Source organism: Clarias gariepinus, chromosome 6 (genome assembly GCF_024256425.1).
Source record: "Clarias gariepinus isolate MV-2021 ecotype Netherlands chromosome 6, CGAR_prim_01v2, whole genome shotgun sequence".
In the NCBI taxonomy this organism is placed as follows: domain Eukaryota; kingdom Metazoa; phylum Chordata; class Actinopteri; order Siluriformes; family Clariidae; genus Clarias; species Clarias gariepinus.
The window spans coordinates 30,106,122-30,228,017 of record NC_071105.1 but is presented as its reverse complement, the minus strand read 5'-3'; the positions used below and the strand labels follow the sequence as shown (position 1 = coordinate 30,228,017).

The 121,896-nt window shown below is 37.7% G+C and overlaps 3 protein-coding genes across 14 annotated transcripts; 1 reads left to right on the top strand and 2 right to left on the bottom strand.

The window, feature by feature from the left end:
• Positions 1 to 2,486: 2,486 nt before the first annotated feature.
• caskb (calcium/calmodulin-dependent serine protein kinase b) lies at positions 2,487 to 71,281 on the bottom strand. 12 transcript variants are annotated; one of them, XM_053497926.1, is made up of 29 exons: positions 70,507 to 71,281; positions 53,318 to 53,430; positions 44,599 to 44,704; positions 44,441 to 44,518; positions 44,283 to 44,355; positions 38,726 to 38,828; positions 38,396 to 38,571; positions 37,406 to 37,528; positions 36,809 to 36,892; positions 36,023 to 36,122; positions 34,788 to 34,805; positions 34,162 to 34,283; positions 30,817 to 30,975; positions 25,333 to 25,521; positions 24,734 to 24,812; positions 24,514 to 24,599; positions 24,273 to 24,341; positions 23,969 to 24,037; positions 20,326 to 20,361; positions 19,991 to 20,029; positions 19,560 to 19,616; positions 19,190 to 19,386; positions 16,032 to 16,147; positions 10,457 to 10,537; positions 10,269 to 10,349; positions 9,661 to 9,863; positions 9,484 to 9,567; positions 9,220 to 9,246; positions 2,487 to 3,963 (listed from the first exon to the last, which is right to left on the bottom strand). In XM_053497926.1, exons 1-29 carry the CDS (start codon positions 70,563 to 70,565, stop codon positions 3,787 to 3,789), a joined length of 2,904 nt encoding a protein of 967 aa, XP_053353901.1. In that variant the 5' UTR covers positions 70,566 to 71,281; the 3' UTR covers positions 2,487 to 3,786. The 12 variants fall into 12 exon arrangements, with proteins under 12 accessions (XP_053353901.1, XP_053353902.1, XP_053353904.1 ...); XM_053497927.1 differs by having other exon boundaries at positions 10,457 to 10,522; XM_053497929.1 differs by lacking the exon at positions 9,220 to 9,246.
• LOC128526265 (probable G-protein coupled receptor 34) lies at positions 39,809 to 44,684 on the top strand. The gene is made up of 2 exons (XM_053497939.1): positions 39,809 to 40,036; positions 41,671 to 44,684. The coding sequence occupies exon 2, from the start codon at positions 41,695 to 41,697 to the stop codon at positions 42,856 to 42,858; it is 1,164 nt and encodes a 387-aa protein (XP_053353914.1). The 5' UTR covers positions 39,809 to 40,036; positions 41,671 to 41,694; the 3' UTR covers positions 42,859 to 44,684.
• An 11,469-nt stretch (positions 71,282 to 82,750) lies between the features above and the next one.
• fbxl3b (F-box and leucine-rich repeat protein 3b) lies at positions 82,751 to 95,016 on the bottom strand. The gene is made up of 5 exons (XM_053498448.1): positions 94,600 to 95,016; positions 91,880 to 92,273; positions 90,610 to 90,732; positions 88,577 to 88,748; positions 82,751 to 86,752 (listed from the first exon to the last, which is right to left on the bottom strand). Exons 2-5 carry the CDS (start codon positions 92,270 to 92,272, stop codon positions 86,109 to 86,111), a joined length of 1,332 nt encoding a protein of 443 aa, XP_053354423.1. The 5' UTR covers position 92,273; positions 94,600 to 95,016; the 3' UTR covers positions 82,751 to 86,108.
• Between the last annotated feature and the right edge of the window lie 26,880 nt (positions 95,017 to 121,896).

Genomic DNA, 121,896 nt, shown 5'->3' with positions numbered 1-121,896 from the left:
GTGTATGTTTGGAAGCTTTAGTGACTGTATATTACAGACTTTTAATAACACTTTTACGGACAGTATACTGCCAGATTTCTGATATTCAAATATTGTAAATCTTATGCCCTCTCTAGTTGGTACTGTAGTTGTTGCTGATGTGGGAGTGCCCTAACACAATGAGCGGGAATTGGACACATGGGACATGTGGGAAACAATCGGAGGGAAAAAATAAGAAGGGAAAAAAAGGAAGTCCTCTACACTAGGAGAGATTGTAAGATAGATTAACATTAGAAAGATTAGACATAAAATTACCAGTGTTTAAGATTTTACGAAAGTAAAAAAGCTGATGTAAACTCACTACACATGGGAGCTGTCTCCTCTAAGGGGCACAATTGTTTTCATTATTCTTTTTTTATTTAACATATCAATAATACCTGACCGAAAATGAATCACCCCTCAACATTTAAACAACTTGCAACATGGCATCTTTGTAAAAAGACAGCACAAACTTTAGATGAGCAAAAATATTTGAATAGAGCCTTTAAGTAAATGAAAGTAAACAACATTTACTATTGGGTTGCATATCCCCTGCTTTCAGTTTTTTGCATTTCATGATTATACAGCGGTTTTTTTCAGCTGTTTGTTTTGGGTGGTTTCCCTTAATGGAGCACTTTGTTCTGTTGGCAGTGGGTTTTGGCTCAGCATCTTGCTACATGAAGTTATTCTAATAAAGACACTCCCACATAGATTGCATGTATTTCTCTGTATAGTGTTTCTGTAGACTTTCTGTGACAGAAGCAGTCATCAACACAGATCAGCCATAACATTAATGCCACCACCAGGTGAGCTGAAAACCAGTGAGAACCAACTATACACTAAAACACTGGTTAAAGGATTGTGGGCACCCAAGGCTCATCAATGCCTGCCCGGTTTAAAGATTTAAAAGGGCTTAAGGAGCAATGGAAAAATGTCATGTGGTCTGATGAGCTGAGATTGACCTTATTGTAGAGCATCAGGGTAAGAAGGGAAGCACATGAAGCGATGCGTCCATCATGCGTAGTGCTCTCTAAACAAAGCTTAAAGTGTTATGATCTAGGGTTGCTTCTGTCAGTCAAGTCTAGACTCGGCAACGTTATGTGGCAATAAATTGTAGTCAGCTGATAACCCTAGTGTACTGAATGACCATGGTATCCTATCATTGTACAGTATTTTCCACTGATGGCACACCCGTATCTCATCAAGATGAGGGTGTGGAAATGCTCTTACTTTCACTATTAGCCATTATTAACCAAGCATTTAGTTGACGGCTTTCCATCATCATTCCAGGTTTTATATGCTTTGGAATGTTTTTAACCCCATTCTAGTCATTCATCACATTAGGATGGAATTATCCAATCAAATGCTCTCAGGTATTGGCTGATTGAAATACAATTAGTCCTGGCAGTGTACATGCATATGGGTATTACACTTAAGTATACATAGTATTTTCAATTGATACTGGAAATTTCCTGCCAAATACATGCTACACTATCCTGAACAAAGATCTAAAACCTTAGACAAATATAGTCAAGTTAACATGTACAGATTGTCAAAACTTACCAAAGCATTTTACCAAGGTAGTGCCTCAGATGGTCATTATCCAGTTTGACACTGCAGTAATATAATGTATCCATCTTTTCCCCCTCCAAGTTGCTGAACTTGAATGAATGCTAAACTGAAATGATCTGATCAGTAACTACGCTTATTTAAATAACCTATAGCAAGCAGCCACTGACCAAGTACAAGAAGAAGAAATTTGAGATTTGTAACAAATACATTGAAGATCTAAATAAAATATAAGAAGTAAAAAGTGTGTTTATTTTCTTTAAATATAATTACTTAAAAGAACAAGTATTCAATTTCAGTAATATAGAATAAAGTACAGGTTTTTCCTTCCCCTGATATTCAGGACTATAACGCATCATGGCAGTGTTGTAAGTGGAAGGTATCAGAGTTCAAGTAATTTATACGATCCATCTATCCATTTATAGAAACCATAAAAATATGACAATTTTAAGTGCTTAATTTGATTACCCAAAAACATGGCATGCAAAAAAAAAAAAAAAAAACCTTTGTTAGAAAAATTTATAATTTCCACATGCAATCATACACTATGCATTTTTTCTTAAATAAATCTCCTTAATTATGTACCTGATGCACAGGTTTATTTTTTAAAACAGTTTTTTTCTCCCACATTTTATTTAACGCAGAAGAATTTTTTTATTTTACCATCATGTAAGAATAGAAGTCAGCAAACTTTTATGGAAATATGTCGCCATCTGCTGGGACAACCTAATTCCTTAACTTATGTAGAGATATGCATGTTAAGTACCCAATATTTCAACATGATACCAAATGTCTGGTTATTAATGGCAGGCTATAGGATACTAATCTTAAACTGACAAACCTCCACATGCAAGTGAAAACAGCTGCCAGTTCTGTAAGAAGAAACAGAAGATAACCACTTTTGCATGAATTCAAAGGCAGTTTACTTTTCCCCATCACATGAAAGGAAAACTATTTACAAAAGCCATACTGAGGACAAGGGAAATATGAACACTGAGTTCATTTATGTCTATGCACACACAAAAAAAATCTTCATTTCAGAAGAATGTATGTACCATGAAAACAGACGGACACAATAAAATCCCCTTGGTCTCCATCTTCCTGGGATGAAAATAAAAGAATAATACTCTTAAGACAACACATTTCTGAAATGGCAGCTCCAGGAAATTCTCTTAACCCCCCACCCACCCACACAACAAATAAATTTCAAAGACAAATTTTACAAACACATCACTTGACAGGCCATGAAAAACATTGTCCACTCAGAGGGTTAAACCAGCATTCCAGAGTCACAGGGATGTGCATAGGTGTCTCTCCAACATCTTTTTCACAATATTCTTTTTTTTTTATGTTGTTATTTCAGAGATGAGAGAAGTATGATTCTGGTAACACCAAACACACTGCACTCTAAAACCAATCTGAAATATTCACTGGGAAATAAACAAGAAGAAATTGAGAGAGATCCTAGGATAAAAGAGAGAGAGAGAGAGAGAGAGAGAGAGAGAGAGAGAGAGAGAGAGAGAGAGAGCACCCATCCCGTCTATTGTCCATTGTGCAAATTAAGAGTGCCAAACAAAAGAATTTACAAGAAAGGATAAGGACCTACTGGAGGATAAAGTCACCAACCTTTCAACATGTTCAGTCCAGTACCTTTGAAAAATAATGAATCTAGAAATTTGGCGCACTCGAGCCAACTGTGCTTATCAACTGTCCATGGACATGTCGCTGTGAACATGTCCAGGAGATGTAACGTTGAACCAGGATGGACTTACTGGGTGAGACAAGGGACACGGTTTCTCTTCTATCTGTGCCCACGTATTAAATCTGTGTTTGGGCATCTCGTCTCGAACCCTCATGTCACCCAACACCCGACAACCAATCACTGACCACTTGACTGTGCTCATCATTGCTCTGAGATGCCGTCTCTTTCATTCGATAAAACAAAGTACAAAATGTTCAACCCCTAGCTATAAGTACAGGACCATATTTATTCTTTTTTTATATTATTATTTATATATTTATATGTTTAGATATGTACAGCACTATGCTTTTGCAGTCCCACAGGAGGATCTTGATGATATCAACACATGGACAAGTGGTTTGTGAGTCTTAGAGAATAATGCCTTTTTTTCTTTTTTTTTAATTAAGGAAGAGGATTAGCCTGGGCCACTAGTGTAAAACTCTGGCACGTAGGGGATGTTAGTAGACCCAGGACACAGGCACCCACTGAGCAGTGGTAGACACTACATCAATGGCTTCCTCCAGTAGCTGAATGGTTTCATCGATCTCGTTGTTGATGATGGTCATGTCGAAGTAGTGAGCATAGGACTTCTGTAGAGCCTCAGACTCTTTTTGCAGCCTTTGCAGGGACTCGTCCTGATGTAGAAGAGAAGGAGGAGAAAATTCAGTGAGCAAAGTGCATACTGAGTAAACTACAGGAGGTTTTCAAGGGTTTTGAATTTCGATGGAGTTTGAGCCTGTAAACTGATAAGTCATAGTATAGACATAAAATAATCATTAATCTTAAGGAACCAAACTGTCCGCAGCCTTATGATGATGATGATGATGTCAATAAGAATAAGTAAAATAAAAGCCTCATAAATAATTAGCTAAATTTAGCATGCCTTTTTTAATATTGCTGAAGGTAATGTTAAAAAACACTACCTACATGCCCCCAATGCTGCTGTTACAAGCAACTCACACAGAATTTGTAAATTCTAATAATCCTTATTTATAATTTGATGAATTTTGAGTGAAATATTTAGCACATCAGCCTTGCACCTCCTAAGCCCAGGTTAAATTCCTGCCCAAGGTCTGTGTGCATGGAGTTTGCATGTTCTCCCCGTGCCTGGTGGGTTTCCTCCACGTACACCGGTTTCCTTGCACAGTCCAAGGACATGCAGATTAGACTAACTGCCGTTCCCAAATTGTGCACAGTGTGTGGAAAAAGTATGTGTGTGTGCCCCCAGATGGATTGGCACCCCATCCAGGGTGTACCCTGCCTTGTGCCCCAAGTCTTCTGGGATAGGTTGCAGGCCCCCTGCGACCCTGTGTACAGGATAAAGCTGTATAGACGATGGGTGAGTGAGAGAGTGATATTAAGCACACCAATTTAATTTATTTTGTTTTTGTGGTGCTTTTATCAATAGACACTGTTGTTAAGCAGCTTTATGGAAATCAAAGTACCAAATGTAAATGCAACTATTACAAAATAATGTATACATTTATAGCTTCATCAATTTGTCCCAGAGAAGGCAGTGGTAAGGAAAAACGTCCTGAGATGACATAAACTGTAAAAACTTACATGGCACATGCCAAGGGGAGATCTTGCGGATAATCTACTGTACCACTGATGTTGAAAGTTAATATATATTGATTGACTGTCTTCAGCTTTTCAGCAATCTCCTTAATAGTTTTGCAAGCAACGTATGTGTGCTGGGGAAAATGTAAAGCATAATGTTGTAATAAAGCATAAAGTTGTTTGCCTTAAAGAGACATATTCATAGTTCCTTATCAATCTGCAACGTTTTGTGATAAGACTAATCTTTATGATATTTGAACTTGATAACTCTACTTTATCTTTACTATACTGGCCAGCATATGTCCTGAAAACTGGGAATGATTTTGAATATCTCTGGCATACACACTTAATTGATTACATCACAGTTGATACAGTATACACACACTACGGATAATATAATTAAAGAAAACCTTCGATTTAATTTACAAATATTTTATCTATTTTTATTGTTGTGTGTTAAACATTACAATGTTACAAATGTAACAGTTAAGTACATAAAGATTACAAGATGTTTAAAAGGTTACAATAATATGTAAAGGAAAAAGTGCAAAAATGCAATGGTTGTTGCGACATTGTTGGAATTAACAATTAAGCATGTAGGCCTAATGGTTGAAAGGGTAAAGTCCATGTTAAGATGTTGCTAGCATCCATAGAGGAAAGCAATCAGATATGTTGTTTCGAGCAAAAAGCCATCTGGCTGCCGGCTAAATCCTAGCTGGTGAGGATGAGTGCATCAATACCAAACTTCTTTGGAATCTGATGCTTTAATAATCAATCTTTGTATTCGTAAAAAAAAAAAAATCAATAACAAGCACTGTCTTTAAATATTGACGTTCCAAACTTTTATGAAAAATTACTGTTTAGGAAAGGGACTATTTTCCCTTTTACCTTGTTGTTGTGCCCTCTATAGCTTACAGAAAGGCAAGCAGATAAACAGATTACCAGCCTGCTTGTCTGTCCAACAGTGGCAGGTAAAAAAACATAGTTTGAAGCCATTTTACTCTTATAAACAACAATAATTTTTTTAGACTAGTAGGTCAATGTTTTGGCTAATGACACCAGGCATCCATGTGATTGAAGATTTCAAATGATGTTCAAAATATTTGATTTATTTCTAATATTTTGTAATATTGCATATTTAGCAACAATGTGTATTCACAACATATTTATAAATAATAAATAAATAAAGATGTCTGCTTAGTAAAGTACACAAGATAAACAAGGGCACAACTTCTTTAAATGGTCCATGGCTAGGCAAAGTAAAAACCACAAAACTACCCAAGCCTACATCAGGGTGCAAAGAACAGGGAAATTATACAGTGCCATCAATTAAGAAAGTACAAAAATAAACGCTATAATATTTGAAAACCATCTTCTTTAAAACTGTTCAAAAGAAGTACTGGAAATGAGATAAAAACGATGAAAGCTATATGCTCGTACAATGGTGTTAGAATTACTGCTTTTTCTGTATACAGAATTGTGAATGTTTGCAAAAAGTGTGGAAATTCATGATTTGCTTTTTGACAGCTCCAGAGGTTGGAAAAATATGTGATTTAAACAATGAGTTACTTAAAAAAAAAAAATCTATCGACTCCTCAAAATTAGACAGGTATACTATTTAACCCAATATAGCAGTCCAGTCTAATATTAATATGGAATAGAATACAAAGTAATCCTATTTTACAAACTTTCCTGATCCTCCTACTTTCTAATTTAGATGGCCTCCCACACTAAAGGTAAACTGGTGAGGATGTACCTTCCCCTTGCCCGAACCAATAGTTGTTCAATTACTGTACAGCTGTAGAAGGTGTAACATGCAGTTTGCAGTCTATAGAATGGAGGGTTTTGTATTGAATAAATTAAGCAGAGACTCAAAAACCAAGTAGTCAAACATAAACCTTCTAATCATTATAAAACCACACGACACCTAAATGCTAACTCTTTAAAAATGGCAGCCATTGATGTCCCCAAGTGTGTAAAAGGAGGAGACAAAGTTAAACATCTGCTCCAAAGACAAAACCTTTGGGATAGTAAATTTAAAAGCAGCATAGACTTCTCACATTTTATACATCAAATTTTTTTAATATATTTTGACCAATTTCCAAAAAAGGGGAAGCGTTTTTTTTCTTTTAGTTTTCTTGATGTATTTATTTTATACGAACTACATTATAGTGTTTATTTTTGTGCTTCACTGATTGATATACTGTAAAATAAAATACTTTTTCCTGTCCTTTGCATAGTGATAAAGGCTCTGAAATGTGTCATTGAGTCAGATTTGCCCCTGGACTAATAAAGGTGTTTGAACTTTCTGAGCAAGATGGTGTATTTAAGGTATTTATGCATCTTATCCTTCCCAAACTGTTTCTTGTTCATCCTGATTAAGGACCCATGCAGCGTTCCCTAGTTTATGGTATACTGTATTTTACATTTATCAACATATCTGTTTGTAATCATGCGAAACCATTCAGCTACTACTTGAACTTGACTAAACCTGTTTTTAATTGCTGTTATTTAAAATGAAAACAATAGAAAAGTCAGCTCTTTTAAAGTTTTTTTTTTTATATACTAGTGCCAAAGTTTTTAAAATTTGAAATTGGTATACTAGCTTTTGGTATTACTTGGTATTTGATATAAATATATACTGTACATAGTAAACACGCCCACTGAGGCCTCATTCATTAATCTGCAAGGTGTCACCATTAGATGGCACTGTGTTCTACACATTAATGCACATAGTCCATTATTATTATAAAAATTAAAATGAATGAAAGAGTACCAAGAGAGTACAGACTGTGACTGACAAAATAAGAAAAATATCTGCCTATGCTGTAATTCTTCCTCCCAGTCTGTGACTATCTGTATTTCTATCCTGAAAGAATCACCTGCATTTTGTTTAACTGACTTACACATTTTTGGTCCAGAGGAAAGACAGTGAATAAGGTTAACAAAGATCATACATTTTTTTTTCTTATTATGCATATTTGAGTTTTTTAATTTTGCATTGTCCATGTTTCAATGTCTTTTATTACTTCTAATAGTCCTAATATATATATAGTTTTAATTTTATTCTTATTTAAATCCACAGTGCAGATATTTAATAAGAAAATGGTGTTGCTGCCAGCCCCAGATATTTTATCATTAATCTTGAAACATACATATACAGTATTGAATCAAGTCCCTTCTGTTTTTTTTTTTTTTTTTTTTTGGATTGTTAACAGAAGCAAAACTTTTTTTGTCACATTTTGGGAACCAAAGTGGTTGATCATGCTCCAATAGTACTCTCTGAAAATAGTAGATGTCAGATACAAATATATTTAGGATGTCAAATACTGATATAATATATATGACACTGACTGCATAATTATAATTATGGCCCTGACCTTATATCTAGAGGAACTGAGGGAAAAGACCAACTACAGCAGTGACCACTAAATGACATTAATAATAATGAAGCCTCAAACTAATTTATGATGGGAGGCTAATAAACAACTTGCTATAGGCTACTAACAGTATCCCTGTAACACGCAGTGATACCTTTGTCATACCTTTGTTTAACTATGCTTGAGACAACAAAGGGGTTTTGTGTCACCAGTGAGGTCTTATACCATTCATCAGGGTCGGGCATTTTCAGCAAAACTTCCAGCCCATTACATCTCAAAAACTACAAAAAGAACCTCCAGCTAGTCTCCCCAAAACATTCGGGCACAGGAAAAAGGAGACGCAATTATCTTAATTTTCTTGGAAAGGTGCAAAAACATTCCTAATGTATGGACATTACTGTATGTACTAGATAATTCCCCTTTACCAGATGCCTATAGCTAACTAGTATTGCTTTGAGTAAGCGTACAGTACGTCATTCAATCCAGGGTGCAATTTTGCCCTCTTGGACTCTCAGGCACTTTTGACTCTTTTGACTTTTCAGGACATAAGCTGACTGGATGATAGGGTGAACGTTTTTTTGCTGTAATTTCCAGGAGCCATAGATTACAAAAGATTGCATTCTTTATTTTGTCCAACGGCTGTGCAAACTTGTGTGCTCAACTGTGAACACTGCATATAGAAGCAAAGCTATATGGTCAACTTTGATTACTGCATATATGTTTTATGAGTATTGATGGATTATATCAGGAAGTTCAATCCTCAAAGGGCCAGTGTAGGTACAGGCTTTTATTCCAAGCAAGCAGGAGCCATTCTTGGTTCCACATGTTTAATCATTTCAACTAAATCAACACTGACTCCTATTTGGCTGGAATAAGATCCTGCAGCCTGGACTTACAAAACAAAGTTCTAAACACTCGCCTAGACACACAGCCTACATGTCACGTACTTACAGGCAGTTTTCTGCACCACCTTGGAAGCTGAGTGCAATGACAGGAAATCGCACAGAAACAACATGCAGCATGCAATGAGCCAGAAACAAGTAAAAACGTATTATCATAAAAATAATCGACTGAACTAAAAGCATGCAAAAAAAGCATTGATAAATTGAAATAAAAAGAAGTGGGAGCAAACTTAAACTTGAAGAATGTGTTGGGATTTTTAAATGTGAGAGGGAAACATTTTGGTTATGAGAATTGGAGGAAAATAGTGCTTACCTCATTCATACCAGGGGTGACAGTAGGCGCAGCGATGAAAACGACATAGGGAGCAAATTCAGCTGTCCGCAGTACTTTCAGTGCCTGTTAAAAACCACAGAATTATCAGTTACACTGTACCAGCCTGAGCAACAGAATACCAAAACGGGTATTCAGGAAAGGATAAAGAACTGGTACCTGTGGCTCTACATCAAGGATGGAGATCATGCCCTGCTCGTGGATCTTTCGAATGGTCTCCAAACGTGTACCATACATGGCATCCTCATGGCTCCCATACTCCAGGTACTCATTGTTTGAGATGTCCTGCATCATCTGGTCATGTGATACAAAGTAGTAATTCTTGCCATTTTCCTCATCCTTTTTGGGAGGTCTGGTTGTGTCTGGACAAGATTAGGGCAAGTTTTATTAGAGTACACAAAACTGTAAGACCTGATATACAGTATATGGCACAAATATACAAGCACTTGTGATGGCATGCACCAGTGTTCACACTGCTATCTGCCAAGATAAGTGCCAAATAAGAATGAGTAAAAATTATATAAAAGCAAATGTGGGTGCACTAATGAGGGTTGTTGTACTAGATCTTTTGTGGGAATATTACACTTCCTTCATAAAGGAAGAAGGAAGTGAAGAGTATACAGTATTTAAAAGCTTATACTTAGCTGTTTTTCTTAGCTCACCTAAAATCTTCAGTCTATCATACTTTACTTCATTAGAATTCCATTACAATGCTTGCTCCTGGTGGGTACAACAACCAGCGAATATCTTTAAAGAATGTAACTTACGTGGAATGGGGTAAGCAAATCTGTTTGGGTGCTTTGCGATTAGTGTGTTCTTGATGTGTCGCCTGCCAACGCCATGGGCTCCTGCGCAGAGAAACATTATAGCGGGTAACATATACTGTAAGAGGACAGCAGACATAACCACTCAAACAAAACAAACAAATAAACAAAACCGTCACAAAGCCACATACCTAATAAGACCAGTGTTTTTCTCTTGAAAGCAGGTAACTTCACAACTTCTTCATATGTGACAAGATCTAGTTGGTCAAACACTGCAGGAGAACGGAGAAGTAAACAGATGTAGGACTGTCTGGTACAATGAGAACGTTGACAGAATATGGAGTGATGTCACTGAGGTGAAAATCCCCTTCTGTGTGTTTGACTCACATGGGAAAAAAAAATACACTACTGAAATTTTGAAACTAGGACATTGATAAAATGTCCAATTTTCAATATTCAGGTGTCTTGCAAAAATGTAAAAGTTATTAAAAATATCACAAAAAGGGAAAACATGAAATGTGATATGGTGGTCTGTGAATAAGCGTTTTTGCAGACGATAAAGAAAATCTGTTTAAAGACAATGCATTATTACTCTTATTAAATATTCATACCATTTTCAAAAAGTATTGGACGTTTTAGAGATGAGAACATTTAAATTCCACCATGTTCCAGTTGAATTATAGAATTTTTTGGCTGTTATAAATAAACCTGTATACTGCATGAAAGATGCAGAAAATAATGTGCATATTTTCTGTATATTATAGATGCTGAAGGAGGAAAAAGCATGTATGGTGGTTACAGCTTTCAGCATCTTTTCGATTGCTATGACAACATATAACTGGTTAATAGAACATCAAAACACTTCATACAGGGTTATAAAAGGTAAGAGCTAAGAAACACACTGTTGCCTTTTAGGTGACATGCACACGATTCTAACCAGGGGTGGACAAATTACTAGCCCAGGTACGAAGGAAAAACAGATTTAACTTTTTTTTCCCTTTCAATTTATTGCACAAGAGTACGTTTAACAGAAAGAAGGTTTTCATTTGATACATAGGATTAAACTTAATGCACTCCACAAGGTTGCAATGTGCCTCAATGGCATTGAATAAAGTTCCTAGGCAACCAAAACACTGCCCTGGGCAGCAGACTACAGCCTTTTTGGGCTACTTCATAAAGTTCTAATATGTCCTCCCCTGCTTTTTCTTTACATTATTCGACAATTGGGTTATAATTACATATAAAAATTAAAACATAAATGGAGGCATTAGTATGACATTGTACTTACATGCAAGAAGGCCATTAAGGAGAGAAAGCATGAAAAATGGACAGGGTAAGAGGAGTGGGGCATCAAAATTGGTTAAATAGACAATATTACTGAGCTGCCATAGCAACACTGCCTGCGGCACTGCCTTGCAGGCTCAAAGAAATAGATACAGAAGGACACTACTAGAAAAGACAGTACAAAGCCATGCACAGTCAGTCAAATCAAACTATTTGCAACTAAAAAAAAGGACAGTCCTATTGCTTTAACTATACACAAGACATTTGGGTTTGAGGTTAAAAGACGGATGACGGATCAGAATTTCATCTTTAATCTCCTCATGTTTACATTTAGATATACATCACATACAACATGCACCTTTGGCAAAATACCAGAACAAACAGAAGTCAGTAAAGTAAATAACATGCATCTTTAGTTAGCATCTTTAGCCTAGCCTTTGATTGCATTTCTTTATTTGAGGGAAGAGGTGGTTATGGGGGGGAGGTGATTGTCTTGGCCAGTCTAAAAGGTCCACTCTTGTGGAAAGTGTCCTTGTCTTGTTGCTTGATGTAGTTGCTCTCTCTCTAATTGGATGCATTTCTCTTTGAGACTGTTTCTGTTGACTTCAGAACTTGGCTCCTCTCTATACTTCTTTGTGAATCCCAGAATTCTGATGCTTACAGGCGATGAGTCTCATGATATGGACTCTATATTAAAGCTTTTTACATCTTTGATCATTTTAATTGATCATTTGTAATACCTTCACATCTGCCCTGTGGAGATTTTTGGTGAGGGTTCTAATATTGAAGATGACTTGAAAAATGGGTGGATCAAAACAAAAAGGTGCAGCTATTTATCCAAATGTAACTATCAGAAAATTAAATTCTGATTTCTTGTCACACACTCACACACACACACACACACACACACACACACACACACACACACACACACACACACACACACACACACACACACGAGACAATGACTTTGACTTAGTGGAAAACAGGGGCAGTTATTTGTTTCTTTGTTGCTTTAGGAAGACATTATTAAATGTGGCTTTCTTGGTTGGATCCTTAGAGAAACTCCACCATATGGCCAAAAGTATGTAGACACCTGTCCATCACCCATTCCAAAATCATATTAACTCTGTATAAATTCCCTGCTTTGCTGTTAGAACAGCCTCCACTACTTTGGGGAGGCTTTGCAATCGAGGTTGAAACATGAGAATGTGCTGAATAGGCTAAAGAGCATTAATTCATTAATTCATTGTAAAATTGGGTTGAGGCCACAGTTCGTGCCACTTGAGTTGTTTCACATTAAACTTATGGCCTGCTTTGGGGGACAGGGAACAACCGTGATAAAACAGTTCTGGGCCATTTAGTTGCAGTGAAGGGAAATCCTGATTCTAACTCTTAAAAGAAACATTTGAGCAAAAGAGACTTTAAGGCAATGGTTTGGGGAAGGCCCACATATGGGTGTGATGGTCAGGTGTCCACAAACATTTGGAGATAAACAGGGTGTCCCAAAAGTATCCATACAAAGGGGAATGTAATTTTTTTAAGCAAAATCTACATTTACATATCACCTAGATGATATATCCAGCATGACGACGTGTTAACACATCTGATGTTCTCCTTGCACCTGCACTTATTATTTACAAGACCTTCAAAGGATCTTTGGTGCTTTTTCTTTTATTTGTACATCATGGCTTTCATCTACCACCATGTCTTCTTAAAGACTACCTGAAAATAGTTACGTGTGCATAGACTTTTTGGGATGCTCTGTAGTGAAGATCTGGATTAGGATCATATTCTAAGTCTGACAGGATAAACCCAAAATAACAGCATAACCCCAACATGTGAAAGTAAGGTAAAAAGTTGCAACACTAGCAAATGTCATAAAGAGGTTAAAGGCTATTTAATTGCAATAGAAATACTGTATTCTTATTGGACTTTTGTAGACAAACAAATAAGCCAGTCACTTATGTAAGTTTTTATTTCCAGATATAACTTACAACATGGAACCTTTGAGGGTAGACCACCCGGGTTTAAGTTATTAAAAGTAATGGCTTTAAGTAAATAATTAATATATTGTTGCACATTCCTTGCTTGCAATAACCACGTGAAGGATGGATTCTTCTTTTCCAGGCGTGTAACCGTAGCTTATTTCAGTTATTTCAGTTTTGGTTCTGGGATTCTCCCCTTTATTCTCCTTTTTAGGAGGCGAAATGAATGCTTAGTTGTTAGGGCTGGTGAATGACTTGACTAGGTTAATACCTTGCACCTACCATCATGAGTTACACCATCAATAAAGATCAGCAAACTTACTCCAGAAAAAGCCATGTAGGTCCAAGACATGACATAGCATTCTTAACCAGATAATTTATGCTTAATTTTTAATTTAATTAACGTTAATCCTAATTCCAGGTCTTTTGTGGCTCAAATATTACTGCTGACAAGTTGTTTGCATTTTGTAGTTTGGCCTCTTATATTTCTGTCCTTAAAACCTTCTTTGAATGGAGAATTGTGATATCTGTAACTTGCCCTGTGAAGGTTATTGGTAAGATCACTAAATGTTCTTTTAAGGCTTTCTTTTTCAGCTATCACAATGTTGAGATTAACTGCTACTGTTTTTTCTTGGCTGGAATTTTGGATGTTCAGTTGTTAGTACACCAGGAGTTTCTTTCTTTTTAGCATACTTTTTTTAAAACAATTATTTGAGCATATCCCTTGCTTGCAAGAACCATGTGAAGGATGGATTCTTCTTTTCCAGGCGTGTAACTGTAGCTTATTTCAGTTATTTCAGTTTTGGTTCTGGGATTCTCCCCTTTTGGTAATGCTTCTGCTTAGACTCAGCATGACTCAAACAAAGAGGAGACATCCAGAGCTATTGCTTAAACAATCAGTCAAACGGGGTGCATCTGGGAAACATGAAACACCTGTCCTTCACAAATTTTAACATTTGTGATTACTTAACAAATGGTCTGGTTCAAATAAAAGGTGCTATGTTCCAAGTTGACTGAATGTCAGGAATCAGAAAATTCTTTTGTCTCAAATTCATCTTTTGATCTTAAGCAAAAATGTCTTCAGTGTGTAGCAAACAACAAGAGAACTGGCCTTGCCATTTTAATACTTTTGGAACTACGGTATATACAGTACTTACTGCCTCCTATTTCAATATAGTGGGCTATCATACGTAAATAATCATACAAAAAAATATCATGCATAAAGATGACATACTTCCAAGAAAACACATTATAGTTCCAGCCTGTATCCAAAAAAATATGGGACACGGGGGTGAATGCACATACAGGTATAAGTCACATGAGTTTGTATTCAGACCCCTAAAGATTTATTTGAAAATTGCTTACATTTGCTTTTTTTTATTATCAGTAGAGTACACTAAAGTGAGAACGAGTTTTATAAAGTTTTGTAAAGTTATTTCACATCAAAAACTGAAATCTTACATTTATGTAAATTCATGGCCTTTATACAGTACTTTTATAAAGCACCCTTGACAGGCATCAAAGCACTGAGTCCTTTAGAGTAAATCTCAATGAGCTTGGAACTTCTGCATTTGGGAGGTTTCCCCTATTCTTTCTGGCAGATCCTCTCAAGCTCATTCAGAGTGGATGGGGAACCAGAGTGGATTCAGAGACCCAAAGTCTGAAGTCATGTGCATTGAAACTGGTGTTCCTTATGCATCTCTATATTCAGCTGCTTTCATCATTCCCTTAATTCTGACTCTCCCTGTCTCTGCTGAGAGGCCCCCAACGCATGATGCTTCACCATAGGGACTGTTTTACCAATTACTAAGCAGTACTCAGGACTGTATTTGGCAAATGTAGCACTGGGAATTTAGCCCAATGTCTTTTATATCGTCAGAGCAGATAAAATATTTACTCATACGTGTTCATGTGTTCTTGACCACATCTCTTTTATTCAAGAGTGACTTTCGTTCAGTGACACTTCAGGGACTGATTGGGTATATCAAAGGTAATTTTACTCATGGCTCTGATTTTTGTACCTCTGCTTTTTTCATTTGCATATCCCAGCTTGTTAGGAAATTGGCGTCAGATCACAGTATCAGCCATGATACAGCGGCTATACTCAAGGGCCTTGCTCAAGGCCCCCACAGTGGCAGCCTGTGGCAATACTAAACAGCAGTATTAACCTAACATTATATTTCATAATAATATATGAATGAGTACTCTAGTGAGCAGTGTGGAATGTAGCTAATGACCATTTGTCTTGGCAGAGAGACATTTGCTTTCTCATTAGAATAGCTGTGCAACAATAGCAGATGACACCAAACATGGATACTACTGTACCTCATTTAATGGCATATTGGTACGAAACCTACCTTATACAAAAATCATGATTTGGCTAAATACTTCTATTGATTACATCAGCACATCTACATGAATAGATAAATGTTCCAGCTATCAAAAGAACCCTTTAGTATGAATTCATGAGCCCGGTTGTGTTGCTTTGACCTACCTGCATTATGCTTAGCTAGGTATTTGTCTTTATACTGTTTCTTCTTCTTGCCAAACCAGGTACAACTGGCCTGCTGCTCCTGCTTTGTTTTCTCCATGGCTAAGCAGGCCACACGCCTAAGAGACACATAATGCACCTGAAGTTACCTTATACACCTTACATACAACCAACAAAACACACAATTGTCAAGCAGCAGTCAATAAAAACAGGGAGACATAATACCTAATGATAATGATTAAACCCAGTAATATTATTTCCTTTTTAATTAAGTAAATGTTGTCCCCTAGCTCTAACTGTTGCATATGGACTATTTTTTTCTTTTTCTTTCTTTATTTTTTTTGTGCGGAAATTGTGTTTTCGATTTTTTCCAAAACTGTTGAGTCCTTTTCTTGGCTTGTCAAACCTCTTTGTACACACAATTCCTTTCCCCCCTACACAATAAAAAAAGTCAAATATGAGTGTGCATAGGTTAAGCTCCAAATTTGCGCATAAGAAGGATCAGTACTGAGATTGTTATTCCTCACATGTGTGTATTGGACGCTCGTCAACCCTACACATACTAAATAGCTGCACAGCCATTTGCAAAGAAATAGCCAATGTTTTTTCTCTCTCTTGCGTTGCGTTGTGAGTAATTGTCTCCCCTGCTCAGTCTTAGTGCTTGTCTCTCACTGGTATTATCAACATCCGTGCACGCGTGCAAAAAGCCTGTGTGTTCTTAAAACATGTGTTTGTGTGCGCGTGTAAAGCCAAAAAAGTCTCATTAGAGAGGTTAAAGATCCATTTTCTTTCTCTCTCTCTCTCTCTATATTAGCCTGTCGTTATGTGTGCGCGTGTGTAATTTGACACCGTGCCCCTTCACACACACACTCACGCCTTTACACACCATGCCCCCCCCCCACTCCTCCTCTCGGCGTCACACACACACGCACCCACACACTCTTTGCTCTACACAGAAACACTGCTCTATGGCGATTCGTTTCAAAGGCAAAGTGCAGGTTCTTTTGTTTGTGTTACTTTACAGCAGTGATTCTGTTAGTATGCGCTCACACGAGTGTCATTAGCGATGTTCCTGGCGAATTTTTCCGATAAAACTTTTCGTTAAAAAAAACTGAAATAAGAGAGAAGAAAGGTTTACTCTGTAAGATGAGAAGGGGAAGACGGGAGAGGCTTATTGTTCCTCTCCTCTTACTTTAGCTTCACACACACACACACACACACACACACACACACACACACACACACACACACACACACACACAGCGTGCTTAAATGGAACACTTATCTGTTGGGATTTATTTTTACTTTTTTGAAGGTAAAGTGCAGGTAAATTTTTTTTTTTTAATTAATATTTTGTATTAATTATTTGTATGTGTTTATTTTTTTTTGGGCTGGGGAACGAATAATTTGAGTTTCCATTATTTCTTAGGAGAAAATTTGTTTTGGAATACGAGTCTGCTTCCGGAACAAATTGCGCTTGTAACCCAAGGTTTACCTTTGACTGGTGGCCTAAACTTTTAAAATATCAGAAAAAAATTCCAAGAAATTTTTCAAATGTGTCCTTTATTTAATGTTACTTTATATTTACATCTTGAGTCTACGCCGATGTCAGTAATTAGGCCATCATCACCTAGTGATAAGACTGACGATAAGTGAGAAAGAAACAAATTTCAGTTTAACCAGGGGGACACCCTCATACACACATCCTGACATTAAAAAAAAAACTAGAACTTAGAGTTTCTCTGCCTAGAAATGCTTTACATGTGAATGTAAAGCTGTTAGATGAGTTTTCTATGAATCCACTGAAGTATATAATCATAGCAATTTGGCAAAAAAAAAAAAAAAAAAAACACCACACACAACAGTAGTGAAACACTATGGACAATAAGGGTTTTTGAGGCATCACTGATCCCCGGATGTCTGTGGGGTTACTGGGACCTTCCATTTAAAGTGTTGTATTGATTTTGTAGCATTGTTTATTTGTGTAATAATTAGAGTAGTAAAATTACCTATTCTAAACAGCAGTGCACAAATATAATTAAGATTTGAGAAAGTATCATAAATGTAGAACTTTTATTTATTTCAAAACAAACATATTCCATTCTGGTTGTGTATTTAATGTACGTGTAGATTATAAAGAAACTGAAACCAACCAAACGGCCTATGCGCGACTAAAAGTAAAAAAAAAATTCCATTACTTAAATAGCATCAAGGGGTTTTTATACACAAAATGCTTATCTAAGATGTAACTTTCCCCACTATACTCACTTGTTATAATGTGCAGCACAAGGAACAAAGCTGCATCAGTGAATAACAAATCAAAACTCTGCACTGCTGGTTTTTAAGTAAACACAGACATCAGTCACTTTGGATTTGGTGAGACAAGCATGGCTACTCATTAGTAAGCAGCGAGGGCAGCCATTTCTTTATAAATACCAGAATTTCTGCATTTTTAAAAGACAGTATATTCCTTATCATCCATAATGTGTGCAGCCATGCTCAGTAGTCACTCGCCGTCAGGTAAGGTAAACCCAGACCTGGGAACCGCTTATTATTTCTCTCTTCATAATTATTTTTGTGGTAATGGTTTTAGTCTCCTTACTCTCTGCTTTTTTAGCGCTTTTGCTTTAGGTGAGGATTTAGCTGCTTCCTTTGCAGATAACTTTTCATACTTAAATTATTAACAGCGTTGTTCTTAAGTTTGCTATGTAAAAGATTTTGGTAGACGTTCCCTCACCTTGCTTCAGAAAATACATTGCATATTGCTAATTTTATATCTTTTAAAAAGACTTGGAAATATTCCCAGACTGGCATGTTGATGAGGCTGTCGGCTCATGTACTTGCATCATTACAAACATTATCGGTTTATGAGATTGGCCACTTGAGAGCCAACCAATCTGTAAAATTACGAGATTATCAGCTGATTTTGATCGGCCGCCCATTGATTGGAGCACCCCTAATGGACAAGCAAACAGAGCTTGTCTGTATAAATTAGACTTTACATGACACTACACTTAAGCAACAAAATAGGCTTATTATTCGAATTGAATTTGTCAATGTGCTTTGTGAAAGGTAATATGCTGTTTGCAAAGGAGCTGTGTAGCTGTACTGTATATACACCTGATCACACATCAAATACATCACAAGTATATAATGCTTACCACTCCTGCAGCTCAGGAGAGGGAATGAGTCCAGCTGTACCATTCTTCATGTTCTCCAGCTTGCCTTGCCACCAGTTGTGGTCATCCTTACTGATGATCTGGATTATATCACCTACCCGGAAGCGAATTCCCGCTTCTTTACATGGGATGAGGTCATCTTTAGCGGGATCATATTCGAACTGTGCACGTACAAATATCTGGTGACAAAAGTTGACATTTTAACGGTCAGGTTGCTAACTGATATCTAAAAAAAAAAGTAGAGATAAGGGAGCAAAGAAGCAGAGAGGAGAATAGAACAATAGGTAGAGATAAAACAAAATAAAGCACAAAAAGCACACCATTAAACAGAACAGAAAAAGCTGAGAGAAACCTTGTGCCTTGTTGAATCTGACTGATGGATGTTTGCAACAGATACGGAGAGTAGCCACTAAAAAAAAAAAAGATTATGACGCCACGGTGTCTCACACACACACACACACACATGCCCCTGCACACACCCCCTCTATAACCAGGCCAATGCCCCAGCCCAAAGGCACATGCCTACATCATACAGACTGTGAGAACAACCACATGACTAAGGCAGCAGGGGGAGGGAAGCAAAATGGGCAAAGGACCATTTTTTGTTTTGGGTACAACAGTAAGCTACACCTACAGAAGTGAAGCCTAATGAAACCGCTCTGTTGCAACTGGGTGCAACAAAATTAAAGGAATGGTTAAGGCCAACGGGAAGAGATGGAGTTCACTATATTAACATTAACGGGGAAAGACTACGATAATCAGATCTCCCCTAAAGATACATACCTTCATGGACATTTTATCCTTGATTGCAGGTCTGGAGATCTAAGGGTTCAAAGGATCATGCACGCACACATGCGCACACACACACGCACATGTCACACAGTATAACAAACCTAACATCAACTGGACTTAAGGAAGGTATGTATGCTAGTTAAAAGAAGAGACCACGCCATCATGTTTAGGCCTGGATTCGGGCTTACAAGTTAACCTCACTACCAGAAGCTGACATTTTAACTGGGCTTGATGAACACACAGATTTCATAAACCCTCACACACTCAAGTACTCAGGTGAAGTGTAGCTAAAAGAGAAACCAATGAAGTCATTAAAGAAAACTCACCTGTCGTCCTTTAGGTTGGATGGTTGCTGGCAAGTCCTAAAATCAACATTTGGATCCATTAGTTCGTAAGTTTATTTTTATTAGTGTTAGTATATTTCTGAAATGGCTGGTTTGCCTCAAGTGCAACCTTAAATAAGCTACAGAACATATTGTGGGATCAAAAGATATTTAGACCCCTTTACACTTTATTGTGTTATATACTTGAACTTGACTGAAATGTCTCACTTCAATAAATTGGACATGATTTAGAATATAGAGAGCTGTGGGTATAAGGTCCCACAATTAACAGCAAATGTCAGGCAAAAAAAAAAAAGCCATAAATTCCATGTTACATAATATAGAACGCCATAATGGCATGGTATTTCCCCTTCAAATGCATGGGCCCACTGTCTTGTCACTGTCTTGTCACTGTCTGGGTTTTTTTTTTTTTCCAAGTCTTGCCTGAGTTTGTCTGTCTACACATTACCTGATCATTTTCGTTCATCATCGTTTTGTGACTTTTTAGGATTAGTTTGTTTTAAGTAAAGAATAAGATTAAGTCACCTTCACATCACAAGACAACAGGCTGTACTGCAGGAACTCAAGGCCAAGTCGTTACAGCAGTTAGCTCCCCTGCCCACCTTGCTGAAATAACCACTAGCAACCCCAAAGCCACATTCTCCATCGCATCCTCCGGTTATTGCTCACCCTGATGAGTAATCAGGTGATTCTGCTGTATAAACAGTACAGTATATGGCTTTATGCTACAATATTCTCTGTAATTTTCAAGTTAAGACAGAGACATAAAGCAAATTAAAGTTGCTTAAATTAATGACCAGCTGACTGATAAAGTGCTATCCTAATAAACTTTAGTGAAAAAAGGAGAACACAACCTCCTACAACTGCTTACTTGATATCTTTCAATGTGTTTGACCACTCTCCAGAGGGAAAGGAGATTGGAAAGCTACCCCTGTCCCTTTGACAGATAATCAAAGTGTCCTTGAGTTTGTCGTCTGCATGTAACAAATTCTTCAATCTAGCTGCAGGCATCGACTGGAATTAACCAGCTTTTGGTCAGGGTTCAAACCAGGACATTTTCACAGAACAGGTGTACCATTATACTGAAGTATTCCTACTTTCACCCATCAACCTGATGATTTGCCTGGGACACCTGTTCAAAAACTGAGGGGCGTGTAAAGTTGAGGCTTGATGTAGCTTCTGCTTTAGACCCCATGCAACACAAACCACAACCAACTGCCAAAAACTTGTCTTAGTCACCATCTTATTTATCTCACACTAGACTTAATCATAAACACACATCTGTATTTGTTTGTGAATTCAAATCTTTGGTCGGCATCTTCTTATTTGCAGTATAGTGGTTAGTGTCTCAACCTTTTAACATTTTTTTACATTTTTGCCCACTATTGCACAACCTCATTTCTCAGACAGCTCAAAAAAAGCTTAATGTCTAACTCAATGGTTATCCAAATCATACACACTAGCAAAAACTGATGGGAAGTTAGATCACCAGTAGAGAGACACAGAATCTACCACTGTTAAAGATTTCACAAAAGTCAACACCTGGTGTGACATCACTACACAGCAGTTTTTGCCTCCAGTAGGAACCTAATTACAGCCCAAATTTGTATGGACAATTGGCACTTACTGGCAAATACATTCAATGTGCATTTGCATGTTTTATAACACAAAAGTAATTGTCAAGTGAAAAAAAAATATGTTAAATAAATTTCTTAAATTAAGTTTTTTTTAAGTTTTTTTTTTAAGGCATTGCAGCATTTCTTTACATTTGCCTAACACCTTTGTACTGTAGATTTGGGGAAGGAGATACACTGAAACCTTAGATTGCAAGTAACGCGGTTTGCGAGTGTTCCGCAAGACAAACAAAGGTTTTTAATAAATTTTGACTTAGAAAACAAACAAGTCTTGGTTTAAGAGTGCCATGTATCACGCATGCGCTTCTTGTTTTTTGACGCCAAGCATCCTGTGATTACAACTGAGCCAATGGTTTTTTTTTTCTTTCTTGCGCCGCAGAATTCTGGGTAATTGGCTACAGCGCGCGCATACTGTTTAATATAACACGTGTGTGTGTGCATGTAAAGCAAAAGAAAGTCTCATTAGAGAGTTTTAAGATCCATTTTCTCTCTCTATGTATCAGGCTGTAGTTTGTTTCTGTGTGCATTATTGGACACTGTACCCCTTCACTCACACACACACACACACACACACACACACACACACACACACACACACACACACACACACACACACACACACACACACCCACCTCCTTTCGCCTTCACACACACCCACCCACCTCCTCTCGCCTTCACACACATACACACTCTGCTCTACACAGAAACATTGCTCTGTTGCGAGTCTTTTCAAAGTTAAAGTGCGAGTTAATTTGTTATTGTTTTTTTTAACTTTACAGCAGTGATTTCATTAGCGCACGCTTACGCAAGACTTATTAGCGATGTTACTTGCAAATTTTTCTAATAAAACAGTCTTTCAATTATTGTGTGTGTGTGAAACTCAAATAAGAGAGAAGGAAGGTTTACTGTGTAAGATGAAAAGAGGGAGGGGGATGGTCTGATTTCTTTTCCCCTTTTACTTTAGCTTTACACACATACACAGCACCTGCACGCATAAACAGAAACACTTATCTGTCAGGATTTATTTTTACTTTTTTTAAAGGTAGAGTGCAGTGTTTTTATGTATTTATTTTTTGGGGCGATGAAACGAATAATTGAGTTTCCATTACTTTTTATGGGAAAATACCCTTTGGTTTACAATACATGCCTGCTTACAGAATGAATTATGCTCCTAATCCAAGGTTCCACTGTAGAAAGAAAATCACATTTAATTTACTCTTTCTAGAGCTGGCTTTCTGGTAAAAAATAAACCATTTTTGCCTGAACCCCAAGTGCGATATCTTGTCAAACAATGCTACTGCATATTAACTATCTAATAATATCCCTACGGTTTAAACTTCCCTGTGTGGCACATCCAAAACCTACACTTGAACCCCACATAATATCAGAGAAGAGACCTTAAGCTTAACAGACACTTCCCATTTCATCTGACTGCACTTGAGAGAACCTGTCAGTGACAGTGGGAGAAAGTGCCCATATCCAGTTGTGGAATACTTGTAGAGCCATACCCTAGAACATGTTAAGCTCTAATTGCTGCCAAAAGTGCTTCTGTAAAGCTCTAAAGGTTTTCTACATTTCAGGTTTAGATTTTTACTAACTTGCTTTTTTTATAGTCATTACAGGTTGCTGCATAGGGGAAAAAGGCAAATTAACCAATTTTACATTAAACCTATAACACAATAAAGTGAGGGGAAAAAAAGTTAGAGAGGTTCAAATAGAGTGTTTTGAGTTTGTTGCCATTCGCGGAATCATGGCTCTGTAATCTGGGCTAAAATGCCCGTATTTATATAGCCAGTTTTTTCTTTGCTCCTGTGCTGGGAATATTGTTTTGTGCAACACCAACACTTTTTCTATTATTTATGGTTTTCTAGACACCAAGCTAGCAATAAAAACATATTAATAAAATAGCAAAGAAAAAACACCGGGAGTGGATCAAACCCAACAAAACCATAACAATAAAACAGAAACAAAATTCTAATTGAATCACTTGCCAAAATGGAACTGGTGACACTCGCATGACCATTAGCAGGAGAATGTCTGGTCAGGTCGGGTGAGTCCTTCTGTAGTACAATAAAGGCATTATCATTATGGCACATAAATCATACGGACATTTAGTAAACTGTTTAGAAGTAAAAAAAGAAAGGAAAATAGGGAACACCATGTTATGAACTATTATTATTTAAATTATGAGAAGAACAAGAGTTTAAGATAATTTTTTATGACTTCAAGGTGGTGTGAGAGTAATGCTTGAAAAACCCATCAAAATTATTATTATTAGTAGTAAGAAACACTTACATCACAAGACAGGGACTGGCTGCGATAACTTGGTACAATCTTGAATGTGATACTCCCACGCATCTCCCTCTGTGTTTCACACAACAATGTTTTATAAGGATCACTTCCTTAACACTTGTTTTTTTAACACTTAAGTTGTTAAGAGCAACAACTGGATCATCTTGAAAATAATTCTTAAACAAATGAAAATCTACATTAACAGTCTAACCATGACCATATGTAGACTATATTTTCCACATACCAACATTTTTTGAAGCTGTTCCACTGTCTGATTGGCTACACTGATGCCATTAATCTCTCGAATTTCATCACCCACATGCAGCGTTCCTGTGATTGATACATAAGTAATGAACATAAATCCAGCATTTCTTTTTAAGGTATATGCAAACTGAAAAACACATCATAAATAAAACTAGCCCTTAAAATAAAACCTTTGTTATGTGGAATAGTAATGACAGTACCTTGCCTATGGATCATTCCTCCATGCATAATACGAGCTACAATGCAGTGGTTCAGATCGTTCATCTTTAAAGTAATGCCCTGTAAAAAAGGAAATGAGAGTACAACTCTAATTTACATTTATTTTATATAATCAATGATTTTTATTAATGTTTAAATGAAAAACAACCTATTAATTAACGACACAGTTCACATTTTAATGCTAGAAAATCCAATAGACAACTTGGTTCCAGAGGAGTTTTTACTTTCTGGTTCTTTTGTGAAACACACAGAAAATAATTGTTCATGGTAGTTAAAATATAATGTAAAAGAAAACAGAAACTAACATGTCTCTCAAATGTTCCACCACATTAAATGTAACTGATAAGTTAAAGAAAAGGCAAGTTGGTTGGAGTTTTTGCTAAAACTTTCACACTGCACATACGTTGATGCACAAATAGACAAATAAATCTAAAAATTTTAATTGCACATTTAATAATTAATTTAAATTTATTGTTTTTATACCCCTCACCTCAGTGTCAGTTAAATGCCATTTAAAATATTCACCCTTTGTTACCATATCTGTAAATATGTATCTTGAAATGTGTGTGCGCGTATATACCATAGGTTCATCTGTATTCTTCTGAAATTGTACTAGTCGGACCCGGGTGACATTCTCAAGGTCCATGTCTCCATTAACACTCTCAGGTGAATCACCATTCAAATAAGGTGAGGTTGGAGGGGGGGTGACCCTCAGGGCCTCATCGCTGTATACTTCATGAGCCACAACATCATGTGTCTGCAGCAAGGCCTGTCACAGAGAAACACCACATCAACATCATCATCCTCCTAGATGATGTAAAAGTCCAATTACACATCATGCAGTGTAAACACTCAAAATGCATGTCAGCATTCCTGTCCAAAAAAGAAGCTGTTGCTCCCAAATGAACTTCCTTAAGCTTAACTAAAGCCTGCAGCTGACAAATAAATAAATAGATAAATAAATATCTTGTGGAGGAAAGTACTTATGGGGGCCATTTTTAGTGTAATAAAACATGAGGCATTACATTTACATTTACATTTACATTTAGGCATTTGGCAGACGCTCTTATCCAGAGCGACTTACAAAAAGTGCTTTAATGTTTACAACATTGGATACATACTTACACTGGGTTAACTAAGTTAATAACTAAGTACCATTAGTCCAACACAACTGAGTTTTTTTTTTTTTTTTTTTTTTTTTTTTTTTTTTTGGGGGGGGGAGGGGGGTTAGTCCAAGTACTGGAGAAACAGATGAGTCTTGAGTCGTCGTTTAAAGATAGTCAAAGTCTCTGATGTACGGACATCTAGAGGAAGTTCATTCCACCATCTAGGTGCCAGAACAGAAAAGAGCCTGGATGAATGCCGCCCTCGATCCCTGAGAGATGGTGGGATGAGGCGAGCAGTGCTGGAGGATCGGAGGCAACGTGGTGCAGTGCGTGGTGTAATTAGCGCAGAGAGGTAAGTGGGTGCTGGGCCATTTTTGGCTTTGTAGGCAAGCATCAGTGTTTTGAATTTGATGCGGGCAGCTACAGGAAGCCAGTGCAGGGAGCGGAGGAGTGGGGTGGTGTGGGAGAACTTGGGAAGGTTAAAAACGAGTCGTGCTGCTGCATTCTGGATCAGTTGCAGAGGACGAATCGTGGACAGAGGCAGGCCTGCCAGGAGTGAGTTGCAGTAGTCCAGTCTTGAAATAACAAGGGACTGAACAAGCACCTGAGTAGCCTGTGAAGAAAGAAATGGGCGAATTCTTCTGATATTGTAAAGAAGAAATCGACAAGAGCGAGTAAGGTTAGCGATGTGTGGGGAAAATGACAGATGATTGTCCACGGTTACCCCAAGATTGCGGGCGGTGGTTGAGGGAGTGATTTGGTTGTTGTCCATGGATATCACAAGGTCTTGACCTGGAGATGAGTCACAAGGGATAAACAACAGTTCGGTTTTACTGAGATTGAGCTTCAGCTGATGAGCAGCCATCCAAAATGAGATGTCTGCCAGACATGCTGAGATCCGGGTGGAAACCTGAGTGTCAGAGGGAGGAAAGGAGAGGACAAGTTGTGTGTCGTCTGCATAACAGTGGTATGAGAATCCATGCGATGATATGACCTTACCAAGAGACCGGGTATAGAGGGAGAACAGAAGAGGACCAAGTACTGAGCCCTGCGGGACACCAGTAGAGAGTCTACGTGGGGCAGATGTAGATCCCCTCCATGTTACCTCATATGACCTATCTTTAAGGTAAGAAGCAAACCATTGCCACGCTGTTCCACAAATTCCAAGGCTTGTAAGAATAGATAATAGAATCTTGTGGTTCACGGTGTCAAATGCGTTAAACCCCACAAATACTGCATCAACTATTAAGTACTATTAATATGTACAAGACTATATGCTTAATCATGAAATGTTGACAAAAGTGTGTTTTTTATCAGGACGGTGACGCAACAAAAACTGGTTGTGGAATGTATAAAGCTGAGTAGCTTTAAACCTTAAGAGCCTAAAGCATATACTGTAATAACTGTGCAAACCATGCTTAAAAGTTAAACCTGTGCCAGGAAACCAACAAATTAAACTGAACACTACTAATAATGGACAGAAAATTGGTCAGATATCCAGCCAGAATTCTCAGAATCTCAGTGTGTATAACTTTGGCCCTGTATTGACTTCAGAAGACTATTAATAAATTAAAAACTTTGCACCAAATTTTAAGGGTAAAGATCAATATCAGGATTGTTAGCACATTAAATGAATTTTCTTACAGACCATGGTTTAAATTTCTGACAGACAAGGGTTTAAATATAAGACTTTTTTCCAAGTATACTGTGCATAACACCCAGAATTGGAAGACTCACAAGCAACTCACAAACATTGATTAAACTCTAAAGTTTATGATGATAAAGCTTGGCATTGAGTCTGTGAGGAACTGGAATGAGGGCATTTCTCTAGTCTTATTTGCTGTACCCAATTGGAAATCCATTGGTTTTAGCTCAGGTGAGTTGAAGCGTTGGCAAGCAGGCCAATTTTTAATCAAAATGACACCAGCCAATCATGGGCAACTGTGCTCGCACAAGCTGACGGGGCGGACAGTTTTCTAGTGAATTAGAAAGCAGAACATGGGACTTGTCTGAAAATGGTCGGGGAACATAATAAGCGATGAGCCAGTTTGAGGCTAGTCCTGTGCATTCATTAGCAACTGATCTATCGTGGGTGTACTGTACATGGAGTGTTTGTTTACTTTGACATCCTCAATGTTTACCTGATTGGCAAATAGAAAAGTTAAAACACAACCGACATTGAGCTAATTCTACTGGTCCCTCTGTTTCTTAAAAGCCGGGTTTAATTCCCGCCTTGGGTCTGTGTGCATGGAGTTTGCATGTTCTCCCTGTGCATGGTGTGTTTCCACTGGGTGCTCCGGTTTCCTCCCACAGCCCAAAGACATGCAGATTAGGTTAAATGGTGTTGATCGACCATATTGTGTGATTGTGTGTTCATAAGTGTGTATGTGTATGTGCCCTGCAATGGATCTAGGGCATACACTGCTTAGTGCCCCAAGTCTCTTGGAATAGGGTCCGTGTTGACAGGATAAAGCATAGGATAATGAGTGAGTGACTGACTGACTGACTGACTGACTGACTAAGTAAAAAGGTAAACTCAGAGGATGACCTCATGAATCCGAACATTCTTTGATGCACATACAAAAGGTGGTTACTACTAAAAGCACATATTTAGGCTAATTAATATTACGCTGATGTAAAAAAAAAAAAACACATGCTAAAACAATGTTTAATATCTGTTGTATAATTTAATGTATCTTATTTTAGATCTTCCATGAGTAACTTTATGTCCAAAGTCCATTGTATAAAAATCAGTTTTCCCAAAATCTGTAAAAACATGGGGTATATTAATAATCCTGGACCCCCTGAAGTAGAGCAGCTGATTCATAATGAATGCAATGCTTTGCAAGAGACTTTGCATTTGTAATGAAATATAAGAATGCTTGGTAAACTTATTTAAGGCTCTATAAAATGGAGAAAGCTGCATACATATACAATTTATCACTGTGATCAATCATAGACAGAAACATAGACATCCACTCTTCAAGTTTTCTCTCAGCATTAAATTTAAAACATTTTTTAAGAATAAAAGATACTTTTCACTTTAAATTTCCTAACTAGATTAGCAATATGTACAAGCTTCTCTATGTGGTATAAAATCACAATGGCCAGAAGACGCCGAGTGAATTATACACTGCATTTTTTTTTTTAAGAGACAGATTTTGCATACCTTTGGGACACTTAGGCAATTGCAACAGGTATTTTTCGCAACAAGCCATAAAAATATCAAGTGCATCATCTCATCCATGACTCTGTGGTTCTGTTCTGATGCTCAAGCGCCCTTTGTAGGCGCTTTTAGTAGAGGGGCACGGTTGATAAGCACCCTGACCAGTATGTGGCTCAGTTAAATGTTTAGTCACATCTTCTAATTCCATGATCGTTCCTGATTTTAATTTCTTTCTACATTGTAAAACAATACTAAAAGGCATCCAAAATAATCTTCTTAGTGAGATGTGTCTGCTACTTATGCTCTGTAAAGCCTTCATAAAGGCACTAATCCAGGGTGCTGTTAACTGTATTATCAGTATTAATCAGTAATCAGTATTATTCACGTCACCTGTCAGTGGTCATAATGTTATGGCTGAATGGTGTATATTACTGTGGCGGTAATTATTAACCAACAAACAAAATAGGATTGTTAGGAAATTAAAAAGACCAATACATTAAAGTTAATTTGTGAGTAAAATGGGGGTACTCAGCCACCACAGCCCCTGTGCTAATCTGAGTATAGACATCTCAAGAATGAGTATTTAAAGTTAATGAATTTCTCTACTAGGAAAATATCTTGTATTAGGATTCTGCCTTATTACTGAAATATGTCTTGCACCCATTGAATTATTCCCAGGCGAAATCCCAGAAGACAATCCATGCTCTATTTTACAGATGATTAGGTTGCTATTTAATCAGTCATACTTTATTCCTGATAGAATACAATGGTGTGGGATTTCATTTATTTTTTTTATTTATTTTTTTTACAGAGTGATCAAAGCTGAAAAAGTGATACCTCATCATTGGACACAACCCTGTTACCTAAAGAAACTGTGTTGTATTGCCAAAACATTTGTAATGTATTGCAAAACTTTACCCCTTAAATCATTGTATTTGTGTAGCCTCATGAAAAGATAACCATAACATTTACTGTATGTGGTATAAGTGTAAAAACCGAAAGTGGGGTACAGGGTATAGATCAATCATTTAAATGTACTTTATGGGAATGGATGCTTTTCATAAATGATTACTGAACAGAAGTACTGTATGTTACACTTTTACAGATAAATATTGGTAGGTGGTGTAAATTTATCTGAAAATCAGTTCTATAGTGTAAAACATGATTCTTTCTAGTAAGACATGTCACCTGCCCACGGAACGTACTACTACTTCTAAAAATAAATTAGCCAGTGCACAACTATGCTTGCTAATAAAGGTTCTGTGAAGGTTTGGTCAAATTCCAACGAATGGCTTCAGAGAAGTTGTGGGAGAGTGTCAGATGACGGACAATGATGATGATGCTCATGTGAAACAAAGGATATTGGTCCCAATGTGTTGCATTTGCTTTGTAGTTAGACAACATTACATGTTAAACGCTATCATTTACTAAACACTTAATCCAAGACTATCTATGCTGTGTGATAGAGAACCTTTCACTTCAAGTAAAATAAGATATTCCTCTTTTGATAATATCTCAACACTGTCTCCTAGTTCCACCCGCTATCCCCCCTCACATATCCCTCCCACTCCTTCAAATTTTCTCATCCCCCTTTCATCTACAGTATGTAATACAATATAATGCCTTGGTAGCACCCCTGCCCTAATAAGTTGGCTTATTAATTCAACAGCAAATTGTTGCTGAATTACTGTGCTTCCTTATTTAAACTCTATAAATGGTCACATATAAATACTATTCTTATGCAATGAGCGACATACACAATGCATGTATAGTGCAGTACACTTTTACCCACCATAAAGTGAGGCTGCGTAAGAATCCGCCTCAACTCTTTAGCCTCCATGTTCTCTGGGTAACAGGAGATTGTCTCCAACACCTCTTTGGCTCTCTGAATAGCATCGCTGGGTGGATTTCTGATCTGTGGTGAAGACCTTGTGTTGATCTTGTCATAAAGCTGCAAAAGACAAATGATACATTTTTCATTTATTAACCTTTCTTTTTTACAATTTTTTCTGTTAATTTAGCTTACATGATAATTATATATATATATATATATATATATATATATATATATATATATATATATCCTGCGAGATCTAGTAAAAAATACTATACACAGTACAGTATATATAGATTGTGGTGCACTATGAGAGGAGAAAAAAAAAGGTCGATTTTCCGATTATCCAGGGAAATAAAATAAAGTTTGTACAGGTACCTTGGGGTACAAATCAATAACAAACTAGCACAGAGTGGTTTCAGAAAGGGACAGAGTAGGCTGGTCTTCTTGAAGAGACGGTGATCCTTTAGGAAATTCTCTCCAGTTATTCCTGAGATAAAGCATTTGTGAGATTGACTAGCAAATTGTAGTAAGTTCATCCACGTGGACATTTGTACTAATTTTAAAGAAATTCTGTCAAGCCAGTCACAAGATATTGCAGTTAAAATGATATGGATGTGAGGTTATAGAGACCTCAAGCTTTGACTTCTGACCCCAAATCAGTTGAACCTTCAGGCCAAGTGGACACTTGTGCCAATTTTGAATAAATTGCCTCAAGGTGTCCCTGAGTTACTGCATTCACAGGAATGAGTCATACAGACAAACAGACCCAAAAACATTATGCCTCTAGCTACAGCTGTCGCCTGGGAAAAAAAGTCATAAAAATACACATTTCAGAATGGCCAAGTCAAATCTCACCACACTCAATCCTGCAAAGAGCACAAAAAATGTTCTACAAAAAAAAACAATCCAGAGCCAGTTGTATCATTATGTGAATATAATGTGCTATTAACCGCAAATCATTTTGTGTTCACTCACAGCAAAGTCTAAGATCAATCACAAACCGATCTGGAACAAGATTATGACCACCGGCCTAATATTGAGTAGGTCCCACTTCTTCAACTAAAACAGCAATACACTGTGTGTTCTGATACCTTTCTATGGAAACCTTTTCAGCAATCTGAGCTATAGTAGCTTTAGCAGCAGGATATTAGCAGATCTGATGATTGTGGGGTATGGACTTGTTTCTCCAGAGCATCCCATGGGTTCTTGATTGGAAAGGAATCTGAGATTTGATGGTAATCACAGTTGTTCAGTTCACCTGGCAGTGATGATGATGTTATGGCTGATTGGTGGAATCATCTAGTCTGGTTGTATCAGGAAGAGGTTCCCATCCTTGACCAAGTGCTTTGATCCTTAACCATGACACTCACCAGCTAGTGAATCGTCCAGCATCACAGGACAGCATTTTTTCATCATCGTGCTCCAGGACTGACTCATAAAGCCGGTGAGGCCGATACAACACTCCTGCACCCCCACAGTATACAGGACATGGTCCATTATTCATCTATTTAAATACACACTAAAACTTTGTGTAGAGGTACAAATAGTCCACTAACAGAAACTAGTTTCGATCGGCTACCAAAAGTGGATATATGCGCACATTTCTTGCAAAATTTTTGTTCTTAAGGCAAAAATTTGCAAGGTAGGGCATTTGTAAACACGGGGCATTTGTCTTTTGAGGTACCACTGTAATTAGTTTCATTCCCATAAGGAAAAATATGGCAGAAACTGTACAGGCTAACACAATACCCATTTCCATGAATTAAAGCCCTGCTGTAAAGCTGATGGTTCTGAATTGCAACCCAATATTTTTGCAGTAACTGGTGATCATGTTCTTCATGTGGTTTGTGGTATGTTGCATAACGTGGGTGGTGCAGTCATGTTTCTGTCTGCAGAAATATTCATTGCATTTGAAATAAGTGGTAGTTGGGCAGTTACGTGGTGAAGGACAGTGTATATGTGGTCTTGACTGGGGTTGGTTCTGTCAGATAACTTGCTGTCTTAGGCGTTTCCTCACAGTCTTGTCTGCCTTGGCTAGAGGAGTGCAGGTGTCATTAATGGTACAAGGGCATCAAAGACTTAATGGCGCCACAGACCAATTTCCCCCTGGGATTAATAAAGTTCTAGTTAGTAGAACTGATGAAGCCTAATAGATGAAAGGTGAAACATCTTCAGAAACATGAAGCAAGTCGAGTTGCCACTGAACATCACCTTTGGAACTAAATGCAGATCCTCCACAAATCTTGACAACTCTTTGATGTCTTTCACTTTGGCCATTGGATGTTTTTTCATCTGGTTGAGACTCTTCTCGGTCTGGGTGGGTTTTCAGTGGTGATGTTGGTCTGGCCAAGCATGAGGAAGGACTTGCAGGGGGATGCAGTACTGTGGTACACCTGCTGTGATTGAAGTCTTCGCCTGTGTGCTGCATCTGTACCTTTTGGACGTTGCCTGATTTATCTTAACCCACTTGCTTTCTTGTAAATTTTCTTACAACAGCACTTGGCTTCCCATTCTACTCCACTTAAGGGTGATTGCTTGAGCCTATCATAATCAAAGTCAGTATATTGAAATAGTACAAATAATATATTTTATTTTGCTCTGGTAATAAATTATTTTGTAGTAAAAATCTCTATAGCCCTAATAAAAAAGGCAACTTATTATTATACACATATTTTAAAAAGAAATGTTCTATTAACAACTGTGCTGATGATTAACAGCACTTATGGGAAAATGCTAGTATGTGTGGTTTACTGAGGAGCTGCAACAAATCTATTTTCTAAATGACTCACAAGATCATTCCCTCCATGCTGTAGTTTCTGTATCGGCATCAGTGAATACGTTGACTGGTAGATCCTGCAGCATTTCCCTTTTAGACTAAAAAGGGTTTTCAGCTTTTACGTGACCAAAATGAAAATCCTATTATTTTCAATAATCGCAAATAAATGTTTTCAATACAGGGTTAGGTGACCAATGTTACACAAAACCCTTTTTTAAGGCTCTGCCAGAGTGATTTAAAGGTTGTAAATGGCAAGGTATTACTATTTTGCTCTATTCAATTTCTTCAAATATATATATATATATACACACACACAGATTGTAAATTACTTTAGATAAATGCATTAGCCAAATGAATAAATGTAAAGTTGTCATAGGGCAGTTTATTTCCTACAAAAAAGGGCAAAAAAGAAGCGATCAAAACTGAAAGGTTTTTAAACTTCTGGTGATCAGAAGCACTAGAGATTCTACAATTATAAGTGTGCAAGTGATAAAGATATGTAAAGTGTAATGTAAGGTCCTTACATCCAACAGGGTATGTAAATGTTGGTCCTGGAATACGCTGTGTAGGAAATCCAGATCTTTCTCACTGCAGTCCGTCAATGCATGGATCTCTTCTAGACTATCCAGAACCTGAGAAACTGCCCCTACAAATCCGCAAATGCACACACAGACACACACACACACACACACAGACATATGCACATACACATTAAGAAAGGAAAACTTAAACTTTTAAATTCAAAGCATGTTACACACACAGGCAAAAGTTTGGAATGGCACAGAGGTGTTCAATTTGTGTTTTTAATTTTTTTTTTATTATTATAAAGAAACCACATGCAGGCTCCTGTTAACTACAATAGATTCCTCTGACTTGAAACACTATACTACCATGAAAGTAAAATTAAAATGCACAAAACATTCAGGTTTTAAAACTCCAATCAAAGTGAAGCCTGTAAAAACATTCATGAATAATGACATTACAGAGTCACTGTTAATCATACATGCAGTAAAACGCTGATCTCAGGCAGAGATGCTTGGATGGAATAAAAGCAGGGATAAGATTTAGATGAAGTGCTGTATTATATAGTGGCAAAGCAAACATGTAAAACCAGGGGTGGTGATGACATCACAATACATGGGATACCTACTTTCTGCAGCAAGTAATCCTACAGGGAGTGCAGCAATAGAACAAATGCGTTTTGGAAATAAGAGAGGAGAGAGAAATCACACACTAGAAACACAAACCATTTAAAAAACAGAAATGAGAGAAAGTGACCAAAGAGAGAAAACCCAAGAAAGAGACAAAAAATAAATAAATACACTGCCAAAGGCACTAATATTGCATATGGAAATATATAAGGCTGACAAACCTACAAGCTTAAATCCTACATAGAATAAAAGAGATATGAATCTGCTTAATATTATTGACACAATGCAAAACATTCTTCATACATAAGAAAAATATAACTTTATATTAAAAAATCCTCTTCATGGCCGCCAACTCTTGGTATGTATCCTGGGTCTGTAATGATAGGTTTTAGACCCCCTCTAACCCCGCAATGTCGCGCCTGTACTGGATAAGTGGTATGAAGATGAATTAAAATTATACTGTTATACTTAATTTTAGGAAAAATTTTAAATCTTATTTTAAATAATCTACTGTAATATATATATAAAAAAAACAGCACAGCAGAATAATACATACATCAGTGAAGTGACTACTGAATGCAGGGGACTTATTTATCAGCAGATGTTATTAGATCACTATTTAATAGACTTTTTTATCACTAATTTTACAACAAATTTAATCAAATCCATCATTTAACCAACACATACGTATGCATCCAAGTTGGCTCAGCTTTAGCAGGCATTCTTTCCAGAATTAATGTAAATTCTTATTTTATATTCCAGAGTTTTTCCAAGGAATGCAAACAGATTTCTTAAGCAGTTACATATGTTTTAATTTAATTTTGTTTGCCAAGTATCAGATCAGGAATGGTAGCAAGCAGCGCCTAGCACACAACTACCCCTTGCCCCCCAACCACCACCACCCACCACCACCCACCACTATCCTCCCTGTAAATGTGCTTTCTTTCAGCACAACAGGATCTAAAAGTTGCCTTTTGAGACAGAGAAGTGAAAGCTATTTCACAACATGTGGTATGCTTGTTCCTCACCATATGGCTTTTGTCACTGATTACTATTTTAAAAAACGGCAAGCAAATCTTTTCTGAAAATAAATGGTTTTTGATTCCTAAAATAAAAAATAAAAATTTGATTGCATAATGCTCATACATTCAAATATTTGTGAATTTTGTATAAACTAACGAACCTTTTTTATTAGACTAATAAAGATGGTGTCGGAATACTTGTCGTACTGTACCTGAAGAGGTTGGGTCCTCTGTGAAGTCATGAAGCTCCTCTGGGGGGTCACCATAGAAAGAGTTGAATTTATGGCTGGATACAGCAGCCAGCACTGCTCCCTAAAAAAATGTAAAAAACAATTTTTGTGGGGCCTGACAATTTTATTATATTTTCACTTAAAGAGATCCCATTAAATGCATAAATATATACAGTTGCCAAAGTATGCTCTGGCATTAAATATATATGAAGTAAACTTTAAATCTAATTGACTGAATTTAAAAGTGTCCGGGGGTCTGACACTTACCCTAAAAAAAACAGGAAAACACTACCACATCAAACCACATCTATTCACCTTTGCACAGATTATAAATTGAAAACATGCTCACAATGCTTTAAGTGTGAACTCACTGCACTGGTTTTACATGTCTGTCAGTTATGAGATGAGACCACAAATGAGCTACAATCTCTCTGCAGAAGAACTTTATACTCACTGACCTAAAACTAGAACTCTTTTTAGCGTGCTAAATCTTTTTCTATTCCTTTAAGTATGCGGTTACTGGCTGTTTTGTTAACTGCACTGACTGCCTGGTCAATTCAAGTCAATCTATTAGCATTTAAGGAGAATTTTGTAATTTTCACTTATTTTTGTTTAGTAGTCTTTGTATTTGTTTCACATTTATACAACATTTATTCTTATTTTAGTAATACATAACTAGACGCCACATTAAGGAATAGAAAAATATGTAACGTCATCTAAATGTTAAAGAGGAATCCTGTGCAGGGTAATAATCACTAAATGCTGAACCTTCAGCTTTCTCCTGGCATTGAACTTCCTCAGCTGTTCCACAGTCTCAGGCAGGTGGATCTTGTAGGCGTAGCGATCCCTCTCCTATACAACAATAAGAAATACAAAAACAGAACCAAACTTAACATTAACACACAATTCTTAAATTATATTATTTTGAGTAGGATATAAAATAAGTTATGCATGCATGCATTTCAAAAACATTTTTAGTAAGAGATGGTTGCCCTTTGTGTGAGTGTCATTTCTACTGTGAACAATTCCGTTCCAAATTAAATACACAGTTTGTATGTAACTTTCTTAATTGTTTCACTGTTTTTTTTTTTTTTTTACTGATTTGTATTGTGAATATGTAAGTAGTTATCTACAAACGTGTTCTCCCAGTTAGATTCTTGGTTTTTGTCCCTCATTGCTTTTCTAGCCTTTAGAACACTGCATTGACTGTTATTTTTGTTTGGTTTACACTTCATTTTAAAGACAACCTGTACCAAGCCTGCTTATTATTTTTGCATTTATTTTAAACCTACATTTTCTTTACACTTTTTACAAATAGCTTTACATTGTCTCACTTCATACCCACAGTATAGAGCTATAATTTACCTTTAGCCAAGGGTGGTTGAGGGCTTCATAGACGGTAATCCTCTCAGCAGGGTCCAGCATCAACATGCGCCGCACCAAGTCTTTTGCACTCTCTGAGATATGACTCCACTGCCGAGGGTTCATCTGATTCAAACACAAAGAAACTCTTCTGTGAGACATGGGTTTATTAATTACATAAGATCAGTTTATTATAATATGATTAACTTCTATAAATATTATTCAGCTGTAAAATCTATAAATATAACTATATAATCTGGTGATTACTATTTGTCAATAAATTTCATTTTTACAGAAATATCCCTAACAAGGTTCATAACCTTTAAGGAACTGCAGTAGTATGACATAATAGGTTAAACATGACCTAGCCCTAACCTTGACATTACCAGACAGACATCACAGTCATACAGACGCCGCCGTAAGCTGAACACAGTCATGTCTGAAGTACGTATGAATAGAAACCGTGGAAAAAAACCATCAGGGGTAAACCCTGTTAATGTAAGATAAAAGGAATTGTTCCAGATTTGTACGTGACAACAAATAACAGATGATGTCAATGAATATTCTTTCTGTTGCCCTGCAGCACTTTGGATATAGTTAACTAACCTAAGCATCATGTTATTTGGGAAGGATAGGATATGCCAACTTTAAAGCATATCTTCACAATGTCAAAGAACTGCCTTCTAAACCCTGGACTGCATGAGACAGTATATCAATATAACAGAACAGTACAAAAAGAAATGGAACAGAACTTGGCTTCCTAATTATACTATGATTTCAGAAATTAAGAAAAGGTAAATTAGTATTACCTCTTTTTAATTTTTCTTTTGTTTCTTAATTTTCTCCTAATTTCCTAATTTTTATGCTTCTTTTTAACAAATTATGTTTTTTTTTTTTTTTTACACAGTATATTTGGTTAAGAATTGATAAACAATTTCATTAAATGAAACGCATAAAGATCACGTCTATGGAATTCTATAAATGGTGCACTACCTTGTATTTGCCTTTAATAATGCCCTCAAACAGGCGCTCCTTGGTTCCATAGAAGGGAAGGCAACCACTCAGCAGAATAAACAGGATGACGCCGCAGCCCCACACATCCACAGGTTTCCCATATGGCTCTCTCTTAACCACTTCAGGAGCCATGAAGTGAGGCGTCCCAACCCGTCCTACCCACATGGAAAAAAACAATTATATTTAACAATAATAATAATAATAAAGAAAATAACAGGAAAGTGGATAACTCTTGGTGAATCATGTATATTATAATTAACTTTCTACAAATAAGAGGGTAGCATACATTTGCCCCATACATGCACATACCTCCCGCCACCAAGCCAGACTCGCCCAGTTGAATGGCTACCCCAAAACCACCCAGCTTGACAGGAGCAGAGTTCTCTTTAGATGCCAGGAGCACACAGTGAGGCTTTAAGGAAAGTTATCAACAGAAAGAATAGCGACATGAGCAATGGTAATTGTTTAAAGGAAGCAAATAATACACTTTAAAATGCAATACTACAGTATAATGCCTACTACAGTCTTTGCCCTTAAATGTTTCAGAGACATTTAAGTCAAAGTTAGCAAGATTTGTTTTTTATTCTTCAGCATGAACTTGCTGTGAGCTTTGCACACAAAAAAAACAACCCCCCCCAAACAAAAAAACCCCAAGAGCAACAAAAAAAGCATATTCCAGTGACCAGCACATTGTCCTGTACCTACTGTATGATAAATAATATTGTTCATAAAAAAAAAGGAAATTGACAATGTATTTTCTTTTTTTTTTTTTTTTAGCTGTCTAACACAGAATACTGGAGCTAAAATTTGAGCTCAAAGTGGCTTTAATTTAAGGGTCTTTACAGTTAATGGTGCAGGTAATACAGTTTTATTTATATATTTTTATATATTAAAGAATGTTATTGAACAAACTGACAATATCAAAGTTAATTGCTTAAACTGAAATAATTCTCTTGATTGTGTAAAGCTGCTTTGGCGACAATGTCAATTATTAAAAGCGCTATACAAATAAAAGTGAATTGAACTGAATTGCTATTGTTGTTGCTGAGGTCTATAACCCACAGACAGAACCAGATGCGTCGCTAGATATTTACTGAAGCTGTCTGCAGTTCCTGCTTGTCAAACCTATCAACCATATACTTTTCATCTGCTTACTTGGAAGTGATTGACTGAAAGAGTAATATGTAACTGATCATGGAACAGTTGAGCAGCCGATTGTCTAATTACTTGGTTTATATTTATTCACATACATATTATTTACCTAAATAAACTTCTTTGCTTGCTTTTTATGACTATGAGCTGTGTTAAAACTTCATAAGTTAATGTCTTTTTTTTGTGGGTGATGCTTCCTCCGCAACCCCTCAAACTGAGAACTGATAGGGGGGGCAGGCAGGGCGGTTCCAGAAAGACAAAAGGAAGGAAGCATTACATACAGCGCCGATCACAAAGTCATGAAAAGAAGACAGACCAACAGGGCAAAAAAAAAAAAAAAAGAATTAGTAATCAGCAAAATTGTAGTCAGCAAAAGAACGAAGACTCCTTATGTGACTTTTTCGAAGTGAACAATTTTAAGGAATACAGCACTTCATGGACAAACAGTGATGCAAACTTTAAACTGTGGTGGGTATTTTTTTTATGAAACTTTTTTCAAAACAATGGAAGAGTGTATATTATTTCTATACTTTGTATTAAAAGTATTATTCCATTCATTTACCATAAAAAGGGGTAGGTTTTGAGGATCTGGGCATGTCAGATCCTACAATATAATTTGAACTTGACCAACACAAATATTTTGCTTCCTCTTAGCTACCATGATATGAACTTGGGTTATAAGCTTCGTGCATTGCCAAACTGTGTTTTAGATAAAGCTTTGGTTTCAGCCAACAAATGCCAAGCTACTACCTATTAAGCTTTTTTTGTTTATTATTTACCCGTCATGAACACACCTTAACTAGGTAGGTGTAGGTTACAGTTGTGATTCAGCCTGTAGCCATTTAAAGACTGGGGTTTTACAGTGTGGGTTTTCACAAACTGGAAATGTCTACAGGCTGCGACTGTTGTATCGAGCTACGGTTAAAGCCAAAAACTGCCATATGTTTCATTTGTAATAAGCTGTTTTCGCTCCCCTGCTTGCTTCAGCCTTATGCATTGTTCAACCGTACTGTACAGAATTCAAACTGGTTGAAAAGTTTAAACAGTTCATAGCTGGAGTCAATGACGGATTTAACATTTATAATACAACTGCTTATCTTTGTCACAAGTCTTAAGTCTTTTTGGTTGTCTTCATGTAACTAAGATTACCTTTTATATTAGTGCTGAAAATCTATTATATTAACCTAATTATTTCCAGTTATAGTGTGTGATTAATTTAGATTAATCACAATTTTACACATTATGCGGTTTTAAAGTATTTTAAACCAACATTTAACAAAGTTAAATTAAAATCTCTCGAATGGGACTGACACTGCATGCAAAAAAATAGTAATGCGGTAAAATTTCTAGATTAATTATATGCATTAAGACAATAATATTGACAGACGTTATATGTTTTATAGATATTCAAGTATTTAGTGCTGGAACATGTTTTTGCTCCGGTAATGAAAGCCGCAAAGTGTACAGACATGTAACTTGGTGCATAGACAACACCGCATCTATTCAGTCAAATTAGGAGTCTCATAGTGGCATTATGACTTTACCTTTTACCTCATATTACTTTCAAAATATACTCACAGAGCACTTTTCCATTTATTTATAGTAAGTATCTAATTTGCCAATCATGTGGCAGCAGTTCAATTCATACAATCATGAAAATAGAGGCCAGCAACTTCCTCGTTAGAATGAGTACCTCATTAGATGCCAATGAATTAATAATTGTGTCACAGGCTATAATTTAGGTAAAAAAAAAATACACCATTTTACAAATATTATTTACATTTTTAAAAGTACAATATCATTATTTAAAGGTGATCAAATTTTAAATGTTAAACATTAAAGTAATTATTAAAAACAATATTTTATCACGGTTTGTAATATTTTCATAAATTATTTACAGATTTACTATTTTCATCATTTTAAACACAAGTACAAAGCAGTATGTATTAAAAGTATGCAGTTGGGAAATTTGAAAGTACGGCTACCAATAGTTAAATGGTGCTGTTTAGGATAAAAAAAAACAAAAACAAACAGAAGTCAGATTTCTACAGTTTTCTGTATCAAGTCAACTGAAAAGTTCTTTTTTCATCTCTTTTCCACAGAACCCGTCCTACCAGAACATTCAAATGCGGACAAATGCATACAAAATGACAATTGTTAACCAAACAAACATGCTGTCAGACAACTTTTCTATCCATCACATAGCCTCAGAACGCAATTCATGCACACTGGAAGAAGAAGCCCAGCGTGTGCCACTCGCCATCCTCTATTCTCTCATCTTCCTGTTTGGCTTGGCAGGGAACCTGCTGGCCCTCTGGGTCTTTATTTTTGTCCACCCACGCCGCAACTCAGTCCGCATCTTTCTCATCAACGTGGCTCTGGCTGATCTAGTGCTGGTAGCCTGTCTGCCATTTCGCATCCTCTACCACATGCTGGGTAACTACTGGCCCTTAGGTTCCACTATGTGCAAGACTGTGGGCAACCTCTTTTATATGAATATGTATGTAAGCATCACCCTGTTGGGTCTAATCAGCCTGGACCGCTATGTCAAGATACAGGGTTGGCCAGGAACACAGGCATCTTGCTGCCACCGCTGGCTAAAGGGCAACAGCTGGAGTTTGGTGGCATGCAGTGTATTATGGATAAGCTCAATGCTAGCTGTGGTGCCTATGATAGCTCTGGCTGAGGGAAATGAGGTGCAGGGGAAGTGCTTCCAGTACAAGCCTCGAACAAAGGCACGCAGTAAGGCATACTTTAATTTACTCATGGTAGCCATTTTCTGGTTAGTGTTCTTGCTCATGGTGTTGTCATATGGAAGGATTGCCTTGCACCTTTTGCAGGCATCCCGCAACAAGCCAGACCTGCCCAACGCAGGGCATTACTCCCGTGCTGCTAAGAAGTCCTTTGTGGTGCTTTTCCTCTTCACCATCTGCTTTGTGCCCTACCATGCCTTCAGGGGAGTGTATGTGCGGTCTCAACTTACCGACACCCCCTGTGAGACTCGCCGTCATATAGACCATGCCAACGAGGTCATGTTGCTTTTCTCAGCCCTCAATACCTGCCTGGACCCCCTCATGTACTTTGTTTTATCTGCTTCAGTGCGCAAGGCAACAAAAAATGCTATTTCCCGGGTATTATGTGTGCGCAGCCACTCTTCCATCAACAGCTCTTCCATGGAGTTCCACCGGACTTCTGTGTCCCAGGCTTCCACTGGTGCACTAGCTAAACCTCGGGGGAGTGTGGGGCTCATCAATATTATAACGACCACCCAGCCTAAAGAGCATCCATAAAGCTTGCCCTCATGTGAAAAGAAATACATTATATTGCCGGGGGTGGGAGGGGGATTGGGCCTGACTATGAGCATTAACATAAAGTTCATTTTTTCCAACGATAACAGCCTTCACTTAAACTGCCCAGTCTCCCCACAAGATATTGCAACTCATCCAAAATGTTATCAGTGGGGTTGAGGTGAGGACTATGTACAGGCTTTGCAATATTCTCCCACTCAAAGGTTTCATGGATCTCATTGTGTGGACTGCTAGTGTAGGTTGCTGTTTGGGGAACGGCTACATGTGGTTGTGATGGAACTGTCTGAATACTTTTGGGATACAGTAATTTTTTGGGGCTTAACATGAAGGAGAATGGCAAGACTATTTAGACAATTATATTTCACAACAAGGCCCTGAACTGATTTAGTTACAGTATATATATATATATGGGGGATAAATTAACCCAAATATGTAAACAAAATGTATGTATGTTACATTTCTGATTTTCACAGAGAGCATGATAAATGACAAAAAAACAAAAAGGATGTGGTTATGGTCAGAATGTATAGCTAGGCTGTGTTGTTAGCAGTTGTTCAAGGAAGTAAATAACTGCCTAAAACATGCACGTATATGGTTAAGAACCCAATGCAAGTATACTGATGTCAATCAGTGACCCATTTCATATTTTATTTACTGGGTTTGTGGTTTGGGCCAATATCGGGCCCGATTTTGGGGGTCAGGGTGTGAGGACTTAAAAGAACCGTCAATGTTACATGCAGGTTGGGTTTGAGTTCTATGTAGTACCTTTAGATTGTATATTAAACAAATTAGAAATCTAAAAATTAGAATTTACTGAAACATCACCACCCAGAATCACCAAATCACAAACTTTACCATTCTCTCCACAGCTAATCCTGACATAGCCACCTTCTCCGTAGCAGCGAGTACTTGTGTTTGCTTCACTCTTTTAATGGACTTATTCTTGTACGTAACAGCATTGTTAAGGTTTTGTTTCTGACTTGCAAAACATATTAATATTCCATAACACAGCTAGAAGAAACTCAAAGGTTTATACTATTACTATCATTACATATCATTTGTATAGTAACAGCTCCTTCACAAAGAACTGCTGACACGCCAAATAATCCAAGCCTAATAATAAATGGATGGAACAAAAAAAGAATTGTTATTAGGGTGAAACTTCCTATATGCAAATGTTTATATAACAAGGAGTTTTAAGCGTCATTTAAAACCATTTTCAGTTTAATGACTGCATTTTTTTTTTTTTTTTGCTTGTTAGTATTTGTTTTTTGTCTTATCTTCTAGGGAAAACTTTTATAGCATACATATACAGCATACATTTTATAGCCGACAACTGCTAGCAACAAACAAACATACAAGAGCTGCAGTACTGACAACCAATTCATACAGGAGAACAGTTTTACCTTGACATCTCGATGAATAACATTGTTGTCATGGCAGTAGCGCAGAGCTTCCAATATCTGACGCATGTAGTGGCTGAGGGTGGTGAGAAAGATAAAGAGAGAAAGAGTTTTAAACTGTACAGAATTATCAGCGTACAAAGAGGGATACGAATACATACCTGGCAACGGCCTCACTATAGACGAAACCTGCATCTGCCCTCTTCACAATCTCAAAACAAAGATCTGCACCATCCATACTACAAGGTGGAAAAAAGGACATTTAAAGCCGTTTATATATCTTTGACAGTTACCAAAATCTAGACAGACGCACACTTACAACTCAAAAACCATGTAGAGCATTCCATCTGAGCTGTAGGTTTCCAGGAGTTCTACAATGTGAGGATGCTTCAGCATGTGACAGATACTAGCTTCTCGCTTTAGATCTGTACAGAAAAAAGAAAAGACACGATGCATATTATTATCAAGTTTAATCAATATCATTTTAATAAAGCCTACAGTTTGCAGACTTCACTTGTGTCTTCATTGTACCTGCTTATATATCGATATACAGTAAAATGACCTTTGCATGTGTGTAGCGTCGAGTAGGATTATTCAGTGTGCACACAGTAGCAGCCTGCATGGCATACCTCATCAGCTCCATTGTGCTAAACCCAGACACCCTGACGTCACTCTGCTCTTTCCTAAAAGGACACTAGAGGGGGCAAAGATGTGTTCTGGCCCTTGCATGAAACTGCTGTGTTGCACAGGAGAGCACAGTGTGGAACAAAAAAAACAGAACTGAGAGAAGACATCATATAAGGCTTTTTGTAATCGGTTTCCACTTTTCATTCACCTTATTCTTCTCATTTCATTCTCTCCTGTGTCACACGTTTTTTGTTTTTTTTTACCAAATTCTGTTTCATCAATTAATATTTGTCTGCACGTCTTAATTTAATGCCTGAATTTGGCATTCAAATACAAATGATGTAAAATCCTCTATGGTGCCCCCAAAAACTAAATTCATAGATTTAGATTTTTTATCATGCTGGACAACCGAATTTCCAAAATGTCATCATTAGCTAAAAAGGGAGCTGCAAATAACTATGGAGCTGCAAGGTTTAACTATTTTCATGAGTCCTTTGCTGAATGCATTTTTTTTGCATCTTCAATTTATCATAAAATATGTTCTAAATCAAAGTTATCATATATACCATATATTACCAAGAGATCAGCTTTTCATTTGTACATTGTCAATGTCCAGTGATTAAGAAAAAGGTGTAACTGTGTTTCAAGTGTCAACTGCATCAAGCAGAAATGCAAATGAGGTTCCTAAAATAAATGGAATTATCCTACCATTACTATAACTTAGTAGGATGGCGATAAACTATCAATGTCAGAAATTGGGTTATGGAGGAAAGTAGAAGGAAGGAAAAAGAAAAAAAAAAAAAACCACAGCTATGTTTAAAAGTGAAAGTAAAGACAGTTCCACATGCACAATGTGACAAGAATGCTTTCTTTCTCAAAATTGCATCGCAAAAACTCAAAAACTACACAAATAACTTTGCAGCAATTTGTCAAAAGCACTATCCAAAAAAAAAAAATTGAAATAGTCAAATGACTGGAAATAAACAGGTGTGTGGAAAAAGAATTTCAATTTGCTAGAAAGCATGAACATTGAATTTTGAAGCAAAGAAGAAAAAAAATCAGACTGACCAAAATTGGTTTGTCCTCACTGAAAGTCTTTAAGAAGTGTAGAAGAATTTTTCTAATCTAATCTAGTGTTTCTAATCTCCTGTTTTATAATACAAGACCTTGGCCAAAAATTTATGCAACTTTGGACATGAATTTTTTTGTGGTGAAAAAATGAATTTGTGGGAGGTAGGTAGATAGATAGACAGATACTGTAGACAGATTTGCGCTGTTTCATTGGTTTGATGTGACATGCACCAGCCAAGACAGATAAGTTATGTAAAGACTGGAATGCAGCTTCTAGAGATCTCAAACTAAAATTGCTTGTGTCTGACCTGCATCAATCATGGCAGACAGCAAAGCAAAGAGCATCCGGCACTGCAAGATGTGAAGCCATGAGTGCTGTCCAGTGCCATATACAGAACTCGGGTAGTAATTACATTACTGGCTCTGTGTGAACTCTAGATAGGTAAGATTATCTACTACAGGCTGTTTTAATTATTTTAACACCAATTGATACAAAGCTGTGTTTGGCTCACATGTCTTTGTCATTCAAATGTCTTTAGACCTGAATCACTCAACAGTCAGAGGGACAGTATATAAAAATATCAAATTTAACAGACTATAACACAGAGATAATGGTGTTTCTGTGGTTAAACATTGTTTTAGTTTGACGGAAACCAAAAAAAAAAAAAAGGTTTCTGCGTGCTATGACACCCAGACGTCAACATGAACTTGACAGAGCAAAAACAGCGAGCACGGGACCGACTCTTTTCTGTTGAATTCTTTTGGTTTTGTTGAGTTTCTGTGTTGAAAAGTGCACAATGAATAAACATGAGCCTAGAGCTCAGCTAAAATTCCTTCTGTCCCATGAGTCTTGTTCCACACTCTTAAACACCAGTTTTCAATCAAGAGGGACTTCTTTTCCTCGTTGTTATTTCCTAAACAATACAGTATGACAATTATTTACATAGTATTCATACTGTATGTAAAAATGACTGAAAGTATACATGAGGCTGTGAGTAGGTTGGATGCAAATAGTAAGCCAGTTTATATACTGTAAGGGATTTTGGAATTCCGCAGGGGGTCCTGGAACCAACCTCGCATGGTACCAGAGGGCCAGACAGGGGCTCCTGTACTTTGTTTCAATTTTTTTTTAATTTTTTTTCTTTTTTTCTTTTTTTTTCTTTTTTCTTTTTGATCAAACGATAAAATTACATGGTCTCAACAGCTAAACAGAGATATGTTCTGTGCCTTTTTAATGCACACATCTCATCTTGCAAAATGAATTGCAAAACAGACAACATTGGCACCATGCTAAATATTCAGCTATTCTTATTTCCCAATCTGGCTACATGACTCACAGCTTTTAAGGGTCACTTCCTCGACTGCTGTGAATGGTATTATCACCAGCTGTAGGTCAGTACATCAGTACTTTATAATCATGTGCATGTCTATCCATTACTGTGCCTGCATACCATGATGCGCTCTGTGGTGACAGTCATTTGTAAATACTGTATTACAAAGTCTAATCTAGTAAGTTTGCTGGAGGGACTTTTACCAGGAACGTGCATGTTAAGAAAATCTTAACATGAAGAGCATGATGTACAGGTTAATACTACTGTAGTCAGCCTGCAATGCCACTGCTTTGACAGCTATAGCATGTTTGTAATATTAACATATTTGGTAATAGATGCTTATGCAAGTAATACCAGTTAATGTACGCGTGTGTGTGTGTGTGTGGAGCAGTTAGTACAGCTTCATTTTAGGCAAGGTGAACTGAGTTTTAATCTCGAACCACATTTTTTATTTTCTTTCTGAGATGAATCTCTAGGTTTATAATTTTAAACCTATAATCTATGCTTTATTATAATTCACATTTTACATAAATCACATTTATTTGATGTCAATTACAATATTTCCTCGGGAGAATATTATATTTACACTGGATAACCTCTCACTTCTTTAAATGACCTCATAAGGACTGTTGTATTTATTACATTTATGACAAATAATCAACCCTTGGTATAGGCAAAGACATATGTGGTGTATTACAACATACTTAGCATTCATTCTATTTCATGTAATGCAGCTATAAATAACTTAAATAAAGTAGCCAGACATGATCATTTGAACATGATTATTTTACAGTCATACAATAACAATCAATAGATGACCTCTAATTAGATCCGTGCTGGTTCCGCTCCCTCCTCCTCCATCCTTTCCCTTTCAGAAAAATTCACCTGTCCATTTAGCTTGTAGAATAAATATTTAACAAATCAAATATTAAATATAGGCTATACTGTAACTAGAAGGAAAAAGTATCAAATCATAAATGATTGTTTTAGCCATTTACCAGCAATGTTTATGACTATTTTCTTTAACACTGTACTTAATTTTTTTTTTTTTTAAAGCAAAGCCATGTGGGGAACACCTGCCAAAAGCTTTAACACAACAAACTTTTCTCACTGTTTCAGAATAACGCAGTGTGAATATTTTAAATATGAAAAGTTATCTGCAAAAGCAGCACTACATCAACCCTCATTCAAACACCAACAGCAGAAGCTCTCAAAAATACTCCACAAAATGACCACATAAATAATAAAGAAGAGAGAAATAAAGTGTGGTTCCCAGCGCTGGGCCGAGGCAGCCTGGGTTTACCTCGCACAGGAATATACTGTCTCTTTAAAAAATGCAAAAATCCTGATATCTATAAAGAAACGACTGCCCTCGCTGCTTACTAATAAATAGCATGAATGCTTCGTCAAATACAAAGTGACTGATGTCTGTGTTTATTTAAAAACTTTTAGTGCAGAGTTTCAATTTGTTGTTCATTGACGCAGCCTTGTTCCAGCTGCTGCACATTATAATGAGTGACTATAACAGGATGGTCACATTTTAGATGAGAATTTCAGCATTTGTGACAGCCCCGAGATGCTATTTAAAGAGCGGAAATGTTTTGCTCTTTAGTCGAGTGTAGGCAATTCTATTTGCTTCAGTTGCTTTTTAATCTACATGCTATAATAAGAGATCGCAATATGTTGTATATGTTACCTTTCGAATAAATAAAAGCTTTAGATTTATTACATTTACATAACATGTTAATCTAATGAAATTAGATCGTTTCTCAAATCTTAACTATACATCTTATTTGTTAGTAACTTTTATTGCTAAAACAAATTTTAAAAGATTTAATAAATGAATAAATAAATAATACTATACATAAATAAAACACGAAGATCCCAATAACCCCCATATACCTGTGATTGAACTTTTTGGTCCTAATACATAATATACACACATACATACACACACATACATACACATATACACACACACATATATATATATATATATATATATATATATATATATATATATATATATATATAAAAAATATTATATTTATACAGTATATATGTATAATATTATATATATACAGTACATATATATACACACATACATATATATATTACACACACAAATACATACATACATACATGCATACATACACACACACAATATATATATTATTTTTTCAAAATGTAAATAAAATGTGAATGTGTAAAATGTAATTCAATTGTGCAGGTGATTCGTCAGGGGTAACAGAGACGTGACAAAACATGTTTGTGGTTGGAGGTGTCTGTATGTGTCCGGTTGGCCTTATCTGCTGTGAATAACGCCTTGTATTTCTTATCATGGTTCATAAGCTGCATTCAAGCTGCCTGCAGTAAGCTTACAGTACTGAGTTTGTTTTTATACTGGAAAGCGCCCTGGGCACCTTTTGGTTGTTGTAGGGCGCTATATAAATAAATTTTGATTGATTGATTGATTGATTGATCATTGATGACTTGGAAAAGTCCTTTTCCAAGAAAAAAACAAGAGAAACTGGAAACCATGACTGAGAGAAACAGAGCCACGATAAGCACAACATCAATCACTCTCGCAAGAATCTACAGTACATAAAGTGATGTATAATATAACCCAGAGATGATATCTCAAACTGACAAATGCTCAACCTGAGTGAAGTTTGTTCGCGTGCATGCGTGTGTGCGTGCATGTGAAACAGAGAAAGAGAAATAGAGACAGAGTTAGAATGATTAAAGGTGTGTGTGTGTGTGTGTGTGCGTGCACTGTGCGCTTGCAAGCTCTGCCATACTTATGTTGTTTAATTTTAAACCAGTTTCGATCTGAGATCAACACCATCCATACTGCATCTACCGCCACACACACTCGTTCCCCCCTTGCTCTTCCTTGCTGGTTAACAAAATTGAAAGCAAAAAGAAACACATTCAAGTTCCCACATGGTTACATTTTGATTTTTTCCCCAAAAAAAATATTTTCAACCCTTTTTTTTTTTTTTTTTTTTTTATGAATATTGGAGGAATTTTGTCAACCTGCCAACCATTGATTACTGGACGTTAAACCTCCCTTGATGTACTATAATAATAACATTTCGAAATAATGGCAAATATCACAAGTATACCGTGGCTTTTACTACATGTGAAACATTAAATAAAGGTGAGGTACTGTATGTATGAATGACCGAAAGACGGTGTTTTTATGGATTGATAAACCCTGAAATGTTACACACCATATGCCTGAATGTTATGAATGTCATATGTTACTATGGTCGGCCTGAAGTGGCTTTAATAGAAGGAGTGCATTCAGACGTGAAGCCCCTCCCGTAAATTGCAGTAAGATTTATGGAAAAAGTGCATGTCTGATAAAGGCTAAACAAGAACCAACTGAAGAAAACTTTCACACTTCTTTAAGCTTTTTGCAAACGAAGCATGTAGACCTACAAAAGGCATTGTCCTCCTGTTACAGTAGCACTTAATGGGTAATCAGTGTGTGTGTGTGTGTGTGTGTGTGTGTGCCCATCTGTGTTTATGAGAGAAATATATGTAATTTCTATTGTTGTTAGTTTGCTAAATTCAGCAGCGGTTTAATTTGCATTTAGTTTGTTTTGATCACACTTGGTTTCTTTTTGCATCCAAGACAAACTTCTAATTTCCTTATTAAAAACACTATACTTCAGCCTTTGTGGGCACATCTAGTCTTACATACGCATAATTTGTAAAGCACCAAATTTAAGAAATTAAGTGAAACTAGCAAATTTTTAAGCCAGTATCCTAGCCAACATATGTACTATAAGAGACATGTTTCAGGGGAAAAAAATAGGTCAAATATATAACAGCATGTAATTTAAATCCCATGACATTGCTTTAAAAGGCTTAACTTTGTAAAATGTAAAAAAAAAAAAAAAATTCATAAACATTTTATGCCTATTTTCTAAGTTAATTACAACATTAAAAATGAAAAACATTTTATTTATCTCTTGTAACTGACCCTGTATCCCACTCGCGGTTACTTCACAGCCCACCAGCTGGGTGTGGCCCATTCAGTTAAACCAGGGTTCTTCAACTCCAGTCCTGTAGGGCCAGTTTCCAGCACGGTTTGGTGATTCCTCTGCTTAAACACAGCTGATTTAACTAATCTGCTAATTACCAGGTTCAGTGGGTGTGTTTAGGTGTTGTTGAATTAAAAACTGGACACTGGCCATGCAGGAGCTGAAGAACCCTGGTTTAAACAATTACACATGACTCTGTGAATAAGAATGTGCATGGCTTCTGAATGGCTTTCAGTTGGGAGCAGCAATCCTGAGTGGCTGTAACAGTATATATATATATATTTTTATATCGGTATAAAACCCAAAGCATTGTAGCCATTTTTGCATTACAGTGTTTTAATAAATACAGTATACAGGGGTCAGGATTGTGCAATATAGAGTGACATATCCTAGGCAACATGATGAGGCAACTAGTGTTTAAAGGATAAAAATAAATTACCGTCAGCTTCTAAATACTATTTTCTTTTCCTTCCTGTTAGTAAAACCTATAAGAATTTAATGCTTAAAAATATAGTTTGGACACCTTGCTATGCAAAATTAAATGCAGCATCAGTATGTCTACTACGTAACACAGAGTCATCTCCTACACTCCATACTGTACACACTCCCAACCACAATTAATTTTACACTTACTCAGAAAAATTTCTTGGCTGAGAGCAATTATGTCAGGTTTGTCACAAATGCCTTCCGAATATCAAAGTCTGAGCTTCATCCTTTATACCGTCTCTGTGCTGGCCTGTGCCCATCGAGCACACACACACACAGATGGCAGTGTGCTGTGGCCAAAACCCAGAGCAGTGCCAAATCAGCAGGATAATGCTCAGGATACCACAGCACACATACTTATACACATGCATGAGCTGCATGACTGATCTGAATTTTATAGACAATCTAAAATTATGTGTGTGTCTTATCTATTTTTTCAATCAAAGTGCAACTAGAACGCATCAACAAAAGAAGGAGATGGTATCTAAAGCAAGCACAGCAGATGACAAAACCATATATTTTATGCACACCCAAAGAGAATGCATTTATTCAAACACTTATCAAACAGAAGTGTATCTGTGGCACTGTTGACTTCTTCCAATATGTCGCTTAAAATGTGTCATGACTTGGTATTTTACACACGTTTTATTTTAGTAAATTAAAAAATGATTTGTAAGATAATTTATATCTCAATTATACTCAAAATGAATAGGTTTTTACCATGTTACATTCCTCAGCCATATTTCTTTCCAGATATCACAAATGATGTTTCATTGGGCACTGAATGAACACTATATACATTGAAGCAATGAAAATATCAATCATAATTTAAACCCAAGGTTCAGTACACAAGCACATAGGCATCATCAATAAAGGATATTTCATTATTAAAAACAGAATACACAAGTAAGGGTCAAACCAGCAAATGATCAAGTAATGCAAAAGAGAAAACAGCAGATAAAAATACAAAGAATAAATCATATAGACAAATATATGGCACAAGAGTTCAAAACCAAGAGGGTATAACTGGACACACTCATTTGGAACTGGACAGGTAACAGGTGTGTACAATGGGATGTCATGCAACAGAAAACAGGGGGAAAAGATGGGAAGAGGACCAGCTGCAGTTATAAATGTAGAATCATAGAACTAATATAGGAAAAAATTAATCTGCCATTTTCTAGAAAAAGACTTCAGAGAACATTGACAGTTCTTATTAGAACCACACAATACATAACGCTATGCAATAACCTGTTGAATTCTGCTTTTTCTTTTTATCAAACACTGATTACAACAGCACTTTTGATGTTTATCTATTAAAAAAAAAAAAAAAAAAAAAAACACACACACACATGCACATTATGCTTATAAAATGTAAGCTTTATTGTACATCATTATGTCACCACCACAGTATTTAGCCAGATTTAGACTGCCAAGGATGTGGGAAAAAAAAAAAAAAACACATTACCTTCTGTGCTGAGTCCAGGGCTGGATGTGAAACTGGCCACATCCACAATCTTAACAGCAAACTGCTGTCCTGTGTCCCGATTAATGCATCTGCGCACCACACTAAACGGTCCCCTGGGAAACACAGACAGGAAGAATTAGGAACTGATGTGCCTACTGATTAACTGCAATGGCATGTCATGAAAATCTTTTTAAAAAATAAAATAAAAATAATTAAATTTAAAAGATCTGCATGGTGGCAAATACAGCATATTCATTGCTCAAGTTAAATGACATTTTATTGTCAACCAGTCCACATACACGTCTTCAGTGTGCCTGTACAACACATTTGGATAAGAGCATGTCAATACATACATGTCAAACTGCAAGTAAACAAAGATTAGCATTGAATGAACAAAGTAATTTGGAAATGTCTTTCCTCTTGTATGAAAAGCTGTTAAGCACATGAAGCAAAAAGGTAAGAGTCTAAACTTTTACAGCCAAATACTGTAAGTGCAATAAATTCAGGGCTTCCGGTGTGTGAAAGCCAGAAAACAGAAAAACCCTGACCATGACCAACATCCCTGACCAAGGGATGTGTGAATAGTGTGTGAAGTAAGCGGTGCCACCCTCAGGCCTTAACCACAAGGTGCCATAGCATACAATACTAACACCATATATACCCCACTCCTCTGGTCACACCGGCCACTAAATCACAGAACAGGCCTATGAAATGCCAAAGAAAAAAAGTATATTAGAATTAATACATTTGAGTATATTATTTAGAGGTCCTATTTCTGGCCGTGATTCTTGTAGCTCGCTGATTTTGTTCCACATTATTATATTGGAAGCGTTAAACGTTATTACACAACAGCCAACAAAACATACAATAAAAGTATACAACTGGACGCAGGAGGATTAGACTGCTTATTGCTTTATAATTCTTAGATTTTATTATAATTTTTTTTTAATTCTGAGGATATTTAAATACATTATTTCACTATACTTCTACACAGATTCCTTGGCTGGCGTCCGGTAGCCAATCAAAACTTGTTCCGTGTCACTGGAAAGCCAAGCGAAGCAAGTTAAAATTTTTGTGGGCTTGCATTTTGCACAAGATTTGCTAAAAACATAGCAATATGGGTACCAAGATCGTTAGCAAGGACGGCAGCAAGAAAGGCCTCCAAGTGCCGCAGTGGTAAAGTGCACGCCCTATCATCCGGAGATCGCTGGTTCGATTCCCTGATGATGCTGTAACCTCTCGCAGCCGGAGGTCTACAGAGAGCTGATTGGCCGAGGGACGAGAGGTACTTTGTGCTCCCACATTAATCACGGCTCTACAGCCAATCAGGGGCATATGTGAGCTCACGCACGCGGAAGAAGCGGATAGCGCTTTCCTCCGAGTGTGTTACGCCGCCCCCTAGCAAGCAGTTGGAAAAGATGCGGTTGGCTGGCGTCACGTGGTTCGGAGGAAACACATGATAGTCCTTCGGACCTCCCGACTGAGTGGTAGTAGCCTTAATGTACGAGCCCCCTCGTGATGGGGAGGAATTGGACACGACTAAATTAGGGGGAAAAAGCGGACAAACATTTAAAAGAGTAATTAAAAAAAAAAAGATGGCAGTAAGAAAAGGGAGCCAATTTTAGGATTTAATTAATTAAATTTAATTTAATTATTTAATATTTTTGAGCAGCTAGAACAGATTATCTGCATTTACATTTTTCCCTATAAGAACATGCGTTTTGCCTTAAGAACTCGCCTCTAAAACGGACTAAATTGGTTTGCCGAGGCACCACTGTACTTATACTGTATGTTGGTTGTTCATCTTTTAAGAACAACAATGTGAACCAGGGAGAGAGGGGACAGAGCTGACAGAGGTCACACATAACACACATGTACACCCAACACACACTGGAGAGTGACCTTGGAAAGTGTTGATGAGCTTGAGTGAGACCCGGAAAGATTAGGACAGTGTCTGTTTTGTCTCACTGATTATTAACAGTGTGCAAATAAAAGAAAAAAGAAAAAAACACATTATGATAATAAGGCCAATCCAAATTTTATTAAAGGTCATGTTTCTTCCAAGTCCATCATGCAACTGAACTGGTGATTGGTGAACTCACTGGGTGTTTCTTCACAGCCTTCACAAATCATTCAGGCACTAATCAGGCAGATTTTTTAAAACACTTGGCATCGGTCTGAGAATTTTAAGCTGATTAACCTACAGGAAGCCTGGTGGTGATGTGGAACCTGGAAAAGTTCAGACTGTGGCTGTTGTTTTTCTCCCTTCTTAATCATTTGTTTGTGCCTTGGAGCTAAAATAAAACCGTACAATGCTAGTTGCGCTAGCATGTCTATTGGTTTTCTAATATTATGATACATACATAGTGCTAATCGCTACCTAAAATGTGCTAATTGCTAGCTAATGTTAGCTGCTAGTGAAGTTAAATGCACTTGTTAGCTCACATATTTCAGTTTTAACTAAACTATTTATGTGCTTTATGACCATATGTTGATGAAAAGGGGAACAATAGGTAACAGTTTTTTTATTTCAGTTTAAATTTAATTGAAGCTACTGTTTTCCTTAGCTAAAGTGTTCCAAGTCTGGCTGTTAGTACATTAGTGGTTTCCTTCTTTCAAGACATTTCGAAATGCTGTAGGCTGCACAGCTTGCAGGTTCTCCCTGTGTTTGGAGGGTTTTCTCCAGGCCCCTTTCCCAGTCCAAAGACGTGTGCGTGCGTGCATGTGTGTGATAAACTGAAACCATGTCCAGGGTGTAACCCGCCTACTGCCCCAATTACTCCTGTGACCCTGTACAGGATAAGCGTTATAGAGAGTAAATAGAAATGTTGCATGGGCTATGCCCTTTGGTAAGGAGATCATTCTTATCAATTTTCTTCTTTTAACAGCTTTAAACTAATACTTCCACAATGAAAGCTATCTGTTTTTCATGTTGTTGTTTTTTGTTTTTTTTTTAAAACAAATACAGTTTTCACAGCCATACTGTCTGCCTGTTACAAGAGCATACAAGTGCACAAGAGTACAGCAGTAACAAGAACAAGATACAACATTCCATTATTCCAGTGTACACTCGTGAACATTTCGCAAGCACTCTTGGCATTGAATGCAGCACCGCTAGACTATCCCGTGCACACCTGTGCTGTCTATAGTGAATCTCCTCGGACATTCATTCATTTATCATTTAATTTGGCAGTGTTTAATTTATTAATGACATTAGACATTTCATTTTTTTTAAACTGTCCAGTGCCATGCTAAATAACGTGTGTGGTGTAGCTAGGTGTTTTTCTTCACTCGACAGTCCAAACGCTGCCTCCTTCACATGTGATGTCACAGAACCGCGCAGTGAAAGTTCTCATGTACAGTCTTATCAAATAATGCCAACTAAGCAGATTTGTTTTTTTTTACTGTTTGGAGGCGGACTGAGACTCACCCATTTAAACACTCACACTTTCAGTTCATATGAGTCCAAATTTGCACCTATATAAATACTGTAGGATGTTAATTCAACACTGAGAATTTTGCTGCGTAGGTTAATCAACATTTCAAATGTAATATTTAATCTTTCCAAGTTGTATTAATCCCGAGCTGTAACTAAACAGAAAGGGGCTAGGTCAACAGCTTAAGTTTCCTTATGAGCATACATATATAAACACACACACAAACAACACACACATCTTCTCAATTTGCCCAAAAGTTGCCCGCTTACTGCTATAAAACGTAATAAATAGCTATTTTTAATCTGCATCCAGATTGGCAAAACATGTAGACTAGGGATTGCAGACTAGCTAGCGCGGCAATTTAACCTTATAGCTACCTATTTTACCGTATACAGGATGGCCACACGTTAAATAACTACTCAATCAGTTAAGCGTGGTTTGCTTTTATTTAACACGAGATTTACAGGGGTACTGGCAGATCCGCTTTTTTCGAATGTCTCAAGAAAAAAGAAATGGTCTTCTTCTATTCCGTTTGGATTACACTAATTTGTCACCCTTACATTTGGTTAGCTTGAAGCCACAGCAACGTTTCAACATTTTAGAGACAAAGTACTCTGCCTGCACAGTGCCATTTATAGCAATGACTGGCAGGGGCATTTACAACATGCGAGTGCTGTCCTGAGGTCCACGAGACATGTGAGACCCACAGAAACTCTGAGAACGTAAGCAACAGGATGGGTAGAAGTACTGTATCCAGGCTTCGACTTGGACCATGAACAGATGCATCTCCAAATTGATAAAACTGCAGCAATTGTGTCCTGATGGCAAACCAAAAGGGGGGGAGGCAGTTCCTAAGGCTGGTTGGCAATTAGTATAGGTATATCTTTTTGAGAGAATTGCAGGATTAAACGCATAATACATTCTATAATTTGGAGAAAACAACAACAATAACAACAATAAAAAAACAACACATTTGTAAATTAATTTATCAAAACTATTATTGAAGGTAAAGAATGTTTTTAGTACTCAGTTTGTCAACTGTGTTATGGGTAAACTACATGTCGTTTCAAATGATTTAGACTGGAATCTGCACTTCAAATAAATGATAGATACATAGTTTCAGTTATGTTTAACAATTTTCAACATTTTTATATGTGAAAAAGAAGATTTTTTTTTACATCTAATTTTTTTTTCAAGATTTTACATGCAGGCTAGAGAGATACAAGTAGCTCATTGGTTAACACGTACTACTGATCCAAAGATCACAGGTTCAAACCCCAGCACCACTAAGCTTCCGCTTTTGCACAAGGCCCTCAACCTTCAACTGCTCAGATGTATAATGAGATAAATGTAAGTTGCTCTGTGTAAGGGTGTCTTCCAATTACATAAATGTAATGTATGTAAATGAATTTTCAGCACACTCAGGAACAGGACAGGAATTATCATACGGGTCATTTGATCGTTGTAAGAGATGTCATGCAAATCTCTAACCTGTGTAGATGTACAAAATAAGTTAAAACCAGAAACAGGCATTTTTCGCCTGTTTTCTTTCTTTTTTTTTTCCCCCTAGTTTTCACAATTCACTCTAAGCTAAGCTTCTGCCATGTTTTTCTGTTTCCCTTATAGCGTTGCAAAGTAACTACACTTCATCCCACTCTGGTCACCTTTCATTTAAAATAACTGATAAATGATGATAAGTACATGTCTATTTGCACTCCAGTGTAAACAAAATTTATATTAACCATATATGAATGTCAGCTCAGTAAAGATAACAAGCTGTAATTTCTCTGCTGGATGTGCAACAAGCTACAGAGAGTCTTCGCCTTGTTCTCTCTCATTCCTTCATGGACATCAGTGTCATCAAGAATATACATTCCATATCCACTGATGATAATTATATTTATCTTATAATAGTTTCTTCATAAACAACATTTTTACCTATTAATGAAAAAAGGCATCCTATAATATCACACAAACATCATTCATATCCTATGTTTTATTTAGCTTGCAATTTGTCATAATGTTCCTAATCTGAGTTTTTTTTTTTTTTTTTTTTTTTTTTTTTTTTTTTTGGTTCGAAACTCATCTAAACACAAAAGATGATTTATAGTTTAAATGATCTTATTAAAATACTGTCTGCAAAAGTTCTGTCAAATACATTTATAAAAAAACTCTGTGTTACACCTCAAAAATTACTAAAAGAAAATGTTAATTTTTTTGTCTGACAGTTGTTTTTTATTTATTATTTTGAAACCTGAACACCCTTAACTAAAAAAAGCAGACATGGCAAAAACTGTCACTTTGGGAACATTAATGACAAATCTTAAGCAATAGGAACTATAGCATGTGCATACAGTTTGATATTGTACCTGGAACGCATGTTATAATATGATGTTTTTTAAGGTTGCTAAGATAAAAAAAGGAGAAAAAGACAGAAAGGTATAAAAGTCAGATGCTCACAAATTTTTGTTCTTTAGGCCAGATACACAATCTACGTTTAGGGAGTCACCACCACCACTACACTAAAGATGACAGAAATGAGCAATAAGAAAAGAGAGATAGTGAGGAAGAAAAAGCCAGAGAGATAGCAATGGACAGGGGTCAAACTGAACGACTATAAAATAAATAAATAAATAAATAAATAAATAATGGAGAGTCCAAGAGATGTCCATTTCGGTAGCAAATGCTCAACTCCAGCGGTTCTTCGCAATACAAAGGATGAAGCACATTTATTTCTTTTGCCCTCAATTGTAAACGAAACTGAAAAATAATCTTGTGATTGTGAGGATCTCCCACTAGCGGAGCACAGCAGCAGCGGCGGTCAAAACATTTTATGTTTTAAATTATTTTTGTCCCTAAGGTTCCAGTTTTTTTTTTTTTTTATTTAACATTAATTTGCCATTTTTAAATCATATCCAGCTGACTTTTGTTCTGATCATTGGTGTCACTATTTACCTTCCTGTTTTTCTTTCTTCTTCATTTTTTCTCTTAATTTTTATCAATGTTCCTAGAAATGACAGCAGGGCTACTTTAAAATTGTAAATATGTTCATACAGTGTATGGGTCAAGCATTATATTGTAATATAGTTAAGTTTTCCCTCTGTACATTGGGCTTTTGTTTTCGATAAATAAATCATACTGGTCAGTTTTGACCAGAAACACAAAAGTTTGTTATTATATAAAATTTAACTCGTTTTAAAAAAGTGACTTTGGTAGACATTTTAGTGAAGTACTCTGTGATAAATAGTACAATAGGTTTTATCTTAGTGTTTGTTATAGTCAAAATAATATCTATTTAATAGACAGAAGATTTTATAATCTGTAACATTGAACATTATTCAATGTTACTGATGCAATGCTACAGATGCCATTAAATGGAGAGAAATTATTTATCTTTATTTAAAATTAAATTACGCAAAAAAATGTAAAGGGTGGTGGCCTCGTAGTGGTTGCTTAACTTTTCCCTTTTGTTCAAAGCAAAAACAGATTCATGAATTGGCATGCAGTGGCCAAACTGGAAAAGCTGATGAAAGCTCGGCACGTTGCACTGAATAATAGTTCAGATGTCTCCATTCATTTTGATGAAAGGAAATGAAATAAATAGAAGCAAACTAGGAAAAAAAAAATTCATGATAATAAGCAAGGCACAGGATCTCAAAGGACACAACTAAGAGCTAAAAGGTATTGAGTTGGCTGAAGATGGCAGATTATGAAGCCATTATGACAGTGAAACTGAAATATTAACAGAAGTAAATTATATGTGTATATATATATATATATATATATATATATATATTTTTTTTTTTTTTTTTTTTTTTTTTTTTGCAGGATATAGCAGCATATTTGGCATAATCATGCATGTGGGTCCTGATTTTTTCTTCAGGAATCCCCTGAAGAAACTCCTTGAACTCTAAAGGTTTTTCCTTTTCAATTTATTTTACACTTCTGAAGCACAAGTTTTAAATTGTCAATTTATTCCAAGTTTAAGTGATTAAAGGGCCATTTTAAACCAGAAAAAAACCTCGATAGCAATGTAATCGAGGTCAGAGCTGACACAGTCAGAAACTTGGGCTTGGATCTGTCAAAGAGGCAAGCAACAATAACTGATATCAATTCGGGAAAAGAAATAAAGACATGGAATTGATTTCTCCCTTATGCGATCAGACAGATGCAAACCCCAACAGAGTTTATTCGTTCTGGGCAAGCGGGCAGCATTAATGTCGACCACTGAGTAGTGTGATACAGTATGCTTCTGGCTAAGAAGAACACAATTTTAGCAATGTATTTTTTTGTAACTTAATTTAGGGCATTGGTGGCTCAGTGGTAGTTTTCGGGAAGGCACAGGTTAGATTCCCAGCCAATGACCAAACCCCAGCCACTGCAGTGCCGGTCCCAAGCCCTGATAAAATAGGAGGGTTGTGTCAGGAAAGGCATCGGGTGTAAAACCTGTGCCAAGATGTTGTGTGGATCAGTCGGTCCGCTGTGGCGACCCCTCAACACGATCAGCTACTCCAACCTACTTAACACATTTTTTGTTACTTAATTTTAATGAACAAACTTACAACATACAGGTTTTTAAAAAACAAACATAACAGTAGTGCTGAGTAACGTTTAAAACGTATAATTCCAGTTTCGATACCAATACTCTGACTTCAACATCGGTTCCTGAAATCATTTATTTCCTTTTTCCTTATTTCCAAAAAATGACGTCGCTGTTCATTCTCACATATCACACCCTTCTTTCTTTTTTAGAATATTACAGATAACATAAATCAAATGAACAAAGACATTTTCTTCCCTGCATGTTAACGATGCTTAAATTCACTTTTTTTTTATTGCATGGAACAGTACTCAGTTCACTGTTTACCAGGAGAATCAGCCTGAGTAATGAACAGAACTGTTGTAGTATGTTCATGCACAACACTGGCTGTTAATATTAATAAATAAAAATGTATAAAAGCCAGAATTGAATTGGGAAGCTTCATATTACCAGACGGCTGCTGTAGCTCCTGAAACTCTAATTAAATAAGTTACAGTTAAGCAATTGATTTCTCTAGCTCTCTCTGTCCGGAAGCTAAAGCTAAACAATATCTAAAGTTACATTAGGGTCCCAGTTTAAGTCACCGGCAGCAAACTTAATAAATTAATGTTTTTGTAAAAACCAAGTACAAGCTGCTTAGGTTAGCAAAAGTTCGTTTCTAAACGTTACCTGCTAAAACCCCAGTCACAGCACCAATGTTATAGAAACCAGAGGGAGGAAATCCGCTCGTAGAGATTTTTAAAAGATAATTTTCAGTGTTATGCAAACTTGAATGATGAGAAAAAGATGGACGAAGGTGGTTTTTTTCCTTGTTCTTGCAGTCAAACGCAGCAACTTTCCGCTCTCACATTTATTTCACCGCTTTTATGTGTTTTATAATTTTTTTCGGTCTGTAAAATTATATTATTCACATATTATTGAAGCAATTTGGTCAATGCCAACAATGAAAAACAACCCTGCTTTACAGAAGTACTGATTTGAAAAAAGCTGACGCTAACCCTTGTCAGCTGTCCCTCTAGAGGCAAACTAGGCATCTTAAAAAAATAACTGCAGCAGAGGAATAATGCTCATTCTGTACCTACAGAAGAATAACAGTCCATGTAGCATTTGTACGTTTCATTTGTTGAGCTCGGAGTTTGTGCTCACATCAGAAATAAAAAAATAAATGGATAACAACCCATCACATTACATTCATGGTGTTTTCATAAAAAGTCTAGGGTTGTAATTCCTAAATGCTCAATAAAATATTTTAAATATCTTGCATTAAAGCTGAAAGTCAATTCTACACTCATTGCTTTATTTTAAATCCATTGTGGTTTTTTACAAATACAAAATGTGTGTCAATGTCCAGCAGTGTAATCCTACTTCATTTTTGCCAGGAAACTCAATTTTCTAATTGCACAATTTATTTTATTTTAATCTTAATCACGATTTTAGTTTCCTGTAATTAAACAAACACAATTAACTAACATTAAAAATGCGAGCTCCACCTATAGAACACAAAGCAGAAGCATGATGCTAGAATAATACCAAAAGGTTTTCCAAGAGCTGCACATGCAAATCAAACAGCCATGCACACATTCATTTTTATGGGGACTTTTCCCTTTTTCCTTTTAGCAGGACAGAAGCTATCAATTGCTAGGTAACTCTTATGTGTGTGGCAAAGTATTCAGGCAATCAAATAATCATCAGGTAATCTTTCTGTTATTTCTCAAATCTAATTATCCATTAAAATATATAGTAACCTAATAGTACTTCCGCTGTCAACTGTTGTGACTGACAGCATGACAGTCATGTGTCTGCAAAAGGTCAATACACAACTCCAGCCTACTCTAGTCAGTGCTCTTAATGACGCAGTGTCGATCTTTACAAACTGTCCCTGCATCCAAATAACATGAGAGCTTTCTTCGAATAACTCCAGAAAGATATAAACAAGAACCACAACGACGTTTGCATTTGAGGTGGTAAAATGTTGCAGTTGCTCTAGAATCCTACAAATGGCATGCTCTGAACTAATTCACACAGGCAGACAGAACAGCATCCTGTGTATTAGGTGGAAATTTATTTGCTAAGCTTGTTTAGAGTTGTAACAATTTTAATTGCACTTGCCTCGGTTTGGTCGCTCATATGTTGAAAAAGCTACGTATGCCGAGGCAAATTTCTTTGAAAATTAGAAAATTCTTTGAAAATAAGAAATAAGGCGGGCCGTTCGAAAGCTAAGGTACCACTGTATTATTAAATCATGATACACTATAGAACTGCGGTACAAATCGAATTGGCACCTACTGTAAGTATGTGAATATATCAGGTGTTCCCAGATGTTTTCCATCCCTATTAACTTCCACAATGTAAACTAAGACATTATGAGAATTGAATGTTGAGCCAAAACAATGTTTTATCTATATAAATAAAAGAAAGGTTTTGTCTGTACACTGGTCAGAACTCGCACTTTCGATGATATCTTTACGTTTCTGCGACCAGCCACAGAAAAAAAAAATGTCTGCATGTCTGTATGTCTGTCCAGAACAGAATTTAATGAAACCTTGCCAGTTGTTATGTACTTGCCTGAAGTTAAACCTGCACTATAAATGAAATTAAAATGTTGAGTGATGTAATAAGCAGTCATTTGCCAGATTACATCACAGCATCTATGGCTTTTTTTGGACTGTAGGTGGTCTGGGCTGATGAATCCCAACTTCAATTTCATCATGTGCACAGCCAAGTGCATGTGTGTGACTTACCTGGTAAGAGATGCCAACAAGATACATTATGGGAAGATAAAGGCATGCCTGCTGTGTGATGCTTTTGGCAATGTTCTGATGGGAATCTTGGGTCTTAGCATTCGAATGGATGTTACTTTGACACAATGACCTACCTTAATGTTGTGGTAGATCAAGTTCATCCCATCATGGCAATGGAATTCCCTAATGGCAGTGACCAATTTCAGTTAATTTTAAACTTAATTTTTTTTATTTAAGATAAGATACCCTGCTACTAGCACTGTAAATCACAGGTATATTGTCCATACTGTCGACTTCAGTAGAATAAGCTGAAATGTGCAACTTGTGTTTAAATTGTATGCGTCATACTAGGTGATAATCTTTCTTTCCATGCCGACCAAAGAACAAGAAGCGATACACTCGCAAAACGTGAGTATTCGCAGGAAATGCAAGCAGTATCTATTTTCTGCAAAAGCTGAGTTATATTTTTGGGAATTCATCAATTTACATAATTTAATATTTGTCAGTTTTCCTAGATAATTTTAAGTGTGATTCGATTCTAAAATTAAAACCCAGTGATTCAATTAAATTAATTGACCAACAAAAGATTGATTAAATGACATATTTAAAGAGATCACACAGCTCTAACTGCTACACTAGTTTGTGTGAAATACGAGTCAATCAGTGCCCTTCCGCAGCCAAAGATCAAAGAGATGAAAATCTGAAGTAAACACTGGTGGGCGAGAGGTGTTCTTACAGATCTATAGTGCAGAAAGGGAAGCATGGTTTTCCTCTTGGAAGCTCGTAGGATCACCTAATGCAGGGCTCCGGACAAAACTCCACCTTTAAGAGTGTTTGCTCCTAAAGCCAAAATATGTAGGAACTATATCAAATTTTTAGGACCCAAAACTGAACCCTGTTAATAACGTATCCAGGCAAAATCATGTACATGTAGCCACACTGATTTAAACTGGCACTGTGGGTACAAGAAGCTGAGTTAGCTGTGCATTGCTAGCATTATCTGATAACGATGACTGAGTCTGGCTGGCATGACTGTACCTGCTCGATCAGTATCGATGGCATCTGATGTAAACAAGACAGGTTTTGGACGAGCAGTGAATAACTAAAAAATAAGATTTTTCGTTTAGCTGTTGACTTTTCTTGTCAGTTTTCAATGTTCCTTGAATAACCAGCCAACTAAACTGTCACCCCCGCTATTTAGCGCAGTAATGGGCCAGGTTTAAGTGCTGCCAAGATCTTGTGTTGTTTAGCAATTCACTTCACCAACTGCTCCTTGTCATGCAAGTACATTTACAGTGGAAAGAGCACGGGAGGAAAGGAGCACGCATGATAGTACAGCAGGGCTGCGTTCAATAACAAGCACAACATTTGCAAGTTTTGATGAACTGTTTACTGTTTGCAAGCACTCTTCAATGCAACGCTGCTTTACTACAAATGTTATGTGTCCTCTTGTACTTTCACAAAAAGACAGACACAAGAAAGGACAGTCACCATTATCGACTGTCTGGGGGGGAAAAGAGCCACATTGGCAACCATGTTAGTCACCATCTGGAGCCCTGTAATGTTACCCCCATGTGGGATGAACATATGCACAACAAATATATTTATCGCAGCTGGAGGGGATCAATCAGATCAAATGTTTGCATGGCTAATATTTACCTATTGCATGTATTATCAAAGGTTTACACCACAATCAATCCGCTCTCAATCCGCTTAAAACTTCATTACGACCAGACCGGAGGGGGAGGGAAATAAAGGGAGTCTTCACCAGGAGTGAAATAATGCGGGGTCACATTTTGGGAGACTCATGTTAACTTGTTAAAGAACTAATAAGATATGGGACCTTTAAAGAAATGGAATTTGTAATTAAACCAGAAACCTATAATGGCCTATAAATAGCGTAAACTCTACTTTAAAATATAAGCCACTTGATACTGCACACATAACAAAACCACTGGGCTGAACACCTCAAATAAAAACTGTCAAGCAAAGCTGCTTTGAGTGCAGGGCCAACAGAGTGACTGAACTCACACTGGCTCAGTTAAGCTGACACAGTAGCTTGGAGTTCATGCTGTCCAATAATGTAATTGTTTTTGCAATTTTAGCCATATTTGCAAAAACAATTACATTATTGGACAGCATGAACTGTCCAATAATATATCTAGTGCTCCTTTCCAAATTAAACCTGGTAGCAGCGTAATAAAAGAAACAAAATGAAGGAACTATTGTAAAGATGACTGGAGTAAAAAATACGACAATCTTTTCCCACAGCATTCACTACAGTGAAAAATGTTCACATGGCGGATAATTAGAGCAGCATCATCACTCTTCAACTCTAGCTTAGAATAACAAAAAATTAGGTGCCACCTTGTGGTGTTATTTAGTATTACCACATATCTATAAGTACCATCTTATTAGGCTTTTGATCGTTAAAACATGCGCCCAAGAACATTTTCAGTATGAAAAACACAAGCAAACAAAACATCAGTAATAGCCAAATTTTCTTTTTAAATATCAGTATCAGCCCAGGATTTTGCAATTGCATCCCTAGATGATTGTATGGAAAATACAAGTTAAGCAAAAAATTTAGAATTTTGATATCTGAACTTGGAGTAGAAGCAGAATGTGCGCTATATGAACCAGCTACTATAAATTTCCAGAAAATTCTGTCTGTCTATATCTACTACTGTCACACAATTATACTGGTACAGAAAAATTACTTTGGTACTTTTAAATCCATGGAGTTCTAAAAATGGTATGATACCAGCAATTAGAAAAAAATCTATCCTTTTATTACGCGAAAGGCTATTTGATCTCGTCAACAGGAATCTGTCACAGATTTACACACAATACCGACAGGGTGACTTTGCACTAGTGGCATGAGTTTAATTCAATTAAATGAAATTTTATTTGCATGGCGGTTATAACAACTGTCATTGTCGCAAAGCAGCTTTACACAGTCAAAAGAAAATTATACAAGTTTGTAAAAAATGTCATTGTATATAAATCAAAATTGTTAGATCATCATTGTCCCTGATGAGAAAGCAGAGTCCAAGGAAAAACTCCCTGAGATGGCAATAGGAAGAAACCTTGAGAGGAACCAGACTCAACAGGGAACCCATCCTCATGCCTTTAATGGCATTAAATACTCTTAAAACTCACACATTACACTCATTAATATGCAAGCAAACCAGTCTCTAACCTCATATGCATGTGCTCAAGTCTCATAGTTTTGAGACTAATGTGCACAATCAGGTTTTAATATGTGCAAGAGACTAATTTAGTTCATTCCCCTTTTATGTCCATAAAAGAAATACAGTGGCATACTAAAATATATATATATATATATATATATATATATATATATATATATATATATATATATATATATAGAGAGAGAGAGAGAGAGAGAGAGAGAGAGAGATAGATAGATAGATAGATAGATAGATAACATGGGTGACTAGTGCTAAGTGCTAAAAGTGTTGTCCATGACATCATATGCAAATACCACTGAGACTGTCACCTAAATGCGAGACTTTTCAATCATGCATTACACATCCCCTCTACCCACAACAGAAATTAACTAGTGCACATATGCGTCTCCAATGTGATTTTATACAGAGAGTTTTAACATTTAATATATTTTAATCCTACTTCATACAGTTATTTTTTATATTTATAAAGCATTAGCCTACAGTATTATATACCCTAGTCCTAAATTATGATACATCTAATCAGTCTCATCAAAATGTTTTGGTACCTCATGGACTAATTAGGCCCTCTGCAATGATAAATTCATTTCTATAATTTCCTTTTTTTTTTTTTGGCTTCTGGCTCAAAGCGAACGCATTCATCAAATCATCCAAAGTACTGAAACAGTATGGCAGTATAAAAACATTTCCATTGTGATAATACTGGAATCCACAATACTGAACGGACTGTGAGGATATGTAAAGGGCTTCACAATGACATTAATTGTTGATGGAAATATTTGGCCTATAGATTAGGGAATAAGACCACCGCACTTCACTCTGACCAAAAACAAGACCGCAGCTTTGTTAGATCACTGAAATGAATCCCAAAGAATAGCATGCAAAAAGTGAAGGGGTCTAAATTATTTCCAACCCCATTGAATTTCTGACTCTCCCTCTCTCTCTCTCTCTGTCTGTTAGTAGCTGTTGCTTGATAGGGGGAGAGCAGTCAAGATGGATGGGAATTTGCCAGGGCTAAATTAGAGAAAGATTTGTCTCTTCTTCTTTTTTTTTACTCCTTACAGTGATGATACAGCAAGCTCTGTAACAAGATTTCCCAGTTTGATTACAGGGAAAGTCACCTCAAAATTACATATATTGGAGACGGATGCAAAATTTAAAAGATTTCAAGAGTTATGGGCGGATGAATGCAGAGAGACGGAGGAATGAGGGGGAACTCGATAGCTAATAGTAAATTCAGAGCAGGGTTAAATGGCTGGCTACTCAATGCACATAAGCAAATTACTTTCCAAAAGTTGATTATTCAAGCAACAAAAATGAATCAACAATTTTTTTTTAATTAATGTTGCAAATTGGCATCAAACCATACATGTTTGAGACAGAATATAAAACGTTGTGTTGCACCGTTGAGAAGAGGGCAACAAGAGGAAAGCTTAAAGTAAGTGTTGGACTTTCAAAATAAGACAGAGTCTGATAACTGAAATAAGCAACAGTATGTGGGGTAACCTTCATTTTAGCTACCAATATTACTAAGTTGTCTACCCTTCTCTTAGTGACCTTACTAGCCATCATAAGCATTAGTTACATGGGTGAATCAAGATATGAACAGAATCGCAAGACAAATTAAATTGGCATTGAGATAATATTGTGTCAGCTGGTCCCTAGTGATTCCCAATACAAAAGAGGGGTATGGAAACTTGTGAACAGAGGACTCTTTTTTTTTCCCCCCAGATGGTTTCTTCTCCAGATTCTTTTTTTTTAACACTGATACACCTTCATCAGGTAGCAATAATAATCTTATTGAGATTATAAAATAAAACTTTTTTTACTACACATGGATTATGAATGAATTAAAAAAAAATAACTCATTGAAATTGTTTTAGAAATGTAAATGTTATAGTACTTTTTCTTCTATACATTTCATACTTTTCATTTCAAATACCATACCAGTGTTTACTTGTATTTGCTTATAGGCCAGTCTTGTGGTGTCTAGCTATCAACTGACTGATTTTGGCATTAATTCAGCATCATATTTTTGCATTGCATTCTATCGGCAAAGCAATAAATTTCAATATTGGTCGATCATAACTGTGGGAAGCCAAAATCAAGATTAAAATTTTATTAAATGTGCAGCCCAAGTGTATTAACCACTTTGGTGTTTGGTTAAAAAAAGCCTGTTTAACCTAGCAACCTGGTGCTAATTGGGATATCCTTCCCTCACCCAATAATATGCAGGAAATCAAATATATTGATAAACACCGCTTTCTGTCCTGATTTGTGCAAGTTTATTTAAGTGGTACCCAGTGGTCAAGACACTGAATGTCTGATTAGTACAATAACCCTCAAATTCTCAGTTGTATAAACGAGATAAATGTAAGTTGCTTTGGATAAGGGTGTCTGCCAAATGCCAGAAATGTTTTAACCTTTACATTATAATTGATCCTGTTTTTACATTAAAAGGAATGACATTCATGATAACATTTGTTATTGTAAGTTGTTTTTATGCAATAAAATAAGCTAAATTACAATAAAAGGACATGGGCAAATATAAACACAATGATCAACGCAATTAATTTAGCTAATGTTATATCTCACATTGTGCCTCGCTTTCATATTATCCATCTGGATAGTTTTGCAGTAAATCATTCCTTTTCCTGCATGCATACTGTATCCTCAAATTGGTGAATTTGTCATACAAATCGCAGCTGTTTCTTAACTACTGGGTATCCATTGTCATTTGTGACATCCACTTTCTGGGTTTGCATGTATTTTCTGCATGCCTTGTATTTGCAGACTGCGGGCCCTTTCAGCCACAGCTGGCCCGAATTGATCACAGCAGAAATTACCGATTGATTACAGCGGGGATTACTGACTACTGAATTATGGATATGCACAAAGCATGCTGGATATCGTAGTTTCGCTGTGTAAAATCAGGAAACTGGTCAGAAATCATGAATTCTGATAAACCACTCATTGACTGAGAAATTATCAGGTTTATGTAAAGAAAAAATATTGAGCTCTAGTGTTAGGTTCTTGACTGCAGACAAGAATAGATTATTATAAAATGAGCTGAAACACTGTGGTTGCACTTACAAAAAAAAATATCAATATTAATAAATATTGTCATGTCAACAAGATGAGGATGTTAATGACGGGTTAAAATCATTTGATGCTGTAAGAATACTTTGTATAAGCAATAAGGATAACCTGAATGAAAGTTGAAATGAGCTGCAGCTCGTCAGTGTATTTCTATACTCACTTCCCGATCACCTCACACAGCTCATACACATCTTCAAACAGCACGTCGTCGTCAGCCATGGTCTGGTCCAGGGAGACTCAGGGATTCTAGCTTGCTAACGTTATCTCCGGGAAAATCCCACCAACCTGGGATGTAGCAAGGAATTCAATCGACAGCTGTAGTTTCGTTTGCTTCTGCGGTGAGATGCAAACTCGGTATGCGCCGCTGGAAATCACGGCGCCGCTTTTCAGCGCTTATCCGCAGGAATTGCTGTTCAAATGATTATTCCCAAGAATACCGATGACAGAAACCGGCTAACTAGCTTAGCCAGCTCGCTCGCTCTGCGATGTACGTTATAGGGCTGACACTCCTCCGCCCCACCTTCTCCTTCCTCGTCTAGCAGCCCGGCTCTCTAATCCGCTGATCCGTGCAGACCAGTGTGCGCGATTAAAACGCTGATCCGAAGATGATGTCGTCGGTGAGAAAGGAACCATCCAGCTTCCTGAAAACGCTTGACAATCTAAGCCTAGCTAGCAGGATTAATTACCGTCAGAGAATACAGGATACGGAGCCTTAGGTATATCGTTTCTTGATTTATACCGTTAGCCGCATAATTCTCTGTTACAGCTTACATTACTCCACTAAGACACACATGATTGCCATCTGAATTTGCAGTACACGCCCTGGCTTCACAGGATGCAGCGTATTCCACTAAAAAATTCCGAAATATACCGGTTTTCTCCTGGCCTTCGTTCCCTGAGTGCCACTCTGCAGCTCCGAAGCTGCTACTCCTGTCCAAAATCCCAAGGCTCCGCCCTCTGAAATGTGCGAAACTAGAAAATAAGGAGCCAACATGGCTGCCTTTACGCGTTGAAATTCCCGGATGAACTCGATACGTGAAGTTCAACACTTTGAGCCAAAATGTCCGGATAGGGGCGCGACTCTTCGCTAAACGCCCAGCAGTTTCTCAAGCACCCCTGCTCCGCCAACTGAAACTGCACAAAAACAGCCAATCCTTAGGAGCGTTATCTCAGGCGCTCCGTGTGCTAGTTGATCATCACTTTACGAGTGTAGTGCAGGAGGGGGTTTTTCTTCTGGCATTATTAATGGGGTCTAAAGTGCTAAAATGTATGATAAAACATTAAAAATGGCAAAACCAAACAAATCACATAATTTATATTTTCTTCTTTATAAAACTTCCTTTGTAAAATGATACATTGGATAAAAATACTTTTAAAAATACTTTTTTAAATTTGTAACATAAGACAGAACTGTTAGAACTGTCGAAAGAATTGTGTGATATAATCTTTCAACGGGTTTATTCATCCTATCATGTGTAAGCTTTTTGTGATGTTTTTAACAGTTCTGTGCAATGTACATACAACATTAAAAAGAAAATGCAATATTCAAATACAAAAAAAAATACAAAATACATATTGATATATTTCAATAAATACAAAGCCATTAGGAGGAATCATTGGCTTGAGAGACTGACAGGAACTGAACTGAACTGATCTAAGATTTGCGCTTCCAAGATCTTTTTGTAAATGTGTGTGTGTGTCTGTAAAAAAAAGAGAGTGTGTGAGAAGACAAGGTAAACCCTCTATATGTGTTTTTGTTGCTTGTGGTTGTTGTTGTTGTTGTTGTTGCTGTTGTTGCTGTTGTTTTTGACCCAGGTTTCTATCCTACAGGATCCTAATGCTTTGTGGGACAGCATGACCTTGCACACTTGACAAGCCCATTTGACAATTAAATAAAACCAGTCATGCACAACATAACTGTACAAGTCCTGGACTACGGCATCCTTTATGCAACAAAACTGGATGATGACTATACACATGGTGAAATCAGATGGTTTGCATTATTTTTATAAAACAGCACTGCAGACCCTCAAACATTGCGGACAAGCAAGGGAGCACATGATGTGGTGCGGGTGGCAAGCACTGATCACTATTACTCATCAACGCCTTTGAGAACAGAAAAAGTTTAAGGGATCTGTAATCACAAAGAGGCAAGTAGTCACATAGCCTGTGATGATGTCATTAATCCTTTTGTTTTGCTTTTGTGGAGACACTAACGACAACGACTCTGACCCTTAGGAACTGGCCTTGGCCTCAGCTTCACTCACTCCAAGGATATGTACTACCTCTGTTGATGTTTCGACAGCCCCGGCCCTCATGTCACCACACCACAGACCTAGACACAACCCTCCCCTGCACAATGCCACTCACATTCCTCCCCACTTTTCCACACTTTCACCACAGGGTCTCTGTGTCTGTTTGCTTGTCATTGCATCTGGATGCTAAAGTAGGATTATGGAGGTAAAGAATGAGGGCAGCAGACAGAAACCTAGACCCATTTCTTTAATATGGACCCTCTGCTTATATACCTGCTAAATGTGAGCCTGAATCAATAGCTACTAACTCCAGGCCATGACGAATTAACTCCTAGCTCACCAGCAGCTAAGAAAAACCACCCCACCCCCCAAACCGCAGGATGACACCCAGCCTCTCCTTTCTAAACATACTAAAGAAGATGATGTGGAGGATTTCATTCTAACGTTTGAGAGGACAACTGTGCAAGAGGGCTGGGAAAGCGAGCACTGGGTCTATGCTCTAGCACTCCTTCTCCAGAAAGGCCCACTCGGCTTATTTTGCCATGCTGAGGAAAGCAGCTTAAAGTATGACATGCTTTAGAGAAAATCTTAAGACCACATGGCTTTTCACCCACCCAAGCTGCTGCCACTTTCCATTGAGTTTAACTAAATTTTATTTGTATAGTGCTTTTTTATAATGGGCACTGTCACAACATAGCTATGCAGAAATAATACTTCTGAATATAAATTAAAAAGTTACAAATATATAAATATTTGTAATTATCTATTAATCCCTAATGAGCATGCAGAAAGCAGTGGTGTCAAGCAAAATCTCCCTGAAATGACATAAGGAAAAAACCATGACAGGAACCACACTCTAAAGGAAAACCATTCTCATTAAGTGATGCTAGATAGATAAGTCACACTACAGGGACCTACAGCCACTTCTATGTCCCACTACTGTCTTTATGTCCTGAGAGCAGTTTTAGACAGGAGCAGAAGTTAAAAAGATGTGAAAATGCGTTATCGTGATCAGATGTGCCAATTCACTGAGGATTCATAACTTCCAGTGGCCCTTCACGGTTCACACAGATGCTTCTAAAATAGACCTAAGTGCCATTGTCTTACAGGATGAGGATAGGGAAGAATACCTAGTTCAATATGTAAACTGTAAGCTCACACCCACAGAACAATATGCTGCCATAGAATGAGAAGCAATACCCATTAAATGGGCCAGAGAGAAGCTCACGTTACATCTAGAACATTTTACACTTGTCACTGATCATGCTCCTCCACAATCATCAATTTAATTAAATTTCATTTGTATAGCGCTTTTACAGTAGACACTGTCACAAAGCAGCTTTACACAAATAAAAGAAAATTATGGAAACGTGTATGAATCACCTACAGGGTCCGGGTTTGATGGCCGCCCAGGCTCGATTTCTGTCTCTGTGTGCATGGAGTTTGCATGTTCTCTTCATGCTTGGTGGGTTTCCTCCGGGTACTCCGGTTTCCTCCCCCAGTGCAAAAAAATGCAGGTTAGGCTAATTGGCATTCCCAAATTGCCCGTAGTGAATGGGTGTGCGAGTGTGTGTCTGTGTGTGCCCTTAATGGATTGGTCCTGCCTCGTGCCCTAAGCCTCCCGGAATAGGCCCCAGGTCCCCGTGACCCTGAATACAGGATAAAGCGATATAGAAGATGATTGATTGAGTGTATGAATCAAAATTATTTCATTGCCCTGATGAGCAAACCGAAGGCAATGGTGGCAAGCAAAAACTCCATAAGATGGCAGTAGGAGAAAACCTTGAGAGGAACCAGTCTCAACAGGGTGATAACGGATAGCAGGAATTGTTTGACAGTCATACTGTGTGTTACAGTAGGTGGATGGAAGTTCAATATAACAAATTATGTCTTTAAGTTATGGGGTCCAGTTTGTTATTGGAGGCTCAGGTAGACTGTAGGAAATTCCAGTCCTGAACTATTGAGCGATTGCAGTCACAAGTTCTCAGAGAACAGCTGTCTACATCAGCCGAGGTAAGGACTGTCTTCATGGTAAAGTGGAACTGTTTCCAGTTACCACACGCATCCCAAGCAGACCACACAGAGCACTGATATGACAACATCTCCAACCAGAAGCAGGAAACCAGGACGAGTCACCCAGATCTAGAGGGCAGGGGGGGTCTGGGTCATTTGCATCATTCCAGAAGAGAAGAGAAGAGAAGGAGAGATAACAATTAGGTAATTAGGTATGGTTACAGTTACATAATGTATAAGGTGAATGAATATTTACTGCATAGTGCAAGCAGGGACTCTGGCCAGAAGGAAACACAGACCTGAGGTCTATATAATACCCTGGTATTCTAATGCACTTATCCAAGCATTTCACTAGTGCTTGGATACCATCAAGGTAGAAAGTGTTTTCAGTATGCCAGAGCCATGATCGGACTGCCTGCTTCATAACATCATCACTGCCGGAACCCTGGCCTCCCAGTAAATTCTACAGGGTATGTGATTGTGTATAGTCCTCCAAAAATAGAATACCTTTGGTGATCAAACCAAGCCCTTTTTTTCCTGAGAGCATTCCACTTTATAGGAACATTCGAACGGAATTAAACCCGGACCCTGAAGGTGCACGGCAACAGTGATACCAACTACACCACCGTGCTGCCTCTATGCATACAATCTAATTTAAAAAAGGCTATTTTATTTTTAAATAATTCATTGTTTTTAAATTACCGACCTTATTACAAACTACCCCATACCCAAAATACACGGAAAACCCTTGAATTTTAATTCAGTTCACAGAACAGTCATTGAAAAAAAATCTGTTAGAATGTCCATATGTCTACCACATATTGAGTCTTTCATACAGCTGCTGTCCATTTGCTGACTAAATCTTTCCCTTGGTGATAGCATTTTCAGATTTTCATTTATTGTAATAGGTAGGTAATCCCTCTTCTTTTACCTTTAGTAAGTTCTGTAGAAAGCTCTTGTTCTTTGCCGTGGTGTACAGGTCCTCAGGCTGTTGGTGCAGTGTTTTACGGTCTAAGCTGATCCATTCATCCTTCATTGTGATCTGTTCTCTTCCTATACTGCACACTGGACGTTCACTCTCTGACATTAGCTATAAGCTCTGTTGATTCTTCTTCAGCTACTAGTTTAGTAAGTACGAAAGAAGTTAAGTAAACAAATAAGTATTAGGTTAGTAAATTTAATTTGTAGAGCACTTTTAAATCTATGTGCTTTACAAAATGATCTAGATAGAACTACTGTACATAAAGTATTTCTACCATTTGGTGTCCTTTATAGCTTTAGACAAGAACCCTGATGAAAATATTAAAATAGCAAGGCCAATTGTTTTGCTTTTGCTATTCACTGAAGTCATTTGGAATTGAGATCTGATCACATAGAGATGAGTAACTGCTACAGAGGATGGCCCCATATGGTCTGCTTAAATATACGTGTGAGAAATGAGAATGGTTCCACTTAACAACATATATATAATATACACTCAACAAAAATATAAACGCAACACCTCTGATAAACTCTATGCGAAGAAGATGTGTTGCACTGCATGAGGCAAATGGTGGTCACACCAGATACTGACCGGTTCTGAGTCCCCAGACCCCCAATAAAGCAAAAAAACTGCACATTCCAGGGTGGCCTTTTATTTTGGGCAGTATAAGGTACACCTGTGCACTACTCATGATGTCAGATCAGCATCTTGATGTGGCACACCTGTGAGGTGTGATGGATTATCTCAGCAAAGCAGAAGTGCTCACTATCACACATTTAGACTGATTTGTGAACAATGTTTGAGAGAAATGGTAATATTGTGTATCTGGAATGAATTTTAGATCTTTAAGTCCATCTCATGAAAAATCGGAGCAGAAACAGAGGTGTTGCGTTTATATTTTTGTTGAGTGTATGATAGCCATAATTCAAGGGTTTTTTTCCTTGCCACCATCGCATTTGGATTGTACTTAGGGACAAAATGATAAACCTATAAACGTATTTATTTATTCATTTATTTGCATATTTTTATTTATATCCAGAATTATTTCTATAAAGCTGCTTTAAAGCAATGTCCATTGTTAAAAGTGCCATATAAATTTAATTAAATCAAGTTCAAAGTTCATACAGTGGGCACAAGAACATCAGCTGGACCATGGAGCAGTAGATGGACGTGGCCTACTGTAGTCTGATGAATCTGATCAATTTGTGTGTGTGTACATTGCTTACCTGGGGAGGAAATAGCACCAGGATATACTGTGAAAAGAAGGCAAGCTGGCACATGCAGTGTAATGCCCTGGTCAGTGTTCTGCTGGGAAGATTTGGGTGCTGGCATTTATGTGGATGTTACTGTGTCAAGTACACCTCTTCATGACAACAATTTTCCCTAATAGCAGTGGCCTTTTTCAGTAGGATAATGCATCTTGCCACAAAGCAAAAAATGTTCAGCAATGTTTTGAAGAACATAAAGAGTTTAAGATATTGAGTTGGCCTCCAGACAACAGCTGCTTGACCTTTTGCCTCTAAATCCAGCTTATGATCTTTAGAGCCAGTACTGGTGTCCCATTATCCAGTGGCCTTTATCCAACACTCAGAAGTGGGGAGAGAAAGTGCTTGGTCCTTGTAGCCCTTAAAACTAAAAAAAAACAAAACGCTCATCATGAAAGTTCAAATGAACAGTTTGATGTCTGAAGCATCCCCGTTAACACACACCGCAAGTCTTCCATATAAGCACATATATTTGTATATTTATATATGTAATTTACCTGTGCTGTGTTGCCAGCACAGATCTGACACTCATTTGTTGTATGACTATGCTATAAACTTTGTGGCAACAGACCTCCTGTAGCAGCTTTGGGATGAACTGGAACAGAGATTGCAATGCGAGCCAGACCTTTTCGTTCAGCATCATGGCCCGGCCTCATAAATTCTGCACAGAAGTAATGGCTACAAATTCTTACAGAAACACTCCAAAATCGTGTGAACTGCCTTCTAAGATGTTAATTGCTGATTTTTGAGGCTGGTAACTAAATCAACTTCTCCTCTGCAGCAGGGGTAAGATTTGGTCTTGCTTTCCTGGGATGGCCTTCATGAGAGCCAGTTTCATCATGGTGCTTGATGGGTTTTGCTAATGTACCTGACAATACTGTTCTTGTGAGGACTATTCGAGAAAGGCCAACCTCTGTGTCTTAAAATAACAACTGACAGTTGCTTTTGTTGTTACATAATTACCTAATTCCATATGTGTAATTTCATAGTTTTGAAATCCCCAGTATTGTTGTAGAATGTAGAAAATAAATCACTTAACCAAAACAAAGAAATTTGCAAGTGATCCCAAATTTTTGAGCAGTAGTATATATATAGTGTTCTGCATTTATTGATCACATAATTGCACTACAGCAATGTACAGTATACGTGCGTGTCTATGTATGTATGTATGTATGTATGTATGTATGTATGTATGTATGTACAGTGGTGTGAAAAACTATTTGCCCACTTCCTGATTTCTTAATCTTTTGCATGTTTGTCACACTTAAATGTTTCTGATCATCAAACACATTTAACTATTAGTCAAAGATAACACAAGTAAACACAAAATGCAGTTTTTAAATGATGGTTTTTATTATTCAGGGAGAAAAAAAATCCAAACCTACATGGCCCTGTGTGAAAAAGTAATTGCCCCCTGAACCTAATAACTGGTTGGGCCACCCTTAGCAGCAATAACTGCAATCAAGCGTTTGCGATAACTTGCAACGAGTCTTTTACAGCGCTCTGGAGGAATTTTGGTCCACTCATCTTTGCAGAATTGTTGTAATTCAGCTTTATTTGAGGGTTTTCTAGCATGAACCACCTTTTTAAGGTCATGCCACAACATCTCAATAGGATTCAGGTCAGGACTTTGACTAGGCCACTCCAAAGTCAGTTATGTTCAATTATGTTATCTTTGACTAATAGTTAACGGTTTTTGATGAGCAGAAACATTTAAGTGTGACAAACATGCAAAAGAATAAGAAATCAGGAAGGGGGCAAATAGTTTTTCACACCACTGTATGTATGTAGGGCCCGAGGTTGCTGCACTACACAGTTATGTAGGTAGCATCTGAGAAACTACTCTGTATGTCAGGGAAGTCACAAAAATCCATACTCAAATGCAAGGTGATGAAGGTATCCAGGCATCAGACATAGTTTTATGAAAAATGGAACAGGAATTTCTTTTGGGATCGATGTCAGTGGTATAGCATTGTGTTGTTCAGTACATTTTCTAAGAAGAACATTTACATTTAAAAAGGGAAATAAAGCTTAGGATTGCAATAAATTGTGACTCTGTTTCATCAGTAGCATATTTGTGCATATTTTAATGGAAATAAAATTACTGGTAATTATTACATTCACATTTTCTTTGAAACAACAGAAACTTTTTTATAACATTAAGTACCTTAATCTTCTTAAAATGCTTTAATGAAATGCACACAAAACATTTGTTTAACTGGCCCAAAAACACACAAAAATTAATTACTACAATTACTACCAAGAAAAAGAATGAAGTAAGAAATATTCATATAATTTCATCACAATTACAGTATATACATGTAAGCAAAACAACTTTAAATAAAGTGCATGGCTTCCAGCCTACCTCATCTGATTCCACATTAATAAATACAAAATGTTGGTTGGCCAAAATTAGATAAGTGGACATTTCATAATGACAACCAAAGAAAAGTTGAAAACCATTTTTAAGAAAGCCTTAAGACATGCATGCAGGTACTGCAACTACTGAAAGAGTTTTCAGTTTACTGATCTCACACCATGCAACTTTTTTTCAAATTTATGTAAATTTTTGACAAGAAAATCTGGAAGCAAAAAATGAATGTAATTTTGTATGTCAAAATGTAGTCATAACGGATTAACTATATTAACAGCAAAAAAAAATTTGCATGTTATAAAAATAAGTGTTTCCTTTTTTTTTTACACAGGTTTTTACACAGAGTAAAACACATGACCACATTTCTATAATATTCAGTCAGAAAATACAAAGTCACTTTCGTAAAGACAAAAGCAAAGAAATAATATAGCAAAAGACTTAAAATAAAGTGCATGGCAGAAAGATTTTTAAAAAAAACAGGATCATAGGCACCCAAGGCCAATTTACGCCCACAGGGGCCAATTTCTGTTAGTGTCTAATCAACTGTAAAGTATGTTCAGGTGTGCATAATATGGATTTTAGAAAAACAGTATTCAGCGCATAAAAGTAATTAAGTTACACACATCAAACTTTTTTCATAAAAGTTGATAAGTGTTTTGCTTTCTTGTGGACTAGCATGTTGGCTCTCCTCAACTGGCAAAAGTGGGCTACAGTTATTACGTCCAGTTGATCATATTTCCCTTTTATGTATTTAATTTCTAAATGTGTACAATTTCAGGGTCAGATCTTTTTTTGTCTTACAGCAAAAATAATATTTAGACAATACTTGAATTGTGCTGCAGGGTTTTTTTTTTTCGTTTAATGCCGAAAAAAGCACTAATGCATCTGTTACCTGCATGCCTACTTGTCTACTGTATTTACTGTGATGTTGCACTGAAAAAAAAAAACACTTTCAGTTAATATAAATTCACGATTTATTTTATGATTAAAAATGACACAGCCAAATATCTATAACAGTTACCATAAAATTAGCATGATTTTTACTTTTGTTAGCAATTTTTCTAACCATCATATATGCTAAGAGATTACAGAAGCTACTGATTCTACTGCAATTTTGTTGCTTTTGTTTGAGTTTGCATTGCATGTTCGCTCTGTTTTGTACTGTTTTCACTGGTTTATAGAAAGCGTTGGTGTTTCTAAACAAAATGATCCAATTAGCCTAAAAATATGCTGACAGCCCCTATCCTTCCTTCAGTCATGCTTTGTTAAAAAAAAGGTCTAATTCAATTTCTAGAAAATATAAATATATTTATGAACACCTAACAGCACAACAGAACCTTTTATAAAAAACAAATTCTGGCTTGATGTTTGCATAACTGAGACAGGGTGTTCCTATTTTAGGAAAGTCAATGTGATGTGTCTCCCTGAAATTCCCAGTCTGCTTAATCAGGATAGGGAATACTAACGGGTAAATTACATATGCACATAAGCTTTAAAATTCAATTATTTTAGTTAGAGCAAAGAGTCACCCAGGATCCAGTGCCCGTGGAGAAAACGAGTTTAAGTGGCAAATGCTGGGCTTGAATTAACCCTTCAAGCCCAGAACCTTAACCATTTGAGTCACCACTGCCCCTGGCATGCTGGGTATTGTTGTTTCATTACTTTGATATCAGAAAAACAATTTTTAAAAAATCAATAAGGAATTCTGACAGTAAGCAGTATAATCCTGGGAAACAGAACAATACATACAGTACCAGGATATAAAATATATTAAAATTCTAGTTTCATGCTGAACTACAGTGTTGATCAGACAGCATTGCAATACATGTTGATATCTCTATTGAGCAAATCATACTGTCCCCCAACTGTTTATTAACTATTTATAAATTGATAAGAAACTGTCATTTGCAGGATTTTCCTTTTAGATGGTAACTGCCTTAAATCCATCACCCACAGACACCACCACAAGTTTCAAATAATCACTGGTGTTTGCTCTGCCAGGTAATGAAGGTATTTTATGCTCCAGCTTATGTTGAGTGTTCTCTCTCCCATCAGTCATTTTCAAATAGGAAACCATCAGCATGTTTGGTGACTGACACAATTTAGGCTCTGGAAAAAAAACCATGTATTAAAGAGTAGTATATTTTTATATACGTGTTGTCTAGATGCAAGGTGCTCTGCTGTTTGACTGAATCTGTGAGGTTACTTATATATTTGTTTAAGGTCAAGCAGCAGTCACACATTTAACAGTGATAAGGTCCATTAACCCTCATATTTAAACATGAAACTATGTACGTTCTCATTTAATTCTCAATATATCATTTATTCATTTTCAGTAAGTGCTTTATCCTGGTCAGGGTTGCAGTGGATCTAGATCCAATTCCAGGTACAGTGGGCATGAAGCAGGAATCCAGCATAAAAGGTCCAATCCACTTCAAGAACACATTTACTTACATTTACACACTCATTCATGCCTCTATAGTTATCAAATAAACCTTTAGGTAAGTTTTTAGTTATCAAATAAATATAGTTGTCCATCGACAAACAGCCATTCTGGTGATAAATCATATTGATCACATGTTGTTGTATCTATGGTAGTCTGTAACAAATCATAATCCTACACTTTGTATACAGTTTTTTTTTTTTTTTTTATATATATATGAAAATTAAACTTCATGACTGCAGCCTGGTTAGTTGCTCACTATTACTAGGTGACTTAAGTTCTGGAATGTTAAAAAATAAATATGTTTAAATATTGTTTAGATGAAGCCTACATGCTTAATGTATAATTCATGCTATGCTATAATTAATTTTGAACCTCTAACCTAATTTGGTCCTAATGGTAACAGATGCAAATATATTAATTACAGTAGGATTGAATAAAATTTTACTTTACTATTACATAAACTAATGGAACAACAATACCCCTGGTGAAAATACAGAATAATAATCAAATTGACAAATCTCTTAATATGATACCAACCTGTTTTTATAAAACAGAACTCATGCTTTCTCCTTTGCCTTTTGTCAAATATGAGATAACTAATTATAACAAATAATAATCAGGCCATATTTTAATTATATTTGTTATAAACAATTCTAGCCTTTTTATCAATTGGTCAGAGCAAAAGTGCTGTCCTCTCAAAACAGTATTTTAGCTTAAAGAGCAGTGTGCCTATAATTAAAAAATGTGTGATGAAACATCTGACTGATTGTTTTACGCATATTGTCCAATTGACATTATTTCAAATGTATCTACACTATAAAAGCAGAATATACTTTATAATTTAATTATTCATTCCTACTCTCCAAAACCTTACCATGAATTTCTGTACTTTTCTCTGCCACATATAAAATGTAGTCTTTTTACAGACATTTATTAAATCAAAAGCAACAAAAAAGCAATCCTGAAATACTAATAGATAAGGTTTAGCAGACAGCATCCTCTTCATGTGGAGAATAATTTATATTTAGCATGTATAGTTTTAGCTAAAAAGAAGCAGACACAATGCGAGCAGAATGAAATTTACATTTATACATAAATAGACTATTATGCAAAAGTTTTTCAGTCATACAGGTTATGATGAATGTTTCAAAATAGTAAATCTTTATGACTAAAAAAATTCCCCACTATTTAATGACTGTGATTTACGCCTCTACAAAGGAAAATGTCTTGTCAATATGCTCTTAAGTTTACACAAGAAGGTAAACATAACACTAAACATGCTCTGTAGTACATAAAAAAGAGAATGATTACAGTAAATCAATTCGTATAAGTCAGTATTTGCAATTTGACATGACACTGAAAAACAATACCAGTAAAAATAGCAATAGGGTTAAAAAAGGTACAGTGATGAATAGTGCAAACATTTGTGAACGAAACCTTGACAGAACATGAAAATCTAGCTTTTATCAAAATAGCTACAAGAAGCTTAATCACTGTATTAAACACACAAAACAATTTGACAAAACAAAACACATGTAAAATCTCAAACTCACTTCCATTAAAGATTTTTTGCTGATTAGGGTTACACTCAACCTGGAGCCTTTCCCAGTAATACTTGGTGCAAAGTAGGCTTGTGAAGTGGTGTGCAATATATCATTGTCCTATAACATCTGGCTTTGGATGTGTGTAGGCTGCAGCCAGTGTGTTTGGGCAGGGTATTGCTGCAGCCATGCCAAGAGAGGCAAAGAAAGGAGCAAGGTTGGATATCTACAATACATGGTTGCATACATGTTATTTCATCACAGCAAAGGAAAAAAAATGAGAAGCTTGTTACTACCCACTAGCTAATGTTTATCCAAGTTTTAAATGATTAATTAATTATTAACAAGGTCAGGGACGCTGGCAAAACTGGCATCTGGACAGAAAACATACACTGCCTGGTCAAAAAAGTCATCTTTTTATTTAAAGCAAATACTTAAGAGCCTTTCTTGCCATGATTAATATTTTTCCGATCAATATCATTCAACTTTAACTGATGCATTGAGTAGCCTCTCAGTTCTTAAACAACCATGTAGGGAGACTTAACTCATCCTTGTGGAAAAGGTGTTACTGTTTTTTAAAAAAAGTCACATTATTGGACTGCAGGCAAACAATTATTATTATTATTATTATTATTATTATTATTATTCAATAATACATCTAAATTAAATTACAGGAATTGGGTTAAAAACTGTCCAATGCATTATTCAAACCTGGAAGTATAGTAATGAACTGACAACTTTGCATACGAAAAGTGTTAGGGGAAAAAAGTTTTTACACTGTAACTAAAGATCACTTACTGTACAATGATCAGCCATAACTCCAACACCACCGACAGGTGAACTAAACAACACTGATCATGAACTACTGTACACACCAGCAAACCGGTGAAAAACAAAACAAAAAAGGTGCTACCCATGCCCAAGGGGACCAAAGGCTAGTCCATCTGGTTTGATCCCACAGAAAGGCAGGGATGTCTCAGTATTTAAGGTATTAGACTACGGTTCAAAAGAAACCAGTTTCAAACCCAACCTGTTCTTTTTTTAAAACTTCAACTGCTCAAATGTAGAATGAGATTTAAATGAAATTTTAATGTCAAGCCTCTGGAGGCAGTGTTATGATCTGAGGTTGCTTCCTAAATTAATCATTATGTTGCAATAAAATGAATAAATGACTATCTAAATGAAAAAAATGGCCAGGTTATCTGATCAAAGACTTATTTTCTTTCCTGAATACATGAGCATATTCCAGGATTACAATGTTAAGATTCATTGGGCTAAAATTTTTAAAGAGTTGTTCTGGGTGCATGAGGAATCATTTTCATTTTGTAATATACTGAAAAAGATTTTACAGAGTAGCTCGACTCTCATGTCATCAATACAAGATCTTGGCCAATAATTAACACAACAAAAGCATAACATTAACAGAAAAAAATTGTCATATCATTGCATAACGTTGTCCAATTAATGCCAAAGCGAACATCCAACATAATCAAAGCTAAACATAAATCAATTTTTGGCCGGGTAGTGTAACAAACAACTAAACTCATTATAAAGTTTGGAAAACCTACACATGCATGCACTTGCTTTTTTGTATAGTGAAACAGCTCAGAAAAACTGCATGCTTTATTTTTTTGGGTCAAATCTTTGGTAATATTTTGAAAGTGGAAACACTGACAGCTTTATCCATATTTTTTTTTACTGTTCCCTAATAAACAGAAGGCTATAAAGTAGACCGGAAGAAAACATTTAAAAGATAAAACTTAATTTAACTTAACTTATTTTTTAAAAGAAATCCACATTTTTTTTGTGATAAATTTTTTTTTTAATCTTCAGAATGCATCTTTTCCAACAAAAACTGTCCAACTGGATATCCATCATAATAAAATGTAATGATAGACCTTTGTTCTTACACGTGTTTACACACAGGTTTTGCATCACCAGCTCACTTACTGTATCTGCATGTTTTTAGACAGTGGAAGGAAAAGCAAAGAACCTGGAGGAAATTTATGTGAACATAGGAAGAACATGCAAAACTAAAAACAAAGTTAAAAACAAATCCTCTCAAGGTTTCTTCCTATTGCCATCTCGGGGAGTTTTTCCTTGCCATCCTCATCCTCAGCTTGCTTATCAGGGACTTTTTGATCTTTTTGATGTATACATATTTTCCTCATACATTTCATACAGTATATATAATAATCATTCATCACCTAATTGTCTATTGGTTTTGTAAAGCTGCTTTGTGAAAATGACCATTGTCAAAAACAATATATAAATCCAATTGGACTGGATGGAATTAAATTGAAAATAATGCCACAGGTGTCGATGCTACCCACTATGCTGTTTACCTTGAACTGAAGGATAAGATACAGTAAAATACTTTTTAAAAGAATTTACATATTCTACACACATATTGGGGGGTAAAAGAAGGCCAGCTATTTTAAATTGAAATAACCATCTTTGAGGAGAGGAAGGGTTTTTTCCCCCTCCACCCATCACCTGTCTATAAAAATAGCATGTCTGCCCTTTTTAAACAAAGGATATATTTAAATGGTGGAGATTTACTGTCTATGTGGTTGAAAAATCATGTAGTCACAAATACTACCTATTCATAATGAGATATTTTACAAAAGCTAAAGCTAAGACTTTAAAATTAAAATATTCAACACTTGCTGTGTATTTACGTTTACACCAATCCAGTTAGCTGAGTGTTATTTGTAGTGACAATTGGTTAAAGCAGCAGTGTTTCTAAAATCTCAACTAATAGCCTCTAGGCAATACTGCAAATTAAGTGAAATAAGTGCAATTTTATGTCTTTGTGAGGTCAATAAGTCCAGGATAGGACAAAGATTAGATTGCAGAAGGGGATATCCTTGTCTACAGTATATCCTACCACGTGGGCATCATATCAGGGAACCAGACTCGGCCCAGGTACTTTGACACCTCCCAGTGGATGTCGTCGAGACCATATTTTTGGTCGGGCACCAGCACCTCCTCCATTATAGAAAGCTGAGTGAGGCGACGGCCGCACATTTTAACAAACTCCACGAATGCACTGCAGGAGACTTCACACTCCCCTAAGCCGATGGCTGACAGATGCTGACAGCGCTCGGCAATGCGGATCAGCTCCTCGTCTAGAGGCTGCAGGCCGTTGGCACACACCACTAGCTCAATTAAGCGAGGGCATGTCATACCCACGCGGCCCAGCACTTCCTTGCTTACAGAGCGGCCAAAGTAGAGATGTGTTACAGGCACCTCATCACGGAAGAATGGCCCAAATTCATCCTCATACAGAAAGAAGTACATGACAAGACTGAACTTGGGTGAGTGGCGGACCATGGCCTCCCAGCTGCTGCGCTTGATGGTATGGAACTGCATTTGTCCTGGGTTCTCACTCACCACATCAATCCGTAGGTGCTCCAGGTGCACGTGACGCTCAGACGATAACGCCAGCAGCAGCTCGTCACTCAGGAGATGGTAGTTAAGTGCTAGCTCACGGAGGCCATGGCACTGGTCAGCCACACACAGAATGCCTAAAGAAGCCAAGAAAGGAAAACGAGCAAAAACAAAAGGCAGTTTAGAAAAACCCAAACAAATGTTATGAAATCAGAGGTCACACACAGTTTTTACAGGGCTCCAGATGGTGACTAAAATGGTTGCCAAAGCTCCACAATGAAGGTACATTGATGTACGCGCCAACAAGCAGTTGGTAGAGTAAACTGCTAAACGAAAGAAGAGAATAAAACCTAATCTGGTAGCATTTTCTGATCAATGTTCATTTTATTTTAACGTTGTTAAGAAAAGAATATCCTTTTTTATTGTCAGTAGCTTTTGAAACTTACATCCTAATATCATGCTGACTAAAGCCTGTGACATACCTTCACTGGTTAGCTAGCCAAGATTACTCAGAAACATAGATGAAATGAAAACCCTTGCCTTTTTCTCACTCCATGCCCTTGCACAGCATGTACTGTATCCTCGACCAGTCAACCAGTGAACGTTCTCAGGTAAATTCAGTTTACATAATGTGTATAATGCTAGCACAGCACAGCTAGCTAAGTTAGTTAAGTTTAAATCAGCATGGATGCACTATGGATGATGGATGAGTTTCGGGTTGCACTAGGTTATGGGGTAAAATTTTGCCTCATAAAATTTTTATTTGAGCCAAAGGCTCCTAAAGATAGATTTATGTATTAATTTTTTATATTTAATCCCAAGAGTTCAATGTTGTGTGTGGGCTTTTATCACCCTCAAATTCAGAAACTGGGCACTGAACACATTTACTACTACTAAATTTAAAGACAACAACAACAACAACAGAAAAAAATGAAAACAAGCTGTGGTTTTGAACACACAATTATTTGCCACAAATGACCTACAATGGCCCCTAGAACCTCCTTAATCATAGGTGTGTTATCTATTAGCGAGTCACAGTTGTTGGCAGTGTCCTAAACGGACACAAATCTACTAATTTACTACACAATGGGTTATATATTTGTCTTTTTTGAATAAGTCATTAAGCAGTGTTTCCCACACATAGTGTTTACTTGTACTAGTGCCTAAGTATATTGACAGCCATTCAAGTATATCTGTCTATCCTTTTTAAAAATCCAGAATAATGATTCCATCTGCAATCTAGGTATCATGATAATATTGTATCGGGGGGTTCCCAGTGATTCCCACTGCTAATGTTACAGAGGTTAATCAGTGTTCAGCTTCATAACCCTTATTGGTCTTGTGTTAATTTGGCCGCTTTTGATTTTACTTTATATATATATATATATATATATATATATATATATATATATACTGTATAAACATGAGATTAATAAAAATCCAGTGTTTCCAGAGACCTCCACTACAGGCCTTGCATTCACAGAAGGTGAGGGGTTTGCATATCTAAAAAATGAAATTAAGACAAAACCATGCTACATGAAACTATTTGCTACAAGATTAATATAGCCCCCTATGTCATTGTGTACTACATTACAACTCAGTCAACGAAATGCATATCACACCTTCTAGTTAAAAATACATTCTACAGCTTGGTCTATGTTTAATTGCATTTAAAAAAAAATTTTTTTTACAAAAACTGCAAGTGTCCGAATGAGCAAAATATCCCTCTACCACCTTCCCTCTATCTGTCTCTCCTGCGCATCACTTCCTTCCTTGCTCTCCTGCTTCTCTGGCACAAAGCCAGCACTTGTCAACACTCAAAGTGACATTGTTTTTATGTTCTGACGTCATGAATCAACCAGGTGATTTGATCATGGCAGCATGATATGCAACACTTGGAGATTATTCATGCTGCTTGCATTTTTAATGAGTTTCATGCTGTGTCTCTACTTTACTCCTACCTGCAGGTGAGACATGAGGGCAGCTGCTCATTTTCAGGAGCTTGAGGGTGTCGCTGTTGTTGGCCACAAGAACTTTGAGTGACGGGTCATCTACTGGCGTGTCATCAATCTTCAGGGAGGACAGGGACTTGGAGTTTACAAAAACCACAGTCAAAGCTGAGATGAAGTGAGACTATGGAAAAGACAAAAAAAGAAATGACTTCTAAATTCAAGTCTAAGTTTCAACAGATCCTCAACAATTAAAAGCTCTATGAAAGGTAAGTAAATACTAATAACTAATCTAACTGCATCTTTCCATAAAAAAAGAAACTATAAGATTAAACCATACAACTCCTTTAGGATAGTGGAATCATTACACAAGCCTAGTAATAGAAAAAGAAGCATTTTAAAGCGTTTATAACATCTGTCTTGTTTGAGCCATCTAAAATACAGTATGTATCAGTTTTCAATTCTGCTGGTAGTCTGACCTGCCAAAACTGGACCTTGCCAGAACCAATTTTCCTTAATTTAAAATAATTAACAGCTTACACAATAACTTTTTTTTGTTCAAGCCTTCCTCGCTGACAGACAAATCCAATGCTCCTCGCACCACAGCTGCTGTGATTATGAAAAGGACAGCGGCCCTTCAGCATGACAAATATCAGAACCCAACGGTGAGCACACGGCATGGCGGAACAAAACAATACAGTGTGACAGGCAAGCACAAATCACTGCAGCTTTTCCAGTCCTGGACAAGATGGGAGGCTTGTTCACAAATACTGTTACTAATTCTATTGATTTAACCTAACCTAAACCAAACCTTTATTTGTCACATATACATTACTGCACAGTGAAATTCCTTATTTGCATATCCCAGCATAGCTGGGGTCAGAGCGCAGGGTCAGCCATGATATAGCTGGAGCAGACAGGGATAAAGACCTTGCTCAACAGTGGCAGGGCCTAACAGTGCCAACCTTCCGATCAGTTACTCAGGGCCTTAACACACTGAGCCACCACTGCCCCTGATTTACTTTTATACTGATGCTAAAGACAACAACTATCCCCCTAAAACTAGCCTCAGACTGACGCATACCAAGGATAATCCATCATTCCCCACAAAAACACAACCTTATGGCACTGCAGCTATACAGAATTTAAAATAATATGGAAATAAATTAGAAAATGGATGGCAAAAGGGTTGACTATAACTATCTGTTTGTTTCTAACAAAATGTAATAACACAGTAAGAGAATTGCTTTGTTTTATTAGACATTTGCAGCCCATCAGCATGTCGAAATTAAAAAAATTCAGTGAGGTGTCTTAAAAATATGCCATTAAATTAATTATAAGCAGCAAAGACATTTTATTATAAGTAGTATTGCTTGGTTTATATTTTGATTGTGAAAGTTATTAAAACATAAAATTGTCTACCATCAGTGACTGAAATATAATATTATACAGTAAGAACTGATGAATAATACAATAATTAAATATAGAGGATGGCCTCTTAAAATAAAAATTCCCCCTCTGTAGTACAGTAATAGGAAAATACATATTGGCCTTTATTCCAGTTTGTGAAACCTCCCATTTGGTTCTGAAAATCAATACAACACACAAATTGAAACATAAAACCTCTACTATCCTCATGCCTGAGAAAAAAATATATTGGGGAAACTCTGTATTAGTATCTCCACTGTTTTTTTTTTTTTCACGGAAACCAGATCATACACAGACCTTCTTGTTTTATATTGGCTCACAAGACAACGATACATGAATTCACAGGTCAAAGTTCGCCTGGATATTGTCAATAAAAAAGGAACAGCTGCTGTAAACAACACGTCTTACATGTCCTGTACCCCTTCCTATGGTTGTGTATTTCAGTCTGCTAGCTAAACAGCCAGAAAGGTTTCAGAACGTGGTGAAAAATCACCCAGCTAAAGTGTAATGTTGACACTTCTGCAGACTCAGCCGTGTTTATAGAGACACCGCTTTCATCTCCACCTGCCGGTTTACATCTGCCTCCGCCTGAGAGATGTACGGGCAGTCGTGTTTACCTTAGGCAACTCCATGAAGCTGGGTCGAGCTGTGGATATGAGCCCCAAGGTTTTGAGTGAGCAGTTGACTAGTTGAGACAGGATATCGCAGGCTGCTTCTGCAGACTCAGTGCTACTGTCCACCTGAAAGGGACAAAACATGCACAATCACCACAGCTCACACAAATACACTGCCTGTACAAAACCACACTTAAGAGCCTCCCATTGGATAATTACTGCAGGAATCAATCTGTTTCAGCTGGCAACAATTCCTTTAATTAGCTTGTTTCTTAAACATCCATGTCAGAAGACATATGTGGACATGGAGAAAAATGTTACTGTGTTTCAGAAGGACCAAAATTATTGGCCTACACCAAGCAAAGATAATAAGCAAATAAATTACTGGTATTAAGTTGAGAACTATCTTTTAACTGTATTTAAAACAGAGACTTAATTTCTAGATTAATTTAGAAATTTTAAATGAAAAAAGTAAACTTCGACAAATTAAGTAATGAATCTTCTTCAAGGACAAACAGGACATAATATGCCTGAGCCACTAGACGTGAGTGGGTGAGGTGGCATCCTACCACTTACAGTTAAAAAAAAAAATAGAGAGAGAGAGAAAGAGAATGCCTGGCCAGAAGGGATGCAAAAGACAATAATCAACATTTAGCTGCAGTTAGATGCTTATCATCCTCTCCAGTAATGCCAAAAAGAGCAATCAGGGCCCCTGACTACCAAGATTGCCATTTACTGTAGTATGTAAGACAGGGTTTGGAGGATATCCCTCCAGAATTTTTCAAAATTAGGACATGTCAAATACATATAATTAAGAGACGCCTCTCCACTTTTACAAAAAAAAAAAAAAAAAGGCAAAAAAAACTTAAGGCAGGTTTTTTTTTTTTTTTTTAAACCAGTAAGAAACAGGTGCAGATAATGACAGAAGATTAGGCCGATAATCAGTATACAGCTGATGCTGAATGGTTAGAACTGACGAGATGGGAAATTAAGTTGTTTAAACAACCAATTTTTTTATCTTATCTTTTAGCACTTCTTTTATTTTATTCCGTTATTTATTTTAATTTAATATAAAGAAATGAGGGGTGGCTGAAAACTTTTGAACAGTACTACAAATTACGAACTAAATAACTCTCTGTTCTCTGATAAATTAATCGCCATATTAGTTCTAAGCCTAACAAATTCTATTGCCTTTGAAAGAAAAGTATTGCAAAAAGTTTTTATAACAGCACTACTAAGGAGGAGGTAGTAACTACCCTACACAGGCCCTTACCTTAAAGCTGACATACTGGAGATGGTTGGAGTGCCTCTTTATGATTTGCTTGATCAGGTCTGGGTGTGTGGCCTTCAAGTAAGAGCTGGCAGGCTGGTTGAGCTCGAATTCGAAGCATCTCCAGAGCTCAGGCATGTGGAAAGCTTGGTTCCAGCCCCTGCACACCTGTGAGGCAAATGCCCGATCCAGCAAGGGCAGATACTGGAAAATCTGCAGCAGGATCTCCTGTGGAAGGCAGCCCCAGTCTACTAAGCTCTCTGGGTTGTAGGTCTCCAGACCCTGCACCGGATTCTCTGAAAGCTCTCTACAAAGCTTTTTGCAGGGTTCAGAGAACCCAGGGCTTGGACTTCCTCCATCCTCCTGCTGATCTCCTCTCTTCTGCCCTCTTTTCATTCTAGGAAAAGAGCAGGTAGATGATGAATAAGGTCAACATGATTTTATACTATAGTAAGTACCAGTTCATTAATTTGACTTGGACAAGCAGCATTCCGAAAGCGCAGATCTTTGAATTATAATATAAACCGTATGTCTCTAATAAAGGCTCATGTATTTATCACTTATTGTAACATGAACCCTAGAAATAAAAAAAGGAACCATTTCAATGTGTTCAATATTTTAAACTATATTTTACAATATAGTACTACCATAAATAGTGTAGCATAGTGGCTTAAGAATAATTTACTTCAGTGGCTAAAGCTTTAAAAGGAAATTTTTGGCATTTAGTTTGCATAAATAAATGTACACTTTTAAATGCACTGAGAATCTGCTCTAAGGAGTCTCCTGTTGAGTTCTTGTCTGAAACACAAAGTGTATTATTAAGTGTTTGCTTTACAGATTGATGATCAAATTCTGGCTTTTCATAATAAAATCCCAGCAACACAGTAAGACAGAACCGGGTCCTCCCCAAAGACATAACACTAGGGATAAGCAGAGCGACATATTATATGCAGTCCAATGCACAGAGGAACAGATGAACAGAATGAACAGATTTGTCCACTGGAGAACCAAAACAACCACTTCACAAATACATGGCAAAACACATAAGTGCCAGCTCCTCAAGAACAGACACAAGTGCAACTTAAAACACTTTTTTAAAGTCTTTGAAAGACTTTCTTTCATAGACTGTAATGTCCACGTTCTGGATACAAAAGTGGCGGACAGAAAAAGCATTAAAAGGAGCCATCTATGCAAAATTTGAACAACTGTCTCTCAACACTGGGTGGCATAAGACATCATTTATCAACCACTTCCAATGCCGCTCTTTCATCCCTCTTAAGGTGGTTTTATAGTCATTCATACCTTGACTTAGGCAACACTAATGACACAAATGAAGGCCTGGTGGTGCACCAGGAGGCATGAAAATATCATTCCAAAACTGCACACAAATTCACTTGCCACTGAACAGCACTTTTGGGGTATCTAAACTAGTAATGTTCCTTGGCTGATTTAGTTAAAACCATAAAAATGTAATTTGATATTGTAGTATTGTAATGCTACATCTAAGCTGCACATAAATTAATACATTAAATAATTCAAATTGGTTCTTTAATGGCATGAGATCCACATACACTGATTTTACTAAGTAAGAGTCATTTGTTGGGCAGAACAAATTAAACCTATACAGCCATACAGGGTTGATCAGCCCACGTATGTTGGAACTGAGGACTCCATATAGAACTCTACATAATGTTTTCTTTTACAAAGGTTTCAAATGAGAACCCTCTGTAAATGTACAACTATTAATCATCAAAAAAAAAACTTGAAATGAAAAAATGTCTGGGCAAGTGGCTGATTCATGAGCAAGAAAACAGGAAAAGGCTAAGACCTCAAAAATCTCTATGCACAGATTTAAAACAGTAAGACAAAATAAAATAGAGTAAATTAAATCAAGTAATCTTATGTACTCACTCATCATCTGTAAACTGGGTGAGGACGGTTTGGAGCCTATCCCAGGATACTTACGGCATGAGGTAGGGTACACACTAGACCAATCCATCGCAGGGCAAACACACATACAGTCACATGCTAACTATATGTCTTTGGACTGTGGGACGAAAACCCGAGTACCAGGAGAAAACCCACCAAGCATGGGGAGAATATGCAGACCATGCACACAGACCCGCGGTGAGAATCGAACCCGGACCCTGCAGGTGCAAGGCGACTAAGCCTTTGTTATGTACTTCTGACTTTAAAAAAATCTAAATAGTTTGTTAACAATGTCGTCAAATGGTTTTAGATATATTATCATAAATGCTGACAAGCTACGACAAAGCTACGACACTTGGGGGTCAAATTAATGCAGCAAACATCTTGAGAAGCAGACTGTAGTCATATCACAGACGGCCACGCCCCCTAGACCACGCCCCCTTCACCACACCCCCTGAAGCGTCGTTCTTGGCATAAATAAAATCTTCAAACATAAAGAACCGAGAATGTTTGTGTATGCAGTTCTGTTTGTCTTTAATGTAGGACGTTATGGATTATGTCACGAGTAAACCCTGTGCAGAAGGTGACGTTCTGCCGGAAAGAACAACATAGTACAGCAACATACTTGCCAATTACTGCGCGTCGCAGTTCAGTCGATACTATATGTATAATCATAATCCCCGGAAGTAATGCTGTCTATAATAAAATATTATTATTATTATTATTATTATAAAAAGATGATGATCGTTTTTGGTGCAAACGGTTGTGGCGCAGAAGCTCTGCACCCCTCCTACCTGATGTTTGTTTACGTTGCAGTTCGAGAAGCGATCAGTAATCACATCAGCCCGGGCCTGCGGCTGAATACTTCATGCGAGCGGGCAGGCTGATTACGATCATTGGCTCTCAGTCGGTGGATTCGTGACACCTATACCGGTGAGTTTTATCCGTCGTCCTGGTGGAGGTTGTTCCTTTATTTTCCTCTCTGAGATCTCGTGACCTATTTACTTTGCTGATCCAGTCGGCAGAGGTCCCAGATCGCTTAAAATGGCGAAGTGTTTTGCTTCGCGAAAGCAATGCACTATGGGTAATTACGAGCATATATATGCACACTAGATGGCAGACGCTCAGACAGATTTCTTACATTGCCCAGGAGTGACAGCTAACTGGTCGCGTTCCACTGCAGCCTCAGTCGGCAGCGGCGCAGTCATGCACTGTATAATAAGACCCGGACAAGCCCTCCGTGACGTCACCCACAGGTTTCCTGAAGAGTGGTTTTGCAGCCAAACCTAGAATTTTAGATAACTCTGGTGCTTTTTTTGATAACAACCACTAGGAGGCGCTGCGGCAGCGCTGCCACCATTTTGGATTGAAAATGCAAACGGCACAAAACTTGAATACAAAGAACTGTCATTAAAAGACATGACGTAATTATAGACACGTGAGTGTAATAATCACTTGCTTTTCTCAGTTTCCCCAAAAACCTGTCAGATAATCGTAAATGACTGTATATATTGTATATACAGAGTCAGCCAAACATTTATACACACTTCAGCAAAAAAATATAGTATGATGTTTATTATAATAATAATAATAGTATTAATAATATTATTATATATATTGATATATAATGCATAGCAATAAACCTAATATTAAAATATTCATCCAAGTTTTTCTTTTCCTGAAGTGTACAGTATATACATATTTTTGCTACATATTCTGGCTGACTGTATGTATGTGTGTGTGTATTATGTGTGTGTGTGTGTGTGTGTGTATACTGTATGTATACCGCTTATATTTTATATATATATATATATATATATACCGCTTATATTTTTACGGAGACTTTGGCCACTAGGGCAGTTACATCTGGACAGGGTGCCAATCCATTGTATGACACACACACACACACACACACACCTGCACTACTGGCAATTTGGGAAAACCAAGTAGCCTAATCGGCATGTCTTTGGACCAAGGGAAACTGGAGCTCCTGAAAGGAAGCCACCAAGCACAGGGATAACCTGCAAACTCTACACACACAGATCTGAGGCAGGAACCATCAAACCCTCGACCCTGGAGTTGCGAGGCCACAATGCTAACAATTACGCCACTGTGCCACCTCCTTTTTCCATTTTTAGCTAAATCATTCTGACTGCTTTGAGCCAGGTAAATTATTATGCTTGGGGAAATAGTCGGTAGTTGTATGTGTGCGTGTATGACTGGCTGTGTCATTGCCCTTCCACAGAGGATGCTAAAAAGGAACTGGAGCATCAGGTCCAAATAGGCGACTCTCCATGGGAGAAAAAAGCCTGATCTTAACAAAGTTTCAAAAGACATCGACAGAGAGAAAGCAAGCTATTCAAAGATTCAGAGCTCTGATGTCTGATATGGATAGTACATTTACATGCATGCTTTATGATGCTAATACTAATGCTAGCAGCTTTGTTTAAATGTTGCCTTTAAGACAGTCATATTGTAGCAAACTGTCCTAGTACATTATGAAAAGTACCAAACAAGGGGGTAAACCTGCACAAAGTATTTAGTAAATTATAACCCATTAAATATAACGGTATCATTGAACAAATGTCAATTTATAATATTGACAAATAACTAATATATAATTATTATAATTTCTAAAAAATTACTTGAGAAGTTTTTTTTACCAAATACTTTTTTACTCTTACTTGAGTAATATTTTGGATGACTACTTTTTACTTCTACTTGAGTAATATTATTTTGAAGTACAGTGGAAATTCTGATCCGCAAAATTTTTTATACATTTTGACATTAAAAATAATTAGTCTTGGTTTACGAGTACTGAGTGCTATGTATCATGCATGCGCTAATTGTTTTGATGCCGAGCGTCAAGTGATCACAACTGAGCCAATGGCTTTTCTCTCTCTTGCACTGATGGATGGATAGATAGATAGATAGATAGATTGATTGATTAAAGTATCTTATTGATCCCGAAGGAAATTCCAGGTATCCAGCAGCAAAAGAGACAGTAACACAAAGACAGTTTATAGATTGCACACTACAGTATATATTGTAAATATAGTCAGTATACAACGGATAATGTGGGACCTGACCAGATGTTACAGTACTAGTGCAATGTTACAAACAAAAACTACAAGATATATACTGTAAAAAGCCAAAGTATAAGATAAAGTATATAAAGCACACAAAAGAGAGAGAGAGCAGCATAAAAGTGACAGTAAAACTGAGTCAGTGTGTAATGGCAAAGTAAATAATATGCAATAGTTAGAGTAATTGAGCAGGCGCTGAAGCTAGCAGATAAGAGAGTTAAGCGTGTAACACCGTGATGTATAAAGCAGATGAGTCTTAGCCTAGATCTCCCAGTCCATTCCAGCAGCTTTGCCACAGGAGTCTTTCACTGAACACTTTCTTCTGTTTGCAGAAAACTATGTGCAGTGGATGGTCAGGGTTGTCCATGATAGACAGTTTTTGTTTTGTGTCCTCCTCTCCACCACCTCCTCAAGAGAGTCCAGCTCCAAACCAACCACGAACCAGCTCTCCTGACCATCTTGTCCAATCACATGGTATCCCTGCTTTTGAGGCTACCGCCCTCGCACACTGCTGCATAGAAAAGTACAGTGGCGATGGATTTACATTTAGGCATCTGGCAGATGCTCCTATCCAGAGCGACTTACAAAAAGTGCTTTAAAGTTTACATCATTGGAGGGGGGGCGTTAATTCAAGTAGGCCTACTGGAGAAACAGATGCGTCTTGAGTCGTCGTTTAAAGATAGTCAAAGTCTCAGCTGTACGGACATCTAGAGGAAGTTCATTCCACCACCTAGGTGCCAGAACAGAAAAGAGCCTGGATGAATGCCGCCCTCGATCCCTGAGAGATGGTGGAATGAGGCGAGCAGTGCTACAGTGATGGATGATTGTTAAAAGATCAGCAGGAGCTTATTACAGATGTTGAAAGATCCTAGTCTCCTTAGGAACTTTTATGTACACATAGTGTTCACTGACCAGTCCAGTTTATCATTCAGCTGTAGCCCCAGGTATCTGTATGACCTGACCATCTCAACATCTTAGTGATGTTCAGTTGTAGCTGGTTTAGATCGCACTCACCCTCCCATCCATTCCTAATATACCCCTCAACTGCAGTGTTGTCTGAGAACTTCTGCATGTGGCATGAGTCCAAGATGTCTGTAAAGTTCGGGGTAGGCGTGAACAGGAAAGGGACGAGAACAAGGAATTTTCTTCTCCATATTTTCTTTCCTAACTTCATGTCAAAGCTTAACAATGCAGTTCTTTCATATTCATAATAACATGATTTTTTTTTAAACTTTTGACAAAAAAAAATATTTTAAACACTAATCATATATTTTCTTTGTGTGTGTGTGTATATATATATATATATATATATATAGGCGAAATTATAGATCAGCCACCATGAAGTCAAATGGATAGGTTGATAAAGAGAGAAAAATGCAGCCATAACTGGTGTCCAATTTGTCAGATACTTGGGGCTAAGAATGCTGATTTTTGCATATAATATGAGAGCTCTTACTTTTAAACATGTAGAATTTCTATGATAAACCTATTGTAGGTGTTTATGAGTGAGTGAATGTGTGTGCGCATAGTGATGACATCCCATCGAAGGAGTATTCCTGTGTTTAGGGTTTCTTGGGATAGACACTAGAACCAGAACAACTAGAACCTTAACATTCAATTAAATAACCTTAATCAAAATAAAGTGCTAGAAATTAGATTTTACTTTACTTCATGGAATTTCTAGAGTGAAGAATATTTAGAAAAGTTTGCTGGCTAAGCTGTCAGAATGTAAACAGAAATGTGTCTCTTAAAAAAAAAAGTATTAAAAAGAAATATTGTTATAGGCAGATTCCCTTGCTTTGATATCGACCCTGTTAGGGTCAGTCAACCAAGCATCTGTGACTTACAGCATTTCTTTCCTAGTACAGAAGCCTTTTGCACAGTGCTGTAGGTTTAAACATATCATCATCAATTTACAGTTAAATGCTCAGAATCAAAGTCATCAATTATTATAGCAAATATACAGTAGTCAATAGATTAGTATAAACAAGAACTATAAATAACTGCATTATACATCCTGAAAAGAGCTCGCGCCTGCCACTTACTGGTTCCTGCAGGAGGCTGAGTGAGGCTCGCGCGCTCGGTAGCCCCGCCGACGGTGATTGGCGGATCACTGCGCGTGCTCAGAGCGGGAGCGGATTGAAAAAAACTCTGGCTGTCCTCTTTCCTCTTCGTTTCCATGTTAGGATCTTGAGCTACAACTTGGAACTCCATCGCCGTGCTAATAAACAACTTAATTCTCCAGCATCTTTCTCTCACTTATAACCGAAATTCAATTCAATTCAATTTTATTTGTATAGCGCTTTTAACAATTGGCATTGTCCCAAAGCAGCTTTACACAATCAAAAGAAGAAAAAATAACTTTTTTGGACCTCACTTCCACTAGAGCAGCTTTGGAAACTTTATATTGTCAGCTTGAGTATGTGTGTTTATATCAGCAAGTGTCAGATAGATACAGTAATACAATCATACCATTTGCTTTAACAGTTCATCTGGTTAAATTTCATTGGCAGCAACATATGATGTACAAAACACACATCTGTTGAGTTAAGCTGTTAAGTATTGCACGCTTGTTGGGGGACGTTACTTTTTAAAGTAACTAATTACATTAATTAAAAATGAATGTCATTAAAAAGTAATCAGTTACACTACAGCATTACTTTCTAATAAAATTAACTAGTTCAAATACTTTTCCATTGCTGAAAATGAAAACTTCTTTGTGATTCCTCATGAATGTTGTTTCAGTCAAGACCTTTATAATTATTCTACCATCATCACTCAGCAAAGTCGTATATTACCTACGCGGTTTTGCGCGGTGGCCATAAGTACGGTTCATCATGATCCACAGCAAGTTTTGGCGCTGTGATTACGTTTCCATCTTTCCATCTAACGCGTTAGATTACTCGTTACATTGAAAAAGTAATTTAAGTACTCTAACGCATTGCACCCAACACTCGTTATATATAAGTATATTCCAAGGTACCATGGTTTAAGTGTGATTCCGTTGTAGTGTAATTAGCTGTTGCTTGTTTATGCTGAATAAAGTACTAAAGAGGCAGCACAGTTATGTAGTGGTTAGCACTGTCGCCTTGCACTTCCAGGATCCGGGTTCGGTTCCCGGCCAGGCTCGATTCCTGTCTCTGTGTGCATGGAGGTTGCATGTTCTTCCCGTGCTTGGTGGGTTTCCTCCGGGTACTCCAGTTTCCTCACACAGACTAAAGGCCTGCTAATTGATATTCCCAAATTGCCCGTAGTGTGTGATAGTGAGTGTATGTGTGCCCTGCGATGGATTGGCACCCTGTCCAGAGTGTACCCTGCCTCATGCCCTAAGCCTCCTGGGATAGGCACCAGGCTCCCAGTGACCCTGAATACAAGATTAAGTGTTATAGACGATGAGTAGGTAAATGAAGTACTAAAGAGTTAATGGAGCACTGAGCAATGTTTTGTTTGTTTCTATATGCGAGTGATGTGAACTGTACACTAGAACTTAACAGGTTATGGGCTCAGAATTGGAACAATCGAGTAAAGCCCAATCCCAATTCTACCCCTTACCCCTACACTTAGCCCTACCCCACCGTTTGGCGCGTTCACGTGAAGGGGTAGGGGTGTCTCATTTCTCTTTTGGTTGGAGGGGTAGGGGTAAGGGGAAGGGCCAGATAGCCCTCCAAACGAATATTTTTCGGGACCTCACTTCAAACGAAGGGCTAACGAAATTTTCAAGATGGCCGCTCACTCGAGCAAGCAAACCCGTAAATTTTACGAATTTTTGCCATTAATAAGGATTTTTATGACAAGTTTTCATTATACGTATATTAATTTTAGTCTTGTGTTTGTGTTTATGGTGATGTTTTGTAAAAAAACGTTTGCAAAAAAAACGCTAAAGTTTGCTAGCGGATAGCACCGATTGCGCAATATTACAAAAATACATTTTTATGTCATATACACTTTACTGCATGATACAAACAAATATAAAAGTTCAGTAACGCATTGTTTGTTTTGCTTACGGCCATACTGTATGTGTACATGTAAATGAATTGATACGTATGATGACGTATAACAGTGTTGTAGTGGTGTCCCATTTCTTAGGGGAAATATTTTAACCCTTCCCCTTTCCACTTCGTTTCAAGGGACAAGGGGAAAGGGGCGAGGGGTAGGGGAAGGGGTAGAAAATAGAATTGGGATTGGGCTTAAGTCATTATGTATTACACGTTATTCGATAAAGTTAATGGATTAGATTAATAAAAGAGGGGCCTCTTTTGAAGAGTGGCGCAGTGGTAAAGCGCTTGCCCTATCATTTGGGGAGCGCTGGTTCGAACCCCGGGTGATGCTGTTTTCCTCTTACAGCCGGAGGCACAGAGAGAGCTGATTAGCCGAGCACTCTCAGGAGGGAGGGATGAAAGGTACTTGCTTTCCCACATTAATCACGGCTCTACAGCCAATCAGGGGCGTCTGTGAGCTCGCGCACGCGGAAGGAGCGGCCAGCGCTTTCCTCCGAGTGTTTTACTCTGCCCCTAACAGTGAGCGAGCAAGCATTTCGAAAAGATGCAGTCAGCTGACGTCACGCGGTTCGGAGGAAACATGGGATACTCTACGGCTTGACTGAGTGGTAGTAGTAGCCTAAATGTGGGAGCCTCCTAATGACGAGGAGGAATTGGCTACGACTAATTTTGGGGAGAAAATTGGAAAACCCCAAATAAAAAAAAAAGATTAACAAAAGAGGCATATCAAAGAGTAAAAGTTTGAATTTCTACAACATGGCAAGTGAAGCGATAAGATTTTCTGGCACCACATTTTCTTTTGAGGGAACTGTAGATAAATATCACCTTTGGAAAACAAGATTCCTAGGCTATTTATATACTCTAAAGTTAGTTAGTTAGTTAGTTAGTTAGTTAGAGACTATTTTACAAGAGCCAATTAATGCTTTCTAAATGGCTAGGCATCCACGTAATGCAAAATGAGGACAATGTTATGTTCACACACACAAATTTAAAAGAAAATTGTGGATTTAAGAAAAGGCAGAGAAAATTAAAAGTCCACAGATAGTGTGATGAAAGCACACACAAGACAAGGCAGAGGTCCTTAAAAGGCACACACTAAAGACAGAACAGAAGAAGATACCAAAGCGACAGGGACACAAAGCAAGAAAATGTTTTAAAAGTGTGTGGTGCAATCATTGTAAAAATAATGCACATGCAGAATTCTTGTGCAAGAAAAAGGAAGACCAAAATGGCACCAGAAAGGTTGCAGATAAAGAAAACAGTGACCAATACCACCTTTTCAAAGCTGAATACTCAGAATGTGGAAGACTGGCAGACATTAAAATGAAAGGCACAATGGTAGATGCAGTAGCGACATCTCACATCAGAAAGTTTAAAAACTTTGACAGCCCTTTTCATCTGTAAGCTCATTCAGCGGAATAAGCCGACCAGATAAAGTGCAGTGGAATGAAACAAGAAAAAGAAACAGCAGTGATTTATTTCCTAGACACTGGACCACATCATAGAGCACAGCTAGGGTATGCACTATACATGCCTTCTTACCCACATGACATTTTCTCAGTAACAAGGGCAACAAATGGAGCAGCAACAATTACCTTTGAAAGGGGGAACAGCCACATGGTTACCAAAGATGGCAGCAGAGTTGACATCCACAAAAGTCGAAATTTGCATCATTGGCCAACTACTGAAGAGAGTGTTGATCAATGCAATGTGTGTCATGACTTACAAACTTGGCATAGAATTCTGGATCACTGTACCTATAAAAATGTAAAAATTTTGCTTAGACCAGGAAAGGGAGCCAAGAAGAAAGATATAGAAACCCTTAGAACTCTTTCACAGTGACTTGGCTGGTCCCATGGCAACACTGGCAAACAAGGACACAGATACGCACGTGTCACGTATTTCTTTGACAGATGACTATTCAGGTACTTTGTTATGTTTGTATGTTCGAAGGTCTAAGGGAGACACAGTTCAGGCCACAGAAAAGTTATTGGCTGACATAACACCTCATGGAGAATTTGACGTACAAAGAAAACACCCTATAAGTTATTCACAGGTAGAAAGCCAGATTTTTCCAAAATGCAGAAATTTGAATTAATATGTTTTGCTTACAAGCAAAAGAAAGGAAAGACTCTAGCATTGTGTTCATTGGTTACGACAAAAATAGTCTGGGTCATCTATTCTATTCTAACACAGAGAAGATTCAAAAGCATAGGTTGGTGAAGTTCACAACTAGGACAACCAAAAAAGGTGAAATGCAAACATCTTGTCATGCACACTCAAGACACGACCGGCACTAGGACCCGGAAGTAATGTGGTCATGAACCAGGAAGTATAAAAGGAGTAAACAAACCACAGTACAACGCTCAGTCATTGAGTTGCCCGATGTCGCCTCGGTTACGGTCATCAAACTGTGAGTACTCACTTTCTTGGCTTAGCTTTCTTACTGAGTGTGTATTTATAGGACGCGGGTTAGATTGTATCTTTCCCTTACTCCCCTAATGTGAGAGTCCTTGGACTAACTGTGTGATTATCCTGCCTATTCGTGTCACTCCGCGTTTGGGTTTACCAGTCACGCTACACAGGGCTAACCGCAAAAGCTACGTCTTCCGGTCACCTCAGGTTAGTTCTTGACAGAATGACTGAGCCTTCCGCGGTGAACCCAGCGGAGTATGCGCGCCTATGCGATGTGGTGGATCAGCATGCCACGCTCATCAATCGGCTAACCGGAGAGCTCGCTACTCTGCGTCAGAGCGTCCAAGACGTCGCGGCCTTGCGCCGCGAAGTGGCGGAGCTCCGGCAGAAGAACACGGATCTCCACGCGGCTGTTGCTGATGCGGCGAGCTGACCCCCCGTCGCGGCGGCCGCAGCGTCGCATCTCCTTACTCCCCCCCCTCCAGATGTCTTTCTAGCTCTACCGGATAAATGGGACAGCACGGACGGAAGATGTAGTGTGTTCTTGACAGCGCTAGATCTGGTGTTTGAGTTCAATGCCACCAAGTACTCCACCGATCGGCTTCGCATTGCTCTTCTCGTATCGTTGTTGTCCGGGCAGGCAGCTGAGCGGGTCACGGCAGTTCTTGGAGCAAACACCGACACCGCCCATTCTTACAATGAGTTCACCAGCTAGCTTAGACTCATCTTTGAACATCCTGCGGGCGAGGTGGAGACCGACACAAAGCTTTACCACCTGCGGCAGTGGGGATTGTCCATGAGCCGCTATACCGCCGAATTCCGCACCCTCGCAGTACAGACATCCTGGGGAGACGTCGCACTCCGGACATCCTACTACGAGGGACTGGCTTTGCGCATCAAAGACGAACTGGCCGGACGAGAGCTCCCCGCAACACTGGAGGGGTAAAGATCGAGGCGTTATCCCAGCCGCTTCACATTACCTCCGTCGACGGTCGGCCCCTTTCATCTAGCCCCATTACTCACCAGACCCAACTTCTTACATTCATCATCGACCAGCATCAAGAACAGCCCACCCATCGCATCACCTCCTGTCATCCTCGGCTATCCATGGTTACTGCAGCACAACCCTCTCATCTCATGGGCACAGAACCGGATCCTTTAGTGGGGGCCGACCTTTAGCTCTGCCTCTGGGCACCGGCTGGGACGTGTTCCAAGGAGTCCGAGGTCCCCGACGTCGACACTGACGCCATTCCATCTGAATATCGAGACCTGGCTGAAGTATTCTACAAGAGAAGAGCCACTCACCCACCACCTCATCGCCCATATGACCTGGCGATAGAACTTCAGCCTGGCTCCCCCCCCCCCCCCCTGCGGCCATCTCTACTCTCTATCGACCACTGAGACCCAGGCTATGGAGGAGTATGTCACCAACGCCCTGCGCCACGGTACCATCCGGCCCTCCTCCTCACCAGCCGCCGCGGGGTTTTTCTTCGTTAAGAAGAAAGGGGGCGAACTTCCCCCGTGTGTCGACTATCGGGGGCTGAATAAGATCACAATAAAAAAATGCTGCCCCTGCCACTCACCAACTCAGCCTGGACGCCCTCTCTGGTGCCACCATCTTAACGAAGTTAGACCTCCGGAGCGCCTACAACTTGGTGCGTATCAGAAAGGGCGATGAGTGGAAGACGGCGTTCATCACACCCACCGGACACTACGAGAGCCTGGTCATACCCTTTGGACTCTGCAACGCACCCTCGGGCTTCCAACAATTTATAAATGACGTCCTCAGAGACATGCTGGGCCGATGGGTGTTCGTCTACCTAGACGACATCCTCATCTATTCCCATAACCTCAGGGAACACATCCGACACGTTAGGGCTGTTCTTAAAGGGGTCATACAGGCCTACATGCACTTTTTTAAGCTGTTTGGACTGAACTGTGTGTTAGGAGAGTGCGTACACAACCACTCTACGATGATAAAGAGCCGCCTAGTGGTTTTCTTTTCATTTATTACAATAACATGCCCCTTCTGAAATCAGGCCAATCGCAAATGCCTGTCGATGTGACGCCACACCACAAGAGGCCGCTCCTACACTAGTTGATTGACACTGGTGTTTTAGCAAAGACCCGCCCCGAGTGAGAAGAAGCTGTCGGCCATTGTTTTTCGCCGCTGGAGCAAAATGGCGCCTAAGCGAGTGTTGTTTACAGTTGTTGGGTGTAATAGCGAACACAGTGGTTGTCATTCACTAACGATATCTGAGCCGCTGGGGACACAGTGGCTGAATTTAGTTTTTAAAGGTAACGTCCCCGCCGATTTACCTAAATGCGTTCATGTTTGCGATAATCATTTTTCACCAGACTGCTTTATAAACGCGGGTCAATATAAAGCAGGTTTTACTAGGAAGCTGCTCCTAAAAAATGGATCTGTACTAACACTTCGTGTTCCTGCTTCATCTTCACCAGGCTCAGTGAGTAATTTCTTTTTCTATGACTCTTTGCAGATCGCCTTTTCTAATAATCACGATGAATGCGGAGTGTAAGTTAACTTATACTCTCATAGAACATGGTTATGGCTTCTTCTCTATGTACATCCGTCTCTATATAATCCCTAATCGCCCGTTTATAACAAACAGTGGATTAAGGTGATTGTCTAGTTGCAAACGGTGTACGTAGTCGCAAAACTATATTATGCTTACCTTTGTTACGTTAGATGGTTTATAACGATGTCTGTCGAAGATTAAAAAGTCATGTAAACACATCAGTAAACACATCGCGTCCGTATCTCTCTCAGTAAGCTTCTCCGCTTTATTTTGTTGTTGCTCGCGGCAGCGTAACAGCCCGTTAATTCATGCCCATGCAGTGATGAGAAAGACAAATCGAGTCAATGCATGTCCATTCTTTTAATTTCTGCGTTGTCAGGCGATAATACAAACTTCCGCGTAGGTTCGCAGAAGCTCGAAGCTGTGTGTCACTGGCCCCTACCCAGGACCCTCAAACAGCTTCAACGGTTTCTGGGGTTTGCGAATTTCTATCGTCGCTTTATCCGGGGCTACAGTACAGTTGCAGCACCATTAACTGCTTTGACCAGGCCCTCGCTTCACCCGTTTAGTCTCACACCTGCCGCCATCTCCTCCTTTCAAGAACTGTGTCATCGTTTCACCACCGCTCCCATCCTTCTCCACCCAGACGCCAATCAACCTTTCGTTGTGGAGGTGGACGCGTCGGATGTGGGCGCCGGCGCCGTTCTCTCCCAACGAGGTCCAGACCAGAAACTACACCCGTGTGGTTTCTTCTCCAAGAAATTCAACCCCACTCAGCAGCGATATGGAGTAGGGGACCGTGAACCTCTGGGCATAAAGTGGGCCTTGGAGGAACGGCGCCAGTGAGCCATTCATCGTCTGGACCGACCACCAGAACCTCATCACCATCAGGAACCTAAGACAGCTCAATCCACGACAGGCACGGTGGGCTCTCCTTTTCGAACAGTACAACTTTCATCTGTCGTACCGCCTGGGGTCCAAGAACACCAAGGCCGACGCACTTTCAAGACAGTACGACGAAAACCTTCCCCGGGCGGATCCCGTGCCTGTCATCCCCTCTTCCCGGATCATCGCACCTCTTCAATGGAACTTAGAGACAAGGGTCTGCCAGGCACAGGCTGCAGAGACTGCCAGGGCCAAGGACATCAATCAACCATCCCTGGGAGAGCTCCAACCACTTCCCGTTCCTCGACGGCCCTGGATGCACATCGCCCTGGATTTCATCACGGGCCTGCGACACCATCCTCACCATTGTTGACCAGTTCTCCAAGGCAGTGCACCTGGTTCCCCTCACCGGACTCCCATCAGCCAAAACCACCGCTGAACTAACACTGGAACCGCCTGCATGGGTTCCCCAAAGACATCGTCTCGGACAGGGGGCCCCAGTTCACCGCCTGGTTCTGGAAGGCCTTCTGCCGTCTAATCAATTCCACCAGTAGTCTTTTATCTGGATAACATCCTCAGACTAAGGGTCAGACCTAACGGACCAACCAACAACTGGAGCGCTACCTAAGGTGTTTTGTGGCCGATCGCCAGCGCTCCTGGGCCGCTACCTCCTATGGGCAGAACTTTCTCACAACCTGCACGTCTCATCTGCCACCAACCTAAGCTCATTTGAGGTATGCTATGGTTTCCAACCTCCGATGTTTGCCCATCAAGAACCGGAGGTCGACGTACCATCGGCCCAACAGTTGGTCCGTAGGTGTTGACGGCTCTGGAACCAAGCCAACCTCGCGATCCAGAAGGCCAATCAACAATACACTACTCAACACCGCCGTTGACACCCTCCAGGACGCTTGTACAGAGTAGGTGACAAGGTATGGTTATCCACAAAGAACCTCTCGCATACTGCATCCAAGAAACTCTCACCTCGCTTCATAGGACCATACCGCATCACCCTAAGGATAAACCCTGTCACCTACCGGCTCCAGCTGCCTGCGGCACTCCGGATTCACCCCGTTTTCCACACATCTCAACTCAAACCCTTCATCACCTCTCCAATGATTCCACCTCACCCCCCCTGCTCCTCCTCCCCGCATCATTGACGGTGGTCCCGCCTACACTGTGCGTGACTACATTCAACATGACATATGTTTTATTTATTAGTGTGATTGGTATTTTAGGCAAGGTGGTGTGTACCCTGTTGTCTGTTTCTGCAGATGCAAAAGACAAAATCAAAAAATACAACTGTTGGAACATCAGTTACGAGTTTCTGAGGTGCCCACATGGTGATTCTTATTGTCTTAGCATCATAAAAATATTAACTAATATACTGTGTTATAGATGTCACTGTGTGATGCATTACAGTATGAAATGCAAAAAACGCTTACTGAGTGTTGTTATAAGGATAGTTGATGTAACACAAAGGTGAAAAAATACCCCTGTCCCAGCTCCTTTGGAATGTATTGCAAGCATTAAATTTAAAATAAGTGAATATTTCCAAGAGACAATCAAGTTTATCAGTTTGAACATTGCATATCTTGTCTTTGTGGTGTTTTTAATTGAATATGGGTCAACAAGGATTTGCAGGTTATTGTATTCTGTTTTTATTTATGTTTTACAAAATGTCCCAACTTAATTGGAATTGGGGTTTGTACATTCACCATGAGATATTAACTGATTTGAGGATTTAAAATAAAATAAAAAATCAGCTGATATGTTGGAAGCAACTACTGGCATCAAGGGAGACTTATGGTCTTACTTATAGACTAATGTGACTTACTGTCACAATCCAAGAGAATTGGAAAAAGTTAAACAACAAGAGTGAACGGTGAAGTTCCTAAATGATAAAGTTCAAGATCAGGAGGACAGAGAAAGGTGCTCCAATCCATGGTTAGTCGGCCGGATTGGACAGTTTAACCTGAATCCCTCCTCAAAGCCCAGAACAGTCATTATTAAATTCATGCACTACAAAGACCGTCAGAAGACACTGCATGCTGCCAGGAGAATGAAAGAGGTGAGATGCAGAAATCAACGAGTGAAGGCTCATGTGTGAACATAAAGTAAAACAAGAAGAGGAATGACTCACTTGCCCCTTCCATGCAGTTGTCTTACACAGTAGCCCTTCCTTCCCTCCTATTTGAGAGGAGTGAGGACTACTGTGTGGGACGACTTTTACACACACACACACACAACAGAAAAACTGCTTTTTTGGAACTTTACACTTTTTTTTTTACACTCATTGGAAAACGTGTTTAACAAGGAACATCTCTAATGACATTCGAGTACATGCACACACTAACAGAATCACTGCTGTAAAGTAAAAATAAAACAAATTGACCTGCACATCGCGATAGAGCAGTGTTTTTCGTTAGAGTGTGTGTGTGTGTGTGTGTGTGTGTGTGTGTGTGTGTGTGTGTAAAAGCGAGAGGAGGAAGGAGGAGGCACACACTCTAATGACACTTGCGCACACACACTAACGAATCAGTACTTTTAAACAGAGAAAGAAACAGGATCTTTAACAAGAAAGATCTCTACAAAACACACATACAAAATAAAAGATGCTTTATGCCCACAAATGGTCAGAGTGTTATAGTAAACAGTACACGTGCGCACAGATGTTACCTATACGAGTGGCGCAGGCGCATTGAGACAGACCACGGGAGAGCATGGGATTACCCACAATTCTGCAGCATGCGCAAGAGAGAAGAACCATTGCTCAGGCTCAGTTGTGATCACGTGATGCTCAGCGTCAAAATAAGAAGTGCATGCGTGCCACATGATCATACTTACTCGTACTCATAAATCAAGACTTGCTCATTTAACAAGGCAAAATTTATTTAAAAAATTTGCTCATCTTGTAGAACTTGTGTATACAGTTATATGCATATTATAATAATGTTATATAAAACGTTTTTTTCATAACCAAAGTCAAATGTTCTTGGGGGTTTACATGTACATTTCTTTTGGGCAAATGTGCAATGGTTGTGTGGGGTGGGGTCTACTCTCTGCATTTTCCTTTCTGTAATTTGTACTGTATATTTTTTTAAACTACTGTGAATTGCACCTAGAAGACCAAAGGGTGAAAATCCACCTAATAACTTTAACAGAAATGTTTCTTACTGCTTCATGTCTTATAGGTCTGATGTAAAAATATCTAGTTGGAATGTGATGGGTCTGAATAAGTTGGTAAAATTGAAACAAGTACTAGGAACGTACTCCCTTGATACCATCTTATTTATTTCCAAAAATTACTTGAAGCGAAGTACATTACTGATTTAAATTATTATTTTTAAAATTATTATTATTATTATTATTATTACTAGATCTCTGCAGCAGTGCCTGTGCACTGCAGAAGTTACTTCCAGGCCAACTTGCTTCCTCTTGTGGATGATGTGGAGTAGAATCATGGTCTACATATAAGGAAAGAAAGATTTAAAGAGCAATTCAAAAAGACATAAAAAAACAACACAAAGTCTCAGTGCTGTGAGAACAAACAATGTTTGCCTATTTTTCAATTGTGTTTGAACTTTAGCAATTTTCATTTACTACAATGTTTGATTTATTAACAAATAAGATATTGCAAATGTTTGTGGTTTGAAGTCAAAGGTAGTTTCTGTTCTCATCTTATAGCATGTTATAGCAGAAATAAACAGCCTTTCCACACCATTCTCTCACTTTCTCAACAATTATAAGAGTTCCGTTGTTAAACCAGACCGCTGTTAAATTTATCGATTAATATAATTATAATTTACAGTGTTTGTAAAGGTCCTTCGTTATTACTACAAAAACTAGGGATGTACAGCGTATCCGGGAAGTATTCACAGCGCATTACTTTTTCCACATTTTATGTCACAGCCTTATTCTATTGGATAAAATTATTATTTTTTCCTTAGAATTCTACAAACAACATAATGACAACATGAAATATGTTTACTTGAAATTTTTGCAAATTTATCTAAAAATGAAAAAAATTTAGAAAGCACATGTACATACGTATTCACAGCCTTTGCCATAAAGCTCAAAATTGAGCTCAGGCGCATCCTGTTTCCCTTGAGATGTTTCTGCAGCTTAATTGAAGTTCACTTGTGGTAAATTCAGTTGATTAGACATGATTTGGAAAGGCACACATCTGTCTATATAAGGTCCCACAGTTGACAGTTCATGTCAGAGCACAAAATAACAGAAAAATTTCTGCTGCTTTGAAGGTCCCAATCAGCACAGTGGCCTCCATCATCCGTAAGTGGAGGAAGTTCGACACCACCAGGACTCTTCCTAGGCCTATATGGTAGAGTGGCCAGAGAGTCTCATCAGACCCGAGAATTTTGTTTCTCATGGGCTGAGAGACTTTTGGCAAACTCCAGGCGGGCTGCCATGTGCCTTTTACTAAGGACTGGCTTCCGTCTGGCCACTCTACCATATAGGCCTGATTGGTGGATTAAGCAGAGATGGTTGTCCTTTACGAAGGTTCTATTTTCTCCACAGAGGACCTCTGGAGCTTGGACAGAGTGACCATCGGGTTCTTGGTCACCTCCCTGACATGAACTGTCAACTGTGGGACCAACATTGCTTTTACCAGAGAAGACTGGAATGTTGAGTGTGGCTGTAGTTTCTGGAGCTGCTTCTTTTAAGCAGACTTGCTTTGTCTTCTTTGAACGGAAATTATACTTTGAATCTATGTTAAAGAAAAGAAGATTTAAACAGTCTTGTTTGTCTTGATATTTAGCAAATTATCTAAAAACCCTGTGCACCTCACCTGGAAACTGCTGTATGTTTTCCCATTTTAGCCTCCATGACTCTGCGTAGTAAGGCATCTTTTGTTCTTTAGTCAGGTTACTCCATTCTATTCCAAGCTTCTCACTGGTCTTAAATGCGCTGGCGCTTGGGTTGGCCCTGGAAAGGATTCCATCATTTGGTCCAGTTCATTCCAAGTGGTGTGAACTGGTCCAAATGATGTATGCATTCATAGGCCTCTTGATGCGTTTGTTGTTATCTTTGCCTTTTAAAATGTTCAGATCATCTTCAAAAATAAAACACAATAGTCAGTTACTTCTAAATAATTTTAAACTACAATTCCAGCTAAACAAGTGAACAGAATGCATATTTGCACACAGTGCTGTGCAAAAGTCTTAAAGGGGTCATCCAGACACATTTTTCATAAAATGTTAATATGATCTTTAGGGTCTTAATGAAAAGTTTGTAATATATTTAATAAAAAATTCTCAATGGTCGTGTAAAAAAAAAACACTATTTTTAACTGGTAAAAACTAGCTCTGTTCTGAGCAACCTGTTTCAGTACATGTTTCTTTAAATGCTTATGATCTCTGCTGAGCCCGCCCCCCCAGTTCTGTGGGGCGTGTCTTCACAACACACGTGGGGTATAGCCAGTGTAGTCCAGTGCAGGCAATGCTTTGGACTGCATTACCCACAAAGCATTGCCCACAACGCAGTGCGGGCAATGCTTTGTGGGTAATGCAGTCCAAACTGAAAAACGCTGGAATATAGAGCCTGAGCCTGTTTTCTTAATTAGTTTTTGGTTTAATTTAAGTACGGAACCTACGCGGAAGTCTGTAATATCGCCTGACAACGCAAAAATTAAAAGAATGGACATGCATCGACTTGATTTGTCTTTCTCATCACTGCATGGGCATGAATTAACGGGCTGTTACGCTGCCGCGAGCAACAACAACAAAAGCGGAGAAGCTTACTGAGAGAGATACAAACGCGATGTGTTTACTGATGTGTTTACATGACTTCTTAATCTTTGACAGACATCATTATAAACCATCTAACGTAACAAAGGTAAGCATAATATAGTTTTCCGACTACGTACACAGTTTGCAACTAGACAATCACCTTAATGCAGTGGTTCCCAAACTGGGGTGCGCGCACCCCTATGGGTGCACAGTCTGACCACCAGGGGTGCGTGATAGAATGTTTGTAATGGCGGAAAAAATATATTTTATTATTTTTATGTATTTATCTTGGGCAAACTTAACATGTCATATTTTTGAGAGAAAAGAAATTCTCAGAGAAAGAAAAAAATCACATTACAAACATTGTAATTTACAACCTATGCATTACTCATCTTGCGGTTTCACATCTGCGTCACAATTTCACAGTTCACATTAGGCGCTAAGTGATAGTACATTCGTAATTTTTTTCACTTACCAAATTCATCAAAATGGACACCTGGTTAAAAACTGACTTGAAGGAAGCCAAGTAACCGTAGGTATGAACCATCAGCCTCTTCTATGGAGATGTGCAGCGGCCTTGAATATATGGACTCGGAGGATAACAAACGAGCTGAAGAGGCACAGGCAGGAACAGAGAAATCCAGCAGAGATGTACTGATAAAGAAAATTAAGCCTACGCTAGAAAGTGAGAAAAAGCCAAGTAAGAAACGCAAATATAACGACAGTTAAATTGGTTTCGGGTTTACATGGATTGGAGATGCAGAAAATCCAAATCCGCAATGTGTAGTCTGCGGTGAGGTTTTAGCTAATAGCAGTCTTAAGCCCTCATACTGTAGATGGTTCGTCACTTACAAACAAGACACAGCAAAAGACATGCCTGCAAGTTTTTTTCAAGGAAATTTGGAGGAACTGCAGAAGAAAAAAAAATTATCCACTTCCATTCTAGCTTAGGGGCTTCCAAAAATGCTTTGAGAGCGTCATATTTGGCGAGTTACAGCATAGCTAAAAGAGGTATTTCCCATTTTCTAATATACAGAAAATATGTGTATATAGTTATTGTAGTTAGAAAATGTGGAGTTTAGTCGAAGAGGTGCTTGACCGGTGTCAAATATTAGAAAGGGGTGCACACAGCAAAAAGTTTGGGAACCACTGCCTTAATGCATTGTTTATTATAAACGGGTGATTAGGGATTATATAGAGACGGATGTACACAGAGAAAAAGCCATAACCATGTTCTATGAGAGTGTAAGTTAACGCATTCATCGTGATTATTAAAAAGACGAACTGCAAAGATTCATAGAAAAAGGAATTACACTCACTGAGCCTGGTGAAGATGAAGCAGGAACACGAAGTTAGTACAGATCCATTTTTTAGGAGCAGCATCGTAGCAAAACCTGCTTTATATTGACCCGCGTTTATAAAGCAGAATTTAGCCACTGCGTCCTCAGTGGCTCAGATGTCGACTGTTGTACGACAGTGATAGGACCTCCTGTCGAAGTTCACACACATATTTACACACTTTGATCAATTTGGGAATGCAAATTAGCTAATCTGCTTGCCTTTGGACTGTGGGGGACTCTTTTTGTTGTACTTTTTCCCCTACATTCAGTCATGGTGATGCAAGAGCCAATAACAAAAAACAAAAACAAACAAACAAAAAAAACTTGGGTTAACAGTTTTGTTTTTGTAATAAAACCTCCAATTTTCACTACTTGGCAGTGGTTGAAACAGCGCCCGACATTTTATCTGGTGAAACACGGTATTGCACCCCTACCCTAAACTAGGGTAAACTGGCTTAACCAGTTAAGGATTAACAAATACTATAATGATATTATCAAAGCGTGATATGTCAGGACCATGCCAAAGGAAGCAAGACGGCCTTTTTTTTTAATCAATCAAATATTTAATCAAAAGTTTAAACTTCCAATAGAACAGCATGTAAAAGTTTAACCTGTCGGCTGGAGTGTGTTGGAGGCTGTGAATGTTTATCAGCAAGTTTTAGATCGATAACAGGCAACAGTAATATGTACATTCTGAGCAAATTGATGGCAAGAAGCCAAAACAATCCCAGATTCTCATTTTGTACAGTGGCTAGACTAATAAAACCTAAGATATCTGAAGAGAGTGTTTCCTTACTGTTTAGTAGTGAAGACTTTATGAATTTCTTCAATTAAAAAAATGTATAGTATCAGGAACAAAATAATGGAAGTTATCCAGTCCAGCCTAAAGCTACATTTTCAGTGCTTTACAGGTACAGTATAGGACAGGCAGAGCTGTATAAAATTATCATCAACATGTTTGTTAGATCCAATCCCAACTAAAATACGAAAGAAGTGATACATACAGCTGGAGAGCCGCTTCTAAACATTATTAATTTCTCACTATAATTATTTCACATGGAACATCCCTAAATCTTTCAAGTTGGCATATATTAGGCTTATTCTAAAAAAAAACCTACATTAGACCCCAAACAAAAAACAAATTACAGGGCAATTTCAAACTTTCCGTTTATATAAAAATGATTAGAAAAGGTGGTTTCAGCTCAAGTATGCGCCTTATCAATAAATAAATATCTTAGAAGAATTTCAGTTTTCAGGCCTCATCATAGAAACCGCACTAGTTAAAATGTTTGACTTGTTTTTAACTTCGGGCTAAGGCTGGAGAACTTTCCGGTGTGATGCCAGTGAAATACGATGTCCCACAAGGGTCAGTTTTAGGACCTCTGCTATTCTCAATACACATGCTTCACTTGGGTAACATCATTAGAAGACATAGGATTAGTTTCCATTGCTACAGTATGCTGATGATACCCAGTATCTGATGCAGAAAAGCTAGTTCATGCGTTCATGACCTCCTGATGGACTATTGCAATGCATTACTATGTGGTTGTCCTGCATCCTCGATAAACAAGCTAGATGGCTTTTGGCCTCCAAAATGAGGCCGCCAGAGGTCTCACCAGATCAAGAAAATATGACAATTTAACCCCAATACTATCATTGCTCTGCACCGGCTACCTTTTAAGTTACCATTACAAACTAGCACTACTTGCGTACAAGGCCCTAAATGGTTTAGCTCCCATCTAGCCTTAGTCTTCTGACACGTTACAATCCGCTATTCTCCTTAAGATCACATTACTCTGGATTTCTGATACTGTAGCTTTCAGAATATCAAAATCTACAAAAGGGGGTGGTATGTTTTCATATTTAGTCTCCTAAGCTTTGAAATAGCCTTCCTGGCAGTGTTTGGGGTTCAGAAACAGTCTCCCAGTTTAAAAGTAGACTTAACACAGATCTCTATAACCTGGCATACACATTATTTATCCCATAACCTTGTACTCCAGTACATATAGATGCACACTCTCATCTAGTGCTGATAATATAATGAACACCAGATACGCTAATTCTTTTCCATTCTTTACACCCTGGAAGGATCCTGAGGCATCCAGGGAAGGACCACCTCCAGCTGAATTCTGCTTTGTATTGGTTTGGTGCTACACATGCTGTACCCTGAGCTCCCAGTGATCCAGACCCCCTCTGCCCTCTGCTACTGTCTGACTTATCCTGGTGTAATCCTGGTGCCGAACTGGACTTCATGTTCACTTAGACATCTTCTGTTATATTACTTTCAGCTGCCTAACACACAGTATGTCTGCAAATAATAAAACAAACCTACAGCACCGGCTCAGACAAATTAAATCAATCAGTTAATTAACAATGTGCAACTTTTATAGTCAAAGGTACAGTATTTAACTTTTTCTACTAAACTGCTTGATTGCTGAACACTGTTTTCTTTTATTAGACTTGCACTTTAGTTTCTCCATTATGTTTTTTAAATATAACTTCTGTGCTGGCCCCCTTTGCGTTTTTAGGTTTCAGCTTCTAGTGACTGTTGTCAAACAAGGACAAGAGTTTCGACTTTTGGCTTCTAAGGACTTTGTTCTGTTTACTACGCTTTCTTCATCCATTTATCAGGTTGGTATTTCAGCAAGCGGGTGAAAGTATTCAGGAAAAGTTGCCTCGGAGTTAAGGAAACGCTTAAAAGCTTTACAGTTTTTCAGCACAATTGATCATTTTTGTGATAATATCCATGGGCCTCACATTGCTTGTATGACACATCATTGGCATGTGACATTTTACCATGTGTCATCCACAGGATTGCCTAAGAGATTAAAGGAGAACAACAAACATATTATATTATATAGTTTAACAAACTCTGTGTTTAAACCCGAGTTTTCGATGTCATAAGAGCTGATACAATTAGTTTGTCAGGTCTGCAAAAACTAAGCCTGTAAAGCACTTGCTTAGGAAGATAAAAGTTACCAAGATAACACAAGTCACCATAGCAACAAGTGAAAAAAACCTATTTGTACCTTCAGTACAGCTGGTTACCACAATACTGTTTTTTTTTTTTTTTAACTTCAGCCTTCAGGGCTGCAGAGAGCCTGTGAATTCACAAACATGGGATGATCCCCTCGTTTACCTACAAGAGTTCCTGGGAAAACCTCCAAGAAGTTCCAAATGGTGCTGACCAGGACAAAGTACCTGGGTACTGCAGTTGCTGTGGTTTGTAAATGAAACAGGAGCACGTCTTAGAACAAGCCTTAGCTGTACAAGAAGACCTACATCTGACAACAAATACAAGGATAAGCCTTTTGGGGGGTTTGTAGGGAATTACTGGAGGTTTGTGCCTAATCTTTTCTCTCTAGTTCTGTCACCTTCAGATAAATGATAAAGAAAGATCACCCTATCCCTTACAGAAAGAAAATATACTCAGCAAAAAAAGAAACGTCCCTTTTTCAGGACTGTGTATTTCAACAATAATGTTGTAAAAATCCAAATAACTTTACAGATCTTCGTTATAAAGGGTTTAAACAATGTTTTCCATGCATGTTCAATTAACCATAATCAATTAATTAACATACACCTGTGGAATGGTCGTTAAGACCTTAACAGCTTACAGAAAGTAGGCATTTAAGGTCACAGTTCTAAAAACGCAGGACACTAAAGAGACTAAGACAGCGCTACAGGGAGACAGGAAGGGCAGCTGATCATCCTCGCAGTGGAAGACCATGTGTAACAACACCTGCACAGGATCGGTACATCCAAATATCACACCTGCATGACAGGTACAGGATGGCCACAACAACTGCCTGAGTCACACCAGGAACACACAATCCCTCCATCAATGCTCAGACTCTCCGCAATAGGCAGTCCATGAGGAGGAGATGCAGTGCTTCACTTGGTGGTTGTGGGATTTGATCTTAGGATCTTCCGAGATGTAGTCCAATGCCTTAACCACTGAGCCACCCCTGACCCCCAATACATTTATGTTAAAATTATGTATGTAATTTTATATTTAACAATATACTTCATAAAATATTGAATTTAATTAAATACATCTATTTCTTTATAATATATTTATGCAATATGCTTGTGGCTCATTTGCTTATGCATAAAACACAAGAGACACATGAGAAATATTATGGTTTTATTGAACATACCAAAAATCCTCAAATAACAGCATACAGTGATGAGCCACAACAAACACCAGCTAAAACCAGTTAGTGTACATACTGACCTCTGCCCACCACAACATTAAAATCAGCAGGTTAAAAATATAAAAAAAAATATTACAGTTTACTATTACCACTAATTTGTAAATTGAGCCCATGCGTAAAAATAATCGTATAAATAAAATAAACTTAAATGTGCAAACTACAATATACAGTTTTCATTGTGTAATAAATTTTCAATTTACCCAATAAAACAGACACCAGCAAAATCTGGCAAATCAAGATACCAAATGATACTAATACAAAATGTCACACAACCTGACAAAGATATTAAGTGTCACACTGCTCAACTCAAAGTATGATTTATACCAGAGTTACACAAAGTCCTCTGCATTGTGACTACCTTCCTGTGAAAAGGATCAGCCAAAAGGAAAGAAATTGGTTGCTTGCTGTATGTAAGGGCTACAGGAACAGGGCTGGAAAGATTCTCTCATCAGCTACATCAGTCTTCTCTTGTGGTGGATGTCCAACAAGTTTGTCCAAAGATTGCAACTCCTGAAGCTGCTTAATATCTAATGGAAAAAAAATAATAAAACATTTGAGATTTACCTAAACACCATTCAGCTACTCCATTCCCAACTGTCTAAAGGTTGAGAGGTGGGCTTGAGCTTGCTCATGGGCTGCTGCTTACCTGACTGGTGATGTGGTGCTGTTGGATACTCCGGGAACATTCTCCTGCGGCTTCTTTGTTTAAATTCTTGTTCTCCTCGAATGCTTCTGAAAAGAACACAGTTAAAGCAAAGTGTATAGAATCCCCAGGATAACATTTTCATAAACAAACACACATTTATTTATAGAATATAACTAACAAATGTCTGTAAAGTTACATGTAAACACTCCATAATAAAACTACTGGTTTTATTATGGTATTTCGAAAACTGATCATGCAATAACATTGACATATTATTTAAAAAGAAAAAAAAAGAAAAAACGTTAAAAAAAAAGTAACTTAATATGTAAAACCACACTAGTAAACTTAGGACATGCCTAATAATAATGATTGAATGAGACTGATGTTTACCAACTTTCAACCTCACTAGTTTTAGTTACCAAGACATGCTAATCCACATGCTAAACCACAGGTAGAATGAGAATTCCTTTAGCAATTTAAGAACAAACATAAGCTGTGTAATTTTAAGCTAAAATATACTACATGTTTTTTGACCACAGACTCTGTGGTTATAACTTTTAACATTTTTTTTTCCATTTGTCTTCTTCTTCTTGGTCTTCATTTGATCTGCGACAGGTAAAGTAGGTGGTGCGCTACCGCTACCTAAAGGTCTGGATAAATGATACTTGTAAAGTGTTTTTGCTGACTGGACACCGAGGCCTGGCGATGCAGGCTTAACATTTGACTTAAACATTTGCAGGCCTAGAGCATGTGTGGGGGCAATAGTGGGAAATTATGTCTTTATTAGAATATACATGTACTGTAGGTTTAATTGGGTTGGCCTGAGAAAATGTTGAATATTCAGTCCTAAATGTATAATCAAAAATAAGTTTGGTCTTAAATGATAAGTGTATCCCACTGAATACAAACATCATCTCATTGCTTCACTTTTTCTGTAACAATTCTGTATATTGTATTTTAGTTCTTTAATAGTAATGACATTTGTTCAGAATGTAAGTAAGTTTGCCATTTGCCAGTTTAATTTTTAATAAATTCAATATTATTTAATAAATAAGTTTTAATAATGTTTAAATAAAACAATTATAAGTATAAATATAATGGTTTTTGTCTACATTGCAATATACAGTATATGTCCATAAAAGGGCCATTCATATACTGTATTGCAATATATAAATAAATATAAGCACTTGTTTCCTATATATGGAAATGTATTATTTAATATATTGCATTATATTTTACAATATACTGCCATATTTTTTTCAATAAGAGTAAACAAGTGAAATGGTCCATTGATCCATACAGAAAAGGCTTTTAAAGCACTGCAAACCACTTCAGTGTATGTCTAAGCACAGCACCACACGAATAACCTGCTGGTTTCTCTCCTTACAAGACTTGTTTTAGGTCCAACACAGATCCATTTCAAATGTATAAATTCAGTTTATTTATAAAGTCAAAGCTGAATAAACTGCTATACAGAGAGGACTGAAAAAGGAACAACACAACAGTATGTTTAACATTATAGCACAAGAAAAGGCAACAAAAGAAAACACACTAATACAGTACAAATAATAAAATTCCTTACTAAATTGATAAACAGATAGATTATGTACAATTATCTGCTAAGGAGAAAAATGGGTTTAAAGGAAAAAAATGTTGATTTTACTCAAAAATTAGTGTACAGTATTTCCCAGTTAAGGGGCAGCTACTGAGAAGGTTCAGTCCTCATAAGGCTAGACAGTACTGCAAATATTTCCTTAAATTCTGTCCAGCAGTTGATTAGAGATTAGACGTGCCCACAGGTTGACGCATAAGCAATATGTCTGACTTCCCTTTTACTCAACATTTTGATTTTGTTTATGGTGCAGGTTTAACTTTAAGCAAATACTTAAGGACCGGCAAATCAATTCAATTCATTCAATTTTTTTTAGCCAGTTTAATAGTTTCGGGTCCTCCAATCCATGAAATGTAAAGATATCATTGAAAGAGCTATTCTAACTAATGTACAGACCAAACCTTTGGTTTATTTATATAGATTCTACCTAGTGGGAGCAAACATAAAAAACACAAAACAGGGTCCAAAATGAAAAATCTTAGTAATCCATAGGCAAGATGAACTAAAAATGATGTCTGTTTTCCCATGTGAACAGCAAAAAAAAAAAATCTTTTAGGTAGGATAAAAACCAACTTTATACTTTATAATCACCCCATGATTAAGAGTTTTTAAAAGCATATTGATGGGCCTAAGAACCCATTGCTTTTATATGATTCTAGAAACTGTGTCACATTATTTTTGACCACACTGCTGCGTTGCATTACAGTTGTTTCAATCATGTGAAAGCAATGAGTCATTAGTCATCAGTTTTAAAAGGCCTATCTATGTACTATAATGCACCCAATACACATACAGTAAGTGTGATTACAACTGGTAATAGATTGCTTTCTTTAAAAGGTCTGATAAAAATTTGTTTTAAAATCGGTTGTAATTATAAAAAAAACTCGGATTAGGCTTTTTAAGATACTGTAGTGTTCAAAAGTTTGTACCCCCTCTTTTGATTTTATGTTTTTGTTCATTTTTTTGGTAACAACATCATAAAAATCCTCAAATCAAAATAGGTCTTAGAATTAAATAAATACAACCAAAAAGGAGACCAAAGACCAAAAAAAATAAAAAAAACACAAAAAAATTGCATAACAGCAGAAACACTGTATAACTGAATGGCAGTGGACTGATGACAATTTTGGCAGATTTTTCAGCCACAGGACCTAGGCAACTTGCAGTCATTGAGCTGACCATAAACTCCTCTCTATACAAGAGGATCCTAGAGAAAAATGTGAGGCCATCTGTTTGACAGCTAAAGCTTAGTTGAAATTGGGCCATTCAATAGAATAATAACCCGAAGTAGACCCATACTTTTTTTTTTGAAAAAGAAAAGAATCAAAGATTTGGAATCGCCTGGTTAAAGTCCAGACCTCAACCCTAAGTAAATGCTGTGGTGGGACTTTAAGAGAGCTGTGTATAAGTGAGTGCTTAAAAACCTCAATGAACTGAAGCAATGTTATAAAGGACAGGCAAACTTCCTCCACTCCAATGTACTGTAAGAGACTGATAAAGTCATACAGGAAACGATTACGATGTTATTGCTGCTAAATGTGGATCTACAAGCTCTTGCATCATGGTGGTATTTGTCCATGTGAAACCACATTTATTAGTGCA

Bases quoted from the DNA above. Each gene is read 5' to 3' on its own strand.
- LOC128526265 (XM_053497939.1), top strand. From the start codon at position 41,695: ATGCGGACAAATGCATACAAAATGACAATTGTTAACCAAACAAACATG.
- caskb (XM_053497926.1), bottom strand. From the start codon at position 70,565: ATGGCTGACGACGACGTGCTGTTTGAAGATGTGTATGAGCTGTGTGAG. The intron at 24,600-24,733 runs GTACTGTCATTA...TATCAATCACAG, and splicing joins AGGAATGATCCATAGGCAAG to GAACGCTGCATGTGGGTGAT. The intron at 24,342-24,513 runs GTATGTGGAAAA...TGTGAAACACAG, and splicing joins AACAGCTTCAAAAAATGTTG to AGGGAGATGCGTGGGAGTAT.
- fbxl3b (XM_053498448.1), bottom strand. From the start codon at position 92,272: ATGAAAAGAGGGCAGAAGAGAGGAGATCAGCAGGAGGATGGAGGAAGT. The intron at 90,733-91,879 runs GTAAGGGCCTGT...TGTCCCTTTCAG, and splicing joins TCCAGTATGTCAGCTTTAAG to GTGGACAGTAGCACTGAGTC. The intron at 86,753-88,576 runs GTAGGAGTAAAG...TGGCTTCTTTAG, and splicing joins CCCTCATGTCTCACCTGCAG to GCATTCTGTGTGTGGCTGAC.